The sequence below is a fragment of the Trachurus japonicus genome, chromosome 22 (assembly GCF_045865225.1).
Source record: "Trachurus japonicus isolate A0001 chromosome 22, Traja_1.0".
NCBI classification, from domain to species: Eukaryota; Metazoa; Chordata; class Actinopteri; order Carangiformes; family Carangidae; genus Trachurus; species Trachurus japonicus.
The window spans coordinates 5,642,152-5,786,330 of NC_140928.1; the positions used below are offsets into that span (position 1 = coordinate 5,642,152).

The 144,179-nt window shown below is 41.1% G+C and overlaps 7 protein-coding genes across 7 annotated transcripts; 5 read left to right on the plus strand and 2 right to left on the minus strand.

Moving 5' to 3' along the window:
- The first annotated feature begins 182 nt into the window (after positions 1–182).
- LOC146963321 (uncharacterized) lies at positions 183–2,845 on the plus strand. The gene is made up of 10 exons (XM_085767999.1): positions 183–314; positions 445–567; positions 706–822; positions 950–1,057; positions 1,173–1,295; positions 1,429–1,536; positions 1,666–1,788; positions 1,918–2,031; positions 2,161–2,292; positions 2,797–2,845. The coding sequence occupies exons 1-10, from the start codon at positions 247–249 to the stop codon at positions 2,843–2,845; spliced, it is 1,065 nt and encodes a 354-aa protein (XP_085624125.1). The 5' UTR covers positions 183–246.
- Positions 2,846–23,890: 21,045 nt separating this feature from the next.
- Positions 23,891–55,302, plus strand: rab11fip5a (RAB11 family interacting protein 5a (class I)). The gene is made up of 7 exons (XM_085767120.1): positions 23,891–24,363; positions 24,409–24,816; positions 40,638–41,149; positions 43,186–43,777; positions 47,134–49,596; positions 51,725–51,887; positions 53,457–55,302. The coding sequence occupies exons 2-7, from the start codon at positions 24,416–24,418 to the stop codon at positions 53,712–53,714; spliced, it is 4,389 nt and encodes a 1,462-aa protein (XP_085623246.1). The 5' UTR covers positions 23,891–24,363; positions 24,409–24,415; the 3' UTR covers positions 53,715–55,302.
- A 2,703-nt stretch (positions 55,303–58,005) lies between these two features.
- Positions 58,006–81,634, plus strand: sfxn5a (sideroflexin 5a). Its single transcript, XM_085767638.1, has 14 exons — positions 58,006–58,191; positions 60,397–60,465; positions 62,699–62,776; positions 62,907–62,933; positions 67,601–67,655; positions 68,174–68,199; positions 68,331–68,384; positions 69,494–69,550; positions 69,673–69,738; positions 70,567–70,657; positions 74,044–74,159; positions 74,255–74,340; positions 78,744–78,861; positions 81,304–81,634. The coding sequence occupies exons 1-14, from the start codon at positions 58,144–58,146 to the stop codon at positions 81,379–81,381; spliced, it is 969 nt and encodes a 322-aa protein (XP_085623764.1). The 5' UTR covers positions 58,006–58,143; the 3' UTR covers positions 81,382–81,634.
- Positions 81,635–86,367: 4,733 nt separating this feature from the next.
- On the minus strand, positions 86,368–91,541 carry emx1 (empty spiracles homeobox 1). Its single transcript, XM_085766969.1, has 3 exons — positions 90,565–91,541; positions 88,527–88,711; positions 86,368–86,725 (listed from the first exon to the last, which is right to left on the minus strand). The coding sequence occupies exons 1-3, from the start codon at positions 90,911–90,913 to the stop codon at positions 86,558–86,560; spliced, it is 702 nt and encodes a 233-aa protein (XP_085623095.1). The 5' UTR covers positions 90,914–91,541; the 3' UTR covers positions 86,368–86,557.
- Positions 91,542–100,103: 8,562 nt separating this feature from the next.
- On the minus strand, positions 100,104–101,389 carry noto (notochord homeobox). The gene is made up of 3 exons (XM_085767107.1): positions 100,943–101,389; positions 100,645–100,832; positions 100,104–100,529 (listed from the first exon to the last, which is right to left on the minus strand). Exons 1-3 carry the CDS (start codon positions 101,331–101,333, stop codon positions 100,323–100,325), a joined length of 786 nt encoding a protein of 261 aa, XP_085623233.1. The 5' UTR covers positions 101,334–101,389; the 3' UTR covers positions 100,104–100,322.
- Positions 101,390–122,289: 20,900 nt separating this feature from the next.
- cdc25b (cell division cycle 25B) lies at positions 122,290–130,216 on the plus strand. Its single transcript, XM_085767221.1, has 15 exons — positions 122,290–122,829; positions 123,020–123,102; positions 123,544–123,592; positions 124,879–124,926; positions 125,096–125,129; positions 125,454–125,591; positions 125,861–125,980; positions 126,085–126,216; positions 126,323–126,400; positions 126,518–126,706; positions 127,114–127,218; positions 127,330–127,392; positions 127,521–127,619; positions 127,783–128,028; positions 129,066–130,216. Exons 1-15 carry the CDS (start codon positions 122,615–122,617, stop codon positions 129,204–129,206), a joined length of 1,740 nt encoding a protein of 579 aa, XP_085623347.1. The 5' UTR covers positions 122,290–122,614; the 3' UTR covers positions 129,207–130,216.
- A 6,444-nt stretch (positions 130,217–136,660) lies between these two features.
- Positions 136,661–143,421, plus strand: ap5s1 (adaptor related protein complex 5 subunit sigma 1). The gene is made up of 3 exons (XM_085767636.1): positions 136,661–136,950; positions 137,870–138,134; positions 142,123–143,421. Exons 1-3 carry the CDS (start codon positions 136,760–136,762, stop codon positions 142,249–142,251), a joined length of 585 nt encoding a protein of 194 aa, XP_085623762.1. The 5' UTR covers positions 136,661–136,759; the 3' UTR covers positions 142,252–143,421.
- Positions 143,422–144,179: the final 758 nt, after the last annotated feature.

Consider the following 144,179-nt stretch of genomic DNA (forward strand, 5'->3'; position numbering starts at 1 on the left):
CTGAGTCCATAAGCAGTGACAAGTCAATGGAGCAACCTCGGAACTTCAAACATACTGATCAAAGGTGAGGATTATGTGAATACATAAAACCTCCATCATTATATTTATCATTTACACATAGTGCAGCAGCTGGTGACAGGATGGCTGAGACATTATTTGGTCTCCACAATTGTCTTCCTCTTTGCCACTAGGGTCCCTTTGGAGAGAGCAGCTTCTCCTGCATGCAGCTCTGGGTCCTCTGTGTCCATGAGGAGTGACAAGTCAAGGGATCCACCTCTGCCATTCCAACATAAATATCCATCTGCTGATCAAAGGTGAGGATTATGTGACTATTAAAACCTCCATCATTACTTTTATCATTCACTCACATACCACAGCAGCTGGTGAGACAGGATGGCTGAGACATTATTTGGTCTCCATGGTTGTCTTCCTCTTTTCCACTAGAATCTATTTGGAGACAGCAGATTCTCCTGCATCCAGCCCTATGTCCTATGAGTCCATGAGCAGTGACAAGTCAATGGATCTACCTCGGAACTTCAAACATGGACACCGCTCTACTGATCAAAGGTGACAACAAGGATTATCTGAATACATAAAACCTCCATCATTATTTTTTTTATCATTTACACATACTGCAGCAGCTGGTGAGACAGGATGGCTGAGACATTATTTGGTCTCCATGGTTGTCTTCCTCTTTTCCACTAGGGTCCCTTTGGAGACAGCAGATTCTCCTTCATCCAGCCCTATGTCCTCTGAGTCCACGAGCAGTGATGATTCAATGTATCTATCTCTGGACCCCAAACATGGCTCTGTTGATAAAAGGTGAGCATTATGTGAGCGTAAAAACCTCCATCTGTAACTTTTATCATTCACACGTACTGCAGCAGCTGGTGACAGGGTGGCTGAGACATAATTTGGTCACCACGATTGTCTTCCTCTTTGCCACTAGAGTCCATTCTCCTGCATCCAGCTCTGTGTCCTCTGTGTCCTCGAGGAGTGACAAGTCAAGGGATCCACCTCTGCCATTCCAACATAAATATCCATCTGCTGATCAAAGGTGAGGATTATGTGAATATTAAAACCTCCATTCACTCACATACCACAGCATCTGGTGAGACAGGATGGCTGAGACATTATTTGGTCTCCATGGTTGTCTTCCTGTTTTCCACTAGAATGTGTTTGGAGACAGCAGATTCTCCTGCATCCAGCCCTATGTCCTATGAGTCCATAAGCAGTGACAAGTCAATGGATCTACCTCGGAACTTCAAACATGGACACCGCTCTACTGATCAAAGGTGACAAGGATTATCTGAATACATAAAACCTCCATCATTTTATTTTTTATCATTTACACATACTGCAGCAGCTGGTGACAGGATGGCTGAGACATCATTTGGTCTCCATGGTTGTCTTCCTCTTTGCCACTAGAGTCCATTCTCCTGCATCCAGCTCTGTGTCCTCTGTGTCCATGAGGAGTGACAAGTCAAGGGATCCACCTCTGCCATTCCAACATAAATATCAATCTGCTGATCGAAGGTGAGGATTATGTGAATATTAAAACCTCCATCATGACTTTTATCATTCACTCACATACCACAGCAGCTGGGGAGATGGATGGCTGAGACATTATTTGGTCTCCATGGTTGTCTTCCTCTTTTCCACTAGGGTCCCTTTGGAAACAGCTGATTCTCCTTCATCCAGTCCTATGTCCTCTGAGTCCATGAGCAGTGATGATTCAATGTATCTATCTCTGGACCCCAAACATGGACACAGCTGTGTTGATAAAAGGTGAGGCTCATGTGAGCGCAAAAACCTCCATCTGTAACTTTTATCATTCACTTCCATACTGCAGCAGCTGGTGACAGGATGGCTGAGACATTATTTGGTCACCACAATTGTCTTCCTCTTTGCCACTAGGGTCCCTTTGGAGAGAGCAGCTTCTCCTGCATCCAGCTGTGTGTCCATGAGGAGTGACAAGTCAAGGGATCCACCTCTGCCATTCCAACATAAATATCAATCTGCTGATCAAAGGTGAGGATTATGTGAATATTAAAACCTCCATCATGACTTTTATCATTCACTCACATACCACAGCAGCTGGTGAGATGGATGGCTGAGACATTATTTGGTCTCCATGGTTGTCTTCCTCTTTTCCACTAGAGTCCCTTCGGAGACAGCAGATACTTCTGCATCCAGCCCTATGTCCTCTGAGTCTTCTGAGTCCATGAGGAGTGACAGGTCAATGAATCCACCTCTGACATTCAAACATGGGCACAGCTCTACTGATGAAAGGTGAGGATTATATGAATAAGAAAACAGATATTAATTGAAATATACATTTCTATTTGCCTGAGCACAAATACATAATTTCAGCTGCACACTGACACAGTCCTACACACTGACACGGTCATACACAGATGGTCAAACACACTGATGGAGCTAAACTGTCCAGTATTACCTTGTGTGTTTGTTTTGTTCAAACTGTGACTAGTACAGAAGTCCAACAACAGAGCATGGCTCTGGTTCAGATCAGTTGGGCTGTTCCTCCTTCTCATGCCCCTTCAGGGTCACCCAGAGACCCCAGGGAAGCTGGCTATTCTGAACTGTTAAAATGTATGAAAACTAGAACAAATTGGAGACCGTGTTTCCGTGGCTGTGAACACTGACATTAAACTGATTTGTCTCATTTCAGTAAAAGTTATTCAGTGCTGAAATGAATTATTACTTTGCATGAAAAATAAAAACAAAGCTTGGATTACAAACTTTTACACATTTGTGTCTTGGTCTCACCCTCAGATGCCAGCACTCACCTGGACAGAGCCCAGAGACCCCACAAACTGTCTGAAGACAACGGATCAGTGACGGAGGTGCAGGAGGACATGATCATCCAGATGTTAAAGGGATATTCCGGCATAAACTTCTCTAGTTGTAGCAACTTTAGCACAGACAGCCAGACAGCAAATCACTGCTGTCTTTGTAGCCACAAGCCAACCGCAATAAAAAAAAAGCCACAAATAATGCTCAGAACAGCACCAAACTTCATCAACAGCACAAACAGCCTCCCAGCACATAATACGAGGCATCAAACACCTGCTAGCTTTGCCTGGTTTCTATTATAAAAAATATGAAAACACTGTCCTTTTAGCTACTTCCTACTAATGTAGAAGCCTTAACAAATATATTTTAACTTTTGCCGTCTGCTGCAATGGTATCCTCAACCGGATGTGACGTATGAGTACTGTATGTGGACAACGCCATAGCAACATTGTGACCTGTTTTGCCGTCCAGTTCGACTCGGACTGTTTGTTTGTTTTTGCCGTTTTTGCCGTGCTCGTCTGGTGAGCGAGACTAGTTTTGTCTTCGTCCATAACGTCTTATAAGCTTCAGCTTTAGGAGTTATGACGTGGGATGCACTTTACAAAAAGGGCCAAAGCAGACTCTATCTGCTTAGGCACTCCTGAAAACCTTTTTTGATACTGTGGTGGCTTCAGTCATTTTTTACTGTGTGGTCAGCTGGGGCAGCAGCATCTCAGTGGCAGACAGGAAGAGACCACCAGGTGGAGGTGGTGGGAGAGAGGAGAATGATGGCCAAGCTGTCTTCCCTCAGGAACAACGACTCCCACCCCCTGAAAAACACCTTGACTGCACTCGAAAGCTCCCATAGCGATAGACTCCTTCACCCCAAGTGTGTGAAGGAGCGGTATCGCAGGTCCTTCCTCCCTGCAGCTGTGAGACTGCACAACAGGCACCGCTCTCGGTAACGCCCCCCCCCCAAAAAACTTGGACTATTGCACGTAGGCTTCTGCACTTTACTGCAATTATTGTTGTGTGATGTTTATATTCCTCTTGTTTTATTCTGTTTTTTCTCTTTTATCCTGTTGCTACTTGTTGCTGCTGCTGCACAAATGTAAATTTCCCCACTGTGGGACAAATAAAGGAATCTTAACTGACTAATGTTTACAAATGATGATTTTATTGTGTAAAGTTTTTAAAGTTCCAAAGCTGCATCTTTGTTCTGTGGGAAGAAACTCAAACTATAGGCATTCATGCAAGTGTGGACATTCGTTTTTGTTTTGTAAAAAAAACAAATAGTATATATATATTCTAAACTTATTGCACTATTTTTTAATGGTGCAATAAGATTGTAGTGTATTTTGGTTTACTGTTACTGTCAAATGGAAAAACAAGCTGTAGTAGCGTATTGAAAATCGAATCGATAATTGTTAATATCAAACTTTTTTTTAATGTAATGTAATAATGTAACGTTTTTTAATCAAATCAAGACCTCAATAATCGTAATCTAATCAAATATATAATCAACTTTTTAATTAGGCTACTACACTGTGTCATTTAGGTTGAATATGTATATGTGTAGCTTGTAGAACAACAACATTGACGTAATTATTATTGTATTAGTTTAAGTAAGTGAAAATATAGTATTTAACTGTCTTTTATTTTTTGATTTTATTTTAATCTATTTCACTTAACCTAAATTGTTATGCTGTCATAATCGTAAATTTATTGTTGATGTTGTAGCGAATGTGAGCTGGAAAAGCTGAAATGTTGTTGTTGTTACAACTTGAAATAAAGATTTAATTAAAAAAAAAAAAAAAAGTGAAAATATAGTCAGTAGCCTGATATCAACAGGAGGTGGCAGCAGATCTGAATAATCCCAGATCAGTTCAGCCGTTCAGACACTAGATGGAGACTTTAACACAGGATTTGTCAGAACAGTTGATTTCCCTATAATGAGATGGATTTGGATGGACACGATTTTACCCCCCCCCCCCAAAAAAAAAAAAACATAAATCTTAACCCTATTTTTTTCTGAAATTACATAAAAGAAAATCAGGACTAAAGACTAAATAAATATTTTCAATATACTGACACTTGTGATTTATTTCCTTCACCTTTGTTTTTACTTTCTTTTGACCTGATGCAACAAGGCAATAAGCAGATCTAATTACTCAGGTGCTTTATAGTTAGTGCATAATAAAAAAGCTTAAATCTTAAAAGTTTATGTGACCTCATTTATTTATGCCCACTTAAGTTTCAGTCCAAACATTAAGTTGATGCCAGTAAACCACAGCTTATTACACATTTTAACCAATCAGAAGAACCCAAGGCTGATTAATGCAGTAATTAATGTCTCTAATTATGGATGACTATTATCCTTAGCAAGGCTAATACAAATATACATTGTTCACAAATTTAGCAGTCATACAAACATATATAAATCAGTTGTGGAACATTTTTAGGGTTAGGGTGCAGCAAATATTTGTTTCTTGTTAAATCTCCTTTAAAGAACCAAACAATCATTCAAAGTTTTATTCCTTATTTCTTATTCCTTTAGAGCTCATCATGCAAAAACTGTTATAACACATGATTATTTGAGCCAGACTGTTGCACACAATGACATCCTACTATATATCACTATGAACATTGGCACTGAAGTGTAATTTGAGTTCACTGCCCTGCAGGACCAAATACTCACATTAGAGCACCAAGTGTGTATTAATCCACTGCTGAAGATAGTCCACTGCCAATGCCCAATTTACTCCTGTTTTAGAAATATTCAAAGTATATGAGTAGAAATATATTTATGACCAGATTTTTTCAGGATTTAGTCTTTTTATGGGATTTGCTGTCAATAGACGTTCTCTGCCCTCACTTATTTGTACAGTGAGTGTGAAATAATAACAAATTTCATTAAAATTTTACACAAAAGGACTCAAATTTGCTTAAAGACAGGCTGGAATGGATTTTATAATTTAGCAAGACGTGTAGGATGATAATGATGATAAAAATGAATAATTAGTTCAAATGTCTCTCATAGTGTTTAATGAAATAGAGGAATGAGAAGAAATGTTGCAGCACCCGTATGTCTGTGTGCATACAGTACATGCCTGAGAGATTATTTTATAATATAATATAATACACACAGAGTCAAACTGATTAAAGTTGAAGTTATAACACACACAATAAGAGGCCAAATGTGTTTTGTTTATGGACCTGTGCTGAGGGGAGAAAGGCTGTGTGTTTTTTTTATTCTTATTTAATCTAGATGACTTGTATGTTCTCGCCTTTATGCACACAAGGCCCAGCTAATCTTGTTCTCCATCGGCCCCTGTGCATAATGAAAAGGGGCTTATCATGATGCTGGCCTCGGGGTGACGTCGACTTTCTCCATTTCCGCCGAGAATAAGGTGAATGCCACTTAAACCACGTGACCGGCGGAAATCTCCCAGGACCCATAGGTGCCATCGCTGGCTGGAATGGGAACAATAACTCAGAGAGAATAAAATGAAGAGTTCAATTGGGAAGCGATTAAAATGAATAGAAGCTTTGACTAGATAAGAGACATACCATTTCCTCATCTATTTAACATTCATTGAATTGAATAATCCGGTCTTATTATCGTAAATAGTCTGCATATTTACCCTGAATATGCTAATTTATGTTTGCTGCAAGCGCTCTGCGACTTAATAATTTTTTCATCAATATATGCATATCTCTGGCTTTCTCCTATAGCTATTTTCTAAAGAGGAGTGGAGAGAGAGAGGGCGAGAGACCTAGAGACTGAGATGAACACGGTTATATAGTGCTCATTGTTTCTGTAACTTTTCTATTCATTTTCTTTTGCTCTTTGCCCAGGGCCAACCCAGTTACATTTCAATCAAAAGATTCATTGTAAAGTCATTATCCCAAACTAGGCCCCAATAATTGGCTGTCATTTTGCATAGTGGTGGCACTCTGGCTTTGGGGCAAATGACTGTGTTCTTATCTTTCACTTTTAAGGAAAAATAATGGACAATTTATCATTAATCTTCTCTGGGAAATAATAACAAGTTAAATGTCATTCTCTGTGTCGCGCCTTACAAATAAAATTGTGTAGCTCTGGGCCTGGACTGATCACTCGCTGACCTATCCTCTTCACTGTGAAGGTAGAGGAGAAGTTTAACACTGGGTGAAGGCAGGTTGGGCCTGAAAACATTAACATTAAGTCCTCGGCATACACGTAAATATACATGTAATATGAGTTGTAACAACATATTGTCCTGTATTCTTATTCTGTTTTCTCTTGTCACTCTTACCGCCGGATAATTGTAAACCTTTTTTTCCCTTCGCAGCTGCATTAATTGATTTTCTTTGGACAGCAAATGAAACCATGAACACAACTCTAACACATTTATTATATAGGCTACATATATTCTAAGATAATATGGAGCAAAAAAAAAAGATATTGCTCCTACAACGAATGTACATTTCTGAACCATCCATTTTAGAGACGTTTTCTCTCAAAATCATAAATGTCCAGTCCACCTCACAGTGATGTTAGAGGAGAAGTCAGAGGATTACAGAGTTAATTTTGATTCATCCATGAGTATCTGTGCAAAATGTCATGACAATCAAATTTAACCTGGCAAATTTTAAACACATAACACCATACAGTATTTAACAACTGAGGCAGCCAAATTGTTCATGCATGCTATGATTTTTTCACACCTGGCATATTGTTTAACAGGCTGGTCACAAGCAAACACAACAATTTTGAACCAATTGAATCCCTTTACAAACAAACACTAAAAACACTTGATAAAAAGAAGAACAGTTATCATCATTGTGGTCCAAAAAGATAACAGCAGCAGGACAAGGGCAACTACCAGAGGAGACTGTGTTGTTCAATACAGGCGCAGCAAGTTTGGACAGTCTTCTCAATTAGAGCCACTCACTATTGGAATAGTTTACCCACTGATTTAAGAGAGACCACAAATTACTTAATTTTTAAACATAAACATACTATTTTTACATACATGCTATTTTGGCAATGTATTTATACAGACTATTGTACTGCACTTTATTGTATTAACTGTTGATGATGTTAACTTTTATCAACCTGCCCCAGGGACAACAGATGAAAATTAGCCACTGTGGCTAACTCTGGCACATTTACATTGATGGTAGAACTGATATGTTGATTGATGTGCACTGTCCCTGTTCAATAAAAGAATAATAATACATAAAAAAAACAATTCATCCAGTATTTATTAAGATATTTCAGTCTGAAACCAAAGTGGTGCAAAAATCTATATAAAACCCCTTTACAGGTATATCATCTGCAGTCATTTGTAGTAAACATACAAGACTGTTGTTCATAAATCATAGTTTATGCATTGAAATAGTGTATGATTAATTTTCTTTTGTTATTAGGAATTATTTTATGTCGTGTGGTAGTTCATAACAAAATAAGATTCATCTTACAATATCAATACAATCAAAGTCCTGTTGTTTCTTTGGACCAAACGCAGTGGGCTTGGTTCAGTGACCCTGCCTGTCACGTCGGCCTCATCAGTAAACAATCTGAGATAAACGACAGAGTGAAAGGTTGACACGAGCAGAGGACGACACTCATTCCCATTCGTTTATGGGATTAGGCTGCTGTGAGAGGGCGAGGGGCTGAATGACTCGTTTGGCATTCAAAGGCAACTGTTGTGGCCCAATGAGAGAGTGTTTGAACAGGGATCAATTATCAATCAGGTCTATATGGGCCTAGGAGGATGAGATTACCAAAGGCTGCAGCGAGTGGTGTTGACAAATAACCTGCGAGATCCTGTCAATGCATGCACACGGACAAACGCCTTTGGCTTTGACACTGGCCACTGTTGAAATTCAGATTAGAGTCCATCTCCGTGGCAGATTAGTGCTGTTTATGTCTGCTCGAGCATCACACGCCATTTCTGTCGTCATTTAAGCAGCATTAAGACCACGACTGGAGCCTGCACGGCCAATTACGTCCTTGTAAGCTCACAGGTTACCTTCACTTTACCAACACATCGCTTTTTAAAAACATATCTCTATATAAAACTGCCCTAAAGGAGAAAGGCAGTAACTTCCAAAAGTGAAGAACTGAGAAAAATGACTGTAAAGTTTTCTAGGTTATTCTTCCCACATATTAATCCTGATCTCTGATTTGACCTTTGACCCTTATTTGGCAGTTACTGCAGTCTTCCTTTGTATAGTTTACCAGAATATACTGGAACAAACCAAAGCAAAAGGCAGTAACTTCTGTTTTATCTTGTAACTGTAGCTTTTAAAAGCAGTATATACTGTTGTTTGCCTTGGTTTCTATAGGCTTTTTTGCAGTTACTCTAATTACGACCCTCTATTTTCTCCGAAATACAACAAATTTTTAAAGAAATTATTTATCCACATGACAAAGGATGTCTTTCCTCGCAGAAAATGATTATAACTCATTTTTGACAAAAAAAAAAAGAAGTTTAATATTATATATGGTTTCTATTTTTTCTTATAATGCCATAAATGCTCTATAGAATAAAAAGAGTAAGCTCATTTGTATAATATGTGTACATGATGGAAAGGACCCAAGCTGATAATCTGAAATCAATTAAAAAACAACCAGATATTGATAGTGAACAAGTTTTATATGAATATGAAAAGATTGTTTCAGCGCTCTAATAATAAACAAGATTAACAGTCATGCAGTAAGACACACAATTTAAAACATTACTGAGCCAGTGTGCAAATGGGAAAGATTTTGTTATGTTATTTGTTCTAAAATCAAATTTTCTCTTTTACATTTTAATTAGTTCACAGGAGTTTGTGTCATTTCGTCTCGTATCTAAAGCCAAAAGATACTGATACAGATCCAAACAAACACAGGAAAAACAAAACTCTAAGGCTGGATTGCACCAACAAGGTTTAATTTAATCTAAGATTAGCTCTAATCAGAGATTAGTAAAACTCAGTTTAAAATGAGTTAATCCATGTTTAAAATTAAGCAGAGCTCTGTTGCACCATTTAAAATTAATCTCAGTTTAGTAAAACTCAGTTTAACTGAATTTAAACTGAATTTAAACTGATTTAAATCAGTAGGGACAAGTGTGTATAAAGGAAACTAATTAAATATGCGAAATGGAGTTTTGTTCGTTGCAGTTTGTAAACAAAACATTCAAGCTGGGCGGGCTCAACTGTGTAGACTAGCCTCCTGCCACTGACAGCAGCAGTCAAGACCGCAGAGGAAACGAAATACAGTCTGGGCCGATACCCGCCGTCACCAACACGGAGCCTCTGCTGGTTTTGTTTTGTTTTTTAAACAGGAGAGCCGAGCTGGGAAGATGGTGTTAGCGGTGGATGCTAACCACTACCACTAGCCGGATTTAGCATCGAGCTAGCTCCCCACAACGGTCCTCATACTTGTTACCAGTCGAGGCTTTAGTTGTCAGTGACGGTCAGGAATCGGTCTGCAGCTCCAGCGCTTCACTCAGACTGTACTTCTTTCTTTTGTCCTCCTGACTGCTGCTGAGAGAGAGAGACGTGCTAGCACTCGTTAGCATCAGAGACAGCTAGTGCAGCTAGCAGCCCTGAGCCTTCTACTCTGCTGCAGTAGCTTCACCTGAGCTCTGTCAGAGAAAACACCGTCTCTCTCCGCCCAGAAACGTCTCTGTGCGCAACAAAACAAAGCAAAAGAGAGAAAATTGAGAGACAGAGCTGCCTGTCTCTCAATTTTCCTCAAGGAACTTCATAATTTTGCTCACTCCAGCTCAAAAATGCAGCCATTGAAAAAATTAAACCTCCTCCACTGTCAGTTTAAAATTAACCCTAGATCACAGTTTAAACTGGAGTTTAAAGTTCTGGTGCAACAGGATTAAAATTAAACTTAGTTTAGAGTAAAAATTAAACTGAGGTTTAAAGGGAGGTTTAAATCTAATCTGTCTTAATTTTGAACTAGGTTTAAAGTTTAGTGCAACAGAATTTAAACTTAAACCATGATTTAATCTGGTTTTAAAGTTAAACCTTGTTGGTGCAATCCAGCCTAAATACTGAAAAGTCGACAGCGTGGAGATCTCTCTTGCTGTAAATAAACACACACATCATCATGCAGCTGGAGGGTCGTGAACTTCACATCTGTTTGTGAATTTCCTCATGAATTCTGGGATGGGACCAAATGCTGCTGTTTGCTGATGCTAATGCCACAAATAAACTTGATGACACTGTGACAATGAACATAAAGAGGGCTCGCTGTTGTGGCTGCATCAATAGCGGTGGTCAGTGTGTCAGTGTGGAGGGCAGGGTGAAGGTCACACACACACACACACACACACACACACACACACACACACACACAGGGCCTCAGAGAGCAAACACACCCTGGTAATCCTGACCTTCTCTTTCTCCTGCAGCAGCCGCCAGTTGACCGTGACGCTGCTTAAGAACCGCCGTGACTCCTCGGGCACGTTTGGACGCCCCTCAAAGTCGAGGGGACGGACGGGACATGACGGAGGACAGAGGACAGACAGGCCTGCAGTGAAGGATCATGGGAAGGGATTTCATAAGGTACATTATACACTGATGTACTGTTGTGTGTTGCATTTAGCAGATATTGTCTTCTCATTGAAAACCAATCTGTGACAATAAAGCACAACCATTGTAGTTTATAATGAGGAACCTCATAATAAACACTGCTGCACATTTCTATTTGAGCTCTTCTTATTCAACTCTTTTATAGTGAATTTGAACATTTCAAATATATTTTGTGATATTTAAAAGCCAGAAATGTGAAAAATAATCATAAAAAAAAGCCCCACACAGCCAGACAGTGAGACATGTAATGCTCACGACTTCCTAGAAATTTCAGGTGATTAGTTTTTGTTGAAATACTCTGACATCCAGTCCAGTTGTATGAATATCAAGAGACATATAAAGCACCTGGCTGTACATCAAACATTAAAGTTTCTTAAAGGGACAATGAGGAGTTTTGGAAAGCAAAGTGTTTTCACAATACATTTCCCATGAGCCTCCACGTGCACGGTGAAATTCTTGGACCGGCGCAAGACGGACAAAAGCGAAAACATTTGCAAAGAATGTTTTCATTAGTCAAGAATGAAAGTCGGAGGTTGGAAGACGATCAGATACCGTCGTAGTTCCGACCATAAACGACGATTCGGCGGCGTTATTCCCATGACCCGCCGGGCAGCGTACGGGAAACCGAAAGTAGGAAATGCTGGGTGAGTCGACCACTAAATAATAATATCAAAAAAAGCTAAAGGCAAAACCATATATTTATCGAAAATGAACCATTAACAAGTGGGTAACGTAGATTCATCCACATTAATATGAGACTCTTTTATAACCAAATACGAACCCCTCGTTGCCCCTTTAAGGTGGCACTTGATGCTTTGTCTGTTCAGGATGTTTGTCTCTACTCATGCTGTTTCTCTAATTCCACACTTCTTCAGTATATTATACAAAACAATCTGCTGCTGTTCCTGAAAAGTAAATTCCTATCCTTTATTATCTGAAGCCACCTTCTAAGATGAAGCTTTTCTGCCCTTTTGTATCTCCCAGGTGAATTTCAGACCAGAAAACCATAACAGACACACAACCAAACCAGATTTCTCCTCACAAGTGTTGCAGACACTTAAAAACAACAGTTGTTCCCTCTTTATGTGAAGTGTTTCTTAACCCCCCCCTCCTCCTCTTCTCCAGACATTTATCTCAGACACACACTCGTGGTCGTCCTCGGTCACGTCGCTCCTCTGCCCTCATGACCTGCAGGGGGTCAACGAGAGCAGCTTTACAAATCCTGACTTCATAAAAAAAACACTGGGAGAAGGTCCTCATGGGAATTAACCCTACCCAGGCAACCCCAAACAGTAAATTACAGGGGGCTTACATGATTTCTGCGTTCCCCGGGGACATCAAACAGTCACCCTGCTCGCTCCACTTTAGATCTGCTTCTCTCTTTTGTTCCACTGTATTAGTTCAATCCCTTAAAGACTGCAGGGAGGCTGCTCGCTCTCCACCAGTTTTCCTTCTCACTCTGTTTATTAAGCTGTTTTTTTTTAAATGTCATCTTCATGCAAGTCTCTCATGACTGTGGTACAAGGCCTTAAGTTCTCATGAAGGTTGAGAAACATACATTTAAACGGCAAAAAACAACCCACAATAAATCCAGAATTAATCCAGAATAACTGCAAATGCAATGAAAGAAAAAAATATTTTTCCTATACACCAAACACACTGATAGAAGTTAAACTATGTGCAAATTACAGACCTCAGCTGTTATTGCAATGGACTTCCTGTGTGAGAGCCTTACCTGTATCTGTGTTGCATTCTGGGCTATTGAAGCTGCTACTGATACGAGTCTATGATGCAGAATATGGAGTCTAGACACAAAACATGTGACCTCATAATGTTGAATTTGATCCTGTTATGCACAAGACTTTAAAAAGAAAAAAACAGCTAACCTGTAGCTGTGGCAGTTTAGGTGTGGATGAATATGATTTTTTGAAAGACAGAACCAAAATTACTCCAAAAACTCCAAGAATATTTGTCTTATTTCTTGTCAAAATGTCTAATTTCTAGTCAAAACTCATCCCTTTCCACTTAAAATAAGACTCATCACCTAAAAATTAACTACTTATTTCAACTGAAAATATGCTTGAAAGAAGGAAAAAGTGTCTAAAAACAAGCTGCTTTTTATGTGATGAGTCTTATTTTAAGTATAATGAGATTTGTTTTGACTAGAAATTACATTTTGACTAGAAATAAGACAAATATTCTTGGTAAGATATTTGAGTTTTTGCAGCATAAGATCTAAAAAGTCTCGGTGCATCTTGAAGCCATGAATACGTGGGGCTGTGGGAGCTGCTTTCTCGCCGCTGACCGGCTCGTATTGACTCCGTGGGACAATAGACTCGTATGTCTGAGTGTTTTTTTCTCAGCTCTTCATTGGGAGGAGGCCCCCGCTGGGAGCAGATTAGCCTCTTCATGGGGGATGTGACGCCCAGAGAGGAAGTATCAGAGGAGGACAAACACAAGGACAAATCATCTGGCCGTCACTTAATATTCAGCACAGACAGGCAGACAGCAGGAGAGGGCTTCCTCTGAGCTGCAGGCTGAGACGTCCACGTCTTCTCCTCTTTGTTTTGATCTCTGTTTGCTGCCACTCAGACGACTGGAACGTATTAAGCAGCATCTCATGTTGATACCTTTTGTTTAGAAATCGCTCTATGTGAAATATATAATCAGTTTTTCAGGGCTGATACGTTACAGCAAGAAAATCTTTTTTCTCATTTAATACCAGAGAAAGAGGAGTAGACACCACAAGACAATTATTTTTTTTAAAAAGAAGCTATAATTAGTATAAAGAAATGATTTAATTCTAAACTCTACTGTCATTTTCTAAACCTTTTAATCTCCTGACCAAAACATAATGAAGCAGTGACAGCAAAGACACATTTTAATATATTTATATGTGAGATTTGACCTGATATCAGTCTGAGAGATTTATCCATAAGAAACCTGCCAATAGCCTACTTACCCCATATTTTATATGGTATAGTTGCTGTATACTGCTTTATTTCACTTGACATCTATATCATGTAAGATTACAATGAGATAAATGAAGATAAAATGACCCACACTACAATCTGGTGCAAGATAACACACTCTATTGAACATTTAGATAAGATACCGCAAGGAAAAAAGGAACAATATAACTTTTAAACATCTTATTTGAAATAATTCAATACAATGATGCAGTAAGTGTAAGAAAATGTGGATGTTTGACCTCCACCATGCACTCTGCCTCTCTGAGCTCACCACCAACAGATGGCGTCAAACACAAAGTTATTTAGACTGGACATGATGATAGATCCCCACCTGATACTGATCTGTATCTGCATTAGAAATATTAACTTTATTCATAGTATCACCGTGTTTGAAACTTTTGGGATAAAACTCAGCCTTTAAATCTGCTTTAATATTTGTATTTAAAGGTATAGCCTACTAATTATGTCGTCAAGGCAGGTAGCCAAAACGTCACGTGCATTATTCTTCCCTATAAGTCCTCCTCCTTGCTGGGTGATTGACAGCTGCCGGGGTCAGTCCGCGGCTCTTTCCCACATGGCCCTCAGCTGCAGTTTAGCAGATAATTAAAATATAAATCGGACAAAGAAGCTCTAAGTCTGTGGTTAAGCGTTACAAAGAGCGAGCCCACATCCCCAGAGCTGGTAAACCAACACCGCATTATTGAGCCCGCAAAGAAAAACACGCCGCTCTCCGCCAGCTGTTCACCACAAGTGTCGCGCCGTGTTCGCGGCCCAAACGTCCACAGGCCGCGGGAGACGCGCTGCGTTCAAGCGCTGTCGGACATATTGGCATCGTAATGAATTAGACTTTTAACATGACTTAGGTTATACCTACTTACAAAAGTGTTTCAGTGTATATTACAGAATATAACACTTGTGCAATATCACTATATGTTAAATTATTCACAAGTCACATATACTGCTATACAACCTGAATGCAACAGGAAAGTGAGCACCTGCAAGTCTGACTGCACCTGTGATTTCCAATTAAGGCTGATAGCTATATGAACAATATTATAATAACAGAAACTCAGTCAAAGCAACATCTTTGGTCTGTGTTGTGTTTAATGTCCAACGTATTGAGAAAGTGCCAAACCAAACTGTAGAAGACAGGTAGTGTCATCTGTACTGAGGAGGATCCAAACTGTCATTAGAAATAAAGGTGGCTGCAGAAATGTTTAACAAAATTAAGGAATTAATGATATATTGGTTTTTGTAGCTTATGATGAAAAAATTAAAGTTACAGGCAAGAAATCAAACCTCTCTGCACTTCTTGCATCCAAACAAGCTGTGAAAGAAGTTTCATAGAATAACAGTAGGCCTACAGTAGCTACACAAATGAAAAATAAAAGTATCCACAGTTGTTCTGCAGATACCTCAAGTCCCCCTGTGACTGATTGAATTATTATTACATATGACATTATCTATTAATTAGATAATTGGATTGTTACTGTTGGAGGTGAACCACAAGATGAATGCATGTGATGATTAATGACGTGACTGACTGCACCTGAACGCAGCAGCAGCAGAAAGGTGGTGGAGGTGGGGTGTGCTGCTGCTGTGTGGGCTACATGGCTTTTGGCACTGAATTAATTTCCTGTGCTGTTTAAGGAGGATAACGCTCATGTAACTGTCACACAATGAAACACACAGGGCCGATCTGCATTTCACTATTTAAATCAACTCCAGCAGCGTCTGACTGTGCAGCAAATACCTACAGAAAACACAGTGCACATGAACCTTCAGAGGATTAGATGGAAACCGTCGCTATGCAGGAAACACCAGAAAAAGCTGCTTTTGCTTCTGACCTGAAATCGTTGCTGAACTGAAGCTTTTTCTCCAGGAGCCGGATAAAAACTCATTATGAACCTCATCTCCAGCAGACACCTGATCTCCTCCACACAGTCTAAATATTTGGATCCACATAAATCCCAGTATCACCAGTATTCACCGGCCAGTAACAGCTGCTGCTCACCAGTAGGAGGATGTAGACACACGTAGGCTACTGGGGGTTTGTTTGTCCACCCTGTTGATATTAATGAGAGCGATGCACGTCTGCTTAATGCAACATACCGCAGACTGGATGTAGCTGAATCAACGCTTCACATTCAATAAATATAATTACAAATAATGATAATAAATCAAGAAATGTTTTTATAACAGACTGTAATGTCATTGTAATCACCTGTGATACTGTTAATGAGCAGTGTTTGTCAGCTTGGCCCATGAAAACTTAATTATATATCATTAAAACTGTAGTTTATTATATTGCAGTTCATTTGATCTTTATACAAAGCAGCCTCTGGTTGCAGGTGCCATCTGAATTGACAGTGACTTTGTATTTTACATGTCTTCATGCTACTTCAGCTGCTTCTCCATTGAACTTCAGTTAGATAAACTGATGTTTCTGTTGTGCAGGTGAGCCAATGACAACTTTTTTGCTCATTAAAGTTGTATTAAACCATCCTTAAATTATGAATTACCATTGTAAAAATGTGAAAATGCACTTTTTTTTCTGGATTTCCTAACACACAAGCTGTGGCTGGATTATTTTCCGTCAGCATATTGTGATGTGAGGTGTATTTACAGGCAGTCACAGCTGGGGTTTTTTGTGTTGGTCGGTGTGAGAGTCACCTACGAGGACACGAGCATTTCATTACATTCATCAGGGGTGAGAAAGTGAGTCCTGATTAGGTTTCTAATTACCCAGTTTAAACTCTAAGTAGGCCATTTGCACTCTGGTGCTTGAACTGAATCCATCTCAGGCCTCGTCTATGTGTTTCTCTTGGCTCCATAGAAAGTGTGTGTTTGTGTGTGGCAGCTGTTGGCTCAGAGTGTGTGTATGTGTGGTGATATGTGTGTGTTTGTGCTCAATCACAGCGCTCCATCTTACATGTGGATTAGCTGTGGTTATGTAACAGCTGTCGTCGGTGTCGGGATCCGATATGAATCTGTGCGGCTGATGAGGGGATGATTGACAGCTCGGCTACCAGAATAGAAGAGGAGAATCTGAGGAATCTGTTTTCTGATGAGGCCCTAAGCTCCGGGTTGATCTCCTCCATCGGGCTTTCTGTCCAAATCTCTCTGTCGTCTTCCTGATTGGCGGGGATAATGTCTTAATTAGACAGATTAGTTTGTCAGAAAATATTGCTAAACATTTCAGCCCCTCGTTTAAAGAGCCTGTTAGATGCCTTTATGGCTCTCAAATAGGTTTTGTCCCTTGTGTGATTAGAAGATGTCAAGTCATACAGTATTAGACGCCCTTAAAACCTGATATCCCTCTGTGTTGCATTAGGAAATAAAAGATAGTTAAATCAAGACAGAGCCATCTCATCTGGATCAAATCACATGAGCTGTGGAACCTTTGAAACAAAAGTTGACAAAAGAATACAGATGTAAAGTGTGTATTTCAGCAGAACACATGTATTTATACTTGGATCTGTAATCAACCGATTATAAGAAGTGATTATTTGACGCTGGAACAGCCCTGAAGAGACGACCTTTGCTCAACTGGTGTCAAACCTCTAACTGCTGCTTCTCTGTGTGATGCCCAACAGAGGGCGCTGCAGGCTTCAGCTGGTCTCTGGAAAAACCCTCTGAGTTTTTATTTGAGTAAAAACAAAGTCCTTCTAGGCAATATAGAAGGTGTCTGGTAAAAAGCAGCAACGTTGCAATACAAGAAAGCAATAGTTTTGCATTGAAAGTGTCTCTTTTGTACGATTATGTCAACATTATCAACAAAATGTGCTTAAAATCAAAAGTAAATTCATAATAAAGTAGGAAATTGCTATATTACATTGGATTATTTAACTACGTATATCAACTATTGCATATAGCTATATTGCTGGATGGTTTAATCTAACACAGTGCTTCTTACTGTAAAGCTCATAATATGCTTTATGAGCTGCAAGTACTGAATACACAGCTGTAACTTCACTGTGGGACTAAAACAGAGGCAGAAAAGTAAAAGACAAGTATGTTAGAAAATTCTTGTGGGTCTTATCTGATTTACAATTGACAATCAAAGTCACAACTGTGTGGGTAAAACCTCAGGGGGCCCTCATAGTCCATGCAAAGCGTGTCAGCCGTTCCTGCACATCCACTGCATTTTGATTTGCATGGGTACAGCGCAAGGATTTTAATGGTGTCACCGAGGTCGCCCCCAGGTCAGGTGCTTTTACTTGTACACGTGTGTTTTTGTTTTAAGTTAATACATCAGGACACACAGGTTAAAACACAACATTGAGATTTATTTTCTAGTGCTGTTTGATACAAGTCTGGACAACCACGACCGACGCCTGCGTGCTGCGTTGCCTTCAATGCACAGGAGGACGCAGCAGTTACACATATCTGGACGCCGACCAACCAAACCTGCCTCTTCGCTGCCAAAGTCTCAGCTTTCTACAGCCAAAACTTTATCTTGGCAGTGCCAAAGAATAAGAATATTTCTGCAGCATCTTCCAAGAAATTCCATGAAACTCAGACTGGACCATTTAGCAAAACATTTTTACTCCCCACATTTCATTTCTTTCAAGTGAAAAAGCTCAAATGAAACCGCCTCCACTGTGAAACCTGCATTCCTGTAGCTGCTGCGAAACTAATTTATTCTCCAGCCTCATTACTGCCTCCACTAATATTAACTTCCAATGAAACGTTATGGACAGATTCCCAGTATCTGAAATAACATGACCACAATGAACAAATTGATTTAGTGTGGGGGTGGTGGTGGTGGTGATAGCCTGGCTGTGAGGGGGTCAAAATGTTAATTTTACTATCAGAAAAAGTTTGGTCTGGTCTGATTCAGTTTCCTCTCTGCGCTTGTGCAGCACATTTTAAAATTTGGAAATGAAAACTAATGTGAGGACTGAATGAAGTATGTCATCCAATTAAAAGGCCGTTAATTTAGTAGTAATGTGAAGAAATTGTCAAGAAATAACAAGAAAAATGTGTACATAATGACAGTTTATAATGTAATTAGTATTTGGGAATCACAGAGTGAAATTAAAGCAGAATAAAGAGGGTTGATTGTTACAGGATTAGTTCATAACCTCCCATACAGGTTGATATAGTAATTTGTTACCCATAGGTTTCTATAGTTTTACCTGCGGTGGGTGTTTTACCAGAAGCAAATGACAGATGTGGCAACTGCTGGAAATGCCACTGTAGTTTACCCATAGTTGCCCCTCCACTGCCTGTAAAGTGCGGTGTGCACACACAAAACAAAGGCACAGTAGTAAGAAGAACATGGTAGGAAGAACTTTTGCTGTAATAGCTGTGCCATTACCTGTAAAGTGGAGCTCAGTGACTCATCTGAATGGATTATGTAAATGCTTTCCAAAGATACCATAGAATATTACTGCCATTACCCTGTAAGGTGTAACATGACCTTTATGCATACATATATGTACGTACATACAGTTTCTTGAGCTTCTTCCTATTAACTTGAGTTTCTTATTCTTTATTATGTACAGCAGCTGAGGTGAAGGGATTGCAGGAATTGCAGAAATACTCCTGTCAGCGTGTGATCTAAATTCCACTTAAATCTTTTTTTATTGGTGTCTGCATGGCCCTAATTTACCAGAAAAGTCCCTCCAATAGTTCTTTGATTCATCTTTATTGGCATGAACATTAACATAAATCTGTACAGTGTGGAGTTTTACATGGATTGTTTTCAATACTTATTTATTTCTCCAAAAGTTTTTAGATTTTATTCATGATTCATTACCAACAGCTACAATACATAAGCGTTAAAAAACACTGCTTCTACAACCACAACCTTCTTACAGTAAATTACAAAATAATACTGATGAAAGATTTGAAGCTTTTATCTTACTTGTTATTTACCTACTTCTATCTTACTCGTTTCGTTTGATCTCATTTAAGTCATTATTGACTCAGCTGAAGAAACTGATATTGTTAAACTAAGAAAACTGATACTATGCAGATAACATGTTCTTCCTCTAAGTAAATACTCCAGCATATCATCTGTATGTTTGGTCAGTTATAGTTGACTAATGGAGCCTATATGCAACCCTATTTAAAACCTTCATGGGCGTATACTCCGGTCTTTGAACAAACAGCACTGCACCACTGGATGGAAAGATTTGTCAAGTGGCCCTGCACGTTGCCACTTCACAGCCAGTCTGTTTCTGTTTACTCAGTCTTTACCTGAGTGGAAAATCTCAAGTGCTTCTGTCAAAATACCCACCAAGAAAGAAAGAAAAGCTTCTCCCCTGTCAACACAAATTGGCCCATAAAGTAAAATTTCTTATGTGGGTGGCAGCAAACCAAAGGTTGGAGTAAAGCTTGGCAACCAACTGGCTTAAATATCCGCTACTAAATGATACTCTGAAGACCTTTAATGACCTCGAGGATGGTGGTCGACGTGTTTCTTCTACAGCTGCTTTAGAAAATCAGCTGTGTCCAATGAGAAGCTTTTTCAAAGTCTGTCATATTGTTATAGTTAATATTTTAATTAATAATTTATGTTCATTTAGCTGTTCAGCATGTTTCTAGTCTTTATGCTAAGCAAAACTAATCACCAGTAGTCTTGCTTTCCAAGTTCTACTATGTTTTATTTGCATAATTTGTCAGTTTGACCTTTTTTTTTCTTTCTTTTTTTTTAATACAGGTTGATTCATTTGTTTAGTAATTAGGTCTTTTGTCTGACCCTGTAGCATGGGGGCTGAAAGTTACATTTGACAATTCAATTTCATAGCTTATCATATGAAATCACATTATGTTGTATCATATTAGTATATATTGTATTGTATTGTATTGTGTCATGTTGAGTTGTGTGTTGGATGTCATATCTTATTGTATCATATCAGCAGCTCTTCCCCTTATGTAACCTCATATATACAATCTAATCTTTACAGTCTGCAAAATATATTGTTTTTAAGCTCCATAGCATCAGTGTATTCCACTTGTTAATATTCGATGCCTAATAGCATAGCATCTTTAAGAAATTGTGGCAACCCTTTAACTGCTTTAACCAACCCAAAAAATACTATAAATCAATAGTAAATGAAGTATCTATTAGGATGTCTCTCAGTAAATAGACTGGGATGTGATGTATGGGTATACAGCAGAGACCGTCCACATTCCTCAGGTCAAGTAGTGACAAATTCTTCCTCACTATTTATTGATTGATTGATACGTAAGCTGTGTGCGGCACGGTGCAGCATTATATCACCAACACCAGCAGCAACATTAAGCCGGGCCCCGGTCCTCGCATCACTCACTCCCAGGCAGACGACGTAAGTGCACCCAACCCCCAGCCCCCCCCCACCCCCCGGGCCCTTGGAGGCCTCTCACAGCAGCAGGTCAAATAAGTTCAGACAGAGTGAAGGAGTCAAGTCAGTGGGGAACGAGTTGTTCTCCACCATGACAGCTAGTGAGAGGCAAACCGGGGACAAACACAAAACAAGGAGGAAGGAGACAGACGAGGATGCAACAAAAGAAGCCATTAAGAACAAACACCAACAAAAAAAAGACTTTGCTGGCACAAGTTTATAGTCGACGACAGAAAACAGCTTGACAAATGACACAGAGAAACACAAGGACACTGAAAAAGCAATTAAAACAAGCAGCAAACATAAGGCAGCACTGACACAGAAGTTAGTTTGAACAGAAACTGTCACATCTGTTCTTTTACATAAATGCGGCAAAGTTGACTTTAACTATTTCTTCTTAAATCTTAATATGCAATAATCTGTAGTCATGTAATGTATGTTAAAGGTCTAATGGAGTGAAAAAAACTGACAGGATGTGCCAAAAATATCTGGTTTCACAGTTTATCTCGTAGGTCTGTGGTTGACTTAATGTCTCGACCTTTTGATGCTTTTACTTTGGAAAATCCTGCCCACAGCCCTGACTAATAAAACGGTGCCTGGTGTTATAAACGTTACAGATTCATTCCACCACAATGCTCTTTGATTTTTAATGTCCCCCTTATAGCTCTTACAGGTCCAATCTGGTGTGTACTTACTTACAGTTTGGGATGCAATGATCCAACATGGCCTCCACTGATGTAGATTCTGATAACAGTGCTCTGGTGTGTGGTGAGTGCCACTCCTGTAAGGTAGCATGAAAAGTCATGATGACTGATACGGTACCAAATCAGTTTGTTTGAGTTTTATATTTATCCATTCGATGCATTTCACTGAAGCCGTGTCCAAATGAGTCGCGTTCAAGTTGATCGAGAGTAGAAGTGCCACAGTGTTCAGTTTCGAATTGCACCGGTGCCACAACAACGTTTTGCAGGTGCATGAAGTTTGAGTGCAAAGGAAATGAGAGGTGAGAAAGATGACTTCATATAAGTTATTCTAGGTCAGCAGGTAAATTCCCGATGACAGACAGTGTTTGTTCGAGGACCAGAGCAACCAGAAACCTTTCTGTTTTACCGCCATGTTTGTTTTGCCTTTTGCCATTTCAGCTTTTAAATAAAGAAGGACACCAGACGCCAATTCCTCTGTCGGAGACATCACATTCAACCCGACCTCAGAGCTATAAGAAGCTGTATGTCACTGGACATGCAGCCTCTTAATTCACATCAAAGATTATTAATTTAGGTTTTGTGCACTGCAGGTGAAACTACATAAACATGAAGCACACATACATGTTGCCGTGCTCAGTGCAACTTGAATGACTAAATAAATTGGTAAATGTGCAGCATATTAACCTTTCTGGTGATGGATTAGATGCCAAATGTCATGATAGTCTGAGCAACAGAATCAAAATTGTACCAAACACTACTGATGAAGACCATGCGAAACATTTAAAAGCTAGTAAGTGGACCTTGGATTGTGGTTGTGGTTGTCGTGTCAACACAATGTCTAACTGTGAGGAAAATATGTTTTTCAGTCACTATATGCTACTGATTTGAAGCTAAAAACATAATTGATGAAGATCATGTGGTGGGGTTGAAAGCTCTGGTTGAAAGTGGGGACCTTTAGTTGGCTACCATACTTCTCATTTTCAAGCCAAATCACCTGCATGTTCAGTGCTGTGCTGCTCAGGTTTCACACAGACGAGATTAACATGGGCTTCAGTGGGAATTATTGGCATTTTTCACAAGTTAATGACAATTAATGCACCAAACAATCAATTGATTATCAAAGGATTACGGATTAATTGAAATTATCTGGGGCAGCACTGTGGGAATGGGGGCCAGTCACCTGCTCCTAGTAAACAACAGTCTTAGTTGAAGTTTATTTTGAAATGCAGCCTTGTAGCAACTGTTATAATGTTCAACTGAAGTGTTGTAAGACTTACAATGTAAGAAACCTCGTTTGCTTTTAATGTGGTGTTGATCAAAGTGTGTTTTTACATCTTGTAAGTGCTGAGGCCTTATGGTGTCAGTCATCACAGACTAACACAGACGGATGTTACATTCTTCAGGAGGAGGAGTGGATGTGGATGTGGTTTGGTCGAAGAATAACAGATGTGATGTTAGTTACACCCCACATTCCTGCACAGGCGCGTGTTTGTATTGTAGCCATAGTCTCCGCGCACGCACGCACGCACACACACGCACGGCACGCACGCAGCCATGTGCGGCAGCAGCAGTGTCGGCGTTCAACTTCCTCGTCCTGCAGAAGAAGAAGGAGGATAGAGGCGTGACGTCGCTGCCCGCAGAGAGAGGAGAGGCCCGTACGGCAGCCAGGAGGAGAGAGACAGGCAGGCTCAGGCTGCTGCCGCTGCCGCTGCCGCAGAGCACAGCACAGCACACTGCTGCGAGACTAAACAACCGGCAACCACGGCAACTTTGCAGAGACAACAACAGACACAGACACAGACAGCCATAATGCGGCACCGCCCGCCGACCCGGAGCTGATGTGACTGTGCGCAGCCAGAGCTAAGGGAGGAAGCGGCGGACAGCGGCGACACCTCTCCCCCGGTTTGCCTCGCCTCGTCTCGGCGTGAGCGGCAGGTCGGTCGGACGGACGGTCTACCTGCCTGTCTGCCTGTCTGTCTGTCTGTCTGTCTGGTTGGTTGGTTGGTTGGTTTTGAGGGGGGACATGTCCACGCTAACAGTGGAGGAGGACCTGAAATGGGAACCGACACACGTCCAGGTGACGGTGCTGAGGGGCAGGGGCTTACGGGGCAAGGGCAAGCACGGCACCAGCGACGCGTACACCATCATCCAGCTGGGGAAGGAGAAATACTCGACCTGCGTGGCGGAGAAGAGCACCGAGCCGGAGTGGAGGGAGGAGTGCTCCTTCGAGCTGCAGCCCGGCGCGCTGGACAGGGACAGGGACAGGGACGGGCGGTGCGGAGGAGGAGGACACCCGGTGGGGGGGGGCAACGACCTGGTCCTCACCGTGATGCACCGGGCGCTCATAGGACCGGACGTCTTCCTGGGGCAGGCGGTGATCCCGCTGGAGAAGCTGTTCAGCGAGAGTAGATGCACGAAAAACGAGTAAGTTCAGCTGCTTCTGCATGTCAAACACCCCCATGTGTGTGTGTGTGATTAGGCTACAACATGCAGATGAAGCTACTACAGTGACCTAAAGCTGCACTCCCCTCTGTTTTAGTCTGTTTTCCCATGCTCAGTGAACTCATCATCAAGGTGTTCCTGTCCTGTATAGTTGCCATACACTTTGTTTGACACAAACATGCTCTGTCAGATCTGTGATGCTGCATCAGGGCCCTGCAGACACACCCTCCCTCCTCCCACACACACACACACACACACACACACACACTGGGCTACCAAACTAAACTCTGGCCACTACACATCCAACACTAAAAGGCTGAAGGCTTCCCCAGAGCCAGACCTATGCCCAACCCCTCCTTCCTCCTTCCTCCTCCTCTTCTGGTTTCCCCCTCATTAGGTGTTTTGGTGTTGTGGTTTTATTGTTGTGGGTTCTTAAGATGTTATTTCCCAGTAGCCGATCGCATGACGTACAGCAGGAGGGGGGATTAATGCCTGTCCCAATTCCAGGGATTATCTAACAGTTTCATGATCCGAAAGCTCCGAGGTATTTTTAGAATAACATGTTGTTTTACAGAAACAATAAGCCCACCGACTGGATGGAGCACACACGAGGGGCTCGGACGTAAAGAAGCGCACTTTTCCACACAATCAGATAACTGTTGCTGCCTGTGACACAACAAGACAGAAATGAACAATCTTCATGCACAACTATACACTATCTTAATGGTCGTGTCTTAAACTACCCAAGATTCCTTTCAAAACCTCCCAGTAAACAAAAGCTGTGAACTTGTTGCACTCGTCTGTTGGTTTGATAGTGATACCACAGACACAGTGCACACATTTGCACTGATAACTCAAACATTTCTGGCGGCAGCAATGCATGATGGTCAACCAAGGCTGCTGTCAGTAGAAAAAATGGACTTCCAGCTTTTTTCCCAATTGATTTCTCCCTGTTTGGATGTTTATTGGTGGAAAATTGTGACTCCAGAAGGATGCTTTTTATCATTTGTTGCTGTTGAGTTAGATTAGCAAAACCATTTCCTGCCATCAGACCATGATGACATGTGATGGCACTTTGTTTACATTCACTCTGACAATTGTGCCAGAAGCTAAATTACTTTTTGCACTCTTCGGTGCAAGCTTTACGTTGCGTTACGAGACAGAGTTGTTTTAGAGGTAAATGCAGAGACTGCTTGCTGAAAAACTGTCCCTGAATGCAACGCGCATCAGCGGTTTTGCATGAATTTACCTCTAAAACAACTCTGTCTGGTAACTTTCTGTTATTATCTCATAGCGTGGTGAATGTGCAGGTCACAACTTGTCCACCAGAGCGTTTTGGAGTTGTTGGATTGTGTATTTGATGAGTTTGATGAGGGAAACCAAGAAATCCCATGAGCCTCCGTAGCGTAGCTCTGAGCGGCTCACGGCTCTGCTCCGCCGTTCTAAAAATAGCTTGCACCAACAAATAAAGGTAATGAACCTACTCCTAAAACTATAGGGATTATGACAATGGGCCAATTCGCCAAAATGTCAAACTATCCCTTTAACTTGAAGTTAATTTTCAGGTGGATTCATCCTTAATCCCCACAGTGATACTCAGAGTCAGTACTGTACATGATCTCAAACATCCTCCTTCATTTTCCTGTTGACTGAGCACAGTCAAGTTTCTGTGGCCTTTTATGGCAGTTTGATAGACATTGACTAGCACCACCACCTGACCGTGCTCTCACTCATGTGAATATGAGATGAAAGGGGAACCAGTCTCCTCCAATCGGCCCCCGTTGGAGCTGCTGGTCACTTGAAGGTTAGAGTCGGCCGTGTGGTGGTGGTGGTGGTGATGTGTCAGCAGTTCGGCGCCCTGTTACATTCATTGTCTCCACGTGGTATTCATTAAAACTGTCAGCAACACTTCACACACTCCGGGCACAGCTGTTTCCATGCTACTTGATGCTTAAGCTAAAGTATAATATAGTAAAGGAATAGTAAAAGTTTAATATTAACTTCTCTACACTCAGCCACAAGCCCACTGGTTCTTATATTTAAGATAAAATTAAATGAACCAGGTAAGCTCCATAGTTTTTAGCAGACATCACTCAAACAGAATTAAATGGTACATTTACAGTGGTGGACTTGCTGTAAATGAATATCACCAGTCAGATCATTTCAAAATAAAAGCTCCTGATAGTGGGTATCCACTCGCAATTTAATTTCCCAATAAACTTTGATTTTTGATTGCGAAGTCAAGGTTTTATGTGACATCAGATCACTGCAGATTTTCATGTTTCAGAGTTGTAAACAAATGGAAAACAGATTCAATATTGTTAATCAGATTACAGCAACAGACTCCTCAAGTCTATTAGATTTAGGGAATTGTTATTCAACTGTTGTCCGTGGGAAGATGTTTGTGACCTGACAGTGATGTTTCTCATACAATAATATCTATTTTTAAAATATACCCAACATAGGCCGTCTTTAGCTAACCTTCTGGTCTGGTCAAACCAACCAAACCAGTATAATATAATATTTATGTCATGACTTTAATGTGTTTTCTACAGAACTTGCCAACATCAACCTTCTCAAGTGTTTTAGTTAAGCATTAAAGTTTCTCAATATAACAAGGATTAAAACCTAAATTAAATATTGCATTAAAGCAGAAGTAAGTGATATATTTGTGTTAATATAAGTCTTAAATAGTTATATCTTCCGACAGCAATCACTTACATAGAGTGTTTGGTCTGAAACACGGGTCTGTCAGTCCCTCTGCTCTGCTCTGAGTCGAGGAGAAAACATTTATCGTATCCTACAGTTTTTATCCAATGAGGAGAGAGAACGGCATGCAGGGCTGTGTGTGCAGCCAAGGGACGCCGTGAATGTGGCGACGTAGGGACGAGGACTGTTATGGTGCGTTCAAGGAAACTCGTTTTTTTCCGACCGTGAAGTGGTACCAGTTCGATCTGGTACGAGTTCACCGGTCGGAAATTATGAGTGGCCGTTATAGTGACTTTCACCGGTAAAACAGGTCGGAAAAACACGAGTGGGTTGCCTGGAACTCTACAAAGTCGTAAGTTGTGACTTGAAGCTGTAATTTACGATTTCAAAAGCCTGCCTGGAACGCAGCATTAGCGAAAACGACCGGACCACTTACTTCTGCTTTAAGTGAATGAAGACATACAGTAATAGACCAGAGAATTAAGACATAAAGGAATGCACTGACTCTAATTTTTCTATTATTAAACCACTTCTAATATCTTGTCAGTGAAATCATGCATATATTTATGAAGCCATCATGGAAATGTCTTCTTTGAATTCAAGAACCAAATAAAACTCATGAGCACCACAGGATATGACCAGCAGTGTTGAACAAGCTTGTGCAATGAGAAAAGAGAAATGATTAAAGCTCCACGGGACAGTGAGTCTCCAGTAAACAGGAGCATTTGGAGATCAACACTGTGGCATTTAGTCATAGTGGAATCATATTTTTATGATATGATCACATTTATTTACAAAAACTCTGTTGTCCAAAGTCATATCATGACATTTTTAATCAGGAAGAGGAGTTTTATCTGATGTAATGCCCAACAGGACAAACACTGGTTTGATTTGAGTTGATTTCTTGACACTGGGAGCCGCCATTGACAACTAAAGGTCCACTTATTCACTTATTGTGCAGCTTTCAACAGTATCACACTTTAAAATGCCAATGTGGATGAGTCGATATTTGAATCATGGAAAGTTTGAGCTTCCACAAAGTTAACCTACCGTATGATGATGTCTGTGTGTGATACTGTATGGTTGAAAGCCCAAGAAAAAAAACCTTGCACGGAGTGAACATCGTCATCAATTTGATTATTTTGCATGTACGATGCAGTGACGTGCGATGTAAACAAAGCATTCAAGTCCAGTGTACAATCAGACATAGTCATGACTGAGCAATAAATCTTCATTGAGATTAAAAATATCTTTTTCCAAGGCGTCCTGTTCAAGAAAGTCAGAAATAACTACAAGTGACAAACAACACGAGACAGCAGCACAGAATGTGCTGCAGACACCGAATTAGACTGAAATGTGATTTTAACATTTCTAAGTAAAAAATCCAAGATAAGGAGCTTCAGACAATGAGATCGTTCTTCTTCCTTATTTACAGACTGTGAACCGGATGGAGACAAAACAGCACATGACCACACAGTTGTAATATTGTGGTGCATTTTCACTTTAGGATGATTGGTGGTTTTTGGGCTATTCACAGCAGCAGCAGCAGCAGCAGCAGCAGCAGCAGCACCAGCACTCTCTCCTAAGTGAAGCTTCGTGATTTGTGTTATCTTGAGGCTGAGTAATAATGAGTTCTTGAAGGTTCTCATTTTGTTTAAGACAAGCTTTGTTTGCATGGTGATAAAGGAGGAAGAGGAGGAGGAGTGATGAATGGAGGCAGTAAAATCTGATAATAGGAAAAAACGTGCACAGAAAAGAATAAGTGCGATCAATAAAGCAGCTCAGGTGAGACTGAGGGAAGAAAACGAGGAGAAACAAAGTCACTTCACACACAGATGATCTTTCATTTAGAAAACGCACAATAAACTGCAGTCACCGGGGTTTTCTGTGACAGCAGTGTCACGTATATTACTGCAGAGGTCGAGGACCGAGGCGTGTGAGGGGCCAGAGCTCTGCCAAGACTCTTTGAGTTTACAATTTCTAATATTTCTAAAGGCCTTTAGGGGAGGTGGAGGCTTCACAGTGATGTAGTGCTCGCAGGTCGTAGATTACTAACGGACTAACGGAGACATGGCAGGTCCTTTTCTTCTGAACCTCTGACTGATTTTTATTCTCTCCAGGATTCATCAAGTTTCCATACAGCGTACTTCTGAATCAGCATGTTCCCGTCACAGTCGCTGGAAATGAAAGAGCAGGTTTAAAATGTGGCTGTGGTTACGTCGTAGGAGGAGGTTGTAACAGGCCAAGATAGTTAAAAAAAAAAGTCCCAGGTGACAAATTTAGACTTAAGAAAGAAATAAGAAAAATGAAAACCTTGCAGTTTGACTTTGACTTTAATACGATGTACAGCTGAAAGTTATGATTATTTCAATTTTCAATTAATCTGCAGGACTGGCGGCCTGATTTAGGTTTGTCCTCCCCCTGCCTTACTGTATGTCAGCTGGGATTGGCTTATTATGTGGTAGCCTACAGATGGATTTATCATGGGTTGATCAACTACTAGTTCAGTCTTCAGTTGTGGTGTGTAGGCTACAAAGTGATGATATTCTATTTACGTTGGTAAGTTGTTTTGGTTAGAAAATGACTAAAATGATCCTTTGATTGTATAAAGATAAAAATAATATTTTTATCTTTTATCAATTTTTTAAATTTTTTAATTACTAGACATTTCAGGTGACCCCATTTGAATTCCAGGCGACCCCACATAGGGTCCCAACCCCAAGGTTGAAAAACACTGTGTTAGGTTCTTCGCTATTCCTACTATTATTACCACTATTAAAACCAAAACAGTTGGTCTTCACAAATTATAGCATTTCTGCTGAGCTAGCTCAGACTTGAGACGTGTTTATACTGTAAAAACAGTGACTTTCTCCTTGTAGAAATGATTTGACAAAAAAAGAAAAGAACAATTGAGATAATTGATAAATCATTCCTGTTCCTAAAAATCCAAACATTGGCTATTTCACACTGTGGGGAGTTGCTGCTTTTCTGGATTTTTTATGATGTAACAATGAAATTCTTCTTTGTTTTTTGAGCACAGAGCAATTTGGAGTGACTATCTACAGATGGCTGCACAAATGTGAAGGCAGTTTTTCCTACTTTGTGACATTTTCCAAACCAAACAGTTGATGAATATTATCATGACTTGTTGTACCTTTGTGAATGACGACATACAAGTCTTTTCTGGCACAGTTTAGCCAAACAAATGAGCAGCAACAGCAAAACAAACACATGGATGGTTGATTTAAAACATGTCCCAACATGTCTGATGATCTTCTTGATGATCATCAATTGCTGCATCAGATGAAGTCAAAAAAGCAGCTGTCGTGTTCTGGGAGAGGAAGCAGTGACCGTGATGAATTTGCATGTTAAACTAGAGTAGAGCAGATTCCTGGTAAGGTGGGCGTTGTGGTGAATTCCCCCTGAAGGGTCTCTCTCTGTCAGGAGGAAGCTACAAAAAGCACAGTGAGATTAGCATGCATAGCAACCATCCCATCATGATATGAGCAAAATATTAATTAATTTCCCAATGCTTTTTTAGCTGAGTGTTAACCTTTTCCTACAGTTTCCTTCATAATCAAGTTGCTTCCCGTGAGGATTAATTAAAAAAATGTAGCTCTTTTCTGCTGCACAGGATTTTTCATATCATGAGGTTAGATGTAAAAAAATCTCACAACCTGTATTTAATGTGTTGTTGTCTTTTTGTATCTCCTGCCATGTTGTCTGTCCATAGAAACCAAAGCTGTGATGTTGTTGTGTAAGGCCTGAGTGATACTGAGGCAGGACTCAGAGCTGAACCTCCATCTGCTGAGTGAAGCAGAAGGACTGCAAGGGTGTGTGTGTGTGTGTGTGTGATGTACATCTAGAAAAATCCTCTGCTATCAGCCAACAGACTTTCAGTGGCTGCAGCCAAGAGAGAGAGAGAGAGTGTGTGTAGTCTAATGGACATTTTATAATACTGTTACATAACGGCACAACCTGACCAGTCATCCTGCATGAAACAAAATGTGTGGGGGAATCTATCAGGTTAACTTCAGTCAGCGTTCACACCGTTTTGCTATTTATACTGAGTCATGTAGAGGTGTGTGTTGTTGCATCACACATCTGAAAGGTACACTGAGGTGAGGACTTAAGGTAAATACCTTTTCACCAGCGCTAATAGCAAACCACAACGGCCTGAAGAGACACACACACACACACTCGTTTCCAAATCTAGGTCACTGTGACACAGCAGCCTGAACTGCCTTTGTCTCAGTCTGCTCCTGTGGGCACTCGGTGTTTCTCTTAGCTCCAAGCGGCTAGCCTGCATGCTAACTGAAGCAAGGCAAACACCATGGGATGATACTAGCCACTTAGCAGAAATTATTGGTTTAGCAAGTGAGCATATCAAGTGACTCATAAGAGGATACTAGCAACACCTGGACCACCTCTTCATCGGTTTAAGGGATAGTTCAACATTTTTTGATTGCTCATTGCCATAATCCCTATAGAGGTAGATTAATTACCTTTAATTGTCGGTGCATGTTGTTTTGAGATCAGTGGGGCAGAGACGCAAGCTGCTATGGTAACAGTACATACCATAGTCCCCTGTCCCTCATCAAATACCCAATCCAAGAGCTCCAAAACGCTCTTGTGGAAAAGTTGTGACCTGCACATTCACCACGCTATGAGATAATCATGTAACATTACAAGACAGAGTTGTTTTCGAGGCAAATGCAGCCGGAACTACATTCAGACACAGCTGCTGGGCGGAGTGATTTCAAAAGCGCAAGTAGTTCTGAGTATTTGCTTCGTGTGTCATAATATTACATAATGTTACATGATTATCTCATAGCGTGGTGAATGTGCAGGTCACACTCACAACTTGTCCACCAGAGCGTTTTGGAGTTGTTGGATTGTGTATTTGATGAGTTTGATGAGGGACAGGGAACCCATACCGTTCACCTCCATTGTGTTCACTGAGCAGCTCACGTCTCTGCCCCGCCGATCTCAAAACAATATGCACCCATCATTAAAGGTAATTAACCTACTGCTATGACTATAGGGATTATGGCGATAGGAGAATTTGCCCAAAATGTTGAACTATCCCTTTAATGCTTAACTTACTTTTATCCGTTTATTTTCACCAGATAGTGATGCAACTAACATCCCAGGGCACATCACATCTCCTGGGTTGTCGACTCAGCCCCCAGAATAGGCCGTCTAATGTTTACTAAGAATAAGAGGAGTATTATTGATGTGTTGATCAGTCTATATTCAATACTTCTAGTCTGATTTAACTTTAGATTGACTCGTCATTTAGGAGGTGTATCTGCTGCTCAGACAGAGACCTACGGTGCATTCACAGTCTGTCGTTGGCCTGGTTTTGCTGCTTTTTGCTGACAGAAGCATTTGGACACGGTGTTCACAGGGATCTGCAGGAGCTAGCTGGCCTTGGAGCTGGAGAATAAGAAGTAACATCCAATAGAAAGTTGATTGTTTGTTGCCGCCTTGTTCCTCAGGATGCTGATCTACTTTTTGCTCACTGACTCATTTCACTGTGGGTAAACAACACCCAGGACCCACCTAACCAATCTAAACGTTCAGCCCTGCAACAACATGACATTAATGAGTACATCATATTTATTATCGGGTATTTTTGGTGTCTGATTTATATAATCTCGTCATGGAAGCTTGGGTTCCTCTGTTGTCACATATTTTGCCATGCTCATGAAAAATAGACAGAATATTTTCCCTGTGATCACATTCTGAGATCATAAACTTTTCTCATCATCCATTCATCGTGATATTTGTGTGATCCCAACAACACAGGCCCGTAGGCTTCAGGTAGAAACTGTAATTAACTGTGTTTCCGACCTGCTGACCAATCAACGTATGGACTTGGTGAGTTCTGCTCCACGGTAAACTGCCCCCCCCCCTCTCTCTGTCCCTCAAGATAATGTGTGGTTTGTTCTTTAGACACAGTGCAGGGTTGTGTGAAAGCATGACGGTGAGGTTAGAGCTCATCGCATCCAGATGTGGAATGTGGTCTGGGACTCGCAGCAGCCCCGTCTGCTGGTTCTGCTGAGGAGGCAGGAATCCAGGCCACGCCACCAGCTTTTACCCACAATGCTCCTGGAGGAGTCGTTGGCCTAATTCACAGAGAGCGATGATGTGACAGGAAGTGTCCACTTTTGGTTTGGTAGGTCAGATGAAACGGCGCCGTTTTCCTGTTGGATCGTTGATGTTGTTGAGCATCTTTCCTTGTCGGTCCAGCACCGTGGCCACTTAAAGAGGAACTATGCAGGATTTTTATCATAACTATGCTACATTTGTACCTTAATTAAACAGCTTCAGAGTCCTAATACTGGTTAAATCAATGACTAGTAACTAGTTCCAGGGAGAATGGAGGCTCTCTGCCTTCCACTTCGCGTCTCTTGGCTGAAAACCAACCTTGTAAGATCAGAGCCTCTGACCCGCCACACAAATGTGCCCCGTAACCCGTAATCTCTTGTTTATGACAGATAAGACTACACAAATATACATGTATGATAAAAAAAAACGTTATCCACCGCTCCATGGGTTGCTTTCTCACCAGCTTTGTTGTAAACAAATGCACATGGCCCAGAGGAGGGTTAGCAGCACAGCAGAAAAGCGAGCAGACTTGCATAGTTCCCCTTTAAGTTACGAGTAAGGTGGATTCTGCACACTTGGCATGTTAAATTGGCAGCTGGAGCCATCAGTGAGTGTCTGCTCAGCCCACCTAAAAACACATTTAAGTTTATTAAGTACTAATGTTTGTGTTTGTGGGTCAAACCTATCTTTGGATTCTTGTGGCCACACAGTTTGCAGTATGAGGACGTCGTCTTCCTGCATAGCTAGCTACATTCATATGAAATGACGTGTGTGGATCAGTGTTTTAAATCAACATATTACTTTGATATTTTCTTAACTGCTCCTAAAATCTGCAGACAGATTGTGATCAGATTCCATCAGATTATCACTGAGACAGTCTGTGTTTTTATTTTTCTATGCCTGACTGGTAAAGAATCTAGATTGTGGCTCTGTGCATGTTTTGATGTAAGTTGAATTTGTTTTAGATCACTGCACTGGGAGCATCACAGCTCATCACCTGCAAAACAATCCTCATCAGCCTCAGCTTTTGTTCGTGTTTAGGGCTAAGTCGTCATGCTAACATGCAAAACTACTGTAAGATAGTGACCATGATACCTGTTAAAACCGACGAGCGCCTCACAGCTGCTGCATGTCCAGTGGTGAAGACTGTGACCTCTGACCTCTCTGCTGAAGGGAAAGTGTCTCTCAGACCAGTGTAACCTTAAATACCAATATATTTGTTGAGTAAAGTGTTAAGTTCCACAGCTGACACAGATCCTGTGCCCTCGGCTCAAGTTTTACTCGAGTCTCTTGTGTCTCTGGCTCTGAAACAACCCAGACTCACAAAGCCCCTCAGAGACTCAGAGACATGCAGGATAAAATAGGTTGATAGCCTACTTGTCTTGTAATTGCAGCCCCGTCCCGCTGTTACCGCTTGTTTCCAGTAGATATAGTATATATTGTACTCTGTAAGCTGAGGCCCACGGAGGAGGAAACCTTCCTACAGTGTCTGCCTATCCTCCGTGGATCAGGGAGCAGGCCTGAGATGAGGAGATGGTGTCACACTGGGACGGGGTGGAGTGTTGTGATTTCCTGTTTTCGCAAGATGAGGAAGCAGATACACTGCTATGCTCTGCAGCTCAGGAATGGGATTGTTTATGAAAATGATAAAAAAAAAAGAAAATCTGTACAGACTCCTGCAAATTCCAAAAGAGCAGCCAGAACATTTTAGTTTTGACGATTTTTTGTTGTTGTGGCTCAGAGATCCTCGGTGGATGTTTATAACTCAAAGTGCAGTACAGTCATGACAGTCGTCTGTGTGGGACGATGCTTTAGGGAAACTGGGTCCTCCTCTGTTACAGACTGTGCTCTCTCTGCCTCAGTACGTGGGTTTTAAAATGTAGGCTGCTGCCTTCTGCTGCTGCTGATTTCTTCGCTGTTGCAGTTTCTGTATTTAGCCCTCGTGTTTGTTACGTTCACTTTTTTTTGTTGTTGTCAGACTTATTCATGCGTTACACGACCCCCACAAGCCCAGGCTGCACACGTGCGTAGATGAACCCTCCTATAACTTGTTTTTGCATCGTCTTCAAAAACACAAGACGGCCAAGCGTATCACGGAAATAACTCTTGAAATGTTTTCACTCAGCAGAAGATGTTGTTGTTTTTTTCCTCCCCTATTGTTTTATAGCAGCAGCTCTGATAGAATTCAGTCGACAAAAAAAACAACAACTAAAAAAACACCAAAATCTGATACACCAATGCAGGTTTTTCTCACTGGCAGGTGAGCAGAGCATCCTGAAATCAATGATGACGGTGGCAGTAGTAGCAGCGTTGACGTCTGCAGAGGAAAACCCTCACAGAGCCATAACTGTGTTTGGAATGTGAGCTCCACCTTGGCCGCAGGGTGTTGGCCGCCGTGTCGGGAGGAGGACGGGTAGCTACTATTGTTGGAGCATCGATGTGAAACTCGAGTCCACGCCTACAGCAGCGCGGTGTCCAGTTTTAGTCAGAGGAGGAACCTAGAGACAGAAAAAAAAAACAATCTGTGCTGCTCTTTACAAAATGAAAACAGGCAGGTTTAAAGGGATAGTTTGACATTTTGGCAAATTAGCCCATTGCCATAATCGCTATAGTCATAGCAGTAGGTTCCTTACCTTTAATTGTCGATGCAAGCTATTTTTAGAACGGCGGAGCAGAGCCGCGAGCTGCTAAGAGCTACGCTACGGAGGCTAATGGGATTTCTTGGTTTCTCTCATCAAACTCATCAAATCCAACAACTCCAAAACGCTCTGGTGGACAAGTTGTGACCTGCACATTCACCACGCTATGAGATAATAACAGAACGTTACCAGACAGAGTTGTTTTAGAGGTAAAATCATGAAAAACCGCTGATGCGTGTTGCTTTTAGAGACAGTTTCTCAGCAAGCAGTCTCTGTATTTACCTCGAAAACAACAACAAACGTTACATTATTATAATTATCTCATAGCGTGGTGAATGTGCAGGTCACAACTTGTCCACCAGAGCGTTTTGGAGTTGTTGGATTGTGTATTTGATGAGTTTGATGAGGGAAACCAAGAAATCCCATGAGCCTCCGTAGCGTAGCTCTGAGCAGCTCACGGCTCTGCTTCGCCGTTCTAAAAATAGCTTGCACTGACAATTAAAGGTAACGAACCTATTGCTATGACTAGTGATTATGGCAATGGGCCAATTTGCCAAAATGTTGAACTATCCCTTTAAAGGTGTGTCTACACACTGCTTCACTTCTAATCTGCTAACAGGATTTGATTTGATGATATGTAAATAACTCACCTGGATTACCTGGATTATTTCCTACAGATTACACTTGTGTGTCGCCCCTCCTCCTCCTCCTCCTATTGTGTGAATGGTATCTGGATTTTATTAATGAAAGCTACTTAACACTCCCCGCGTGAGCTCGTGTGGCACATTCCCACTGTCGTTTTGTGAGATGTTGACATGTTTTTGTTTTTCATGCGGCTATAAAAAGCTGCAGCTCCACCTGCTTCTTGTTTGTGGGTCTCACAGACAGTTGTAATTGAAGGAGTTGGTTTGTTGACTTGATTGTTTTCTCTGGCATTCCCCTCGTGTTTGTCGGGGCCGGACTTGAGGTCAGTGGGAGGAGGATGATGATGGTGATGATGGTGATTACATAACAGCCTGTGCGGTGAATTATATGACTTGTGTTTTTTCTTCTCTGCAGCCCACAATTACACCACTATTTTAGCCACTCGTCTCTATTCCCACGTTTCCAAAAAGGCAGACGTCTGAATCCAAAGTTTTGCTTTTTTTTTCCATTCTTGAGCTCTTTTTCATCCTTTTTCCAACACAAGCAGCCAAAAGTCTTATTTTCTCAACTTACAGCTGAAACTCTCAAGAATCCTGAATACATATAAAACAACTCAGATACCTAAAATAAATATACAAAACTTTATCTCTGTCCAATATTTATTACAAAATTATCCAAAAGTACACTTTTTATCAGCTTCACTCAAAGTATGAGGTTAGTGTGAATGTGGTGCAGCAAGCCATTAGCATCATTACATTAGCATCTTATTGTAATGTGCTTTTGGATGTTATATTCAAATTTAGCTGTATAAACAGATGGACGGTGTAGCTATGTCATATGCACAGGTCCTCTTTTTTGTTTTTTATTTGTATGAATGTGGGTGTGAATATAAAAATAATATACGGCTTTGAGTGTGATAACACCCCAACAGTCGCATGCTCAGTCGCTAAAACTCAAAATGTAATAGTTGCTGCCTGTGAACAAGCTGTTGAGTTATTGAAGTTTTTGATTTTTCTATTTTGACTGAATTGCAAACCAAGCTAAAAGGAGTTTATTTGTCAGTTTTAGGTACTTTCTAGTGTTTCTTGTTTCCTGTCCAAAACGCTGTGTGGAATAAACGGAAAACTCTGTGATGTTTCAGTACGAAGCGGATCATCAGACAAACCGTCGGCACAGAGCAGAGAAAGCAGCTGCAGCTTTTATTGAACAGAGTTTTTGGGGCTGCGACTTGTGTTTCTGCTCAGTCATACTGTGGGTTTACACTAAAAGAAGAAGGGGATCTTGCGGCGGGGAGTGGGGGAATGAAAAGCTCTGGTGTCTAAGATAGCAATGTGCGAGGTTCCTTTCGCACCTCAATAGGTTTCCTCTTCTCAGTCTGTTCTTTCATGTCGGAGCTTTCATGTCCCGTCTTTTCTCTTTAAACCTCCGTTTCTTGTAACTTTTCACTTTTGACGTTCGTCGACATGACACTTGACGCTACTGAACAGGACCTTGTTACCTTTTCAAACTCTCTGACATCCTGTTCTATATTTGTGCAATAATTTCTGCATCTTCTACATTTACATATCTCTAGTCTTATCAGAGTTTCACAACCACCAGCTGCGATTAAAACATTTGCATGTAATTATGCCTCAACTTGTCATTGATACCAGCGACATTTATGATGTGTATATTACTCAGTTTAGTCATGACTTCTGGCTTTTTTGTAATTTCTATGTATTTTAGATCATTTATAGTGATTGTTTTTCACCTTTAATAGCATATTATGTCAGATTTTGGTGAATCTGCTCCATTTGAAGTCAATTTGGAGCCTGGGTATCATGTGAAACTATATATAAAACTGCACAAAATCAAAAAACTATTGATAAACTTACGTCTCTCAGCCTCACAGTTGATTCTATTATACACGAACAACAAAGAGGCAGTGTGGTGGAGGTGCGAGGTGAAAATAGCTCAGCAGCACAGGAAGCCAGAAAATAAAAGCAGGTCTTGGTTTCGGGGCCTATTTGTCTGTCATCCTCCCTGCGCGGAGAACTTCCCGTTGGCAGCACCAAGTGTCAGAAACACATGTTAACTGGGGGATTTTTCTCACTCATATGGTGTGTGTGTGTGTGTGTGTTTCTTCTCTTCTCAACACCAGTCACAACAGAGCAGATGAGACTTTCCCATGAGTCAGGGTGAGGTGAGGCTGTTGGCGCCGACCCACCCACGGGTAAACAGCGTTTCTAAGAAGAACTGCTGCTCGATACCCGTCCTGTAAAAAAAAAAAAGGTCTTTGCTGTTGAGCCGCTGTGTGACCTGCTCTCAGTCAAACTGTCACATCAATGTAGGACACGCACTATGAAATCAGACATGAGCCATTGTTTTAAACTGCACTGTTGCTGCTGCTTAAGGTCCCAAAAACAAAAGGCCTCCTCAAGGTATTGTGGGATGTCCGGCGGCCACACACAGCTTTGTGTTTTTAGTAGGACACACACATACACACACACACACACACACACACACACACACACACACACACACACACACACACACACACAGTTTAACCCCATTCATGATGACAATGCAGTCTTTCACAGTACTTCATGACCCCACTCCAAACTGAAGTAATAAGTGAGGCTCTCATGAAATCAGTCTTACACTAGGTTTTTGTGAATAAAAAAATCATAAGAGAAAATGTGTAAATTTGCAATTTAATACAAAAACTCAGCAGAGCAGCAGCCATGTTTTCAAAATCACACTTTTCGTCCCTGTTGGCTCATTATTTGAGCTCAACTGCTCTAGATGTGTCTCTTCAATTTGTCACTGTGCTGCTGTTTCTTCACTTAAAAACACTGAACTCTCCCTGATACAGTAACAGAATAATCATAAACCAGTTTTTTTTAATTGTTTGGGCTTTGTTTTTTAGAAATCCATGGGACATGTTTAAAGGGATAGTTAAACATTTTGGCAAATTGGCCCATTGCCATAATCGCTATAGTCATAGCAGCAGGTTTGTTACCTTTATTTGTCAGTGAAAGCTATTTTTTAGAATGACGGAGCAGAGCCGTGAGCTGCTCAGAGCTACGCTACGGAAGCTAATGGGATTTATTGGTTTCCCTCATCAAACTCATCAAATACACAATCCAACAACTCCACGGCCGCCCTACTCACTGTACCTGTACATGTTTGATTAATGAACATTATTTGAATAGCTTAGTACTGAATGTACAATAACAAAGAATGTTTATACATGGTACTAGGCCCAGTTTAATATGAAACACAATTTTATACAATATATAGGCTATAGAAGGGGGTCCCTGCTCCATCTCTCCATCAGTTTGAAGGTTTCTGGCCTGAAAAACATTGAAGACCCCTGCACTGCATTACCCATGATCCTTGACCAGAATTTGTCTTGAACCTAAATCTGAATGGACTTCAGCCGCAGATCATCTTTGTGCTTTTCTCAGCAGTTTTCTGCAGCTGTTAGTGGTTCAGTAGCTGGATTTTAGGCCTTTAATTTATGATTTAGTTCAAATTTATGCAAAACTTTTACTTAAAAGCAGAAAATCCTCCTATTGGGGAAGCTGGAAGTAGAAATTATCTACATTTCTGCTCCATAAATGGCTCCAACTGTGAGATAGTTCAATAGCCAGAATTATTGCTGTTTCATTTTCTGTCAATCATCATGTGGATGTGTTTTTTTCTCTGTTCCAGGTGGTACAGACTCAACTCCAAAACAGGCAAGAAGGAGAAGGAGCGAGGAGACATCCAGGTCACCATCCAGTTCACGCGGGACAACCTGACGGCCAGCATGTTCGACCTGGTCATGAAGGACAAGGGCGCCTCCACCTTCACCAAGCTGAAGGAGCGCATGAGGGGGAAGAAGAGAGCCAGCGACGAGGACTCCCAGTCGGCCGTCGAGCCCAGCGGGTACGGCTCCTTGTCCCGGATGCGGCAGCGGTTGCCGAGCGACGGGGGCGGGGAGGAGGACTACGAGGACGACGAGGGGGGCGAGGCCCGGCGGAGCAAGATGAGGACCTTCTTCCTGAGAGGGAAGCTGAGGAAGTCGTCGGACACTCGCTCCAGCACGTCGCTGGGCTCGGAGAGCAGCGAGTCGTCGTCGCGGGGCGGCAGCCTCAGCCCCACGGCCGGCATCAGCGTGGTGGTGTCGGACCTCTCCAACTCGCCTAGCAACAGCAGCAACCTGACGGTGGACAACAGCCCAGGTGAGGACAGGCTGCCTGAATATTTACACTGCAAAAACTCAAAATCTTTCCAAGAATATTTGTCTTATTTCTTGTCAATTTTTAGTCAAAACTAATCTCTTTCCACTTAAAATAAGACTCATCACTTAAAAATGTACTTGTTTTTAGATAATTTTCACTTGGTTCAAACTAATTTTCTCTTGAAATAAGTAGAAAAATCTGCCAGTGAAAGCAAGTCTTTTGTGCTTGTAATAAGAAAGAAAAACTTGCTCCACTATCAGATTTTTCTACTTATTTCAAGTGAAAATATGCTTGAAATAAGTAAAAAGTGTCTAAAAACAAGCTAATTTTATGTGACGAGTATAATTTGATTTGTTTTGACTAGAAATTACATTTTGACTAGAAATAAGACAAATATTCTTGGTAAGATTTTGAGTTTTTGCAGTGTAATTATTAACTCACTGCACATTTAGTCCAGTGGTAGATTTTTTTGTCATTTATCATTTTCATCAGAAGTATCAAATAAATAACACAGGGCTGCAAGGTGTGACATGAATTCCTTGTTTTTTATGGCAACAAACACATGGATGACAAATTTAAAGAACTGTGAACATCACCCACCTGCGGAGGGTAAAACAACTTTGATTATTTAACTTTATTTAAAGTTGAAAATCCCTCAGAAAAACATTGAGCTGATAGAAAAAACAATAACAGCACAAGATAAATCTAGAACAATCAATCAGAACAAACAAATAAATACATTTCATAAGCAACAGAACAACAAAATCAATTAAATTAAAGCCGGGACAAACAGAAGTGAAAAGATTTGAGATTATGGATTTAAAATTGCCACCACGAGTTACAAACAAATTAATTTTTAAAGTGTTTTGGAGTGAGTTTCAGGTGGAAGGTGAGAGGACGACAAAGACAAGCTCAGAGACAGGTGGAGCCAGACCAGTATTATACTAAACATGGGTTAAAAAGGGCTGCACCTATAGATGACTTACATTGTCTTATTGAATAGTTATTGTGTAAAGTGAGATCTTAAAAGTTTGGGCCGTAAATTGTCAGGACATTGTAAAATATACTAGTCTGTATTTCTAGTCCAACATTTAATTTACTTGTTTGACTGAAAATTTAACAAAAACAACGTCAAATATTCACAATGAAGAAGCTGAAACCAGCAAATCTTTGGCATTTTTCTTTCTCAAATATTGACCTCATTGATTAATTAACTATCAAAATACTTCCTGGTTGTCCCTACAACAAACAAACAATCTCAATAACAAAACACTAGGACTACAAAGTATAAAAATAGATAAAATACATAATGATAATAATAGATATATAGAAATACATTAAACATATAATGCCTAATACACAATAAATTAAGCTTATATATATATAAATAAATAAATAAATAATGACAAAGATAATTAAAAAACGAGCTCATGTTTAAGTAAATGTATTAATAGTGACATCAGTTAAACTTTAGACCATCTAACATTGAATACATGAGTAAATATAACATATTATTATTATTATTACTATAGGGAAAGGCCATGATTGTCCATGTGGTCAAGCTGTAAGACAGTCACAATGTCGCTACAACCAGTGAACAGACTGAAGCTTTAAATATAAATTCAGGAGACAGTTAATATTTGTTCTGCAAAGAATAAATGAAATGCAAGTGAAAATCCCACATGATGAGCAGCCATGTTTGCTGATGGAGGTGTGAGGTGTTGAATCACCTGAATGGAGAGCAGGGAGGGTGGGGGTGTGGTGGCGTGGAGGGGGGTTGTACTATGAAGCTCAGAGCAACAGTTCCCATTTTACCAGAACTGATTCATTAATCACAGAGGTAAATGAATCCATTTCCAATCACTCTGCTGGAGATAGTGACCGTCCTGCTGTGGAAGCCATGACCAGCTTCTATCACCCGATTAAAGCTGCTGCTGCAAATTGAATTCAGTGTCATTGATTACCTGCATCGTTTCCCTCTGTTTCTTCTTCTTCTTCTTCTTCACCTTCTTCTCCTCCTCCTCTTCTTCTTGCAGAGCACACGGCCAACACGTCACCCAGGTCGTCCTCTCTCAAATGTGAGTTTGGTGATGAGGCTGGTGAGATCACCATCGTAGTGCCTCAGCCCACGGTGTGCGTTAACGGAAGCCATGCTTATGCTTACAACGTCCAGCCCCTGGACCCAGGCTCAGGAAAACCTGCGGATTCTTTAGGCCTGGGACCGTTGCAGAAGTCTTTGCCTCTGTCCATGTCTCTACAGAACCTCAGCCCGCGGGCGTCCCCCGACCTCCCCAGAGGCCCCGTGGGAGACGGGCGCCGCTGGTCTTTTGACAAACCCGGTAAGGAGGAGAAGGCGGCCATCGCGGCGGCTTTGGAGCACAGCGCCCCCATGCAGAGTGAGGAGGAGGAGGAGGAGAAGAAGAAAGGGGAGCAGCGCTTGGGACTGGTTGTTCTGCCCAAAGCCGCTTCCACGGCAGAGTTGGAAAACCACGGGAAGAAGCAGAGGAGGAACTTGTTCTCCCACGGGAGAGTCAGTCAAGCCAAGGACGGGTCTGAGGACGCCCACGCTGCCACCGAGGAGAAACACAGGGGCTGGTTCGGATCAAAGGACTCGCACAGCAAACCCAGGTGAGACACACACACACGGGGGAGACTAATCACACACTGACAGGTTCATTTGTTGCATCATCGAACAGGTGATTAATTATCATTTCAGTATGAATATGGATCCAATCCAACGCGCTCATGAGAGTTTGAGCTCACCTCAGTCTCAGGAAGAAAGTGAATTACTGTTTTTGTGATACATGACACCTCACTGTTTGCAGGTAAATAATACTGTTGATGCTAAATATTAAAAATGTACCCAGTTACCTGAGGGTTCATTTTTAAAGGGACATTGTGTAACTTCTCCTGTTATAAGCCGGTGCATATTCTCATTTGCCCAGGTCATAGTATTTCAAAGGAGGTTAAATCGAAAGCAACTGGACTTAGTTATTTGTCAGTTATTTCTCCTGTTATCTATTCACGAAAATCGATTATTTGGTTCAAAAGTATGTTTTTCATTAAAGGTATAGTTCACCCAAAATTCAAATTTCACTCATTATCTACTCACCCTCATGTCGACTAAGAGCTGTGAGAATTTTCAGAGTCCCGACATGAGAAATTGTTCCGCCGGTCAGTGCAAATCACGCGAGATTTGCACTGACACAGGAAGAGCAGTGAACTGAGACACTGGGAGCTTCCGCTACAAACAAGCTTAAAATATAGACTTTTTTTCGGAACAATTTCTCATGTCGGGGCTTCAATACAAGATTGACATTACAGACGAGCAGTATGGAGGTATTTGGATGTTTTTTGGTGTGTCTTTTTGGACGAAGAAAAGTGGTATCCATTCACAACCATTATATGGACCCCCCCTAACTCAGAGAAGGCAAGGTAGGACTCTCACAGAATTCTCACAGCTCTTAGCCAATATGAGGGTGAGTAGATAATGAGTGAAATTTGAATTTTGGGTGAACTATCCCTTTAATCAGTAATCTCCCCCATCAACAACTGAAGTGTTCCTTTCAGCTCTGAATTTGCCGTTCATATCATTCATATCTACATGGAGGGAGTAAGCTCGGTGCTGGCTGCCATGTCCTGTCGCCATGTTTTTACGTTCAGTGGCAGCGTGACGGTAGGAAACCACGGAAACTCAGCGGAGACACCGGAGCTGTCGGCTCAGGTCGAGGTGGCGTCTGTGAAAAGTCACCGTGGTAACGCAGTGAGGAGGAATGGAATGTTACACTGATGCTGCATTCACCTGCAGTCGGGCAGACGGCCGTCGGTAACAAACCAGATGTCGTTTTAGTCACAGAAGTCCAGAGAAAGCCGGTAAAACGTGGGTCAGGTATAAACAATACCACATCGCCATGACAACATATTGTCACGTGTATTGTTTTGCCTCGTGCTGACGGACCACTTTTTTACATAGAGGCTCGTTTATGCCGTTACGTGCAGCGGCTGTCATCCGTCTGCCGTCTGCCCAATTTCACGTGAATGCAGCATGAAAAATACAATTGAGTATGTAACTGCAACGCTAGATGGGAGTAATTCCTACACAATGTACCTATTCAGAGGAGCAGCATTGTGTTGAATGGTTTGGAGGGAGGGAAAGAGAGTAGAGTAGTTGTTTACCTTCCACTTCCTGTGTGGCAGCCAGCATGGCTGCTGCTCGACGCTGCTTCCAGCTCAGTACACATCCCTCCTGGTCTCAGGCTCTGGTTACAGCAGGTATCTGCAATGCAGATGGAGGAGGGGGAGCCGCTCTCCTCAATTTAGCTCCATCAAGCTGAAGCTTTGAGCACGTTTCAACATGGTTGGGTAATAATGTCTGTTCCACTGAGCACCGGAGCAATCCTCCTTCTTTCACAGGTTTTGTGTGTGTGTGTATATATATGTGTATGTGTGTGTCTCTGTGTGTGGGCAGGGACACGGGAGGGAAGAAAAGCCCATCTCCCATCTCCCATCTCATTTTTTATTTCCACTTCCAACACAAGCACACTCTTAAGTGGGTAATTTATTTGGGAGTTGTCACCTGCTGTTCTGTACTTTCTCTTGTTCTGCTCCCTGTTGTCAGTGCATTGCTGCTGCGCTTTGTACCAGAGTCTCATCATTATTTCAGGTCTCTGAACACACTTAAAAAGTTGTTTTTTTTATTTTTATTTATCAGTTTATTTAAGCAACACCCAAAAAAAACAACTAACAACAACAAAAAAAGCAATCACGCTGTCAATTTTGTACACTGAACGTAAACAAAACTATCAGACTGATAAGCGGCTGCTGATTGAAGCCAGGTCAGCTACTCTGAACCATAGTACACTCAATACCTTTCTGCCAGCTCTGTAACTATACGTCCTCATAGCCTACACACCCACATGCTTTTAGATCCTTGGGTGGGGGAGAAGTGCCAAGTTGGCACAGGTAGCCCTAAGTAATCACTACACCCAGCTGCACCAACCCTCCTTAGAAAATACTACATCATGGGCCAATGAAAACACAGGTGAGGAGGAACAGAAATGGACGTTTTAGATGCACAGTGTTTTCAGTTTGGGACGATATGAAAACATGTGTGATTGATAAATACAGTTTTTAATTGTCCATGTATCTGTGCGTAGTTGCAGAAACAGTTAAAGCCGCTATGCTTATGATATGACATTTTTTCAGGGTCAGTTTATATGTTGAGTTCGACCATTTTAGCCAGTATTTTATCATGTGTTACTATTTATCACAGTGTCTTTTTAGCAGCTGCCACTAGAGGGTGTTTATCTAAATTTTCAAATTGTATACGTAGCAGCTTTAAAGTTGCACAATTTAACATTTTTAGATAAACAATCAATTACATGACCACCTGTTATGGCAAAGCTACAGTAAAATAATCCCTTATCAGCTATACAGAGTTTTTAGTGTCTTTCAGCTCATTGTTTTGGTTTTACAAACTATTCTGCAGCTTAGTTTTATTTCTGTATGGAGAAGCAGTTGCTGATAAATCAATGTGTTCCCACCAGCAAAACAGGCAGACAGTTAGTGACCAGCTGGGGAACATAAAGGAGCGTTTAGCAGCTGAAGAGACAGTTATTTGCTTTAGGAGTTAATGGAAAGTAAAAGAAAAGAAACTACTGGATTGTATCAGGCTACAGGAAACATGATGATTAATGATATTGTCGCTCTGTGTCTGGTGGAGGTGGAAACTGGAGATTCCCTGGCATCATGTTCACCAAATTAAGTGGATGATGAGGATTTAAATGTGTGTTGTAGCCTATCTGCTTGTAGTTTTTTTGTGTGCTGCCCCCAAGTGGTGAAAAAAATGAATGAATGAAGGTTTAAAGGTGTTTTAATAAGAGGCTGCCACTGGTTTATCAAAACGTTGGGGAGTTAAAGGTTTAAAACGGTGATCACAGTTTGATCTAACCACGAGGACCGTGTGCCCTTCCTTTCTTTCACAGCCTGGTGGTGTCACCTAAACTAGAGCCCAGCACTGACCCCCACCTACCACCACTACCACCACTTCCCCCCCTCCCTTCTAGCCACCACCCCCCGGGCCTCCCCGTGCCCCCTTCCACTCTGGTTTCTCCACTGCATCACACTAACCCCTTCACGCCCCCTCACATCTCCCCCTGCAACCCTTTCTTCTCCCGCATCCAGCACAACCCGTTCTACGACGACGTGCTCACCCCCACCGCTCAGCCCCCGAAACAACCTCTGCCACCTCCTCTGCCCTTTCTCTCCAGCTCCCGCCCCCCCATAGCTCAGCTCTTTCCGAACCACGACGTCGGGGACTCGGGTGCAAAGAGCGAGCCGGCGGTCAGAGCCGGGAAGCGACCTCTTCCTCCTCTTCCCACGGAGTCGGAGAAACCTTGGAGTAAAAAGTCGGCCAACCCGTTCTCGTCCTCTGGGGGGCCGGACCTGGACCCGGAGTGGGACGATTCCTTTGAAGCCTTTGCGGCAGGCAGGCTGCAGTCTCCCGAGGATCCGACCACAGACTGCAAAACACAGCAGAACACACCCAGAGACCATCTGCTGGAAAACTGCACCGCCGAAGCAACGCTACTCCCCATCACAGACACGAATGTGAATGAAGCACTACATCATCTAACTTGCAGAAAACTCACATCTGAGGCTCATCATAATGTCTCCAGTCAGGTGTCCAACACTAACACACATCATCTTGACACATTTGCACATTTCCTCGAAACCATCCCAGAGCACAGGAGCTTTGAGACCGATGCCACGGCTCTAAACACGTCTGCAGAAACTAATCAAACTAACAGAACAACTAACACAAACGATTTAACACTCGATTTCTCTAAAATGCACCCGGCCCCCTCTCATACTCTCCCCACGCAGCCCAGCAGCAGCAGCTACTCCCCGGATCCGGGTTCATCGGGTCTCGGCAGTTCAGCCGAGGAGGATTTCCTCTCCTGTCTTTCTTCCTCTTCGGATAAGTTTTCCGCCTCCTCCTCCTCCGAGGAAGCTGAGGCGCAGAACTTTGAGAGCGGCGTCCTGGAGCCAGCTGAGGATAAAAAGTCGAAGCCCTCAGAGTTTGAGGGGTCAAACGATGGGTCTTTGCTGGACGTCGCCCAGCAGACTGTCATTCAGCAGCAGGATGGCGATGAAAGGCTCGGTTCAGACGACGCGTCTCCAGCGCCGACGAATCAGCAGCTCACGATCACTACAGCACAGACGGAAACCGAAGGCGCTGATGATCAAACACTACACATTTCTAACGGGGTTCACCCTAAGCTGATCCCAAACCGATCTGAGCTACAACTGCAATCCGACGTCTCATCGCAGCCCCGTAATGAAAGTCGAGAGAACGGCGTGGAGGAGTTCAGCAGCTCTGTAGAGGAGCTGGTTGTTCTCTCTGTGAACGACAATACAGATGTGAAGGTTCCCACCACTCCAGATGAAGAAATCTGCTCCACACTCCCGTCGTTGCACATCATCACCTCCTCCCCCGACGTGAAGCAGCAGAGTGACGTTAGTTCAGGACGACAGGACGCTAGTAGGACGTCGTGTTCTCCGGTGCAATTTGGGGCTTTTGTTGATTTCCTCAGCACCAGCAGCCCTGAACCTGAACCGGACTGTGACGACGGCTCCCTGCTGCGCCCGGCTCCTCAGCCGTCGGACCACCAGAGCTCCAGCAGCTTCCTCCTCCAGAGCCTCTACGTCAGCACCGACTCGCAGGATTACCAAACCTGCTGCGGCTCTCACCCGTCCTCCAAGTGCTCCAGCGTCTCCGAGCCCAACGAGACGCTGCACTCGGCCAACTCCACGCTGTGCGGCGAGCTGAGCGAGATCCAGACGGCTGCAGACACCAATGCAGACGCTTCGGGCCTAGAAGATCTCGCCAACGCTGATGGAGAAGAAACCAACCAGACAGCCAGATCTGAGGAATCCCTCTGCAGAGTTGATGACAAGGCGTCAACTCTCCAGACTGGTTTCATGATAGGGGAAGACTTTGGTGTTCAAGTGCTCGCTGCGGCGCCACAAGACCCTCACAGGAGCCGTACTCCGGAGCCGCTCAGTGCAGGAGGTGTTGATGAGTTCTCAATGTGCCCTGAGGCCAAGTCCGCCACGCTACAGCGCTCGCACTCTGTGGGCGCGCTGACGTCTGCCTTCCACGAACTCCTCCTGCCCTCCTTCGGGAGCGATCCCGGCGCCATACGGGACTCCTCCTCTTTCGCTCCGCCCGGCCTCGATCTTTCCTATCTCACCTCCTTCGCTCCTCTTCCTCCTCTAACTCCTCAAAGTAGCAGCTCTCCCGTAGGCTCCTCTTCCCCTCCTCCTCCTCTTCTCGCCAATGCTTCTGCGGGGTCACCACCCAGCACGCCAAAGCCCGAGAAGACGCAGCACCAGCAGCAGCAGCAGCAGGCAGCCAATCAGCAGGCAGCCAATCAGCAGAACAGGTGAGGTTGCACATGCTCAGTGCTCTGCGACAAGGTGGAGGGGGAAGAAGCACTTTTTCCGACTTTCAGAAAAATGTTCTATCCTTCGATCGATCTCCCTCTGCTGCTCCGCTTCCGCCCCGCTTCTCTTCTGAGCCGCCAACTCTCAAGGGGTTTCTCTTTCTCCATTTGTGGTGTGACCTTCTCCCTTTTCGTCACTCTGTTACAACACACACACACACACACACACACACACATGCACACACATGCACACACACTCTCTGGTGTTAACAGGACTCCTCTGCAGGTGTCTTGTGTGTGTCCTGGCTCTGGTAACAGGAGGGGAAACAGAGCCTCAGGCCAATTAGCAGTTATTATTTTTTCCCTGATTCTTACCACACAACCCCTCCCTCCCTCCCAACACACACACACTGACACACACACACACCATCCCCCGTCCCCACAGGGCCAAGCCGGCGTTCTCACACAGCCACACTCATTTGCCAAAATCTCAACCAAAGGAGCCAGGCTTTGTGCGCGGCGAACAAGGTGTTGTTGTGTCACTGATAGCATTTCCTCTTCACCTCAGGGTAATAACACATTTAACACAATTCTACATGTTTGATTGCACCGACGCATGCAATTAAGTCTTTCAGTTTGGAGCTCATTTAATTTCAATTTTCACCAGTATTTCCTTTAATGAGGATTCTTACACCTGTCCAATCTGCTTCTTTTTTTTTTACTCTCAATCACTAAAACAACTGATTTTTTAAATTTTTTTTTTAACGGTTGATCTTGAGCATCCGAGCCGAGTCGTCACCCTGGAGGTCCACGTGAGAGTCTGGGGCGCTAGAATAAAGGGTAAACCTGTAACTTTGAGGCCGAAGAAAGACGTATGTGGTGAAAAATGGAAAATTTGTGCTGGTGCATGTGTGTGTGTGTGTGTGTGTGTGTGTGTGTGTGTGCGGTCACCACAGTCAGTAAATAAGTGAGAGTGTTGATATGATAGATTTCCTTGTAAAAGGAGGTCACTGACACAGGAAACTGTCTTTGCTGTGTTATTGTGTTGTTGCCTTTTGAGAATTTCCTTTGAAACAGTCTCTGGTTGTTTGACAGTTAAATGACCAGAGGGCAAATTTAAAATAATTTAATTAAACTACAAGGCAGTGATATCTTTTTAGTCCATGTAAGGTGTACCAACTATGTCTTTTTCAGTACGGAAAGGATTTTCAGAATAAAAGCCCAGTTGTTACCTTTTTAGCTTGTGAAACCTCTCACCACAAGTTATGGCGGTAGTATATGAACACTTTAAGTCATTTCCAAGGTTTTAAGGTGTGAAGAAGTGATATATATTAGAAAAAGGTAGAAAAGTTTATGTAATTCTGTCTTGTGGAACTATACGCTGCAAAAACTCAAATTCTTTCTTATTTCTTGTCAAAATGTCTAATTTCTAGTCAAAACTAAACTCTTTCCACTTAAAATAAGACTTATCACCTAAAAATTAACTTGTTTTTAGATCATTTTCACTTGTTTCAAACAAATTTTCACTTGAAATAAGTAGAAAAATCTGCCAGTGAAAGCACGTTTTTTTTGTGCTTGTAATAAGAAAGAAAAACTTGCCCCACTATCAGATTATTTTAAGTGAAAATCTGCTTGAAAGAAGTAAAAAGTGTCTAAAAACAAGCTACTTTTTATGTGATGAGTCTTATTTTAAGTATAATGAGATTTGTTTTGACTGGAAATAAGACAAATATTCCTGGTAAGATTTTGGGTTTTTGCAGTGTATCTTCTTCGTTCTGTATCCTGTTAGTCTGGGATTTATAGAGTCTGTCTAATTTAATCATTTTATGCAGTAGAAATAGTAGCCACTAAGAGCTTTTACTCTGAAAATCACATACCAGAAGATATAAGACTTTATTTTCTAAATTCAGTTCTTTTTCATATGTTTAATTAATCACACACATGAAACATTTTTAAAAACCCCAGAGCTGTGGACCTCCAGTGTGGCGACCAGACCGGCTCCGTTAACCCTCACCTGAACGTCGTCGTCCGTGTGAATCTCTAACAGCCACAGACGTGTTTATACTGTATTATAAAGTGTAGGAACTGACTGTGTGTACTGTATGTCTTGCGGTTGTCCGTTTTGCAGCCCCCACCCAGTGAAGCCCCTGACCACTGCCATACAGGCTGAGGAGAAGCGGACTGAGGGCCGGTCAGTGCTGGCCACCGGCCTGGAGAAGCTCAAGTCCACCATCCACCCGGGGAGGAGCAGCCAGCTCAGCGAGACTCAGCAGGAGACCGACAGGAAGAAGGTGCAGTATCCCATAATATCACAGTATAACAGTATACCTGTATTATTATTTTAAAAACATCTACTTTTAATATTCAGTTGCATTTCAGGTTAGATTTATATGAGTTTATATGAATGTTAAAGTCTTTTCAGCTGATATAGTACAAGTATAAAAAAGGTAATAATAATATTTTAGTAAAATTATGTCTCAGTTGAAACAGAGGAATCTAAACCAAATGATGGGAGCAGTCAATAAAGAAGAAAAGAAAATCTATGCATCGTTATAGGCAATTATTAATATGAATCATTAACGTGGGGGGAAAAAAATCAGCTCTATCTTTATTAAAACGCTCTCGCTCTCATAACTTACACTTTAATAATTGTGCTTTGATGTATAATTAAAGTTTAATCATAGCCACGGCTGTTATTGCCATAAGGAACAAAAGATAAATGAAATACACGATTGTTTATGTTGCAAAAATCCATCCAATTTATATTTTAACGTGGACATTAGAATTTAGTCTCTGATGGGCATTCATTTAAACACTAATATTTTCTCTTTGATTATAGAAAATACTTTGAATTAATTTAATTAAATCCAATTTAACAACATTGAAATATTGATTACGCATTAATCCATTTCATAAAAGATATTCTTTTTTTTCTGTGGTTGGAAGCCTGTACTGGTATAAATCCTAAGCTGTTTTAATCTCTGGTTTGTTCATATTGAATGAGAAGAATAAGAGAATAATGCATCTATATACATATTTATGTGTACATATATTTTCTTATGTGTATGTATTTACACTTTACACAAACACTGAGAGATGTAAAACGATAGAGAGAAGAGCTTTAAAGTGACATTGTGTTTAGGATTCACTTGTAAATGTTATAAATATAAAGTATGTGCATGTGCTTTATAGAATCAGGAAGAAACATTTTTGAGATCTAATTTACAAGTGAGACGTGAGTGCAGAACATAAAGATAAATTGCAAAAAAAAAATGTTGATAGCAGTGACATGAAGGATTTAAATATAGATTCAGGTGTGTATAATGTAAACAGTGCATGCAAGATAGATAGATAGATAGATAGATAGATAGATAGATAGATAGATAGATAGATAGATAGAATACACACCTGAATCTATATTTAAATGTCGCTGCTACCAACATTTCTTTTTGCAATTTATCTTTATTGTCTGCACTCACGTCTCACTTGTAAATTAGATCTCAATCACAATGTTTCTTCCTGATTCTATAAAGCACATGCACATACTTTATATTTATAACATTTACAAGTGTCACTTTAAAGCTGTGCTCTCTCTATCTTTTTACATCTCTCAGTGTTTTGGGTGAAGTATCCCTTTAAGAACACAGCGTAAAAATAGCTTGAGTCTGTATTTCGTAAAAAAAAAAAAAACAGGTTCGTGACCTGTACGGCCTCCCTGACAGCAGAAGGTCAAAGGTCAAACAGGTAACAAGTAGAGTGTGTGTGGTTCTTGATGATGTTGATCGCTCTGGTGTGATTATAACAAACTCCATCAACAAGAAACTGAAGTTTTCTCTCTCTTTCTCTCTCTCTGCCTCCAGTGTCTGACGGAGGGAGCCGGCTCGTACTACCACCTGAACCACAGCGAGCTGGTGGGGCTGCTGGTGCAGCGGGAGGCCGAGCTGGAGCGGCAGCGGGCGGAGTTCGAGCGCCAGAGAGTGCTGCTGGCCAAGCGCGAGGTGGAGCTGAGGAGGCTGAAGCCGCAGGTCAGAGATCTGGAGGACTACATTGACACGCTGCTGGTGCGCATCATGGAGCAGAAGCCCACGCTGCTGCAAGTTCGCTCCAAGCTCAAGTGACGGCGGGATGGGATGGGATGGGGCAGCGGGGTGGGCGGGGGTTTTTTGCAGTCCGGTCCTCATCTGTTCACTCTAACCTCCACAACAGCTCCTTAGTCTTTTCACTGCTATGCTGTCCTTTTTGATACCAATATTTAGGCACTGAGAGGATGTCGAGGCGGCGTTTTTTTCCAGTCGGCATGCTTAAACTGTACGGAAACACGTTCACGTCAGAAGGTTCTGGTTCTGGTTCTGAATGTAGAGGGTCCTCAGGTTGTTTTCAGGTTCACACAGCCAGTTGGTTTGAAGCTCACACAGGGTTTACAGCCTAGGTTCTTCCATTCTGGGATCCTGATTGTAGAAACACTGATTCCTCCTTTTCACCTCACTTGTCACCTCTAGATCACACGATTAACAGAGAAGAGAGAAACTGTCTGCTTTCAATCCAGAACAATGTAGATATATATTATCTAGAAACGGTTACCAGGACAGACTGACAGCCTTTTAGATTTATTTTCCCTCGTTCAGGGCAACCGTTGTTTTCAGTTTATTCCAGCGTAGCATGAAAATCAAGTTGCAGAGCCTTGAAGACTTAAATCTATCATTTGTCAGCGTTGTTGGTTTTGTTTTAACACTGCAGTCGAGAGCAGGACCTGTCTGAACCGGCTGTTGTTTTGTGTAGTTTTTTTTGGAGCGATTGATTAATCATTTTGCTCTAAAGTAAAGTAGTGACGAATGTTTCCAAGAATGTGAAGCAAAAAAACAGTAAATCCTCACATTTCAGATCCTTAAACCACCAAAACATTTGCTGCTTTTGCATGAAAACTGGTGAAACAATAGGTGATAAATCCGTTATTTGACTAATTTGTAAATCTGGCTGCATTTTTGGGGGGATTTAGGATTTTGCAGCATCCAGGATTCAGTCAACTGCCGCAACACACCATTGACAATATTAAGGCAACAATATTTTGCAGTGCAGCTAGTTTCATGTTTCTGCAGGTGATTTTTTAAACATTTTTTCATGCTTATCTGAGGTGAACTCAAACCAACGGCTGCAGAGAAGGAAGGAAATCAGAGCTGATATCCATTGAATGCGTCATCATTTAGTCTAAAAGTTAAAAAAAACTCAGAGTTTGTCATTGTAATAATTCTCCAATGATCAATCAACCGGCCAATCATGTCAGATCCAAAGTAAATAAACTGTAACAAGATGTATTTCTGTAAGGATTTCCCCCCCGGTGATTAATTAATTGATTGATTGGCGTCTACGTTGTTCTGGATTGACACTCGACACATGTTCCCTGGTTGATATCGAGCGCTCTGGCTAGTTTTGTGAAGAGAAAAAAACCAACCACAAACCAAACGAGCAGTGTGAGAGCTCAGCTGCGTCACGTGCACATTACTGGGGACTGATTGTAGCTCATGAATGTTCAAAAGTGTTCTTAGCCAGCGAGTGAATGGTTTAATTAATTGTTCTTTTTTCAAAATGCACGACAAGTGCTGTTTTATCTTTTGCTTGTTCGGCAAAAACTCAAAATCTTTCCAAGAATATTTGTCTTATTTCTTGTCAAAATGTCAAATTTCTAGTCAAAACTAATCTCTTTCCACTATAAATTTGAATAAATCACCTAAAAATCAACTTGTTTTTAGATTATTTTCACTTGTCTCAAGCAAATTTTCACTTGAAATTAGTAGAAAAATCTGCCAGTGAAAGCAAGTTTTTTATGCTTGTAATAAGAAAGAAAAACTTGTTCCACTATCAGATTTTTCTACTTATTTCAAGTGAAAATATGCTTGAAAGAAGTAAAAAGTGTCTAAAAACAAGCTACTTTTTAATGTGACGAGTCTTATTTTGAGTATAATTTGATTTGTTTTGACTAGTAATGACATTTTGACTAGAAATAAGACAAATATTCTTGGTAAGATTTTGAGTTTTTGCAGTGTGTTCTCTCCTTTTTTATTTTCTACCCCACCCTCCCTCTCTCCCCCCTACACACTTCTATTTCCTTCTTTGTGTTCTATAATGGGCATGTCTTGAAATTACCCATAATGCTCAGCCACATAAGCTAACTGATTGTGTTGTATGGGGTCACGGTGTTATCAGGTGAAGACAGTATCACTCAGTATCCGAACAGTATCAAGATGAGCCATCACAGCTTCTCTGATCTCATGCTTCTTGCCTTTCCCATGTGTGCGTTATCGACACGACTTCCACCGCGTGGAGAAGAAGAATGCCTGCGACATGCTGGTACTTGACTCGCACTCCCTCACTGTCTGTGTGTGTGTGTGTCTGTGTGTGTGTGTGTCACATCTGCTCAAGCACGCATAGCGCTACTGCTTTCAGGTGTTATAAAGGGATATTTACTGCATTTTTACAGCATATATGCCGTACTGAAATGCCAAATGCTGCCTTATTTTTTTGTTTTTGTTTTTGACGTTCATCTTCATTTTACTTGTCGTGGGCCCGGGGCAGGTTTTGAAAAAGGAAAAGCCATCTGTTCACTGAGAGATTTTATTTACTTTCCTCTGATGCTTTGTTATGATATTTTGTTTTTTTAGATCACTGCACAGAAAAAAATAAATTGTATGCATACCAGTAGAAAATGAGCAGTTAACAGTGATTTCCTGTGAAATGCCAAAAAAAGAAGAAAAAAAAAGCCTTGAAACTTAATCTATGGAGCAGATTGATACACCATAACGTATTCTGATATGATGCCACTTTTAACAGCATTTGTGGATGTTCTTGCACTACTTAATCATCAGAACATAACTCTACTGTACCTGTCCGTCTGATGTCGGTATAGTTAGATCTACTTTACACCGTACTGCACTTTCTTAATCGCTCTGTGATTTAAGCACTTGGCCTACTTCGACACCATCACCACCACCACCCACCATCACAACTCCGACTAGCCCGTGAGCTTGAAGCATACAGAAACCATCCGAACAAAAAAAACCGTCTTGTCATCTCAGTTCTGCTGTGCGATTGCAATATCAAGTGCATAGATGACTGTAGAGACATAATAAATGTGACTCAGCACTTATGAAGCGCAAGAATAAACGTCCTTCCTTCCATGTCTTCCATTTAAAAAAAGTTTTTATTTAAGTTGAACTTCGATTGTATTTTTTTTTTTTGTCCTTGATTGTGTAGCCGGTGGAGTGTGCTTAAGGTAGTATGTAAGATTGGAAAGTTTACAATTCGTGATGCAATTCTGTTTCACAAATTTTGTATATTTAATAAAGAATATTTTGTGTTTCTTGCTCACTGTATGTTTGGTGGTAAATCCTTCTTTGGGGCATATGTGTGTTTTTTCCTGCATCCTACATATCTTTTCATGTTTGCATTTAGGATTGTACAGAACATTTAGCTTGACGTGTAAGTAAATCCTTATATTAGTTTCACTTACATTTTCAATCCATTCTTTGGATTTTAGGTCTATAAAGTTATTTACACATTTTGTTACATCCACATCTTCACAGAGATTTTTCTAGGATTTAAAATTGTATAACAAAATGTAAAACCCAGTGCACTGAAAGCTTCAGGTCTATTCTGTCTGTGTCTTACTGATATACATATTCCTAAATATCCAACAATCAGTCAAAGCTATTTGTAAATCAATTGAAAAATGCTGCAATGACACCTGTTTAGTGAGGAGAACCAACAAGTTAAATCCATGTTGTGACTGGAGAAAATGTGTTTCATTGGATGATGCAGCAAATTAAAATTTTACAACTAGAACAACACAACATCACATTTTTTAATTATTATGATATCTGTTATATTCAAAAGCAATAGTGATAATATTGACCAGCATTATGGTGTAAGTTTGCACCCAGCTCACATTACTGGACAAAAAAAACATCCTTTCACTACTGACATTTTCTTTCCACAAACGACTGAAAATCACATGTAATAAAATGTACTGTTCAGTCAGATTATTGATGTTTCTCATGTCAGTTTTTCAGCTGTGACTTGTGCTGCTGAGTTTATTCTTTCTGCACAACTTTCCTGTTGCAGACCTGAAGTGAGAGGCGCCACTAGGGGGCCGTGTTTTCCTCTTTAAACAACCTCCTCCCTCTGAGCTTCAACAACTTTACAACACACTAACTTTTTTTTTTTAAATTTTTTTTACTGCTTGACTTTTATCGATGTAGTTGCACTTTAGCAGTTCACATCCCCTTTAAAACAATGACAACAAAGCAGGTTCTTCTGGGAAGTGTAGTCCGTGATCCCATACGCTGCCCTCTATGAGGTATCATCGAAAAACTACATTACCCTTAATGCATCGCGGCGCGTGAACAGCTGTATTTTGACCGCCAGACCTGCAGCTGCTGCTTCATGGAGAGCTGGTGAAAAGTTTATGATAAAACACCGATAAGGAGACGACAGACACACACAGAGACAGAAGTGTGTGTGTGCCGCAGCAGCAGCAGCAGCAGCAGCAGCAACATGTCCGAGTATCCGACCTTCCAGCTGGGCCAGTCTCGTTTCGACCAGGTAACTTTAGTTTTTTAAAAATCTGCAACAGGAACTGAGCGTTTTGTGTTAAATCTGCACAGAAACAGGCCCTCAAACCTATATACAGTCTATGCTTCAAACTTTAAACTGTAACTTCTTACTGGAGGTTATTAAATACACTTTCAGGCCTCTGCTTTATCTCGTAAACAGCCTCCATTCAGCGTGTCATCAACATTAGTAAACAGGTTGTATGTTCAAACACTGTGGACCTTGAACGCAACGCGAGAGTAATAATCTCCCTTTGATTTAAATCCATTTTATCAGTGTCAGTGCCTCAGTGTTAAACTAATATGACTTATATAGGATATTGCTTAGTTATTACTTATAAAACTGAATGAACTGCACTGATATTTAGGATTTCTACTGTGTTTAAGATTCTTGTTCAGCTTGGACATGGTGTAGGCCTGTTATGAGGTGAACAGGTGAAATGTTCAATCACACTGGAGACCTTGAACGCAGCCAGGATGAAATCCAAACACTCACCTCGCTTTTAAATCATTAAATCAACTGTCACTTGTGTATTTTGCTCAATTACAACTCCCTATATTTACAAGTGTCATTTGCTTGTTCAGTTTGTGCATGATACCAAACTTTACACACTTTGTGGAACCTTGAACGCAACGCGGATTCCAGTCAAAGAGTCAAAACCAGTGTAACCATAGATATATACGTGTATAGCCATCTATGAGTGTAACTGGTGATTGATCCCTAATAACTACAGAGAGTTAAACCAGCTTCCACTGGTGCCAATGTTAATTATTTGTTGTCTGCTTTTGCGTGATGGGAAAGTTTATAAACTATTTTGAACCTTGAATGCAACATGAAATGAAATTCCAATATGATTTTAAACCAGAGCTCTGAATTGATAATAATCTGTAAACTAGAACTCTATTGGCGCTGAAACATCCAGGTCAGATTGAATCTAGTATAAAAGGTCTGAGGTGAATGGGAACCTTCACACTGGGAACCTTGAACGCAGCTCAGTGAAACATCTGCTGCTTTGATTTTGATATTGACGATGTCTCTTGTATCTTCCAGCTTTATGAAGGCAACAATAAATCACTGGAGAACTCCTTAATAAAATAACTAATAGCAACAATAACTGGAGAACTCCTTAATAAAATAACTAATAGCAAACATAACAAGGCAACAGTGAGTAAATGACACAAAAGAAATGTTTAATCGCTTCCTTAAAAGAAACAGTTGTTTGCACATTTTGCTTTAGTTTCCTTAAAAAAAACCTAAAAACTTATTTTATAATTTACTATTAGAAACGTGGCATTTGGCCAATAATTATAATTATCAACTTAATCATGTAGAAGCGCTTAGATGTACTCATCATGGTGTTGACATGGAAACCAGGCAACACATGTTCAAAACAAATGACATATTGAGGAGGGATTGATCAATAATGAGAAGATTAATAACAGACCAAAAAATGAGAGCAGATCCAAAACAAGTGGTAATGTAATCATTTCAACATTTAAAGCACAAATATAACAATTATAATCAATATAACGTGGATGTAGAGGGTTGGGAGGCGGCTCCACTGGTTCCCATTGCTCACCATATAAAATAATATAATCAAATATAATTTAACAGAGTTATAGAGCCTCCCCCACCCTCCCTCCCCCCCTCCACCTCCTCTCATGTTTTTACCAACCGTCCATATGTTCAGGACACCACGAGGCGCAGCAGCGAGTTAGAAACCAGATTTCCATCTAAATTATTCCTTATGCTCAGTAATGAGTGACTGATCGAGAGGTGTCATTATAGAAAACCGATCGCACACGCGGTGTATGTGTGTGTGAGAGTGGGTTTGGGTCCCAGATAAGAAACAGTTTGTCTGAGGTATTAATGAGGAGGCTCCACCTGGTGTGTCAAAACAGCTGGCACGCTGGGATGTGGCTGTTTACCGGGCGACAGCTGGAATCTGTCCGTCTGACGCTGCTGCTGCTGCTGAGCTGCTGAGCTGCTGTTTGAATAGAGAGGAGAATGATTTTACCTGCACACTGAAGGAAAGTTAGATTTTTCTGAACTTTTTCACCTCAACTCCGGCGCTGCAGTGATCACACGCTGAGAATACAAAACTTTTAAAGAGCGTGTAATGTAAAGTAATCATCTAAATAAAACGACTAAACGATGATGGATGGTGTTTTTAATCATGTTGTCTTCTTCTCTTAGGGAACGTTCTTTGGTCGGTTCAGACACTTCCTGGATGTGATCGACCCCAGCACGCTCTTTGTGACAGAGGTACACACAATATTATTATTATGACAGTTTTTATTCAGCTGACTGTGGACTAATTAGAGATGAGAGCAACTCATTCATTGATGCAGCCGGAGACTGGCTCTCTCCTCTGATCTGAGGACTTTGGTACATTAGGATACATCTTTTATCCATATTTTGTGTTTTATTTATTGAGAAATGATCAATAAATCCACTCATTGGAATCAATGGAGGCATCACTGTAATAGAATGCAATTTATTTATTTAGCACATGTTTCTCCTGCAGCGTTGAAACCAGAATGCTAGTTTCTGCTCCACAAGTGAGAAAACCTCATTTAAGTCACACAAACATGTGTAACTACATAAATAACTAAAGATGAAGCTGTTCTCAACAATATGTTGTGTGTTTAGGTATGGACGGGTTTTGATATGATCTATTGTCACTGTATATAATAAATATGTTAGCACTAAGCAGCCTTCAACATTTCCATTTCCAATAAACCTTTGATCCTTTTGCTCATCATCGGTGCGTTTAAATTAAAAAAAAAAAAAAGTATAAACTTTATTAAAATCACCAACATTTTAGTTTCTTATAGCAGCTGCTGTCATTAGTGTTAATTTGTCTGACAAACAGATTAAATACATTTTAAATGAAGGATTCATTCTGGACATTCACAGATTGTTAGATGTCTGAGGAGGACGACTCATGTCTAGACTGTTGGTTTTTGATTTAGATAACAAAAAAAAATCCTGAGATGAGGAGAGGCTGATATGTAATTAGTGTTTCTTGAAGAGAGTGAACCACTTTAGTGTTTCTCTGCTGTCTAGTCACTTTTGGGGCTGTTGAGATGAAACCTGCAGAGTGAGGTCACAGACAGGTGTTCAGTCTGGAGCCAAAATGGCTGCATAGTAACATTTCATTTCATTTTTTGATTTATTCCATTCATGGTTTACATACTTCACACGGTTGCACATATTTACATGATGTACACATAGTCACCATAAATGAAAAGGAGCAGGATGAAGAAAAACGTATACCACCTGCCCCTTTCTATTGTTATAATTGCATTGGCTAACTATCAACACCATTTTTACAGTGGACACAGCTCGTCTATCCATCTTTTCTTTTTTTCCCTTCTTTTTCTCTTTCTCCTTCTTCTTTTTCGTAGGCACTTATTTTTTCTCTTTTAAACATTTTCTTAAACTGAGATATACTTGTACAACTTTTCTGTTCTTTGCTTTGTGAATGCCATAGTTTTACACCTGCAACAGAAATACACATTTGTTTTAAGCTTAGCCTTGCAAATGTATGTTCAATCTGTTATCCTCTTCCTCCATCTTGAACAACTTCTGTAAATGTTCTGGTAATGATCTGTTCTTTGCTTTATAATTTATTTTTAAGGTCTGAAGATCTATTAGATTGGTCACTTTCAATAAACCTGCAAACAATAAACATCATATGTAACAGGCAGAGAGAAGATGAAGACAAAAGGTTCAGAATTTGGTCTTTTCAGGGTTGAACAAGCACTCGACCCCCGATTTTTTTTATTTTTTTTTATTTACAAACTTGGGAGACTCTCTGTCCTTTTTGGTTTCCAGGCGGTCGTGTCTAAACGCTGCAGCGCTGCACTCGTCCTAACGTTTCCCCAGGTCTGGTCTGGGCGGTGTTGTGGTAGTTTTTGCTCCTGCAGTCATCAGAGCTCTGCTGCTCTGGGTAATGAAGCTGTTAGCAGGCTCTTTGGTGACAGTAATAGCGGCTGTAGCTCCTGGGATGTGATGAGGTGTGGACAAGTGGGGCAGCTGTGGAGGGAGGGGAGAGAGTCTACACACATACACACACACACACACCCTGCACCCTACTGGGCCAGGCGTAGCCTCAACTTGCCCCTAATGACGAGAGTTGAACAGGGTTGGATGTGATTTTTGCGTATGAACACACACACACATGCACACAAATGCAGAGAAAGAAGAACCTACACACACACAGTGACACACACACAGATGGCGAGCTCATTAGAACAAATTGGGCGACATGACCTTGTATTTTGCTCAGCATTAAGACAACCATCACACCACAGAAAGCGGCTCATTACCTTTTAGCAAACTCATTTGTCAAACTGAAAATCAGCAGGAAAGATTTGGAGACACACAATTACTGCACATTGACTCCAGTGGGTTCAACAGTGGAAGAGAGGAAAAAACTGTCCTGAATTTAACTTTTTAATATTTTTTTTTTTCTCCCTATCTCTCGGTTCAGAGGCGACTCCAGGAGAGCGAGGAGCTGCTGGAGCGTTTCAGACGAGGGACTCTGCCTCCAGGAGTGACCGACGCTCAGGTTGAACACTCAGAGATGTTCACTGTCCCTTTTTTTTTTAAATGACCAAATTAAAGGCTCGAGTGTTTAATAATTTATTTATGAAGTATAATTAACGATGACTGTTACTAATACGTTTTTCCCTCTGCAGCTGTGGCAGGCTCAGAAAATAAAGCAGGTAAGATGCTTCACACACACACACCTGGTTGTTATGGTGATGTCAGTCAGTCTGGCTCAGTCCTGGAGGTGGAGCTGGACATTCAGCCACAAACTTACAGTCATTTACACTGTAAAACTCCAGTATATTTACTGATGGCCTCCTTTACACCTCACTTTACCTTTGCATATTACTGTTAAGGGGAGACACTACAGGTGAATAAGCCTGTGCATATTCTCATTTGTCCAGGTCATAGTATTTCAAAGGAGGTTAAATCGAAAGCAACTGGACTTAGTTATTTGTCTAGGAAGACGTTTCACCTCTCATCCAAGAGGCCTCATCAGTTCATGTAGCATCTGACCAGGCTGGGACTGGTCCAACTAACTGGTGTGGAGACTCACTATTTAATCTCGGGGAAGGGAACCAGTGACATCATCACCCTTGTGAACGCCCACACAAGAGATGGTCAGATACGTACATGAACTGATGAAGCCTCTTGGATGAGAGGTGAAACGTCTTCCTAGACAAATAACTAAGCCCAGTTAGCTTTCGATTTAACCTCCTTTGAAATACAGGTGAATAGGGTAAAAATGCTAACGAACAGATATCACCATGAAACGTCCCAGGTTTTTCACTTACATTAAGACAAATATTTTTTGTATTACAAGTTTTGTCAAATTGTATGTTTAAATATGTAAATGAGGCAATATCTGATGAAATATGTGCTAATTTGCATATATTTCCAGAACCGAAATCTGAACAATGGATGAAGCCCCTTTCAAAATTCTTGTTTTATTTTGTTGACATATTAGAGTCAGAAGTTTTTGCAGAGGGGATTTTGGATATCTCTTTTTATCACTCTGTAAATGAGAAAATACTGTCACCAGCCCTAAGAAAATATCATGTTTTTAGGAATAAAATATTGTATAAATCAGGCTGTGAATGATATATCAATAATCCGCTCTGTAAAAACCTTCAGAATATGGAAAGGGATCAAACTGGAAGGTCTGGTGTCTGTAAGTGCTGCTGAAGTGGAGATTTCTAGCTCAGAGAGGAAAAACTCATTTTGAGAATTGTGAATTTAGGAGAAATGTACTGACGAAAGAGACAAAATGAAGTAAACCCATACTCTTATTCTACATTGCACATTAGATTTTACTTTTTGCACATGTGCCTTTTGCACCTTTAATCTAATTACCGTGTTTTTTTTGTATCATTATCACTAATGTAGAGTAGCTTTTCCTTTTTCTTTGCAAAGTGTTACAACCCTGGCTCGTGGGAAGCAACACAATGTAACACAAGTGAACATTAAGCATTTGCAATGAAGCCGTTTCCCTGCAGGGATCAATAAAGTTTTTCTCACACTGATTCAGAATTAGCAAACAGATCAGACACCAGTCTTTGTGCCTCATCTCAGGATTCACCTGTTTATACGACAAGTTTACAACAAAGTCAAAAGAAACATGGAGACGCAGCATTAAAATAAACGGCTTTAATGGGGAAGTAACAAGTACACCGAAGCAGGCGAGTGGCTTTAACTCATGTGCCAATTAGCAGACAGCTTGGAGAGATCGTCACTGAACTGAAGGCACGAGCCTGTCAGAGAATGATGTTCAATAATATAGAAAGAACCATGACAACAGATTTATATTTGTGACACAGATGGGAAGAAGTCGTCGGGTTTATCAGTAGCTACTGTGATACTGTATGTGAACAAATCAGTATCAAGTCAATCAAATCCAACATGAGCAGGACACATAGAGGTTAATCCAGCAGGAATCCGAATGAGGTTTTTCAAGTGGTTAAGGGGAGACACTGCAGGTGAATAGGTTAACATTTTTAAATAACAGATATCACCATGGAACTTCCCAAGTTTATCACTTACATTAACTTAGCTTACAAGTTTTGTCAAATTTTATGTTTAAATATGTAAATGAGGCAATATCTAATTAAATATGCGCTAATTTGCATACATTTCCAGAACCGAAATCTGAAAAATGGATAAAGCCCCTTTTCAAAATTCTTGTTTTATTTTGTTGACATATATTAGAGTCAGATGTTTTTACAGCGGGGATTCTATATCTCTTTATCACTAGGAGAAAATATTGTCACCAGCCCTAAAAAAAAATCCAATTTCGCCCTGTTTTTAGGAATAAAATGTTGGATAAATCATGCTTTGAGTGATATATCAACAATCCCCCCTATAAAAACCTTCAGAATATAGAAAGGGATCAAACTGGAAGGTTTGGTGTCTGTAAGTGCTGCTGAAGTGGAGATTTCTGGCTCAGAGTCTGAGAAAAAACTTTTGAGAAAACGGTCTTCAAAAGACTTGCACTGTAAAATTCCATAGATTTTTATTGTCAATCGTACTTTTACGATTGGTTGTGGATACTGAGGAGCTTTACAATGATACCTGACACGACATGGGTCAGACAACAAGCACAGCACAATATGAGCAGTCATGTTAACTTTTGGTGAATTTAGGAGAAATCTACAGACGAAAGAGACAAAATGAAGTAAAATAACCACCTTAATGTGGATTTTCTACCATTTCTTTCAACTTTTCTGAAAGAATACATGTTAAGGAAGAAAAATAGCCCAAAATCTCAAAATTGATCAGTGCATGAAAAAACAGTTTTTGCCTGTTAGTGGATCCTCAGTGTTACGGATGTGTGTGTATCTGCTGTGTGGGGCCATGTTTCCTCACAGAGACATGATAGTGCCCTCATACATGATGCTTTAGTTTACGACTCTGCATAGAAGCATCAGGAAGAAGCCGGACGCCTTCTGTTCCTCGCCAGAGATTTCTATCCGTCTTTATCTTATCTCATCTGGTAGCAGAGGAGAGGAGAGGAGAGGACGGCGCTCTGTCGTTGGTCTCTGGTGCACACGTATGATGCGACTTTGAAAAACGCTTATCGACACAGAAAAAAAAGAAAACATGTTAAGGATAAAAAAAAAAAAGCCCGAAGAGTAAAGATGAAAGCTCAGACAGCTCTAATGCATCAGTGTTGAAGGCTTCAGGCCCTGAGACTTTGATCGGTGCTTATGCAGCTGATTCAGGTGCAGACAGATAGATATCTGAAATACATGTTTAATGTTTAGATAAAATGCTGCCAGACAGTGTGACAGAAGAATTAAGCTGAATAAATCATCATAATACTAGAGGTTTAAACTTGGACTATAGATGGATGGATGGATAAAATATGGTTTTGCAGACTGAATTATCTCAACTATTATTGGATGGGTTGACATGATGATCCCCAGCAGATGAAATCCTTCTGTCGTCTGTGATCTCCTGACTTTCCCTCAAACGTCACCATAAGGTTGACATTATGTGAGTTTAATTTAAGTATTAAGAAATATTCCAACAGTGTTTGGACTGTCGTGCTATATGCTTTAAACATTCATGTTCCCCTCGGGTTTTATAAATATTCAGTCTTTGCCTTTTGTTGACATAATCAACAGATCAAAATCAAATAGCTTAAGTAGTTTGATTTAATACCTGTAAAACTGCTCAGCCTCCATCAGCCTCAGCCGGACCGGAGGATGAGATGGTGAACATGGTAAACACATTAACATGTCAACAGGACGTCAAAATAAAAGCACCACTTCTCAATAACATGTCAGGATTTCCTGGAAGAACAATGGGCCTCATTCACCAATAAGAGAAGGGAAGTTAAAGGGATAATTCAACATTTTGGCAAATTGGTCCATTGCCATAATCCCTATAGTCATAGCAGTAGGTTCATTACCTTTATTTGGCGGTGCGAGCTATTTTTAGAACAGCCAAACAACTCGTTCCGTTACGAGATGGAGTTGTTTTAGAGGGAAATACAGAGACTGCTTGCTGAAAAACTGTCCCTGAAGGCAACGCGCATCAGCAGTTTTGCATGAATTTCCCTCTAAAACAACTCTGTGTGGTAACGTTCTGTTATTATCTCATAGCGTGGTGAATGTGCAGGTCACAACTTGTCCACCAGAGCGTTTTGGAGTTGTTGGATTGTGTATTTGATGAGTTTGATGAGGGAAACCAAGAAATCCCATTAGCTTCCGTAGCGTAGCTCTGAGCAGCTCACGGCTCTGCTCCGCCGTTCTAAAAATAGCTTGCACCGACAATTAAAGGTAACAAACCTACTGCTATGACTATAGGGATTATGGCAATGGGCCAATTTTCCAAAATGTTGAACTATCCCTTTACAATGATACCTGACATGACATGGGCCAGACAACAAGCACAGTATGTCACAATAGCATGTTAACCTTTGGTGAATTTAGGAGAAATCTACTGACGAAAGAGACAAAATGAAGTAAAATAACCACCTTAATGTGGATTTTCTACCATTTCTTTTGACTTTTCTGAAAGAATAAGGAAGAAAAATAGCCCAAAATCTCAAAATCGATCAGTGCATGAAAAAACAGTGTTTTTGCCTGTAGTGTCTCGCTTTAATTGACTATTTACCTACTTTGTTTGCAATATTTGCACTTAAGTCCAATGTCTATGTCTATTTGACACTTTGTCTTCAGTAGTTTCACTTCACATTGACGATATAATTAGTTTCTAGTAACATGTAAAACTTTCCTTTCCAGTTTTTAGCTCCACAGCAAAACTCTCTTGAACTTAACAAACCCAAATGATTATGAGCTCATCATCGTCTTGATTCAGATCATTTGCGCTCTCATTACAGGCCATCATCCACCCTGACACGGGGGAGAAGATCCTCATGCCCTTTCGGATGTCAGGTACAGTATAGCTCGGTTTGGACGTCCGTGTCTGTGGGAGTGGGAGTGGGAGATCCGGGGTCTTGTTATGTTATGTGGTCCAACATTGGAGGCGTCCTTCACCCTGGGAACTGTCACAGCTCTCCAGGGCTCTTCAGGTTGTCTCAGGCCTGGAAAAGGTCACTCTCAGCTGGGCGCTGATTAAAATCTCTCTCCCACGGTGACGGAGAAGTTCTCGCGGCCTCTGAGTCGGGACCAAAATACTTGTGTTTGCCTCCTCAAAGTCTCACCTACGACATGTCTGAGGCTGAGGAAGGGATAAAGGGGATGAATGTGGGAGGAGAAACAGAGGGATGAACGTGTTAGGACCAATACAGAGTAGATGTCAGACTAATGTGAGCATAGAAATCTGCACAGAAGAATAAAAGTAGAAGGATTTAGAGATTAGAAATATGAGATCTTAGAACTGTTTGATTTGAGGTTAATCTGTTGTCAGGTTTCTGAGTGGAAGTGATGACACTGACTCTGTCTTTACACAGGGTTTATCCCGTTTGGCACACCGGTGGTAAGATCACATTTAATGTTTACATATCGTACTCTGACATAAATATATTCTGTCCATTTCTCTTTTTGATCATTCATTGTTTTTATGTTTTGTAGTGAGTGTGTAAAGTGTTTTTTTTTGTCTTTGTGCAGGTTGTCGGCCTCCTCCTCCCAAACCAAACACTGGTGTCGACCATCTTCTGGCAGGTAAATGCATCCCACGTCCTGACTGAGACAATACCATAAAGACACGCCTCCTTTTGTTTTATTCATTCATTCATTTATAAAGACGACAGACAATAATAAGCATCTCTGTAGATTTCCCAGCATTCAATCCAAAGTTTACAACAGTAATCCTGACAAGATGCTCGAAAAACGGTGACGTGACAGGTTGAGAAATCCAATCATATGACAGGAAGACACCAAAGTGACAACTACGACAATAAAATTGGAAATCTTTGTGGTGGTGTCACAGGACAAAACAATGTATAAACATTGACATTTCATCCACTCGACAATGAGTAAAAATGTATATAAACTTTGCACAAAAAGTAAGGAAATTTGTGTTTGGTAGATTATTTCTTTGTTGTAGCCTAACCATTCATTTGGAAATAAATCTTATAGCGCTGGAAAGCCTGTTTATTACCCTTTTAAATGGTGCCACGCTTGTAAGGAACATTCATTTGTGGGGTAAGCAGCAGAGCTAAGTATCTGGGTTGCGCCCATGAAAAATGTGTTTATTTCATACATTTAATCAAATTTGCATTTTTATGTGGGAAAATACTTATATTTATCATAAAAATATTGATCTCAACTAAACTAAGAGCTTCATTTTCTGCTTTTTCTAGAATGGTTTCAGTCACTGATATCAAGTTCATTTGATCATAGATATGTTTCCCTAAGATATACCACATCTAGAACAGGGGTGTCAAACTCATTTTAGTTCAGGGACTACATACAGCGCAATTTGATGTCAAGTGGGCGGACCAGTAAAATAGAATCATTATAACCTATTAATAAAGAAAAAAATGTCCCTTTGCTTTAGTGCAAAAAAAGTTAATTATTAAGATGTTTACAGTTAAAGAAATAAGTGCAATTTCAACAATATTATGCCTCTTCTGTCTTTTCACACACAAATTCATCCCGTGGGCCAGATTGGACCCTCTGACGGGCCAGTATGTTTGGCACCATTGATCTATAACCTTATAATCAACAAGCACATACAGCACCTGTAATCATACACAATAATAAATCACTGACAGTAACATGCTCTTTAACTCATCTTCCTCTCCTCTCTCTCTCTCTTCTTTGACCAGTGGTTAAACCAGAGTCACAACGCCTGCGTTAACTACAGTAACCGTAACGCCTCCAAGGTAACCAACACCGTCTGCACTGAAGCGACTGATAACAAACGCTGTGTCTGTGTGTTGCTGAGCTGCTTGAACTGTCGTCTTTTTGTTTTCTCGCTTCTTTTTCATTTTCACTTTCACTTCAGCCAGCTCCAGTTTCCAAATTCGTGCAGGGATACGTCGGAGCAGTGACGAGCGCCGTCTCCATCGCTGTGAGTTCACTCATCCATTTATACCCATGAGTCACTTTATAGATATAGATATTAGTCTGCCTTCAGAGTTTAATGGTCTGAAGGTTGTTCCAGATATAGATTTTTTAAAATTAAAAACCAAATATTTTGAATGATTCTGACTGATTTGAAATCTAAAGAAGCGGTATAAACTTTTAAATACCACTTTTCAAAACACCCTTTATCAGCTGAGTGTGTTTCTTACCTTTTTATATCATCAAAGGACTCAAATGTCAAAAGAGTATAATGCATGTTCACACACCTGCCTGACACAAGCCTTAGTGTGGACATGGGGCTCAAACCGAGCCAATTACTGATCCCGCTGGGCGCTCATCCGGCTGCTGCTGCTCTGACAACGGCAACAAGCACAGGAGAAGAAGAAGAAAGACAAAACACACACACACACACCACACTCTCGGGGTGTGTGGAGGGTGGAACGACAGGCCGGGAGGGGGCCAGGAGCTCTCCAATTAAACGTCCGCTCTGGTGACGCCCCCCCACTGTGGCGGGGAGAGCCGGCGGCTGCAGTGGCTCGGTGGTGTGTGTTATCAAAGAGCACATAGCCTCCGTCAGAGCAGACTGCTGTGGAGAAACACACAGAAGCTGCTTGTTTCATCCTTTATGCACAAAGACAGAGATGTCACCTTTCTCCCATTTCTGACAATTTGGTTTCATTTGTCTCTGAAGCATCAGTTTATTCACATACTTATCCCACACGTTACTCACTCCAGACACTCAGCACATCTTTCTGTCTTTTTTTTCTCCCCCATTGTAAAATTGGAGTCAGGCTCATGTGTGTCTGGTTTGCAGGTGGGGTTGAATGTGTTAATCCAGAGAGCAAACCGCTTCAGCCCAACAACCAGGCTTTTGGTGCAGAGGTTCGTCCCCTTCCCAGCAGTGGGTGAGTTAAAAAAAAAAAATTAAAAAAAAAGAAACCTCTTCATCAACCCAAGACTCACGTGGCCTTAGTACAAAGAAATTTAAAGTTCAAACTTTCAAGTGCTCCGAGTATAAAAAATAATATGCACAATAATAGTAAGTAAGTAATAAAGCACAATTTAGTGATTTTCAGATCATTTCACTGATACACAAACCATTTTAGCGTGCTAAGGTGAATTATTAGCATGTTAATATGCCTGTAGCTGACATGGAAACTATGGGATGTTAACATAGGAATAGATTGAACATGGTAACCTTGTGCATTCAGATTAAGCATGATGCCATTAAAACACTACCGTTGACATAATACCACACTAATATTTGATATATCCTTCCTCTTCTAACCTGAGGTTCATTGACTTGCTTTGCATTCAGTTGCATTGCACAGTTTTAAGATGATGACAGATGATCTGAATGAAAGCTGCAGAAAACACCAGTAAGTGGCCCTTTAGTTTAGTTTGATAGTTTGATACCAAGGTCTGGAATGCTGATACAGCTTGATATCAAACTAACAATAAACTCCTTAGTGGAGCATGCTAATGTAGAATGAGCTAAATCACTCGCTTTGTTATGTTTATTCATAATTGTTGAGTAGCTCATGCTACAGAAAAATGCATGGTTCTGGAAACTATATGTAAAGGACAATATGTGGTCTGGTTGAACCTTAATAAGAGGAGAGAGAGAAAAAAATAAAGAATGAGCTAAATCTACATGTAGCTGACAAGACTTTGGGATTTACTTATTTATTTTAAGTATAAACATAGAAACAGGGGCTTTGACCACTAAATTGTCAATTAAAAATAGATATATCAGAATTTTAATGTTATTTCCCTTGTTTTCCCTCTTATAATAGCTCTGTAAATACAACAAAGAGGTGTAAGGTAATTCTTCATCTTCTAAACGTGGTGTTTTTCCTTCAGAGCTGCTCTGTGATGATCAGTCCTGCAGCTCACTGAGCCGTTTGTCTCGGTGCTCGTCTCCGTGGCGTCCTGCAGCCGCTCTGCTCTGCTCTGTCAGCCGCTCTGTGTGTGGAGCCACAAGGCTGATTTTCATGCCACTCTCTCACAAACACACAGTCACACCCAGGGGTATAGACCCGTGTCCCAGAATGCCCCAGGCTGCTGGCTCATAATTAAATTGTTTGCCTGCCCCCCTCCCACCCCTCCACCCCTCCCCTTCCTTACCATGGCGGTTCTTCTAATTAAATCAACAGGTTTCTACAGCGCAGCCTTTGCCTGGTAATTGGCTGCTCGTTATAACTCTGCTGCCGCAAACAAATTGGATAATTACCCCTAAAGTGGCGTCTATGTCAAGGCCTCATTTACCTGATTTCTGTTTGTTCATTGTTGTTGCTGTTGTTGTTTTGGTAGCCTTATATAAAAGGTAATTAAAATGGCTAATTGAAGCGAGCGAAAGCAAAGTGCTGTTTGAATTTTCACCCGCTTGATTTTGTTTGCTTACTTAAGGCTAGATTTATTTGTAATAACCTAATCAAGCAGCGGCCTGTCACTCAATTAGATTATGAAGACCTTAACTGGAGGGAAAAACCGTCGCCGGCAGAAATTTATGGGCACAATTAATTTGTTGTCTTCTGAAAATATTTGTCATTATTTGTGATATTTAGGAAGTAATTATGCGAAAAGTTCTTGGATGTATTTCCATCAGTGTACCACCAGTTATTAGATGACAATTAGAATGTACATAAATGTAATTATTTCACATAATTACAAATTACAGCCACATAGTCAGCATTTAGCTGCACTGGCTTTTCATTATTCAATTAAAATTTCTAATTACTTTGACGCCTTTTATTAATTTAATTTAATTACAAATAGGTTTGTTTTAGAAATTTAGATCTGTTTGTTGTAGTGTTTGTTATTCCTTTCCAAAAATCCTACTATCTGTGCCTTTTATTAATTGGTCTGCAGAATAAAAAAAAAATCCCTTGTAGGTAAAAAGAGCTATTTGCTCAGTCAATTGAATTCCCCTCACAAAGCGACCTGGCAGCCCTGCAGCCCTTAGCACAGATAACTCTGAACGCTGTTGTCTTAAATTAAAAAGGCTCGCGGCACCACCACTAAACTCTCTAAAATGAGTTTTTCTTATTCCTATTAGAGTCAAGGAGAAAGGATCATCTGCATTAACATACATTTGTGTTCATTTTGGCTCTCGTGAATAAATCACAGGGGGCAACAACAACAACAACAACAACACGGCTGTTTGTTGACCCGTCACTCACCTTTTTGTTGCGTTGTGACTGTTGACTCGAGTCAAAGTCACACAAACCCCTACAGCGTCATCTCATCGGTTGTCTAGGTTACAGTGATGGTCTTTCAGTGGTAAATGAAAAATATTTACTGGTTATAAATTCTTCTGTATTATTAGTAATGTTAGCATTTATACATTTTAACTTAAAAGACGTATTTTTATAATGAGATGAGACGTTTTCTTGGGTATCATCAGCATCTTCTTTGACCCACATACATGTCAGTGCATCCATCCACCCACAGGGCTTTTCCTACCATCAATGCAACCCAAAGGGCTTTTCAGAATAAAAGCATTAAAAATATCGGTACCTAATCAACCCTACACACAGAACAATCAGGAATATATATTTTTGAATAGCAGAAATACGACAATAATAACAGGAAGTGAGGAAACTCCATCATGAATCTCATAAATTTGCACTGAAGAAACACTGAAGACTAGAGAGCAAAGATAAAGAGAAGGTACAAAATGGAAAGCTAAAACCAAAATAGGAGTTGTAAGGAAAAAATGTTTCTAATGGGTTTCTACTTTCTAATTAGCCATCAAATTGGACAAATAAATGTGGATGGATGGATGGATGGATGGATGGATGGAAGGATGGATGGATGGATGGATGGATGGATAGATAGATAGACTTGACAGGAAAGAATCCAGTAGATATTTCAGTCTCAACAACACTAACGCCGCTAAACATGTTTTAATTCTCAGAATAATTATTTCATGATCCTGAGAAAACAGTTTGTCCTGTTTTAATCATTTTTGCCAGAACATTTCGTCATGATCTTTGAATAGTTATTTCATTATCGCAGGAAACTTGATGAAGTTCTGATATTATTCTAATTAGCTCAGCGTCGTCTGTTCTTCCATAAATTACCAGTGCGCTCACTCTGATGATGCTACAGTTGAAAACCATTCATTTAAACCTCCTCGTGCTCTCGCTGCAAAGAGCCCTGACACCTTCCTTGGCACCCGAGCCAGAGGGTGAAGAGACAATATGCTCATTTGTGAAATAATAAAATATGTCAATACCACTTTTTTTTCTTTTTCTTTTTAAGAGCGTTGTCACCTCTCTCTCCACAGCGAGCGCCAACGTCTGTAATGTGGTGCTCATGAGACACTCGGAGCTGTCGCAGGGCATCAGCGTGCTGGACGACAACGGCAACGTGGTGGGAACGTCCAGAGTAGCTGCCAGGCATGTATGTATGTTGGTTTCACCGTGCTGTAAATATATCAAGTGCTGTTTTTGTTTTTAACATTCAGTCATTTTGTGATTTTTTTTTGTCTATCACAGGCTCTTCTGGACACGGCCCTGACCAGAGTGGTGCTGCCCATGCCCATCCTGCTGCTCCCGCCCATGGTCATGGCTGCACTGGAAAAGTAAGAAACTCCTCATCACACAGACTTTAGAGAGAAACAACATCAGGATTCAAACTGTAAATCACACGATATTAGACAGAAGAAAATCCAGATTAGTAAAGTCAAAACCAACTTTCAGATTTCAAATATCATGTTTTTGTCGTGCAGACAGTTGGCTCTCAGGCTTCTGAGGTAAGGGATAGTTCAACATTTTGGTAATCACATAGTTTTAGGAGTAGGTTTGTTACCTTTAATTGTCGGTGCAAGCTGTTTTTAGATTGGCGGGGCAGAGACGTGAGCTGCTCACGAAACGGTACTTTCCCTCAAAACTCATCAAATACGCAATCCAACAACTGCAAAATGCTCTGGTGGACAAGTTGTGACCTACACATTCGCCACGCTACGAAGTAATAACGTAAAATTATGTAACATGACGACACATGAAGCAAATACTCAGAACTACTTGCGTTTCTTAAATCACACCGCCCAGCAGTCGTGTCTGAAATGGAGTTTCAGCTACACGTTTACCTCTAAAACAACTCTGTCTTGTAATGTTGCATTATTATCTCATAGCGTGGTGAATGTGCAGGTCACAACTTGTCCACCAGAGCATTTTGGAGTTGTTGGATTGTGTATTTGATGAGTTTGATGAGGGAAAGGTGAAAGTACCGTGCAGCTCTGTTGTGTTAGCTGAGCAGCTCGCGTCTCTGCCCCGCCGATCTAAAAACAGCTTGCACTGACAATTAAAGGTAACGAACCTACTGTGACTATAGGGAATATGGCAATAGGCAAATTTGCCAAGATGTTGAACTATCCCTTTAACCTATTGATGGAGTTGATGTTTCTATAGGTGGCACCATTTTCTTTGTTCATTAACCATTGTGCATTCAAACATTTGTCTCTTTCAAATTCTGATGTTGCTTTAACTGCATACGATCCAACACATGATGTTCCCCCGGAGGAGAAAGAGACCAGGCCTGCATTGTTTGCAATAGCAACAACAAATGATTTCAGCCTTACTGCTGTCATTATCAGTGCTATAAAGTAGTTTGTTTTGTGTTTTTTTTCATTTTAAAAAGCTAATTATGGCTTTAATTGCAGCAATAAAGGCACTAAACCTTTTTGGTGTTCAGCTATTAGAAAAGTCAGATTAATTCACAAATGCAAATGACTCCTAATTAAATGACAATTAAGAAATAGATAATAAAGTTGGTCGTAAATTTTAGTCAAAAATATAAATATCTCAACATCGTCTCAGTCTGCTTTGTGCTGAGAGCTGCTATAGTTTGATAAGCCCACACAGTCACTCAACCGGCTCCACCACTGTGTGATATGACTGTAATGACGCCTTAATGATGCAACGTGTTTATGTGGACGTCCTGTGATCGATGGCCTGACTGTGCCTGCGGTGCGCCCAGGAATGTGGCTCCATATTAACAGCACTTGTCCCGACTGCTCCGAGCGGGCGGGCGGGCGGGCTCAGGCAGCCGAGCCACAGCTGCCCAGGTGTGTTTGGGATTCCTGGCAGCTGGATGAGTGAACGCTGGGGAAGCGAGGGAGAGCGAGGTAGAGGAGGAGGTGGAGGAGGTCGGGTTGGCTGGAGATGCAGGCGAGTAAGCAGCTCAGCTATCCTCCATGTCAGCTCGCCTTCACTGGCTCTCAATGGAGCGAGAACAAGGGGACAGAGATGGGTCTCTGGGCGGCCCCCCAATGATGGATGACACTGCTGAGAGCTGGTTTAGTGCAGTGACAGCGGCTTCTCACCTCACAATTGGACTGAAAACAATGATTCGGGCTTGTTTTGTTTTGTTTTGTTGAGAAATTTGCGTAGATGGGATTAACAGTGTAACCTCTTTTTTGTTATTTGCATATACATCGAGCATACAGTTCGTATTTTATGTTAACATGAGGTCAGTGGACGTTAGCGTAGCTTTGCATAAAGACTCATAAAGCGGCGCAGCTGAAAAAACTTAACACACATGAGGTAAAACATTGTTTATTGTGCAGAGTCAGACTCTCAACGTTTCACTCGTCAACTTCACCAAACTTGTCAGATGGACTCAGCACGTTAACGTTTCCTAACTGACAAAAAAGCACAACAATTAGCAGTGAGTAGATGATGAAAATGAATCGGTAACACTGCGATCCTGCAGAAAATGGAAGAAGGATTTTAGAGTTAAGTTAGTTAGGAGTCATCTGTCATATTGATCTATATAAGTGGAAGGAGGAGACATGTTTATCATCTTGTGTCATAGTTACTGTGTCAGTGACAGTAGGCTAACTGTTTACTTAAGTATCTCTTCTTAATGTTGTGTACAAGAGATCTGCTGAACGTCCTGTTGCAACATCTGTTAACAACTGAAAGGTCATCTCCTCTATATCAGCTACAGTATTAAAACAACAGCTTTTCTCTGCTGCTAATACACTAGCTTTTATTTAAGCCTTTTGACTTAGAATAAATGTACTTTATTAGGGAAATCTGTTTTAGATTAAACCTGCTGCACAGAGCTGCAACAATTAATTGAACAATAATCGATTATTAAATTAATCGTCAACTATTTCAATAATCGAATAATCGGTTTAGGTAGTTTAAAAAAAAAAAGTACAAATTCTCCAATTTGAGCTTCTTAAATGTGAATATTTCTGGTTTCTTTGTTCCTTTATGACAATAAACTGAATATCTCTTTGGTTTGTGGACAAAAGAAGACATTTGAGGACGTCATGTTGTGGTTTGGGAAACACTGATTGACATTTTTTAACATTTTATTGACCATACAACTAATCGATTAATCATTTAAATAATGCAAATGCAAAGAAAAGACTAAAAACCTGCTAAAAATACACAATTCAATCCTGTTCTGTTATGTTTTCATGTTTAACCCCCCTCACCTCCTTCACCTGTTAGTGTAGGAATGTATATTTCAGTTGTATTAAAGCTGCTTTTACTGGATGATGATGGTGTTTTGTCACTGTGAACTGGTTTATTCACAGTGACAGACGCAGTCAGAGCACCACCACCAGTCAGGTTATTCAACAGTCAGTGAATGCAGCAGTGTTGTTGCATGGAAACTGTCATTAATTTGAGATAAAATGAAGTTTTCCACCTGATCTGAAGGTTTTCAGACTTCCACATGAGCCCAAATCTTCTTCCTGCATCTCACATACCTCACAACTCTACTTTTCTCTTTGTAATCCAGTTCCCTAAAAATGTGTATCTGCACATTTGTGTGTGTGCGTGTGTGTGTGTGTGTGTGTGTGTGTGTGTGTGTGTAGCCTAATTAAACCATGGCAGCCATATGTGTTAATGAGCTCCCTCATTAGGCAGTAGCTCTCCTCGTTAGGGGGAGAGGCGTCGCTGGTGGAGGAGCGATGGAGCGGCTCTTTCTCAAGCTCCTGCTGAGTTCGCTGTCCCACACACTGAAGAGGGGATTATCCTACGAAGGGCAACGAGGAGGGAGTAGAAGTGTATTTCTGGAGATGGAGGAGCCATGTAAAAAGCCCTTTAAAAAATAAATCTGCCTAATCAAACAGAGACTGCACAGCTACTGCAATAGGTGGAAGGATAATACCAAATAACAATAAACTAGATTCAGATGCAAACCTCCTTTTTATGTTTATTATAAGTGCAGCAAAGAAAGATATTGAACTCTGAACAGGCTTCATGGTGTTAATGTGACATATTATTGGATTTTAGGTGGTTGCAGTTTTATATGTGGTTCTTTTAAGGATAAACATGTGCAAGTGAATGTGTCGTGCAATAGGGTTAATACAGTATGTGTTTTCTAATATTCTCACATTTTTAATAAAAAAAAAAAACTTTGATCTCTCCACTTCCCAGGAATGTGTCAGTCCCACGACATAATTAAACACTAATCCACCTCATTTCAGAGAATAAGTGGGCTGTGAAGACACGGCGCTAAAGACAAAACCTGCTCCGCCCTGAATGTTAGTGTGTGTGCAGTTATTTTTATGTCTGTAAAATCATCCCCAGGCAGACACCCTAACCCTACCTGACTTTTTATTTTATTTCTCTATTAATGTCGTTTTCCTGTCGAGGAGCTTTGATGTTTCTACATTTTATCCTTAAATAGTCTGAATACTCTGCCTCAATTATCAGAAAGATCATTTCCACCAGCGACTGTGACCTTATTTGGCAACATTTAAAATTGTTTTTGACAAATATGTTGAACTTGTCTTTGGGATTGTTTCAAATATTAACATTTAACAAAATGAGCTTTTATCTCCTGAAGGCTTCAGAGTCCAGGAGACAGTAGTTTGCCTTGATGATTGGTCTAGGAAAGTGCATTGAATTCTTTAACTCCTCCATCTCTGAAATGTGATGAGTGAGTTTTGGGTGAACATTTTTGTTTTTTTTGACTTGAACACACCTTTTTTTCACCTGTGCGTGTCTCCTCCTCCACCAGGCTGCCTCTCCTTCAGAGCCGGCGGAGGCTCGTCCTGCCCGTCCACAGCCTGGTGTGTCTGGCTGCCTTCGGCCTGGCTCTGCCTCTGGCCATCAGCCTCTTCCCCCAGATGTCACAGGTACAGATTAGAACCTCCTCACAGACAGGACGTCATTCTATAGTTCCCGTTCTGAAGCTTCTGCACTGTAACAACCAGCTGCACTCTCGGGTTTCTATTGATGACATTCAGTTCACTGTGTCTGCTCATGCTTCCTTGACATGACAGAGACTGGAGGTTGAACTGGAAACCATATTTCAAAATGAACCCTGGTTAAAAAAAAATATTCAAGCAAACATAGATTGATTGATTGACTGTTTTATTTCGTATGAATGACAGACATACATATGTAAAGGATAGGTGAGAAGCCAAGGCTGATGAGGAACCTACCCCCTTGCAACTGTTACATTTACAACCAATCATGGTGTAGAGACAAGATCATTAGGCGACTTTGCATATAATACAGAGACAAATTTGAAACATAATTAAGTAAGCAAAACAGACAGTAAAATGGGATGCTGCTCTTGCAGAATTCATAAATCACAGTTCATGAGAAATGAAACATATTCTCATCTACATCTCACATGGCCTGTTTTGGAAACTTTTATTTTGAAGGAAACCATTTCCTCCATCTACCGATCTCATGGCTGAGACGTGACACACAGCGTCTTCCTTGGAGCTAGACAAGATTAAATTCTCCACACATGACTTGACTGATAATTTTTTTTTTTTTTTTTTTTTTTTTTTACAATCACTGGCAGCTCCTGATCACGGGTGTTAACAATCTGACTTCCGAGATGAAGAACACATTTTTGGCGCGATGACAAAGATCTCCCAACAATCAGTTATGCACCACAAAGACCAACGTAATCATGTCACTCTTGTCCTCTGTGCCGATCCCCGGAGCTCATTCTTTTCTTTTTCCTTTCTGTCTCTGAAAGCAGACAGCTCGGCTCAGATCTGCTGCAACTCTGTGTCAGTGACTGATGTTGATGACCGGAGTCTCCTGACCTCCCTCTACGTTTCCCATTGACTTCACGGAGGCTCTCTCCTAATGAGGCGTAGCCCTCGGAGACAGAACCTGCTCTGTTATGATCTGCCTTCTCTCTCTCGCCTCCAGTCGCTGAAGCCATCCAGGCTGCAGCAGGCCGTGATCTAACTTTAGCCTCATTGGCTCACTCATGCACGGTTCTTCTCCTTCATTAAAGGGATAGTTCACCCAAAATTCAAATTTCAGAGTCCTCCGTGCCTTCTCTGAGTTACGGGGGGGTCCACGCAGCAGTATTTGTCCATGTAATGGTTGTGAATGGTGCTCACTTTTCTTCGTCCAAAAAGACACACCAAAAAACATCCAAATACCTCCATACTGCTCGTCTGTAATGTCCCTCTTGTATTTAGGCCCCGACATGAGAAATTGTTCCGAAAAAATTAAATAAGTCTATATTTTAAGTTTGTTTGTAGCGGAAGCTCCCAGTGTCTCAGTTCACTGCTCTTCCTGTGTCAGTGCAAATCTCGCGTGATTTTCACTGACCGGCGGAACAATTTCTCATGTCGGAGCTTCAATACAAGATGGACATTACAGACGAGCTGTGTGGAGGTATTTGGATGTCTTTTTGGTGTGTCTTTTTGGACGAAGAAAAGTGAGCCCCATTCACAACCATTATATGGACAAATACTGCTGCGCTGACCCCCCCGTAACTCAGAGAAGGCACGGAGGACTCTGAAACTTCTCACAGCTCTTAGTCGACATGAGGGTGAGTAGATAATGAGTGAAATTTGAATTTTGGGTGAACTATCTCTTTAAATGGCTGTGGCCATGATGTTGTTGTTTTTTCACTCCATCTCTCTCTCTTTGTCTCCTTCTTCTCTCTGCCAAATGACTCCGCTGACACAAGCCAACCGGCTCTGGCTTTAAAATGTTTAGGATTTAATTACCACTGGAAATAGCTCAGACAGCCATATGGCAAAAAACTTCAGACATATGTGCCGCCAACAGTCCTGTGAAAAGCTGCCTCCCGTTCCACACCAAGGCCTGTTTTTCTCTCACAAGTCCCTTTTTTTTGCACTTTCGCAAGCATAGCAGATGAAAAAAAAGAAAAAAAAAACTCCCCAAAAAGCAACATGAATGCCCCGCTCCCCTGGACCCCCCGCCTACTCAATTTGTCCCACTTCCCCATTTCACACCTACCAAGATGTCTGATTAGGATTCAGCCTCCAACTCCAACAGCCATCTGTCTCTGGTTCAAATATTAGGAGATGCAAACCTCAAATTAGACTTTAATCTGCCAAATTGGCTTTTTGCACATTAGCAGTAAATACAGAACATTTAAAGCCTTTAAGAATTATTTAGTTGCAAATGAAACGCACTTCCAATCTTTAAGTAGCGGCTCGTGTGGACGATTAAAGGCGGTGCAACGCGGCACGCTCACGTACAGGATGTAAACTTGTTATACATCTGACGGCTCGCGCCAAATATCCGAACGTGCACCGTTGACCTTCCTGTTCTTGCTTTGATTCCCACAGATCAGCGTGGATCGGTTAGAGCCGGAGATCGCCATGGCAACAGATTGCAAGACCCTGACATACAATAAAGGCCTGTGACTGAGTGATCCCCCCGTCCCCCTATAGGACCTGAAGATGCGACCTGCTGCTGCTCCTCGGCGACGTTCAAGCTGCCACACAATGAATTATGGTAAAAAAGAAAAAGAAAAAAAAAATTGGCTGCACCGGCCTCAGAGGATTTAGCATATGTTTACAGAGGACGGGGAGGTTCATGTTGGGAATACATGTTGTTTACACCAAGGCAGTGGTTGTTAATTAAGAAATAACACGATGACATATTGTGATATGGGAAAGTGAACGTCAGATTCACCTTTTAACACGGAGTCTGCTACATTATCGCTCATATTGGAGAGGCTAAGTAAGCTTAGGTTCCTCTCCTCCTTCTTCACAGTAATGGTAAATACTAAACCGGTGGATCACAACGGGGTCAGACTGTGAATTAGGAATAGATCGGCTGTTTATTTCAACGATAAACGATAAAATAAATGCATTTTAAAACATGCTCCTTTAGCTCTGATACAGCCGCCTCTCTGCCTGAAGTCACCACTCTTGGGTGTGTAACAATGTCCACTGAAGCAAGGTTTGTGTTATTCTACAAAAATAGCATTTATCAACCTATATGCACCTAATCCATATGATAATGCTTTTTTTACTCAGTTGAACAGTATATTGGCTGAACTCTCTGACTTTGAATTGATAATCGGTTCTGACATGAATGCCATATTGGATCACAAATCAAAAACTGAAAGTCTTTTCATCACAGATTTTCACAAAGAATCTGATCCCAGGTATGCTATCCTTAATTTTGACACCAAAATTTAAACTTTGTGTATCGGTTCTAAGTATCAGTACTACTAATCGGTATCGGCCCTGAAGAAAACATATTGGTCGATACTGTGTCTGTAAATACTGTGAAGCAAATCTTTTACTATGAAGCACTTGACTGTCTCTGCAGCCCTGTGGCTCAGGCTGCTCTGTTCTTAATGTAACTGTGACTTGTTCAATCAAAATGTGACTTTTTCTCTTTACGCACATGTTTTTAGAAGATAAAACTTACAGAACTACACGAGAAAGAAGTAAAGTTGGAAGAAAGTCCTAAAATACTCTGACTAAACTCAGGTTTAATCGCTGCAGAAACTGAAGCCAAGTTGTTGTAGTAAAACATTTCCAGCCAGGTATCAGGTAACGGCAGATAACTCTGCAAAAAGTATCACTATGCAAACTTTGGGAATCAGGAGACAGATAGCAGAGTAAACTCTGAACTGAGGGACTGTATTAATTTTCAAAACAGATCCGTATCTGCGGTGAATTCATCCAATTAAAATGTGACAGTCAGTTTGTTTGGGTTTTTTTTTTTTTTGGTTACCACAAAAGCTGGTATTGAAAAGACCATTATTCAAAATCCCCAGTTATTTGCTTTGGCTTGGTCTCACTGGGATCTGGAGGCTCCTGCAGATTCACCTCCAACTCAGCAAAAGTGCATTTAACTCTTTGAAATGTGTATTTTGGCTACACAGATACTTTTAAGTCTTATATACCTTTTTTGCTCCTGAAATGTTTCCTATTTTAAAAACTGCTGCTCTTTTTTTTCTTTGTCTTCTTTGTATCTGCACTTGATTTATATAAACTCTCTGTCTTCAGACTATTATCTCCTGTCATGATCTGTGTGATTAGTGTGTTTGTGCACGGTTGCTGGGGGAACGCAGCACGGTAGGCTGCAGCGATGAGGCCTAATTCGACAAGAAGCCACATGCAGATCAGGGGGGGTGCAGGGTGTAAGTTGTGGCACATAAATCAGGTGAGACCAACACAAACAAATACACCACTGCAAAACCGTGACCTAAATCTGATTAGACTTGCGTCTCATCAGCATCAACTGACAGTCTTTTTGGACATTTTTTTTTAAAGTGGGGTTGTATGATCTACAAATAGCCCCCAAGTACTTTAATTCCAGTAGAAAGCTCTCTGCACTCCTCCCGTTAGCAATGCCAGCCCATAGCCCTGCCCAGAGATTTACAACATACAGTGTTGTGAACAGACCCAAAGAAACGGCCTATTTTCACGACCTAAAAGAGGTTTTACCTGAAAAAATAAAAATACACAGTTCCATTGTTCGCTATAATATAATTTCCTGCAGGACTTTGAAGGACTGGGAAAAATTATATTATAGCATGTAAAACCTCTTTTAGGCCGCGAAAATAGGCCGTTTCTTTGGGTTTGTTCACAAGTTGTATGTTGTAAATCTCTGGGCACGGCTATGGGCTGGCGTTGCTAACGGGAGGAGTGCATAGAGTCTTCTAGGCTACTGCAATTAAAGTACTTAGGGGCTATTTGTAGATCATACAACCCCACTTTAAAAAAATGCTACTATCCCTTTAAGTGTAAAAAACACATTTCAACAGTTTAACTATGGACATAATAGGATAATAAGAAATAAATGGGGTTCAACTTTTACATTTTGGGAAATTAAATCTCTGTGTATCACATCGAGTGTGAATTGTAGGCAGATATCTCCACTTAGTTAATTCCACTAATGAGCAGGATGCAACTGTTTTGTCAGTCATTTCCAAAATAATTTAAAATGAGTCTTTCAGTAATTAGTCTTGTATCTATAATATACTTCATGTGTGTTGTGCTGCTGCGCGACTGAAACTGATCCAACGTGACAACTGTGACTGCGCTGCATGATTTATCACCTGACATAAGACAACAATAAAACACATGATCGTGTCGTGTTACTGCAGATTTATATAGTAGGAGGTTTTTTTATTTTAGTTTTTTTTGTTTGCAGTCAGACGTCCCCACAGAAAGAAGAAGAGAAAAAAACACGCAGTGGAACAATGCTGAGAAAAGCGGGTCGTCGTGCTTCACTTGAGTTTTCCGACACCTCTGCTGCAGCAGCGGGATCCTGTCTGCTCCTCCTCCTCCTCCTCCTCCTCCTCCCGGCCCTGCTCCTCCGCTGAGACGCTTTGTTTTTCACGGCGGATTCTGGTGCTCATCCTCATCCCTCCTCTCTCTGCTGACTCAGGCGACAGGAGACGCGGTGTTTAGGGAGACGAGCTTGATTTTTTTTTTTCCTTCTTTCCCCAATTAATAGTTTTCCTAGCAGACAGCTGAGAGGCGCAGCTCTGTGACTGGGGGCCACACCTGCCTGTGGAGCTGCTGTAGCTACTGATGAGAGTCTATCCAACCTTTGATGGTGTTTATTTGGACAATAAGGAATGCTGAATCTCTGTTAGAGCCTATATATTTGCACCTGCGCTGAGTATAGGATGTCCTGGGAACTCAAAACAAGGCCCGTGGCCCCTCAGATGCAGATGTCTGACGTATCTATACATTGTGCTCCCTTTGTTTAAAAAAAAAAAAAAGGAAAAAGGTGAGACCACTGCAGCGTGTTTGACTCTCCGCCTCTTGACTCACAAAAACATCAGGGGTCACAGACGTCAGGGCTCACGAGGAGATTCCTTCCGTTTCTTCTGACAGGCGATTGGTGGAGGAGGGGGCCGCGCAGTGTTGACTATACTTTCCCTCTTTTTTTTCTTCCTTTTTCTCCTCCAGAGCTCGGAGCTTGTGGATGGGAATCATTTCTGTGCTGGAACTCACCGGCTGATACGTAACACACACACACACACACACACCTGACACCTGTGCAGCTGTCCTGCGACATTCCTGACTCTCCCAAAACTTCCCCTCCAGATGTTTCATGAAGCATATTTTCCCTATCACTGCAAAAACTCAAAATCTTACCAAGAATATTTGTCTTATTTCTAGTCAAAAATGTAATTTCTAGTGAAAACAAATCTCATACTTAAAATAAGACTCGTCACATTTAAAGTGAAAAGAGTTTAGTTTTGACTAGAAATTTGACATTTTGACAAGAAATAAGACAAATATTCTTGGAAAGATTTTGAGTTTTTGCAGTGTATAGATACTATTTTTTTTTCTTTAAAGGGCTCTAGTTTACATCATAAAACAATAACCTGGGAAGTTTTTTTTAAAATCCTCTTTGCATGAACTGTTGACCGCCTAGTATATGTGCAGGTTTCACACCGGTCTACTCATGCAACCTTCACCCGAGGAATCATGAGTGATGCCTGCAGCTGCACCATGAATGGAGATGCTTGGAGGAAGAAAAAGAAAAGAGCAGCTGAATCATATAGAAACATTACATTTCCCATCAGAGAAATAGTTTTTGTTTTTATTTCTAAAACATCTTTTACACGTTCTGCTTGAAAAGTATGTTTCAGTATAAGCTATACGTTTGCAGACTTTTTTTTTTTTTTTACACAAATGGCGATGTGATCCTGATCCGTCAGTCAACCCGCGGCTTCTTTTCTTTATGTGGCACAACTCTCCTCTGACACCAGACCAGAGGTCTCTCTCTCTGTCCCACGGTCACGCACAGCTGCGTGAAACGATCACCTCTGCTGCTCTGAGCATCTTCATCATCATGAGTCACAAAAGTTTGGAAAATCAAATCATGCGGACGCTGATAGATATCATGTCCTGCTTTGTTCCAGCTCCTTCTCCACAACACCTCCTCCTCCTCCTCCTCCTCCTCCTTGTCGTCGTTGAGGAAGAAGACGTGTAGAAGTGAACACGGTGCACAGGTGGCGGAGAGGGAAAGTGGGGGGGTGGGTTGAGCAATGAAGTGTTAATGACCTGAGCAGGTGGTAAAAACAGCTTTAATGGAACAAATAACCTCTTTCAGAAACAACCTATTACACCAGGCCTATGTACAATTAAAAAAACAAAAATCATAATAATAATATTAATAAGAAAAAAACCAAACACTATAGTTGAGGTTGATGTTGTTTCTCTTCATCTTTGGTTGTCACACACCAAAGATCAATAAAGATGGAGGCATCCTTCCTCCTCCTCCTCCTCCGCAGTCACTCAGGATGGATGCCATTAAATAAGATGCTGCGTTTCTCTCCTTCTCCCAGTGTCACTGAGTGTAGCACCTCGATGAAGAGATGTGTGGTGATCACATATTTCGTCCATGTGTGTATCTGTGTATGTGTGTATGTGTGTATCTGTGTATGTGTGTATGTGTGTGTGTGTGTCTTCCTCTAGTGCGTCTAATTATACTTAATAATATTACATAATAAATAGTGTTGTTGGTCCTCTGGTGCGTCAGAAGCAGCGGACGCAGCGCTGTCAGGGAGTCGGACAGAGGTTGTGTTAATCATTTATCTTTTTTCTTTTTTTTCTATTAGTCCTCGGAGGTGACGTCAATGTCCTCGGAGCTGGCCTGCTTGGTGGCGATGCGCCATCTGTTGATGTGGTGGTTCCCCTTCTTCTTCTGCGGGCTGTCCGGACCCTCCTCCTCCAGCTTCTGCCGCTTGTACTTGGTCCTCCGGTTCTGGAACCACACCTTCACCTGGACGGAGGGAGGAAGAGACGGCTTTAATGATGGCGACACAGTGAGTGATGTAGAAATGACACATAATGCAGTTTCAATGTGTTTTGGTTCTATAAGCAGGGCCCATGATTAATTATTTGGCTTATAAAATGAAAAAATGATGAGGTGAGTTCAAATGTTTCTGATCGATAATAATCAAAACAACGATTTAAAACAGATAAAAGCAATAAATATTCACATTTAAAAACATTAAATGAACCAAAACTCCCCAAATAATCACCTGTTTGTTTGAACCAGACCTGTGAGTTTCCCTCCATAACATGTGTGCTGGTATGACAGAGTCCAATTAAAAACCACTGCTACACTTTATTTCCTGTTCTTATATTTCTTATTTAGTCTCAAATTATTTTTATATACACCCACTTTAAAACCACTGTCAGCTTTAATGGATCTATTTCCTCTCTTTACTCTTCTCTCAACCTGACCTCTGTCTTTTGTGTAAAATTAATTTAATTGTACTATACTAGTACTAATTAAACTATATTGAAATCTTAAAGGGCCACTTCTTTTTGGAGTCCAGACAGATTTCCAGTTTCCTCTTTGGTTTCTGTTGCTGCTGCTGTGACCTTGGAGCTCAGCTGTGTGTGTGTGTGTGGTCATGGAGCCATGTTTTTTAAAATAGCAGCAGGAGCTCTGAGCTTCCTCCTATATACACTTTATCTTTATGTTCTAGTTGAACATCACACACAGGCTGCAGCAGTATTTCATTCCCATGTGAAGTTTCCCACCTGTTTAAAGTGACATTCTGCTCTGATAGTGACCGTTTCACAGCCCTGTTCACTTCTGACCTCTCACTGTTGATTCAGATATTTTAAGTGCTCACTCTATTTTCATTAATAACAGTCAGCTCTCTACTTTATATAACTATATCCGTCATCTGTGCTGCTCAATGCTTTTGCCTTCTTGTTAGTGCAGCAGAAGACCAAATAAACTTAATGTGAGTTAATTAACATTCAGTTCACTGTTGTTATAATTAGCATAATGCATAATTGCTGCTTAATTGCAAGCCTCCTATTGACTGACACAAAACTTCAACTTGCAGGCAGCGTTCATCCACATACTGCTGATTCTGCCTCTCTGTATTTATTGCCTATTAGGCCTAATTGAGACTCAGATAGTGTGGACTCATTAAAGTTCAGCATCAATAATATTTACTCTTCTTTATCCTATAGCATGAAAAAAAACACATTTAAGAGGCTCTTTAAGTCACTGGATGTCTCCTGTGGATGGAGAAAGGATGAGTCTGCAAACTGGCTACACTGCATGTTATTATAAAATACTCTACTACTATTTTCATATACCCAATTTAAATAAAACATTTTCATTTTACTATTCTAGTAGTAGACTATTATATATGATATTAAGATAATTCCTTATTTGTAAATATCAATATTTCAAAGGACTTACGTGACCCGCAATAAGCTTATTTAAACTACTACCTATTAAAATAATAATTATACTTAATTACTATACTGTAAATTAAGCCTGCTCTCTTAACTTTTTCTAATTGATTATATCTATTATTAGGATATTAATTGTTTTTATTGTCATTATTATTGTTGTTATCCCTTTATTTTTGCTCTTACCAAACATTTCTAACCTCATGACTGTGGCTTTGAAATAAATAAATATAATATTCAGACTGACGCTTCGTTTCCCTTATTAAATGTTAATAATGAGACGTGATTAGTGTTTTAAGGCTCCAGCAGTTAAAGTTAAAGTGAGACTATATAGTAAGGTGGTGGTGGTGGTGACTCGCCTGTGTTTCAGACAGACTGAGGCTGTTGGCCAGCTGCTTCCTCTCGGCTCCCACCACGTAGTGGTTCTTCTCGAAGGCTCTCTCCAGGCGCAGCAGCTGCGACGGGGAGAAGGCCGTCCGGATCCGCTTGGGCTTCCTGGCGAAGGGGCCGTGGAGCAGCAGACTGTCCTGGGACACGTCGTTACCTGAGGCCGGATTCAGAGGAGCAGGGAGGAGGAGTCAGTCAGTCAGTCAGGTAACGATGTTAACCCACCGTCCATAGTCTGGACAGTGTAGGTTATTATATAGAGTAGTAGACTACACACACGCTGCGTGTCAGTGTGTGAGAACAGGGTGATTAATCAGAAACAGTGTGAACAGTGTTAATAGAGCCGCTCTCAGTCCATAAGAATGACCACATCAGGCTGTGGCTGTTAATGCAAAGCTGAGGTCAAAAGAAATTAAAATCGTCCATATTTTTTTCATCATTTATTTATTATTTGCCTATAAAGTATTTTATTTTGTATAATATTATAAAATAATACCATGTAAACTAAACAGGCCTATTGCTGGTGCCAATACAAACATTTTCTGTCTAATTCCTATTTTATTTTATTTTAATGGCTAAACTCAACAATAACAAAGCGACCAACGTGTTTCCATCAAATATTCATTTTCTGTTGATTTGTATTTATTATAATCCAAACTCGTGATTTTAGTTGTCTGTCATTACGCACATTGGTTTGGGCCCATTTGAACATGGCGCATTTATCTGGAATAAAAAAAAATTAAAAAATTTTTAAAAAAAAGGCGAATAGATTTAATAAAAACAGAAAAATGATCAACATTTTATTTTCTGTGACTATAACCCTTGTGATAATCCTGAAAGTGTCCAAATACCTAACAACCAAACATAAATTAGATATAAATATTACATATTTATCTAAATTCTTCTATAATTCTTTACAATACAGCTGCATGAACAGCTATATTACAACCCTGCACTTTAGCAATAGGATACATTCAGATGATGAAGTGTTTTTGACTGAGCGAGAATTTTTCATGGCGCCTAATAATGAACTGACAGAGAATTAATTTTCACTCTGATCTGTTTCACGGTGTTTTTCGTAGCAGGTGAAGCTGAAAACGGAGGTTTATTTCAGGGTAAAATATTCCAGGAGGACGTCGCTGCTTCTGCACAAAGCAGGAGGCGACTGACTGTGATTTGGAAACTATAGTAACAATGGTTATTTTTAATTTGCATATATTTTATTAGCTCTATATCTTATTGTTTAAAATCACCTTTCTTTCATTTGTGCACCCCTAATAATCTACCAGGTCTTATTATTATATTGGATATTAATTAATTATGTTATATTTTAATTTGCATGCATCAACCAGTCTTTATTATTTAAAATATATATTTTCTGTGCATGACTTTAGCAATGCAATAATGCACAATTAAAAATTAAAAAGTGCAGTTTATAACAGGTCCTATAACATTTATGAGGCAGGAGATAAATCACTGCAGGCTGCTGGATCTTCTTCAGATTTGTATTTGTCTACAGTGAAGTTATTATCGTGGCTGTCATCTGTTTTGCCTCTATAGTCTGGATGTTTTTGTGCACGATTTTATTCTAACCCAGGGCCAGTTTTCTTATGTATGGGGTAGTACAAAAAAAAATCTGTGCTCAGAGCTTATCTCCTCCTGACTGTGGCTCTGTGAGAGGAGCTGCAGGGCGAATGAGAGTGGAAACATGAGAGCAGCTCCACGCTCCACGGCCCTGTGGTTTACACTGACTGTGGCTGCGAGTTACTGTTTAACTGGAGGATATTCACAATATGGACAATCATATCCTGTTGAGAATATCATGTCCAATAATCATCTACTTGTCGATAACTTGAAGCAACTTCACCACAAGTGAAATCTGGATTGCACCAAACCAGTAAAGCCATTTATGTTTCATATTTATGCATTCATTCATTCATTCATTCATTCATTCATCCAGGAATGAATATGTCCTCTATGGTTTTTTCCTCATATCTCCACATCACATACCTTGAAATCTGTGTCCGAAAAACCGGTTCCGTAGCACCCAGGGGTAGAAGTTGAGCGGGTCTCGGTGTTGCGTCCCGAAGAAGTGCGGATGCTGTAGGTGTGAGCCTCCGAGCTGGTGCGGAGCCACGGTGAGGGAGGGGTGGTTGACGGTCTCCGGGAAGACCAGGTCCGGGCTCTGGTACAGGGACCGAGCCGGCGCGGACTGGTAACCGTTCATTAAGGCATCTGTCGTCGGGTTGGAGTAACTTAAAGCCGTGGGGCGGATGGGCTCCTCGGCTGTCAGAGGGTTCTCCTTGGCCACCAGAGACTCTATCGTGAAGCAGCGCTTACCCGCAGAGGAAAACATCATCTCAGGAAAGAAAGAAAGAAACCGGCGAAAGGGAAAGAAAAAAAAGAAGAAAAGTAATCAGTGGTTTTTCCTTTCCTTCCTCTTGCTGGAGAAAGATCTAGCCCCCTCTCAGAGATGCATGGTGATCAAAGATGGAGGGCGTGTGGAGGATTTTTTTTTTTTTTTTTTTTTTGTGCACACAAACTCAACAGTGCTGCAAATTGGCCCGATCCATGGAGTCCTTTCCGTGCGCACGCAGAGAGTTTCTGTGCACAAGTGCGCACCGAGTAAAAGCGCCTCCGAGCTTCCATGCAGCCTGACGCTGCGCACGGAGCGCGCTGATTGGACCAGAGCACCTGCCAATAGGTCTCTCCTCAAGTACCTTTGCTTCATAGATCACACAAGACCGGGGCCAGCTTAGTTACAGAGACACGCTGGGAAAACATGTGTGCTCCAATTAATGGGTCATTGTGTGTCCCATTCAGCCTTAATATCTGCTGTTTCTAAAGGGGGAAACAATCTGCCGGTGGGGGTGAGAAAGTTCCTCTTGTTTCAGAGCAGACTCGCTGCTTTTTCTCCTGCAGTGTCAGGATCTCAAAAGTCTGTGTGACAAGAAATTAAAGCCATGACTCAAGTGGAGGCAAGTGGAGTTTTTCACCCTCAACTAAACCTGATGTTTCCCCAAGAGCTTTAACAACAGTTTAGAGCCTTTTCATCATCATTATACAACCATAACACGTTTCTTTCTTTCTTTTTCTTTCTTTTCCTTTTTTTTTGAACTGGACGCAGAGAATGTATGTGGAGCTGTAGGCCTGAGTGAATGGACTGAAACACGAGCAGAGCGAAGATCTTTTTATTTATTTTTCTCTCTTTTTCTTTTATTCCTGTTCTGTCAGTCTATAATTGAATAGTTTTTTTGAATGTTTTATTTATTAGTGTTATTCGACACATTTTAGCATTTCATTTTTTGTGCAGATTCAGATTTATATCAACCTATAACTGCGTCAGGTCAGATTTTTTTTAATTATTGATAATATTTACGATGTCTCCTCAGCACCGTAGTTACAAATTCTTATTATGTATAGATTTGTTGGACAGAATATCTCTGTCGCTATTTGACTAGAAAAGAAGGAATGTGGACAACATTGGAATTTTTATTCGTCTTTTTTGTAATAAGCAAGCTAATTATAATAATAATTACTATTATTATTATTATATTATTATTAATTATAATAATAATAATTACTATTATTATTATAATGATAATAATATGTATAATGTGGCCGTTCGTTGAGCTTTTGTTGTTTAACATTGAACATTATATTAAACGCCGTTTGTAACCAAGTGTAAATGAATGTGACCAGAGATCCAGTCATCAAAATATCTTCTAAGTGCATATGTGCATATTCATTTAGTCAATTAAGCTCTATTAGTTTTTACTCTCCTCACCACTGGAGCTAAAAACCTGAGATCATTTCACTCTTTTTTTTCTAGATATATTTCAGGATTTAAAACGCAACATGTTGGAAAACAGAAGTAAGGACGCATCGTTTCACTGGTGTGAAGAGAATCATTTGACAGAGTTTGTGTGGAATCAGATTATGAACAAGTTTAGAGCAGGTAGGCGACAGACTGACTGTTTGTGGTCCTGCAGAGGCGGCTCGTCCCCCGGCGCTGCACCACTAACCACTAACCAGGTTGATCATTCACCTCCTAAAACGCTCGTTTTGCTCGGAGGTTGCATTAGAAAATCATTACCGATGGAAATTATGAGGTAAAACAAGTGGTTGATTAGGCGTTTAGAGCTAAAGGCTCCTAAAGACGGCGCCTGGTTGGTTCCTCTGTGAAATGTCTCCGAGTCCAGAGCGCGCTGCTGCTGACACAGTTTGTGTATGTGTGTGTCTGAGTGTGTGTTTTGGTTTGGTTTGAGCTCGGTCATCAGTGAAGGACCGTGTGGACTGATAAACATCTACATTTGTTCTCTGGGAGGCTCCGAGCTCTGAGTCCATAAAAGCAGCTTCTCTGGAAACACACATTTCCTCTGCTGCGTGACTCACAGGAGCCACAGGCCAATAAATCACCTCGGCTCCATTAAAACGCGTCTTTACGTCGGTTATTACAACAGAATTAAAAGGATTCTCCCCCCCAAAAAATAAAGCACATTGAAGTTATTGTGCTTCAGGATACACATCTTTTCATTTAAACTGAAATTTCTTTTCCAAACTATTATATTAAAACTACACTATAAACCCCATAGTGACCATAAATTGTATAGAAGTGATTTAGATTAGAAAGAGCACAATAATGAAAAACAATTCTAAACTATTGGACAATGTTTGTGTGGAAATAAAGAGCGTGTGCAAGTCTTTGTGGCAGGATTTTCTATGAAACCTGCTCTTTAACCTGAGAGCGCAGCAGGAACTGGGACTGGAAGTGGAAGTGGAGGGCTGAGCGGGTTTAACGGTGGAGCAGCTCTGTGCGCCTTTACGCACTGACCCTGATCGCCGCTGGTTAATAGATGATCAAACCGCTGTGCATTAACAAAAGCAAAGCGGAGCAGTCCACCGTTGTTCCGTAGACAACCTGCTGCAGCTGCTGGAGGTGGAGGTGGTTTCCCCCCGAGGCTGCGGAGGAGTCTGTCCTCAGTGGACAACATGTCTCTGGTCCATTGTTTAATTCTACTTTATTTAATAGTTTGATATTAGTGAGATTTTCTAAGTTATTATAGTGACCTTGATGTGTAGCTACATGTGGTTTAATGCCCTTGAACGCACCAATTGAACAGAAATGGAGTAATTATGTTTTATATTATGTTCGTCCACATGGATGTCATAGATAGATGTGATCAGATTATATATTAATAATGGGTTTGCTGCGGGTTCAGTTGTAACTCTGGTTACACATTGTCCAATAAAGTAAACAAGAGAGAGAATAGTTAACAAAACATGATGAAGGACGGTGAGTTCAGGAAACACTTCATCTTTATTTAGTTATTTAGCGTTTAATCATACAGACACTATTAAAAACTTTGAATTAACTTGGTTTAAATATTTCCCAGGTTGTTGAAGTTATTCGTGTAAAGTCAGAGAGGGGAAAAATCCTAACAACTACATTTAAATCATGCAGTGAACAATTAACGATGACAAAAAAAAAGTTAGTTTGAAACGGGCTCAGATCACTGATTCATGGTTTAGTGTTGATCTCTGGTGATGAGTGACATGGAGAAGAGGCTATTATGTTATTCCACAGCGCAGTTTTGCATAAACAGACAACATGTTATGTTGAAAATAATTGTACTTCACTAGTCATCACTCAGGGCAAATAGAAAGTGAATAAAACAAGTCAAAGACATATAGGGTTTTAGTTAAGTTTGATAAACTGCTGAAACATTAGAATTTGCATTGCTTTTGTCCAATAATGCAGGAAAATATATGTATTATTGATAATAAAGTGTTATAGCTAAATGACTGACCTGCGCTCATGTAAAAAAAAAAAAAAAAAAAGAATTGTTAATAGTAAACGGACAAATCTCCACACAAGATTGAAACTGTTCACACACACTCACATTCACTCTTCTGTTTGTTAATGTTCAGTTTAAAAATGTCCATAACGTTTATTTTGGGGTCAGATTGAACTGGTTCAGAAGAGACACACTGTAGGATGAGTGCTGCCCTCTGCTGGACTGGACTCTCTCTGCTCATTGGTCAATGTTAATGGAGAAAGTTTATACAGGACTAAAATATTTACACATGTGCTCTGGTAGGGAGTTTACAGTGATTTTATATACTGTGAGACACATTTAATCTCCAATAGATTATATAAAAAACACATCTGGAGTTGTTGTGTTAGCAAATATTTATTCATAAAGGTTAAATAGTTTCTTCATTTTTAATTTTTTTTCCTCGATATGTCCCAAAAATGTTCTCAGTGACCTTATAAAGTAGCAGCTGTGCTAAAACATTGGTTTTACACCCACTATTGTGATCTTGTTCTGTAATTAACTTTGTATGCAACAGTAGAGGCCCCGGAAAAACCACTGCAGTGGGATTCTTCATGTGTCATTTCACCTGTAAAAGTCAAAACATCCACCTTTCCACCCGACCTATGATTCAGTTGCGGTTAATGTTTTTAGGCCAATGCTGCCACCCAGTGGTTCAAACGAGGCAGAGCAGCTTTGTCTCCTGCAGAGGTCAAAGGAAGCCAGAGGAGAATCTTTCAATGGTTTAACGCAAAATGCAAAATTGTTAATATGTGTAATGTAATGTTATGCAACTATTTCAATTTTCCTATGAATCTTGTTTAAAGACGACACAATATTCACTTCACTTAGTAGGTGATAAATCCCATATTCAATCTCATTATTGTGTCAATGTTAGATCGTTACGACTCCTAAGTATTCAGATTAAGCTCCACATAAATTACTGTTTAATTCTCTTTATATTTTCACGCTTATAAATCCCCTTACGCCATTGTCAAAGGAGATCATCTATATACATTTCCATTCACTGAAATACATAATCAAAAGCCTAAATGCACCTCAATTCCCTTTTATTCTGAAATATAACAGAATATTAATCAGTAATAACTAGTCTCCAACAATAATCCTAGAATAAAATACTTAAGATAGTTTAATGGGATTATTATGGGCTATACTTTGTGTTAATTTCTGGCCTTTCATTATTATCTCTCCAGTCTTCTCCCAGCTGATCCGTCTCCATGATGTTGATTAAAACCACCTCCAGTCTCGCGCGGGGTCCAGCTGCTTGAGGAGCTCGTGAGTTCCTCCCGCACCTCCCGCGTTCATTAATAAACTAATTGGCCATTTTGTTTCGCATTAGCTTTGTGTGTTCAGCTAATCTATTCCACTTAAATACTTGGAAAATTTCACCCCATTATAACGAGATGGGAAAAGTAGCACGTCGCTGCGTTTGTGCCACCTGCATGAGAAGTGGGGTCGTTTAGCCACCTGTACCACCGGCCTGCCCTGCTCAGCATAAACAAACACCCCGCATTTAACAAGGCCTGGAGAAAAGCACAGGAGCTCCCACTCAGAAAAGATATGGTTGAACCATATCAACTGGTTTATCAGAGTCAGTTTCTTACATTTTTTATACGATGGTAGAAATACAGATTCCAAATACTGCTACTTCCCATATTTGTGGTAAACCTAGTTATCATTTATATGAGCTAAATACGTCAAGACAAAAACGTACTTTAGATACGTAAAAGTAGCTTAATTGATTTTGCAGGGATGTATTGTAAGACACAATCATCGTGCGTAAAAGACGCGCAACTGGATGTGCGTAATTGGAGAAGCAGCGAATTCCTGGAGTCTGGTCCTCCCGCGCTGCTTCATATTTGGGTTTTTTTCTCTCTCTAAATCCCTCGTGTTGTTCCGTCTCTGTCCCTGAATGTGAACAGGAACTGCTACTTCCTGAGAGAAAACGAGCGTGTTCTCCAAGCCCCTCGGGATGAGCCGCGTCACTGCTGCGGCTGCTCTGGTCCTGGTCCTCTGGTGCCCGTGTCAGAAGTCATTGTGCGTCTCAAATGCGGCCTTTTCACGACGAGACAAAGGCCCGCTCCCACTTCAAACGCTTGTAATGAAAGCTAATGACTATTAGATGGAGTAGAATGGCCCTCGACTCTGCAAATAAAATGCAAAGGAGGGGTTTTTATTTTTTTTATTTTACAATCGCCTACCCTAAAACACGCGATGGTCAAATGAAGTGCAGTGTTTCCCCTTTGGAGCTGCAGGTTATTGCTCTCCATGAGAACTTTCACACCTTCTCCTCGGAGCTGCATTACAATCTGAGGGGCTGAAAGCTGAGCTCAGTCATATGACCACAGGAACATTTACATTTAGGGAGAGGACACTGAACGATACAGAGACACTGAGGAATCCTCCTGTAACAGTATTATTAAATACTGACAGCGAGTCAAGTGTTGAGCATCAGCAACAAGTGATGGATTCATCAGCAGAGAGATCAAGTTTAACATTTAAAGAACTGTAAATCCCATCGAGGACAGCGTGAACTGTTCTTCAAGCAAAAACTAAACACCCAGCGACTTTGTGTTGTCAAATATAAGGATTAGTAAAAAGTAATATCTATAGTTTTAAAATGTTGGTCAGACAAAACAATTAGGCTATTTCAAGTTATATGTCCAAGCTGGTGTGTTCCACTGAAGCACTGATAATGAAACTTGCAGCCTGACAAACTGAGCACAATTCATATTTAAAACTAGAAATGGGTTTGGTTCCTCCTTGAGTTTGAAATTTCTGACCAAATAAATACTAATCCTCCATATTTAGCTTGTTTTGAGTTTGACATTGTATACATTATGGTCATTTCCACACTAGAAAGAGAGCGTACGCCCAGTATGACTGAACTGCTCATCAACAGCTGGTGAGTTTCAGTTTCTACATCATTTCTGAAATTGTATCCAGGCTGACCTTTCACCAGGACGGCCTGCTCAGACCAGACTATCTATCTGAGATCAAAGAGGGACTGAACAAGATTTCCATCACCAGTAATATTTATGTAGTGTTAGAAAACTGCTGTGACGTCTCTGAGTGTTGTTGTGTCAGACCAACACTTCTAATCTCAGATCTCTCTCATAAAACCAAAGAAAAGCTGAAAACCTTCACATCTGAGAACTTCATCTCAGACGTTGTTTTATCTTTTTTTAAATGAGCCAGTAGAGACACAACATTGTCTAACTGTGGGTAATAGAATAAAAACTCTATTGTCTCTGTTACCAGGACGAGTTGATTAAGATCCAACAGTCCAGCAGACAAATGAAGATGTAACAGTTGTCTGTTCATAAGAGGCTTCGGTCCGGAGCCTGGGGAGCGTCTTAAGAACCTGAACCGGCTCTGGCCTGCGTCCAGCCGCTAAGGTGCCCTGTGCTAATTGGGACGATGAGCCCGCTGACCCCCGCCTCCCCCCCGCCTCCCCAGGACTCTCCAGGTTTTCCCATCAGGCCTCTGGCTGCTTCTTTCTGTCCCTCAATGGGATTACGTTGGACTGTGGAGAGGAGGGAGCTCAGATTCCCAGCTGATCACATCAGAAACGGCTCTCTGGGGTTTTTACACAAATTCTGCTCCCTCAGTGACGCTTCAGCCCTAATCAGGCGAGCAGGGAGGGAGGGAGGGGGGGGGGCGGACAAGAGACAGAGGAGGAGATCAGCTCTGTTACTGTTTATTAAACTTCTTCCCTTTGATACTGTCACCAGCCGCCGTCCTCTGCTGTGAAGCTCTGAGGCTCCTCGTCCGTTTGCTGCAGAGCTCAATCTGGCAGCAGTGACGTTACAGCAGTGGGTTCATGTCTTTGATGAGCTGCTATACTTTAATGCAAAAGAAGAACAAACCTGTAAATGTTCCATTAGACATCAATGTGACCAACTGTGTCATGACATCAACTTTAGTCTTTCTGCTGTTGAACTTCTTTGATGAGCTGGGGGATGTTCATAGAAAGAGACTCTTATTCATGAAATATATCTTTTTACAGGAAAACATAGAAACTCCATAGCTGCTGTATATTTAGTGTAAATTAAGCTATTTTCCTCTAAAACACAAGAATTTCATGCTTTTGTGGAAACAAATCAATTAATAAAAACTGAAAATAGTTGATAATTGCAGCTCTAAAGAGCAGCACTTTGTGAAGGAGTCGATAAATAATCATAGATAGAAAAAGAAAACCTTCAGTCATGTCAAAGTATCAATTTGATGTTATTTTTAAAGCCAAAATATCTTGAAACAAACAACCCAAGAAGGAAAAACACATTTAATTAGGCCCAGGATAAACTGCTTTAAGTAAAGTTTCATCCTTTTGATGAAACTTTATTAGTTTAGTTGTAACTCCAGCGTGTTACTTGTGTTTTTAGGGGGTAACTTGTGAGGTGATTGGTTGAGTCCAGATACCTTTTGGTTCATTTGAATAATAGGAAAATGGACATGAAACAGTTTAGATATAAGAAATCTTTATTATCCCCTTGATTATTATCTCTCCTCTTAAATCTTCTCATAAAGTATGATGAGATACATTTACTAACTAATGTCTTGAGTGTTTTAGAGTTAAAGAGACAGAAGCCCACAGTTCATGTTCCCATCAGCCCTCTTTGTTTAATACGAGCGACAGGACTTTCAGCTTCACCACCCCAATTAGCTGCTCTGATGGACTCATTTGCTCCATCCCGAGTCCCTTTCCGCCCCGAGAGGGAAGACGAGGAGTTTGAATAGAGCAGAGACAGGACACCTGCTGGCGGTGGGTGGGCATGTGTGAGACCTGTCCATTGAGAACGGGCGTATTGACCGTTTAAACAGATTAAACAGTGAGACTCATGCTCTCATGGCCCAGAGACAGACTGACCCCTACCACCCCGGGTTACAGATATCCCAGCTAATCCCCCTCGAGCGGGTTATTTATTTGCTTAGCTTAAATCAGAGGGGAACCCGAGTCAGTCCCAGAATTAAGGTTAGATCAAACCTGGGAGGAAATGTCTGCAGCGTCTCTAAAGCGGCCACAGATGGAGCAGCAATAAGCACAGGTCAGAGGGCCACAGTGATGATTGTACCCAGATACATTAGAGAGGAGGAGGAGGAGGCAGCTTTCTCTTTGAGCCAAGTCACTTTCTGGAACTAATGTGGAGATTAACTCGCACTCAGGGAAATATTAAGACAGAGAAAGTTAAATCGAGGCTGCAAAAGTGAACATGGATCTCATTGTTTGTAAACCAGTCTTCTCATAATATAGATATACTCATAGGATTTAACATGGACAGTTATCTGTATCCATGCTTTGAGTTTTATCTTATCAAACATCAACATATCTTCAAGATTTCTCTCAAAGTAATAAAATAATAATAATAAGAGGTCATATTTGAGAAAACACAGCACTTTTATGGGAGTTTCACCCAGAAACTGAGCTGATCTGTCTGCTGCAGGTTTGTGTTTCTTGATCAGTTTTGATTGACAATAGCAGAACAACAGGTGTAGCATCTAAACCCATGCACACAGATCACCACAATACAGAAACAGCCTGAACTTTTGTTTAAAGTTGTGTCTTCAGTTCTTAAATGACTGAAAAGTTAGATGTTAAATGTTTTCTGTTCAGATTTTCTACAGAAAATGTCATATTTTATCTCTCTAACTCTATTAAACTCCAACTCCCAGTGTGAGAATACAAAGGAACAAGCAGGACAAGGTTGCAGGTAGTGTCATAAAATATATTTCTGAATATTTCATTCAAATATACAAACAATGAACACGTGAAGTGGCCTCTGCACAAAGAGCAATAAATGTAGAAAATTAAATATATAACTATACATCTATTAAATATTCATAGTTGGAGACGGACGCCTCCTTTCTCAGCGGTTATTTACACAAAGAGTCTGTTTGTTTTTTGTTTTTAAAAAGTCCAGTGTTGGAGGGTTAGCAGTGGTCGGTGGAGTCATCGGACACGTCGATGTCCACGTCTGAGTCGGAGAACTCCTCATCCTCGTCGCCTTCATCTCCGTGTCCCTGAGATCCGGGACTTTTCGGCGGAGCAGCCAGACCCAGTTTGGCCAGTTTGGCCTGCTGCTGCTCCAGACTCTGTTTGCGCCACTTGATGCGTCGGTTCTGGAACCAGACTTTGACCTGGAGACAGGAAATAAGATGCACATTAGAAACATTGCACGAGTGTCTATATCTGTGCGTTTGAGGATAAATTTTAAATGTCCTAAAGTAGATTTGCAGTCTATGAAATACACACCTGAGCCTCTGTGAGCTGCAGGGCGGAGGCCAGGAGGAACCTCTCCGAGCCGACCATGTACTGCTGCCGGGCAAACTCCTTCTCCAGCCGGGACAGCTGCTCGCTGGTGAAGCTGGTGCGCATCCGCTTGGACTTCCCACCTTTGCTCTTGAACGAGTGCAGACCTGCGTTGACTTTGGACATTGAAGCTGTGGAACAGAGAGAGAGAAAAAAAAAACTGTCAATCACACTGTCACCTGAAGGTTTTTTCAGTTTTGCTTTGTTGGTTCAATTAAGTCTGAAGAAAAACTCAATTTACCTTGTGCGTAAAAAGCTCCACGACACGTAGACTGGTAGGTGAACGGCGGGCAGCAGTAGATGGAGTAGCCGGGCTGGGAGTGGACAGCCGAGTGCAACATGGTTGGCGAGTAGACGTAAGGTGCTGGTGCCATGGGTAAACCCACGTGTCCGTTGAGAGGCAGAACCGCGGCCGCTGGCTGATATTTCACTCCGCAATGAGAGGGACTGGTCCGGCCGCCGGTCGCGTCCTCCGGTTTGGCGAGCAAAGCGTCGATGGTGAAAGATTTCCCACTGGGAGGTTTGGTCGAAGACGCGCACTGGCTCCCCTGGTACTGCGGGAACAGCGACGCTGGTGCGTAATTACGCACAGAGTATCCATAAGCTCCGACGGGTCTGTTCGGCACCTGCATTCTGCCAGATGTTGTTTTTAAAGAAAAGTGGAAGAAAAAAATATAAGATCTCGAGGGTCTTTGTAGAAAACGAGTTGTTGCTCCAAGTGCAGCCAGAGAGAGAATGAGCTGCTCCGCTCCGGCTCCTCATTTATACCCCGCCCGGACGCAGAGGTGTCAACAGCCCCCCATCGATCCTTTGTCTTTCTAAGTAGCAGATGAGAGAAACGAACATCCCGACAACGTATCCAATTAATTGGAGGAGTAGTACAAGCTGGGATTGTCAAACATCCTCACCCTTTGAATGACAAGGCTTTTGAAGAGCGGTGGGGGCAGGGAAGTGGGGAGATTTACTGGGCTACAAATTCTTGCATGGATCTTAAGTCCAAATGTAATCATTACCGCTGGGAAAGCCTTGATGTTACCAAATCATCTTATTTTGGAGCCTTTTAAGTCCCGGCTGCCCGACAGATGCTTTAAGCAGCGGAACAAGTCGCTTCACAATTGGACGCCGACTTAAAGTTGTAGATTTACAGAGAATCTACTGTGCTGCTTTAATTAATTTGATCTACTCTCGATTTTGATTTTTTTTTTTCTCAGCCTTCTCATCCAGGCTGTTGTTTTCTATCTGTCTCAGAAACACCTCCCTGTGTGTAAACAGTCCATCATCTTTTTCCTGTACAGAATCAATGAGCTCTTTTCTCAGAGTGTGTCTTTTAACAGCAGCGGTGTCGCTCTTCAAATTGGAATAACTGCGCCGCGTAATGGAGGCGTCAAATTCAGCGGCTCAGGTGCGGCGACAGAGCGGTGCTGCTGGGGTTTTTATACCAAACTGCAACTGCACTAATCTCACTCACTCAGTGTGTTAATCCACAGGTTGATCCCGTCCCTGTCTCTCTTTTGAAAGTGACTTCTCTGACTGGGAAAAGGTTGAATCCCTAAAACAATCCAAGTTGCTCTAAAGCCTTAAATCCAGAGACTGGATTTATTTATTGTGTTTAAATACAAAAAAAAGCCATGCAGTCTCATTAGGACACTCACTTTGAACAGAGACCTTTATTGTGAGATAGAAGTTGCACAGGGAACAAATATCCTCCGAGAATTAAACCACTTGTTCTCTCGGAGGTTTTGGAGATGAAGAGCTGCGCGGCCTCTTTGAAGGAAGTGATTTACTTTCTTACACAACCCGAGGACAAAGACAGTCTCTCTTTCAACTTGGATTATTGCCAGCTCTGCAAACTTTCCAGGCTCATTTCCATCATTTGGAAGTGGCAGAGAGCGACTCCAGAGCCTTAAGTAACTGTTAAAACACATTTAAACACCGAGGGAGAACCGCTCGCTCCCTTTGACCTCGGTGCGTTTTATTTATTCTCCTTCGCTGACACTTGAATGTCTAATGAAGAGGGCAAACACAGACTTTCTCGACTCGCTCTGAACAATACGGATGCGTCTTCTGATGCCTCCACGACCGGACCACCCACCCCAGGACCGGTGTTTACTGTCGTGCCCTGCAGAAAAGCTCGTTTCATTCACATTCACTCTTGAAGTCGCTATTAAACATTGAATAATGACGTTAAAGATTCGTTTTTAGGTGGAATAATTAAAGTTTATATAGTTTATGACTGAACATCATGCTCCAATGGTCCAGTGTTGGATAAAATTAACACTGCTCCAGTTTGTCTTACGCATATTTGCTGGTGTTGGACATTGTCATTTGGACATTTTATAGAGAGTGTGGAGTTAAATCTTCTTGTTGTTCACTGTTCCTCCTGTACATCTGATGAGTGAAACCTGCAGAAGCTGCACCTCTGTGTCCTCTAATGAGAAGGCAGCATGTCCTGCTTGTGTATTGGAGCCAGACAAGGAATACACGGACCATTGTCCCAGAGAGTCCTCTTTTCATAGTCATGGCCTGAGAGGAGAAAGAGAGCTGAGGGCCAGCTCTCTCTAATAGCTCTGTATGGGCCATCCTTCCCAAATGAGCCTCTCGCTCCAAAAGCTTGAAACTCCTCATCATCAGAGCTCATTCATCCAGTCAGTATCTGCAGGTCTGCAACATGTTCAGGAGGCTCCTCTTATATGTGTTTATTTCATTACTGGTAGAAGTGCAAGTGGTATCAGTTCACTTCAGGTGCACTGATATATGCAGGGGTCTATTTTCCATTTTTACCAAAGCAACTTTCTGCACTGCAATTTGAAAATCAACCAAAATAGAGCAGAACTATTCTGTATTTATCGCATAAAACATCCACCTTTCCACTTGTGGGTGCCCGCCGTGATAAATGACTCAGCCAATGATGGAGAATTATTTGTTTTTAAAGCCTTAAATACACTTTTTGAATAACGTTTTTGCCCATTTATGAAGTAAAATCTTCAGAACATGTGACAGGAGTTTTAATAGTGACAGTAGTATCACAGGGGAGACATCTCAAAGTAAAACTGTACCTGTGCAGCTACATTTGATTTATTTTCTTCTTTTACAAAAGTTTATCTGTGCACTTTTATTGAAATTGATCTGAATATCCAGTGGCCAAGTTTAATTGTATTCCACAAGGTTAAAACAAACAGCCTCTGAGAACATGAGATATCTGTGAGGAAAGTGTCACTAAATCAGTTTTCATCATTTATAAAACCTCTAACTTACAAATAAAAGCCTGTTCTCTGATCTATGGCAGATTCAACATTCATGGGCCTTAATACTTCTATAAAAGGTCATTTTTCATGAGGAGAGATTAAGATTCTGACCTCTGAACTGTAACTGCTATAAATATGAGGAGACGTGACCAGTAACAGTGAAGTGAGAGCTACAGGAATAGGGAGAGAAACTCTTGTGCTCTGTGCTGTCTCACCTTGTAGCTCAGTTCACACATGATTGAATGAGACAAAAGCATGGAGAAACACCGTCATCATTATTATTATTGAGGTGAAAGGGGATCGTTTTCTCACCTGCCCGACACATTTAACAGGCACTGTAATCTGGGCCTTTCCTGTCCACGCCACATCCATCGCTAATGAGTTTATGAAGCCATTTACAGAACGATCCAGAGCGGCCTGCCCTCTGTCACCTCGCTGCTGGGACTGAGGCTCATTTACCGGGACCTGGTTGGGCCTTGGCCCTCACCTTGACTATGAATGGGAGTCCAGCAACGGGGCAGGTACGCTCCGTCTGGCTCCAATACACATCCAGGCTCTGCTGTGGAGAGATACATGTGTAGCTGTGTCTTCAGGCAGCAGCATCACAGTCAGTTTGAGCTGAAGTTTAGTTCCTCCAAAGAACAAATGTGCAAACAATGTGCAAAATATATTCAGCTTTACCTGAGATGCATTCCTTGCAGATGAAATATTACAATGCAAATGTACATTTACTTTTGGTGTCCCAAGTCTTTCATTACTTTTTTTCACCACCATGTTTTTCTTTGTCTGGCTCAGTCACTTTATTAATTAAAAATTATGTAAAAATAGGAAAATCACTGAAATGTTTCACCAGTATAGTTTTAAAACTCCACTGTTAGTAGAAAAGGTTTCTCTTGAGATGTTTTCACATCTGTACAATCAGTGACAGCCTGATAGAAAGTCACATGATTGAGCCAGATTAGAGAAAAATCTCATAAAAAAAATTCATATAGGAGTTTGATAATGAATAATTTATAAGAACCTCTGGAGGTATACCATTAGAAAATTAGTTCATCTAACTTTTGGGGGCATGAAAGTGACAAACATCGTTGCGTGATTTTTAATTCATGCTCCCAACATCCATTTTTTGTGTCCACAACAATGTTTTGACACATAATACACAGGGGTGCAGAACAACAAAATGTAAAACATGAACCAAATGTAATGTTGTCTAAGGGAAACATTTAGATATTTGATCGTAGCACCTGCACTATATCAATCACATTATTTTTCATTTTAATTTTTAAATTTTTCCAGGACTCACAGTATCTAGTAAATTATCAAAAAGAAACTTTGAAAAGCAAACATATGTGCTGAGCTATAGACATAGTTTATAATAATGTTCTTTATAAGCAGAATTTTAGTTTTCAGATCAGTTTTACATAATCATGTCATTTTAAAATGAAAACATCACAGTGATGTAGTGATGACTGTCAAACGCAGCTCTCAGGTCTTGTCCAAACAAGTCCATATGTGGACGGGACATGTCTTTATGGTCCAGGTGCGTGTCATTCAAGTCTTTTAATGCTCCTCATTATAATAATTAGGCATTTGAACCCTTTGCAGTTGAAGCCTTGGTGGTGTTTTTACATAATTGAGGCAGAGTAATAACAAATTAAGCTGTGAGAGAAGCTGTAGACTCTTCTTATCTACTTTTATTGTGTCTTTAATTTTTGTTCTATAAACTTGTAACTGTCAGTGGAGACAGAAGTGAGACTTTTCAGTTTTCTCTTCTGTCACTGTGCCGAGAACAAAAACCCCATTAGTCAGGAAATTCAGTGGATCGACACGACCATCTCCGAGGTTAAACTGTGAAATAACCCGACTAATTCCAGCAACTGAAAACTGCATCTTTTTTGCAAGTCACTATGCAGATTGTGTGTGTTTTTCATTTACATGTGTTGCAGCCATTAGCATCGACACCCAGTGCTGTGAAGAGCTACTGTACGAGCTGCTCCGAGTGGCCACTTAAGGCCCAGAGAGAGAGAGAGAGAGAGTCCTCCATCCATCCATTCACAGAAATGAGTGTCCATGTCATTAACAACTTAATGAGGGATTAACTTTCCTCCTGAACGGTATCTGTGGACTGACATGACCGTCCTGTCCTGGGAACAGAGTGTGTGTGTGTGTATTCGACCTGTCTGACACTACACAGCACCGGGCTGCAGAGAGCCCGACCTGCTGGAAAGGCGAGAATCATAATGTCTGATTTTCACAATTAGCTACTGTTGTTTTTCAAGCAAGAAAAGTGAAACAGTTGATTCCAGCCTCCAGAGGTTTAGTCAAAAAATAGCCGTTGTTATTTAGTGATGTTTTATCGGTCAAACTATCAATCGATGGATTTTGAAATTGAGGAAATATCAGGCTGACTCTGTTAGTGATATGATAAAGAAAAGCATCAGTGCAGTGCAGGTAGAACCAGAGATGGACAGAGTACTCGACCCCAGTACTTGAGTAAGAGTAGCTACAAATACTACTGGTCAAAATGTACTCGTTGCTCAGTCGACGTGTTACTCGAGTAAGAGAAAAAAGTACTACTTGCTTTTAAATTTACTTTAAGTAAAAATAAGAGTAAGAGTAAATTTCTTATTTTTCACATCAATGAATTACTATAATTTTTTCTAAATGAATTGAAGGACCTTTTAACTCTTGTTTCTGACAATTAACTCTTTGAAACCAGCTGCACTGATGTGCTGCTTTTAGGGGTTAGGGTTTCCTTCTTTGACAAACACAGCTTGTGTTCATAGTATTTTAGAAAAGAAAAAAAAAGAGCAGACCTGAAAGTAACAAGTACTTTTCAGCCTTCCTAGAAATTAACTCAAGTAAAAGTAAAAATATTTGTCTTGGAAATGTATTCAAGTAAGAGTAATAAGTACCAAAGAAATCTAATACTCAAGTAAAGTACACATCCTCTGGATATGTATACTTAAGTACAGTACTCAAGTAAATTTACTCCGTTACTGTCCACCACTGGGCAGAACACACTGAACAGTGACTGTATTTTAATCTTTTGATTTGCACCGTCCTGTGGGACACTTTGGGTTTTGCGGTGTCTTTGCAGACTTTTAACATATGATTTACTGTTTGTAAGCTCGAAGTCTCTCGGTTTTGTCAGTGCAGATATTTTAGGATCCTCGTGTCACTGCAGCACAGACTTGGTTCAGACTTGTGGCTGTGACTCTGGTGTTTTCTACACAGCAGATCAGACTACAGGTCTTATGTTCTCTCTACATCTCCAATGTGTTTGTTTCCGTGTAACTTTGGCTCGTTACCTCTTATTATACTCACTCTGACTCCACCACCACTATTACTATAATCAAAACTGTTGAAGAACTGCAAACTTTTACTATCAGAAATTATTTTCAGTCATGCGCACCAATAGGAGTTGTGGCTTTAGATAGAGAATGTAATGAAATGATATGATGGAGGTCTACTATGGACAGACACGAGCCAAATATGTCTATTCCAGTTTGTTTTGATCCAGAGTGATGGATGGTGTCTCTCAGATGACGGAGAATCATTCATCAAATACTGTCTATAAGTCAGATGCTGGAAACAAATATCATGAGAGCAAAACAGTATCTGAACAGTGGACGATTGCTCTCAAACTGATGAGGAAACGTTGAACCCTTTTTGCCTCCTGGGTCAAAATGTCACCTGTTAAAGGAACAGTTATAGAGTTTAGGAAATGCAGTTCAGGCTGCGATCGTTCTCCCATTTGTCTGGAAATATGGAGCAGAAAACTGAACCACCACTTTCCATTTTGCACAGACAAGGTGTAAAGTATTAACAAGCTTTAGATGTGCTGGTTCAAAAGATTAGTAATGCATGAGTTCATCTGTCAAACTCGGCTGCTTGATAAACTGTCAGAAAAAGTCAAACTCAGCGCTGGACGGGTTTCATCTTTAATTCTCTGTAGAAGTAGATATCTATTTTCTTTACACCCCTGTGGTCCAGGTATTGCAGCAGTAGATTGTTTTTTTATTGATGCATTAAACGCAGCCGTCATGTAGACATTTCACATAAAGCTGCTTTATGAAACCAATCACTGCAGCGTTTTAAAGGAGACACTTCCCAGGTGCATTGACTTCTCTGTGGAGGCTCCCCCGGCTTTAATGGAGGTGAGAATTGGCGGGTTGGACTTTAACACTTGACCTCTGTTTACACTTCCTGTGGGTGTCAGGGCTTGTCCATAAAGCGCTGCTGCTTGCGGGGCTCTGCTGCATTGAAAGGAGAGAGAGAGACAGAGAGAGAGAGAGAGCTAGAGAGCTGAATGCTCTGCTGCTCCTGGGCTGTGATTATTAGGACAGGCCATTTCCTCTCTTCACATTCTCTGTTTGCTTATATTACTGCCACACTTCCTCGACCCCCCACACTCGCCCCCTCAGGCCTTTTTATAGGAAAATGATGACAAACCTGCATATTCAGCCTGACCGCTGCTCTCAGCCTCTCTCTGGTTTGGTTTCATGGATGTTGTCGGTCAGACATGAAGTGAAGAAAGTTGTGACTTTAACTTTCCGGTCTTTTTTGTCGTTTGTGAAAGAGCTGTGTGGCATGTGCAGCTAAAAAGAAGTATTGGCGTTTGTATTTGCCGTTAGTAGTTTCTGTCTCTACTGTCCTGCAGCATGATTCAGTTTTTAGTTAAGAGGCACAACGCTTTAAAACTCTAAAAATTGCTACTGCAGATCAATTGCAATGATGAAAACTACAATTTATTCGTAGTATCAACCGACAAGATGTAATTTATTTCCATATTTTAAAGAATTGTGACGTTTAAAATGCAAAAAACAATTGCTGAAGTGATCATAGTTGCTTTGCTGCCATGGTGACACCTGCCGAGCTGTCGAGGGGCAGGTGGTGAGAGAGATTTGAGGCATCAACAGTGTAATTTTAGAAAAGAGAAAGAAAAAAATCTTGTCTTTTAGGTGAGATTAAATAGAGATGGACACAGTGAGTGACTTTTGCAGAATGGAAATTGTGGCTTTAGTAACATTTTTCTGACTTACAGCTGTTTTGGTTTCCAGCTGTGAACCTGTCTGCAGTGTGTTTTGTGTGAAACTTCAATTAATATTTAATAGCACAGTATAAGCATATAAATAAACACAGTTGCCCGTAAAGTCTGAATCATTTTGTTTTCAGACACACCCTCTTTCTTTGTATTATTCCTATTATTATTATTCCCACTCTATCAAGAATAAATCACACACAATCATTTCAGGAGGAGAGTTAAAAAATATATTTTATGCCAACTTATTGGGCAACAGTGTATAATGACCATCAACAAACAACAACAAAACAAAAACAGTGTGTATTTGTGTGTATTTTATTTCTTGAAAATAGACGGCTGGTTTAGAAAGGTCGGTAACACTTCATAATATGTACACAATTAGGCATTAGTTAACCATTAATAAATACTGAATTCTTCATTTATAACACATTAATACTCATTAGTATGTAGTTTATAAACACAGTTAGTGCTTATTAATGATGAGTAAAACATTTACTATGTTTATAAACTACATAATAATGAGTATTTAGTATTCATGTGTTATAAATGATGAATTCAGTATTTAATGCTTAATAGTGTGTACTTATTATAAAGTGTTACCAAAAGGTCAGACCAGTGAGATATGTGTTTTCATTTGCAGAAAAGGCTCAAGGCTCATTAACTTAAAAAAAAGAAAAAAAAAAAAAAATATATATATATATATATATATATATATATATATATATATATATAATATACCTCAAGTCATAAAGATGCTGTTGACAAGGAACTGAGGGAGGCAGTCAAAGGTAAAGACATTTGTCCAACAGTAATGAAGACATTTTATCAACTAGTTACAGTGGGAGAAAGATTTAGGACTACAGCTCAGCACAGACCATTGGCAAGACATTTTTACAGTGTTGTAACTATCTATCAAATAGTGTGAGAAACAAAGTTATACAGTTGTTTAGAGCCTATGTAACTCCAAATGAAAACGACAGTAAGAAAATGAATTGTGATCTGTCTGATGTGTGTTGGCGTGGCTGTGGTGGGACTGGTACATTAGTGCACCTGCTGTGGCCCAGATGTAAAGAGCTTATGGTGTAATGTCATACATTTCTTGAAGTCTATTTTGTGTATAGATATACCAATGTGCCCCATACTGTGCATATTGGGAGGTAGGGTAAATGGAGTGGACTCTGGTGTGATACAGCGCCTGTTCAGATTGGCATGCCTCACGGTGAAAAGGATGCTACTAACCAATTGGAAAGTAAGAAAACCAAATTGCTTGAACATGGATAACTGGTTCAACGACTATTTGGATTTGCTATATAATCTATAAGAACCCTGAAAGTGGACATGTAGGACCGTGGACTAATAGCCAGGACACTTCACACAAAGTAGTGTAGATGTACTGGTCTGTTGGATATAAAATGAAATGCTATGCTTTTTGTGGTGTTACTGTAGATATGAATTGTCCCAGCCTGCATGTGAATAGATGTAGATGTAGATATATATACATACTATGTATATTTATATATATGTTTAACACAAATTGAAACTGAATAGTTTATGTCTTTGTTATTTTAAATCTCTGGGATCAATAAAGTATTTATTTTCTTTAAAAACGAAACAAACCTTTTTTAAATATTTAATTACACGTTGGTCACGACAGGTTTTCGGAAACATTACTCAACCAGGAGGAAAGTGTTTATCAACCTTATCAGCTGTGTGGTGACATTGATGAATTTTCCTCCTCTTTCATTGTGATTATTTTTTTTCCAGATGAACAGTTTATTTATTTATTTATTTATTCCATAGATGAACAGCGTGTTAGTGTGCACTCCTCTCAGCAGTGACGAGCTTTACAGTCGTCCCACCTTGGTCGTCGTATCTATTGTTGGTGTCCGTGTCACTTTGAACTGTGCAGAAGACAACCAGAGGCTGAAGCAGCAGATCAAAGCAGCCGTCTCCTTGGAGAAAAGCCCAAACAAAGACAGATATTCTGACTTTGTGGCTGCGATGGACTCTTGAGAGCTGGGAGCAATAATTAGTGCAGACAGCCCACCTCAAGGCACATTACACCTCACTTCCCTTCTTTTAACTTATGCAAAGAGTGAGGGGGGCCACAGTGGCTAATTTAGTGTTTTTACAAGAGCAGACTGAGCACTTCAAACAGGACCACACACACACACACACACACACACACACACACACACACAGAGAGAGAGAGAGATGCTCAGGTAGGCTGTAGCTCTGCTGGACGTCTGGTGACATCTGGTGGACGAACGAGGTAGAAACAGATCAAAGAGAGTGAGAAACCTGAACATGCACCACTTCCTCTTTTTTATACAGGCTGTGACCGCTTCTTAATCCAGAGATGCTCCAGTGCTCCTCTGCTGACTAAAACAATAACTCTAGGGATTTTTTTTAAAACACAGAAGGAACTGGCAAAAGATATCAGTAACTGTGAAAGTGAAAATATGTTTAGTTTTTTTTTTTTAATGGATTTAATTGCACCCCTGCATTTCCTGTTGTGGCAAATCAAATGTCTACAGCAAATTGACAAGATGTAAGGGAAGAAAACAAAAGCTGGCGATTGGTTGTCAAAAACTCATCAGTCAAACCAATTTAACAGGAGAACATTGTCTCTTTTTAAAGTATGAACTCAAAACTGTAATTCATGTGATTGCTTCAGTTTTCTTAGAGAACAAAAACAAAGCTGGTTCAGTTTTTTAGACAACCTTTAAACCCCTTGAATGGTTCATAGTGAGGTCAAAATCAAATCTGTCTGAAATAAAATGCAGAACCCCAAAATGTTTCTCTAACTAAATTGAGAGAAAAGAAAAATTATGAAACGGTTGTATCCCAGTTTATATGAGCATAAAAACATCTTGGCTCCTATTAAAAGCAGTTGTAACCTCATCACAGTGTCATTCCTGATCCCACCACACGATGGTGCCAGAGAACAAACCAATAACAAGCAGGAGACACTATGTCACACAGACAGACTTTTACTGCAGCTTTAAATAAACTCATAATCTCATACATCACATTCACATAGACATCTCAATTCATTATAAGTCTTCATTTTATTAATTTGCCACAAGTTCTGACTCAAATGTGACTTTTATTAAACTTAACCTCCTCTGTCAGGTTCAGGTTCAGGTTTAGGACTTCACACTTTATAACAACAGATCACTGAGGTGTTACTGTGGTGGTTAATAAACCACAAGTTATGAGTCACGTTGTCATAAGTCACTCCATTACTGTAGACGGTATGTGGGTCAGTGTGTCGTCATGCTGACATACATACCACAGGAGCTCCACGTGGAGCAGACACTGATCTGACTTTAGAGCTGCTTTATAAACTGATGCAACTCCTTCACACTTCACAACTATAGAGACCTGTGGCTTAGCTTTTTATAATAATAATAATGAAACATCTAATCTCAAAAGGTTAAATCCTGTGAGTCCAAACTGGTGTAAACTAACAGCATTTCATACGTAAAGTGTGTTTTAGCAATTTATTGATCCTGAATAATCAACAAATAGACATGGAAGTAAATGGCTGATAACATGCTGGACCATAAGCAGATATGTTGGGCAACCACAACATATTTTATATTATTTATATCTTTACAAATGTGTCATCGATGATCAGTTTAACAAATACCTCACAGCGTTAACATAACTGCTCATACACATTGCATGTGGGTGAGTCCAGTGGTGAAATTGTTTGTATAAATGAAAATTAAGCTGCATGTCTTTCTTCGACTCCTCTGGACTGGAGCTCTTGTAGGAAGAAAAAAAGGCAGAGCAGCCACCATGTTTGTAGTCCGGCATTTTTTGTAGTCCCATGTTTGGTTGCTCCAAACTTACAGTCCCACAAATAACCAACAGGTGGCATCGTACTATAAGTGATTGATGAGACAAGGCTGTGATGCAGAAGCTGTCACATGCTGCCTTGTGGATGTGTTGATTTTGTGAATTCAAATGTGAATTTATCTTGAGGAAATTTCTAATTGAACCTTTAAATTATGACTTTAATTAACAGGACTGCTGAGTGTGCGAAACGTTTTCACAACCTGAGCCTCACAGGTATAAACAACAGAGTGAAGAAAGATCCCTCTGTGGAGAGAATGTGTTACTTTTGTCATCGCTGTTCCTCCAGGGCAAGTAGGAAAATCTGGTTTTGATTTTGACTTCATTTATTTAGCAGGAAACACATGCATACCACAACACATTCAACACAATACATTCATGTTTAATGACTGCATACTTTTGAGTTTCCACTTTGAGTTGAAAAGACGGCAAACATTTTGACTTGTCAGAGGGTTTTACCCCAACGCTGTGCTGTGCTCCCTCAGAGGATGTTGGGGTTTGTACAGTATTTGAAGCAGAGTGCGTGCCGTGATCTTTGCTGTGAAATATTAAATAATGAGGTCACATTTTCATGGTAACTATAACTCAGGAAATGTGTGCAGTCAAAACACCCAGAGGAGCTGTTCTCTGACCTCAAACGCTCCACTACAGCACACCAACAAATTGGTGGCAGCTCTTAAACAATGAAATTATACCTGAACAGGAGGTTTAACCCCTGCAGAGATGAATGGCATTCAAAAAAAAAACTGTCAATCCACTATTAATAAAGCATCAATCATTTGGGACATTATAATGAAGGGCAGCTAATTGTTGAGTTTATGAACATTTAATAACGTTATACCTTTGATACTTGTTGAACTTATTAACTTTTAATCCCTGACCTCATCCATGATTAATAACTCTCTGTCTGATCCTTTAGAAATGAGGCCCCAGCTCTGCCGCTGACAGATGGACCAGCCCAACTGCTGCCAACTGCTTTCCATACAATATTCAAGATGTACGCAACATGCATACACACACACACACGCATGCACAGACACACACGTGCCCATCAGTCACATTAGCAGTCAAACAAAAGGGCTCTCTCACTGCCACGGGGGCTTATTTACAGGCAGGATGTCGCTCTTTTCTATGAGTTCATTAACAAGATGGAGACACAAAAAATCATTTGCATAAGAAAAGCAGGCAGGTATAACAGAGTGAGACGTCAGGAGCATAAACCCATCTCTGACTGCATTGTATTCAAGTGGTTTATGACACACACCATCTTGCTGCTTGTTCATTTTTCTAATGTGCTTTCAGTTATGATATGGTGTAATATAAATCATTCATTAACTAGGCAGCAGTTAGGAAGAGGAGTTATGATCAGTAAGTAATTAAACATAAAAACGAGTAAAGGAGTATTACTGTAATACTGGGTTGTGGTTACCATAATATATTTGTTAGGTAAATTCTTCCACAAAGCCCAGCAGAGTTTCTTCTTTTCTTCTTGGACCTTATCTTTTTTTTATTTGCATATATTTGCATATCTGGTGTCTGTGATTGGTTTGTTCTGCTTTTCTTGTTCCATTGGTTCCTTGCTAAACTTCTGCTGTTGTGCTTTTATACCATTATCAAAGAAAAGACAAGAAAAAGACAGTTTGTAAGCTGCTTTTGTCATACACACAAATGGGGGAGTTGTTACTTATTTTATGTGTGTATCACCGTTATTTTCTATAAAATATACTCAATCCCATTAGTTATTAAAGGACAAGTCATAGATCTTTGACTTGAGCACTATGAGGAGCTCCTGCTCATAAAACCGTATCTACAGCTGATGGTGGTGATCAGAGTGTGAGCTGCACACTGGCTGCATAGATTAAGATCAGCTAATTAAAGGCTTTAAACTGCTGCTGAGTGTATTCAAACACAAATTCTCCCAGTGAGGCTGTTTTTCAGTTGGAGCGGGAATCATCAGACAGACACTTAACAGGCTGCTCTACACAAATGCACCAAACCCCTCTCTGCCTCACATTTGTAAATTCACAGCACAGTGAGCCGGGCGGAGGTCTGACCACACATGTACATTTGAGATGAGATGTTCACGTCTTTGAAACAGTGATGTTTTCGCACTAAAAACTCGACCACTGAAACAATCTGTTGCTGTGGTGTCAATATAAAGTGAAATATCTGATCTTCAATGAATTAAACAACTAATTTTCTGACATTTTAAATTGAAAACAAGCTTAAAATCAGGCGAGTTTTATTGTTTTGTTGTGAAAAATTACAGATTTGGCTCAAAAGACACAGATATTTCTATTTCATGTCACACATTTAATTTGTAAATATAATGAATTTCCTATTAAGTTTTTTATATCTATATTGTTTCTATTGTGTTTTTCTGTCATTTCTTTATTTGAGTTTATATTGTTCATAAAAGAATAATAAACTTTACTTGTATGATTAACCCCCTTATCAGAAGCAATGGGACCAAGGGCCAGTGGGTGTTGAGGGATGAACAAATTATACATCACAAAGTCAAAATGAAGATAGTCCACAATTTAAATGTGAGAAAGTAAATGTAAATAGAACTATTTTATTCAGCTAAAAACATAATAAGCGTCTTTGAGCACTTGTAAAAGCACGTTATAAATCAAATTTTATTATATATTATAATACTTTCCATTAAAGATCAGCAGTTATCATTTGCTTTCACTTTCATCATCATCATCATCTTTTATAAAGTGAGTTTTTTGAAAAAGCCTAAAACGATGTTTCTGATTATTGATCTGTGGTTCCTTTCTTCTTTTAAGATACACTCAGATCCCTGTCAGGATGTGTCACTTCACTCTATAAACCTCCTCCTCCTCCTCCTTCCTTTCTTTAACCCCCTCACACTCCCTCTTCAGCCTCCCGTCTTCGTCCCCTCCTCATCTTTTGTCTCTCTTTCCCTCCAGAATTCCTGGCTGGAGGCTCGAGCCCTCCGCCGCTGCGTAGTCGTCCATCTGCCGGCTGCCGGGCCTCCTCCATGAGCAGATGTTCAGCCCGACCTGAGCCTGGAGGTGTGTGGGGGTGGTGATGGTGGAAGTGGTGGTGGTTGCTGCTGACCAGTGGAGGGATGACCCTTACCAAGGGAGAGTCTGCATTGACACTAGTGGAGACAAAAAAGAGGGAACAATGGTAATGGATGAAGACCCGGGAGGTGGAGGGGGGGTCAGCGGCTGACTGACCGTCTCCATGCAAACACATACCCGTCATTCCTCGGTGGAGTAGAGAGCAGAACATCCATGACACATCAGCTGGTGTCATCTGTGTTTTCAGCTGAAGGAATGAAACTCGTGTTCTTGATTAAAGTCAGAAGACTTCTTTAAAAGGATAATCCCTTCATTAGAAGTGTCATCGCTTTAAAGTCGTGGCCCAAATCCTCTTTTAGTTCATTATGTAGACAAGAAACAAAATGTTTTGACAACAAAATCTGCATTGGATCAGTTCACAAATGCTTATCTGGAAAACCCTGTTATCTGAGGGAGGGAAACCAGAAACGCTGAGAGAAGGAATTCCAGCTAATAACAGAGCAAAGCTCTGCGTGAGGTGAAAAGAGCTGTTTGACATTTAGAGGGAGAGCAGTTATTTAGCTTCTTGCCAATGGGCAGATGAGAAAACTGATAACACACCCATGTTTGTACAGTAAATATGAAGGCACAGCTAGCAGCTGTTAGCTTAGCATATAGCAGAAAAGGTGAGCACCAAGGAGAGGGAGAAAGCTAACGCTATCTCGGGGTTTGTGGTTTCCTGCCAGAAGACTTTTCAGATAAGAGTGTTTTTTTGGTTTGGTTTGGTTTTTTCAGATAAGCATTTGCAAGCTCAGCTGATGCAGATCTGTTGTGTTTGAATTTGAACTTTTGAATTTATTCATTCAGGATAGCCCCTTGAGATGAGTCATCTCATTTTCGAGGGGGTCCTTCCTTCCGCAAAATGATACAATAATACAAAGTCAAGTAAAGAAAAAAGAAATACAGTGCAACACATTACAGGACTTATACACACAGACACAGAGGCTCTCCTAACCCCAGCTAATCCACAAACAGCCAGATATCAATTCAGTAGTCAACTTAGTGATATCCATGCTTACAAATGGGGGAAAACAATATGTCACAAAAATTACGATAAAAAAAACTAAGAAGCAACAGAGATATGAAAATGAATGAGAAATAAGAATAAGACCAGAACAACAAAATAAATAAATTAAATTAAATTAAAAAATCAGAATAAATAAATAAATAAAAGGAAAAAAATCAGAAACAAGAACAGGGAGTGTGCAAATGGATTAGAAGTGATGCTTTGAAACCATGAAGAGAAGTAATAGACCTAAACTGGTATGGGAGATTGTTCCAATCAGATGGAGCTTTGAAATTTCAGTTTCTTCGTGTGTGTGTGTGTGTGTGTGTGTGTGTGTGTGCGTGTATCAAACCAAAGGCCGATTTGCACCATCACTGTAAAGTAATGAGAAACTTGTTAGTTTTGTATCGTTGGGATCATTCAACACTTATCTATGATTGAAGGTGCTTTATAGGCCAATATCTATTTAATCTTTACCTAAGAATCATGTGAAGCTACGAGGGGTTAAAGGGCTTGAATGAATCAATGCTACTTTTATTGGGCCTAACTTTGATTGTTGTGTGGCAAAGTGATCAAAGTTGAGGATTTGTTTATGCAGAGCTCAACAGGAGAGAGACTACATGAGAAATTCAAGATAAACATCCTGCACAAACTGTAACAAATCTGACATGAGAGACTCCAACAGGCCGCTGATGAAGTGGTTTATCTCACACAGACTAAGACATAAACCTCTGTGATCACGCCACGGGGAAAACACAGCGTATCATCACACACTGCTGCAGAATGAAGTCATTTTTCTTGCGAGCAACATAGTGTGAGATGTTAATGAGGCAGAGCGTGATGGTGGTGTCATCCGTTTGTGGTGTCTCCTGTGTGCATGTGACAGTCTGGGAGCTCTGAAATGTAGCTGTTGCTGCTGCTGCTGCTGCTGCTGCTGCTGCTGCTGCTGTGCTAATGACCTGTTTGAACTAGTGTTAATGTTAATGCAGATGAGACAAATGCAAATTCTGGAGTTAAGTGTCCAATCTAGCTGGTCATCAACCGTTAGTACCCTGCACTGAAGTTGTAGGGTTGTCAATTGTCCAGTGTTGTGGTAAGAAGATCCCTCCCTCACCCAGCACTGGGACGCACATTCACTCAAACTCCTACGTATTTATATTGCATTATACCTGTTTACATATTATCCCCTGATACATTTCAGGTAGAGTTTGAGTGTCTGAGAAGTATAAAACTTTTTTTATTATGATTTTATGTCCAACATCTAAAATATGATTATTATTTTTTTATATTAAGCTGCTCAGCAGACTACTAAGAAGTTATATTCAGGGCCGTTGTATAGGGCCCACAAAAAACCAGTCTAATCTTTGTATGACTGAATTATTCTGCATAAGACCCTGGCTAATACTCATAGTAATGCTGCATTAGCATCAAAACAAAGTAGGCTAAATAAAAAATCATAATACATACGTAGTCTAAGAAAAAAAGTGGAAAAGTCAGGGGCCCACTTTAGTATTCTTTCATTCCTTGCAACGGCCCTGGTTATATTAGCTCCTTCTCAACCAGCTACAATATTTAAATTCATATTGCATCAGTAATAATTAAAAAACACAATGTACAGCAGAATAATTAGAGCTTACTTCTGATAATTCAATACCACTGCTTGTTTGTTTGTGCTTTTAATTTGTGTTTCCGCGCTATTTTCAACCCAGGACTCGACTTGTAGTTGAGGATCTTTGTACAGCGATTACACATTGATTTATCTGAGGAGAATTTAATTTGTTTTGGTCTCAGTGGAGAGTCAGAGTCACATGATTGCCTACATTCATCTTCAGATATTTTCTCCACTGACACTAAGAATAAAACTGGAGTGAGACACTGAATCATCTCTTGGTGCCTGATTTGTCACATTCAGAGGCCATTTTTTACAAACAGCTGCAGCTCCTGTTGACAAATTCCATCTTTCACAAAGGTCACCCTGAGAACGGAGCTACAAGACTTTACTGCTGAGCAACAGTGTGTGTGTGTGTGTGTGTGTGTGTGTGTGTGTGTGTGTGTGTGTGTGTGTGTGTGTGTGTGTGTGTGTGTGTGTGTGTGTGTGTGTGTGTGTGTGTGTGTAAACAAAAAACAAACATCCCCCTTCCTTGCAGCTACACCCTCTACAACTACAACTGTAAATGTATGGTTTGAAAACAGCACAGACTGTTGAGTGTTTGAATTGAATTGAATTAACTTTTTTGATCCCCCGAGGAGGGAAATTTGTTTGTCCCAGCACCACATAACAATAAAAGGCAAAAACACAATATAATAGCCTATAAACCATTCGTTGAAACCATCAGTGAGGAAGAATCATTTATATGAGTGCCCTAATTACAGGTTTCCACAACTTCCCTCACTGTTTGTTTAAGCAAGTCACAGTGAGAGATAAATACAGATAAGATTCACTGTAGTAATTAAATTTATCCACAGATAACTTTTTTACAGCAGCACTTAAGAAAGTCTAAAAGGTTGATTTCACTCTACTATTCGAAACCTCATGCCTACATGTGTGCCAAAACAAAACATCAGCATGGTTTGCAAAACACATTATATTTACTGGTACTCATTTAACTAATTGAATTATCATGTGAAGCCATGAGGGTCAAATGACTGGAAGGACGTTGTTCCCCCTACATTTATAGGACAGTTGAACTAATGATCATGGGAGCATGTTGAACGTCAGCGAGGACGGAGCTGTTGTCATGTGGAGTCTTCTCCGGAGCAGACTGTAAATCCTGCTCCCTTGTCGTTAATGCGTCTCTCGGTGTGAGCCTGTGTAGAAAAAAACGAAAAGCAGTTGTCAGCGGGGAGTCAGTGCAGGTTTGGTGGGAACAGAAGGTGTCGGGAGGTTGGAGGAGGTTTTATTCAGAGGGATTTGCTCCCTCTCTCCCTCTCCCTCTCCCCACCTTTTGTCTCTTCTTTTCAGATGTGGGGTGTGGAGCCCGGAGTCACCGGCCCGTGCTCTTACCTCTCCAAGGAAGTTCATTAAACCTTATTTACATCTGTGATGCCAATCATGCAGATACTTTACCTGAACAAAGACAGAACTGAACGGTGGTTATTCCACAAGCCAAAGGTCAGTGCACCTCCCCGCTCATGGCCCGCTCAGGTTTGCTAAAAACAATACTGAAAGATGCATGAAAGCAAACAGAGCTGTTGTGCCAGAGCGGGTGCTGCCTGATACCTTATCTGAGCTGCACACGCATGCACACCTTAGGAGGAGAAACTAGGACCTCTGATGGGAGAAGAAGTCCTGAGTTGAGAAGTCGCAGAGCCACAAACTAACACAAAATGTCCAGTAAACCTCCAGGCAAAATCCTGAGGTGTTTTTACTGTTTACATCTGCCTGGTTTTGTGGGCTGGACTGCCTCAGCGGTCTGGTTGAACTAGTTGAAGACAGGTGTGTGTGTGTGTTTTTGTTTGACTTGACCAAAGAAAACACTTCTGATGCTTCAATTCAAAATTTTACAGGTTTCAGGATCTGAACCAAGCTGTAAGAGAGATAGGCAGTGTCCAAAGCAGCAATGACAGGGCCAAGTAAAAACTGAAAACATAAACTAAACAATTTAAAACCCCTGCGGGTTACACTTCCTCAATGAATAGCTCAGAGATTTAATCTGGTTTCTATTACACATTTTAAAAATGGACACAAGATTGTTTTAATGCTTTGAACTGGTTCCTGAAACTTATCGCCAAGTTTCAGTTTTACTCATTGATGAGTCAGGAAGTCATGTTCGATGAGGGGAGACATTACTAAAACCACTTTAAAAGACACGATCTCCCTCACAAACTATACACACACTCACAAATGCAAATCACTCACCTACTAATCTAGACACTCTCTGAAACAACCATCCTCTCGGTTTATGATGTTTAACTATTTTCTTCCTGAGTTTATATTGCTTTTTACAGCTTGTAAAGATTTACATGTTTGACATGATTTAAGAAGGTAGGTATGGGAGAAGGTAAGCTAATCTTTATTATACCCAAATGGGAGCATGTTGCACAACCAGACACACAACGAAAGTGTGCGTGCTGGTGGGAAAGGGAGAGACACAGCAAAGGGGAAGTATTCATTACATCAGGAAAAATCGTGTCTTTTGTCTGAGTCACTTGGTGTGTGGGAGGCGTATGAGGCTGGCAGCCATTACAGGTTTGCATGCACACGGTCAGGTCACAATGTGCTTTACCAAGATGTTGCAATGACACAAAGACACTTTTTAAAACTATTAGATTTACTATACTGTACTTATGCTTCAGTAAGGACTCTTAATGGAGTATTTTACACTTTAGGAAGCTCCTACCTCAAGTGGTGAGTAAGTAGGCTACACTTAATACACTACAGCACTACTTGAGGACAAAATTGAAGTACATGTGCTCAACTTCATTCTGTCCATTTCATGCTGCTTCTTACTTAAAACTCCCAAACACTCAGAGAGGAAACATATGAAAAGCCGACTATACTTTGGTATAGATGACGTAACCGCAGATATCCCTTTCTTCAGCTTCAACTGAAGTTTCATTTTAAGTCTTTGTGAAAAGTAATGAGCTGAAAGCTTTATCCACCCATTTGTAGCTATCTGAATATTTCTATACTGTAATTATTATTTTATTCATCTCTCTGGAAGCAATTTGAGATATATTTGCAAATAAATATGGTATATGCAGCTCATTTCCACATTTAAACACATCCTATAGTACAAACTAAACTTACAAATATTGGGCAAACATGTCTAAACTAAAACTACATGTTGCAAAGCAGAGATCAAAAGTAAGAAGATGTAACAATTGTGTGATGAGTTGGACCTCAGCTTAGATACATTGTGTCTTTGTTTGTAGCTAGACTTGAACACAGGCTTGCAAGCACAGACAGACATGTTGCATGTGAGGAGTTTTTTAATTAGAAAAAAAAAAAGAAGCATTTTCCAAATTTTCTGCATCAGAAGCCGTGTTAATTGTTATTCTGCGAATTTGAAACCAAACCAAAATGGCTGAAAAAGGGTTCATATTTCGTGCATTCGCTGACGAGGGTTTCAGCCTTTCAGCCCACAGTGGAGGGGGTGAGAACAAAAGATATGTGAGAAGGGAAAAGATGAAAAATTTTAAAGGATTGTGTCACATCCTGCTTCTTCTTCTCCCTCATCCGGCGACGACACAAGCAGCGAGCAGCAGGGGAGGGCAGCAGCGCGCCCTCTGATTGGTCGATGGAACCGAGGGGGACGCTGATTGGCTGCCAGTTTGGCGCTGCAGCAAAAGTATTTTGAACATAAATACAAGCAGCTCCAGTGTCTTTTTCTCAGAAACCAGGGGCTGTCACAGAGGGAGTACGCTGCGCCGCTGCTCTCTGCCACAAACAACAACTATGTGGTTTTACTAACTTAGCAGGACAGAACTAAAGTTTAACTCCCCACGGAGCCACCGAGTCACTTCCCAGACGGAGTTTCACGTCGCACGGTTCGGAAATGTCTTCTTAAAAAAAGAAATTGTTCCTCGCTAACTGGTTAGCTCCCTTGTTAGCTCGAAGTTTGGACCGTCTTGCTAACTAATTGGCACTGCCCGACCCGAAATTTAAACAAAAAGCAATAACCACCGCGGGATTTTACACACATTGGACAACAAAAAGATGGAGCCCGTTCATGTTTTCGGCAGCGCCAGTCCCGGTAATGCCGCTGCAAAGAGGAGGCCCGACGGGATCCCCGGGCTTTCCTCGTTCACCCTGCCCGAGCTGAGCTCCAAGACCTCGCACTGCCGGGACCTGTTCTCCTCCGGACCCGCGGGTGTGCTGTCTCCCGTCACCAATTTGGCCCTGGACTTGAACAATTGGGGTGGACTCGGCAGGTATTATCATCTTTATAATTTATCACAGTTTTGCGTGTTGTTTCTTCTACCTGCTGCTACTGCTGCTGCCGTGTGCAACCCTATTGGTTTGGTACCACACTTATCGCAGCCCTTAACCTAAACATGCAGAGTTTGGTGTTTTTAATGTGCATACAAACCGTGTTTCCTCTTCTTTCTTTTTCCCACACAGTCAGTGTGATACCCCGAAAAGGAGAAAGCATGCCCCCCTCGAGAAGGTTCCCTCCTTTGCCTCTGACGTCTCATCTGATGCTGGTGAGCTTCCCTGCAAACCCATTGTCTGTGTTAATTGATGCCATTACAACCGCTGCCTGAGGGCCTGATGATCTGATCTCAGTAATGCACCTTAACGTGAAATGTGGTCATGAGATGACGAGGATTGTCAATGGTTGCTTTGTTATTTCGTTTTTTAAATGAAAATGAATTTAAAGTGCTGTTTTTCTTTCACTTGAATCATAATTAATAGAATATCTTTGTGTTTTGGCCCATTGCTTGGACAAAGGAAGATAATATTCCTTTGCTTATTTATTTTCACGCACTTTAAATTAAAATTCAGCTGTTTTAATCTACAAAATTCACTACAGCTACGGTCCTACTTGACTGGTATTCAGCTGGTTTGTGATGATGCTTGTGTCCTGTCCTGTGCTGAACCACTTGGTGCATGCATTGACCTATGACACAAATATCTTCCCTCAGGCCTTGGCATGGATCTCCCGAGTCCCATGGATGCTGATTTGGACGATGCGTAAGTTGCACTGTCCTCTTCATGTCTTCTCTAATCAATCAGCCTGTGAGCTGTACCCCCTCTACCCCCCCACCTCTGCTGCCTCCCCCTCATGCACCCCCACCTCCACCGCCGCCCTGTGCTTGGCTTCAGCTGAGCCCAGCACCCATTTCTCATCTATAGGATTATTGTTTTACCGTTGGCTTTAAGATTGCAGCTTCACTCAGTTTTTTTTGGCTAAGAAGATTAGCCATCAAGACACGCCGGCTTAACTTTCTTTGTGTTTTTTGAAGTAAAGTGAAAAGAACACGTCTGGAATTTAGCATTTTTTTTGACTATTTGTATTGGTTAGTTTTGTTAAACCAAGTTGTATCGGCTCCTACAGGCGAGACAAAATACAACCTGGCCACACCAGTTGTGCTCAGTATTTATCTTTATCAGTTTGTCAGCACATCCTCAGCTGCCTAATCTTGGGTGGCCCTTCTTCTCTTTAGCTCTCCGTTGGGTGAGTCCCTGCAGACATCTGCTGCGGCCTTCTGTGCGAGTTCCTTTACAGCAGCATTTGGTGCTCAAGATCTCATTCACCATTCACCTCCTTTTACAGCTGTTTGGTTGCTAGGAGTTGTCCTAGCAGGCAGGTTGGGGGAGGACGTGACCCACGCTTGGTGTTTTAATGATAGCCCACCCCCTCTGGGTTTTGGCACACTCTTCCTATACACTGTTATTTCAATAGGAAAAAAGGGGGCAGGAGGTTTTTTTTTTTTTTTTTCTGCATCACGTCTATTGAAATGAGGGCACCCCCAGAGAACTGCCCCCCACCCCCTCACCCCCACCCTCTTCTCGTCTGCATTGAATGGGACACGCTCCCCCCCTCGGCAAACAAAGGGCCCTTGCAAGAAAAAGGGGTTGGCAGCGCCGGCTCTAGCAGGCATATGGTAGATTAGCTGATCTCTGCATCTCTTCCCCTCCGCCCCCCCCTCTCCTCTCCACTCGACTTACTTAGCATACAGGTGGGCATAACTCCAGTGCAGAGTCCACCTCTTACGTCCATGCATTCATCCGACTTCCTCCCGTCCAACCGTTCCTCCTGGTTTCTCAATAGAGCCGCAGGTTTTTTTTGTAGTTTCCAGGCGGCACAACGTCTCTCCACTGGCAATTAAAGCCTTTCAGCTCCACGCTGCCGTGGGTTTTTCATTACAAAGACCTGATACTTTCCCTTTTCTTTTGAATAACAGCGCCATCTTTTAAAATCTGTTGCATATTCACACCAATTTCCAACCAATTCTGAACAGTTTCTCATCTTCCAGTTACAGATTTGAAAAGGACATTCACCAGTCGAGCCGAGTTTTCAACGAGTAAGTTGCTTCGCCGTCAATAATACTCTAAAATCATTAACCAGTGTTTGGCCGTTATTGCCTCTGTACCTATTTGATCCTATTGCTCTCTAGGGAGGATTATACTACACAGACTTAACAGTTGATTTGATTTGTATTGATTGCTCCATCTCTTTTCTATCAATTACAGCAGGATGCCAATTCGAAGAATCAACTCATTGCCAGTAAGCAGATTTTCTTTTTTGTGTTTACAGCTCTGTGCTTTTTTTAAATTGGTTTAATCTCTGGCTAATGTTCAGTGCTGTCAGATGCTGCAAGATTAGGCCTGCTGTTTTTGTTCTAATTCAGTTTGAATTATAAAAAAGAAAGACTGTGCAAAAAGGGGAAAAACCTAAAAAAAAAATGCATGTAAAAACATTAAAACTTCTGCCTGATCTGGAAGGAAAAAAACCCAAAGTCTTTAATTTAACAGTATGAATCATCACAGAAGTGCTTGTTTCTAGTTGCTGAACCTCCACTGACTGGCTCCCTCTCCTCTCCCCCCTCAGCCCCAGCTCCTGGGTTTCAGTCCGTCTCTCAAGGGACAGGACGACTCCCACCGCTACGGAATATTCGGCCAACAACCCTCCCAGATGAACGCCGCCGCCTCCTCTTCTCAACAGGACAACAAAGAGAACATGCCAGAGGTGAGCGCTGCGGTTTCTTTGGTAGAACACAGAATGTTCAATGGGCCTTTTCCTGGTTGGATACAGAAGCTTCAATACAAGTTAATAATTACGCATCATTTGACTTTAAAATATTTGCTTAATTTATAGAATTTTGTCACTAACAGAACACAAATGTCTGCAGAAATATTGTGTTTGAGCAGCCAGTCAAGACAGCTAAGTGTTGGTAATGCTTTCTGAAACATGTTGAACATTAATTAATATAAAAATGTTTTATGTTTTTCTATAAGGAGGGCTTTGAATTCAAGAAACCAGCCATGCCGGTGGCGAAGTGTCGCGTACGCTCTTTCAACTGTGGACAATCAAAAGATGCGTTTGCCCGTCGCCCCAGCTCGGCCCCAGCCCTCATGGTACGTCACCCTCTGAATCGTGCCCGTCGTTGTGTGTGTGCGCGAGCGTTAAGACCCGTCTCTAGATGATTGAAACTCTTGTTTTTTTTATTTCTTTCCTCCAGTTTTCCTCACCTCCTCCTGTCCAGCATCTGGACTTCCACGACTCCAGCCCCATGTTCCTGAGACGTTCCTCCCTCACCTCTAACGAAGACGACGACGACGGCTTCCTGGAGATCCTGGATGACAACATGGAGGTGAGGCCTCTCGTTACAAACTCTGAGTTCCTCCTCCACACTTCTTTTTTATTAAACAGCAAATGTCAGCACTGTTTCTAAATATTCACCTCTCTGTCTTCTCCAGAACAACTGTGGGATGCCGATGGGGATGGCCAGCCTGCTCACCGCCCCACTGGTGTCCGACACCACAGGAGAAGACTCGGTAAGTTCACCTACAAACAAAAGCTGAATCGTAGGAGCCAATAAGGGACGCCTCCTGTATTTGATTTGTATTCAACTCTATACTGACACATGCTGCCGCCTCCTTCTCCTCCTCCAGCCTGTGATTCGCTGCCGGCCTCGAAGCCTGTTCCGCTCTCCCTCCATGCCCAGTCCGGTGTCCCGTCCCTGTGCGAAGCGCCCCGACTGCCCCAGAGATGAAAACACGCCGGTCAGGGTGAAGAGACGGCGCAGCCTGGCAGGAACGCAGCCCACCACCCTCGAGCAAAACCCGGAGTCTCCACGGATGGTGAGTCTTCACTACTCTGCCTGATTTTAATGAATGAAACCAAGCTGAAGTTTGTTCAGATGTTAGTTAATCCTGTCTGTAAACATCAGTACAGTTAACTGGAGCTCTTATCCTAACTATTGGCTCGAAACACTCTTCTAACAGAGGATGAACTGAAAAAGGCCTCTGAGTCACATTGGAGCTGCAGGTTTGAAACCAAATGTAGATGTAACAACAAATCAGCAGCTTTAAAAACCAGCCTCCACCGACCATCTGTTAACTCCCGAGTGAGAATGGAGAAATCGCTCCTGAAACAACCCCCGAGCCCCGGGGCCATTGTCCCCGGCTCCTCGTAGACGATATCGAATTACCTCATTTTCTCCTCGAATGCCTCCTGAAGTCTCTCCCTTCCTCCTCATCCTCCCCAGAGCTCCTCTGTGCTGCAGAGGTCCAAGTCCTTCTGTCAGACCGACATCGAGAAGCTGCTGGACAGTGAGGACGCATCCAACGAGCTGATAGGAGATTTCACCAAGGTGAGGAGGACTGCTGGAGCTCACAGCCGTGTCTCTTTATCTCTGCTGGATAAATACTGTGCAATGAACCATTTAATCTAATCTAACCCTATTTCTTTTTTTGTCTTCCAGCCGTTTGTGTTGCCGACAGTGGAGGGTAAACATCAAGACCTCAAGTACATTAACCCAGAAGTGGTGAGTAGAGACGCTCGGCTGCTCTTTTTTCTTTTCCTCTGACAACAAATTCTCAGTTTTTTCCCTTACTGCTGAAGTCATACATCATTTTAAAGTGTGTTTTTTTTTTCTTTCTCTTTGCTCTTCAGATGGTGGCAGCTCTGACCGACCAGTTCAACCATCTAGTTGAACGAGTCATTGTCATCGACTGCCGCTACCCCTACGAGTTTGAAGGAGGACACATCAAGGTGAGTCGACATCTGCAAACATTAAAGAATCAGAGCCACAACTTCTTTATCAAGTTTTATGGAATAGTTGAATAAACAAAAATAAAAGCTCAAAACAACTGAAGTGAAGCATCCAGTATTTAGCGGTGGGCTAACGTGTTTGGTGTGATGATTGTGGTCTCAGGGAGCTCTGAACCTGCACCAGGAGGAGCAGGTGGAGGACTTCCTCCTCAAGACCCCCATCGTCCCGTCCTGCCCAGAGAAACGAGTCGTCATCATCTTCCACTGCGAGTTCTCGTCGGAGCGTGGCCCCCGCATGTGCCGCTTCGTCCGGGAGCGAGACCGCGCCTGCAACGACTACCCCAAGCTCCACTACCCCGAGCTCTACATCCTCAAGGGCGGATACAAAGACTTCTTCCCTCACTTTCAGGTTGGTTGTCAACAAATCACAAGGTTCACTCAGTAGCTGCTCAGGAGACATACAGTCTATGATGAAGTAATTGTTGGAGCAAACACTGATAATGAAGTTAGGGAGGTTTTGTAAAAGCTGTTTAACAGAACCAGTCGACAACAGTATTTTGGGGATTTTATTGTCATTTTGATTGAGGAGCTCATTTCCCTGTTAAAGGGATAGTTCAACATTTTGGCAAATTGGCCCATTGCCATAATCCCTATAGTCATAGCAGTAGGTTTGTTACCTTTAATTGTCGGTGCAAGCTATTTTTAGAATGGTGGAGCAGAGCCGCGAGCTACGCTACGGAGGCTCATGGAATTTCTTGGTTTCCCTCATCAAACTCATCAAATACACAATCCAAAAACTCCAAAACGCTCTGGTGGACAAGTTGTGACCTGCACATTCACCACGCTATGAGATAATAACAGAACGTTACGAGACAGAGTTGTTTTAGAGGTAAATTCATGCAAAACCGCTGATGCGCGTTGCCTTCAGGGACAGTTTTTCAGCAAGCAGTCTCTGTATTTACCTCTAAAACAACTCTGTCTGGTAACGTTCTGTTATTATCTCATAGCGTGGTGAATGTGCAGGTCACAATTTGTCCACCAGAGCGTTTTGGAGTTGTTGGATTGTGTATTTGATGAGTTTGATGAGGGAAACTAAGAAATCCCATGAGCCTCCATAGCATAGCTCTTAGCAGCTTGCAGCTCTGCTCCGCCGTTCTAAAAATAGCTTGCACCGACAATTAAAGGTAACAAACCTACTGCTATGACTATAGGGATTATGGCAATGGGCCAATTTGCCAAAATGTTGAACTATCCCTTTAAGAGACTTAAGCTTGAACGTTCATTTGAGGCTTTAAACTAGAGTGAGATTTAAAAAAAAACAAACTATCCTCTCTAAACTTCAAAGTCATCTGAGTCTTTTTAAAATCAGAGAAGCTGCTAAGTGTGATTGAACAAAGCCCTCTTCAGCTCCTCAGTGCTCTAAACGTGTCTCTTCTTCCTGTGCAGTCACAATGTGAACCTCAGGCCTACCGGCCCATGCACCACGAGGACTTCAAGGAGGACCTCAGGAAGTTTCGCCTCAAGAGTCGCACCTGGGCCGGGGAGCGCAGCAAGAGGCAGATGTACAGCCTGCTGAAGAAGCTCTGAGCGCCTCCTCCACCTCGTCCTCCATAACTAAAACTGCCTCTGAAACACACTGCCTCTCCCCCTCCTCCTCCCCCCCGGACAGACTGAGGCCTCGCCCCCGACCTGATGAGGAACTAAGTTATTGGGATTACGCCAACAGAAAAAGGGATTTCCTGAAGTCCCCGAAAGTTTCATTTAAACTATAGCAAAGTTAGTTATTTATGCAAATCTAAAGAGGGAAAGACCAGAAATGACGAACACGTCGCTGAGGCGCAGTCAACAGATTTGTTTCTGTGATCGTTTTAAAAACCACTCGGACCTACTGCCCCTTTTACCTTTTTATCATTGCGCTGGCGTGAGCGAGCACAAATCACTGCCAGATTTCCAAACAGCCACCGAACCACGCCGCCAAGTCTGAAGTTTGTCTTTCAGTCTCCTCACTGGATTTTTTTGTTCTTTTTTTTTTTTGTTATTATTTTTCATTTGTTTGTTGTTCCATCTTATTTAAGCACTTAATTTAAAAACCTGAATTGGTGAGGTGCTTTTTGTTTTTGATACGGCTTTTTATATATCGTTTTAATGAATTTTTGTTGGTCCCCGTTCAGACAGTGATTTGTTGAAAGCATGCCTTTTTCTAGGCATCCCCCGAAATGTAAATTGGATGTTTTAATGACGGCTTGTAAAGGTGTAAAATTAATGCAGAGACATTTTTTATTTCTTGATCAGTTGCAATATTTGGGCTGTTCTTTTATTTTTTATTTTTAGAAGAAACCAAAGCAAACAAGCTACCTGTTAACTTTGCAGTGAGATTTTTCTGATGCTGCAGGTCAGCAAGTGTGTGAGAGGATTTTTAATCTTGAGGAAAAACAACGTTTGTTTTGCTTTCAGTCCCTTAATGTTCAGAGATAAAAATGTCTTCCACTCTGCAGAGCTACACGATGTCAGTTTATAACGACTGGGGCGGGTTGAATATTTTGGTGCAGGCTCATGGGGGAGCTGCTGAAATAAAGATGCAAGTGCGTTCAAATGTACAGTATTGAAGTTTTTGATTGTGAGAATGTAACTGTTGTGCTGTGAATGTTTTCTTGTGCAGGACTGAGTCTGTTCAGATACACCCAAGGTTTTTGTTGATGGTATAAATTTGTAGTTTTTACAAAAGAAGTAAAGCTTCTCAACTGTCAACACAAACATGTGTGTGAGCACTTTGCCTAAATAAAATACTAATTCAATATTGGCTAAATAACTTTTTAAAGGTGAAGCTTGTCTGAACAAATAACAAACAAATTGAATTTTACATTTTGAATTAAAGAGAATTATTCAGATTAGAAGCTCAGCCCTGTTTCTATCGGCAGCAACAAGTTAAGTTTATAGATTATAAATAGTAAAGTAAAACCTGGCAAAGTCTTATCTGACACCTTAAAAACTCAGATGGTTGGTACAAAGTGTTGAGGTTTGACATCAGGCTCTAAAGTTGGGTTTGATCTCCACATCAGAGGCATGAACTAGGTTTCTAGGTTCTGTCTGAGTTCCTCGTCACGTTTCTAAATCCAGTAAAACCAGTCTCTTTAGCGCGCAACGATTACACTGTCACGTTCTGTCTGAGTCAGACTCAAAACATGTTTTGTTTTGACGTGGGTTGACTACAGTCCTCAGGCTAATTTGCAGTGATTTGTAAATACTTCAAATCTCTGTTTAATTGAGCTGAAACAATGTTTGACAGTTTTATTTCCTATGCAAAACTTAATCTGGCAACAACCTGTGACCACTTCTCTTTTGAGCCATTTGAATCGATTTGTTCACACATTTGTCCACATTTTCAGTTTTGTGGCGCTTCCAGGTTTTGTGTAAATGATTCCAGATTACCGTGTGGGAACCTTGGCGACGGGTTTCCTGATGTGCTGAGTTCAGTCAAAACAAACTGGACTTGACCTGTCAGAACAACAACACATCTATCTGCAAGGTTTGTTTGGTCTCTGCACGTTTTTCCCGCACACACGCAGCAGTTCCTGTTTTTTCAAATTTTCCCTCTGCAGCGGTCTTTGGGAGTGGCCTCCCTGCTGCAGCACGTGCCCACACACACACACACACACACACTCACACATTCCTGCATGTGTATGGAGTGGCTCTGTGGAGGCGGTGCCTGGCAGCCTGACATGTCCTGACAGGAGGTTAACAGTTCTGTTGCAGGAGGGAGAAAAAAAAATCAGAGCCTCCATGTGCTGTAAACACGTGACGGAGTGGAAGTTATAGAAGCTCTGCCCCCTCCCTCCCTTCTGGCACTTCACCAAAGTTTGAAACGGGGCAGTTTCCCAGCGGCCATGTGGCTGTGGGAAGAGAGAGCGCAAGCCTTTGTTTGCATTCCTCTGACTGAGGTCTGAAAACTGAATTTATCGCCAACAGTTTCAAGCTGAGCTGAGGCGAGCGTCTGTCTGTTGGTCGTCTTGAGCAACTAAACCGAAGATGCTTTAATTCTTTCCCCTAAACCCTGGAAAAGGAAAAGGATCCGTGTTGGCAGAAAAGTAAAGAGTGTAAACATAGTTTAGGAAAGAAAGAGGAAACCAGATTTTGTCCCAGTGATCTTTACATGTACTTGTCAATGGTTCTCCACTATTCATGACTGAGCTGCAGACCTTTGAACAAGACGGTTAATGAAGCAGTGGCCGAGGTTTTTAAGGGGCCTCACACTTTCAGATGAGGCATACCTAATGCAACACTTGCAACAGCTTTTCAATACCACCTTCCTTTTTCCACTTCAACAGTTGGTTTTAAAATGTAGATGAGTCCCTGGCAGGCCCCCAGAAAGAAAAGGAAACCAGGCCAGCTCTTGTTTTCTTTTACAACTGGACCCATCCAATTAGAACCTGGAGGTAAAAGAGTTCCAACTAGAGACTCTTTAAATGTTACAGTGACAGCTTTCCAGGAAATCAATAGTCTTAATGAGTTATTTGCTTGTTTAGTCTTACCTAAACCTTTGATTTAAAGTTGGTAAAACTAAAATAACTTAAAGAATCCTTCCAGACATGTAAAAACACTCTGCTTTGAATAATAACTAACGTCTAATGTATTTTCTACACAAAAAAGTCAAATTACTTTAGGTTTTTGAAGTAGTTATAGAGCTTCCTTACTTACAGTTTTGCAGGTCAGATCAGTCGCATCATGTATTTCTTAGTAGGCAGATGTTAGTGTTTAACAATGCATTTGTCAACAGATATATTATGTTACAGTATAAATAAGTTGTAACTGCTGACAAATGCTTCACATTAATAAACACTTAAAAAGTGTTTATATCTACCATATATAGTCTGTTAAATGTGTGTTTACTACTTATAAGTATTAAATATAGGGATATAAAGTATGTAAAGATGGCATGGGTAACATTTTATAATAAGTACACACTATTAAGCATGAATAAATACTGAATTCTTCATTTGTAACACATGAATACTCATATATGTACTTTATAAATACAGTCAGTGCTTATCAATGATGAGTAAAACATTTTTAACTGTGTTTATAAACTACATACTAGGCAAGGCGAGGCATCTTTTTTTCAATTCAATATCTTTATTGTCCAAAATGTGGAAATTTGTCTTTGGCTTCACCATAAAACCACATAAGATACCACATAAAATCACACAATAACACACATTAAATAAATAACATGTCATTCAATACACAAAGAAAAAGTAAAAGTCTTTGTTTATAAGGCGCATTTCATACCAAGGCAACTCAATGTGCTTTACATAAAGACAAAACATTTAAAAAGAACAGCATAAAAACAAAAACACATAGTTAAAAGCAAGAGCAAAGAAGAATAAAAAAGTAGAATAAAAGAAAATAGATCAAGTTTAAAGTTCTTAAAAATAACTTAGCTATAAGCACAAGAAAAGAGAAATGTTTATAACCTGGATAAAGTTGGGGCTGATTTCAATTCTGCTGGTAGTTTGTTCCAGTTGTGTGCAGCATAACAGCTAAATGCTGCTTCACCATGTCTGGTGAATACTAATGAGTATTCATGTGTTATAAATGATGAATTCAGTATTTGATGTTTAACTAATGCTTAATAGTGTGTAGGCTACTTATTAATAAAGTGTTACCGATGACATGTCCTCAAGAGAATCTATTGAACTCAGTTGAACATCATCATTGCTCTGATTCAAAGCCTCCTGTCATATCACCATGAAACAGTGCTGCCTTACGCTCTATGGTGTCAGTGTGTTGGTGATCACAGACAGGTCTGTGCCAGCCCAGCACCCTGCGGAGTGGCTCTAAAAACGACCCCACCCCTTTGCATATCACCATCTCCCCTTTGTGAATCCACCTCCTCCTCACTGCAGCCTTGTCCTGTTTAACACCCTGACCCCGGGCTCCTACACACACACACACACACACAAGGCTGCCGGTTCACTGCGATCAAAGCTGCAGCCTGGGTGTCACCTTTAAACCTCTGTGTGTTGCGACTTGTTGACACTGACAGTAAACTGACAACCCCGCCTGTAAAACAAGGTCCCACAGCTACTTGTCGAGGGTGTGGAGACACTTGTTTCAAAGGAAGGGTGGAGGTGGTTGTGGCTCAGTAAGGTGAACTTCCCTCTTGAATGTTTTTGGAGGATTAGAAACTGAAGGTTTTTCTTCTCTTGCTGATGTTTCAGCTTTGTGCTCGTCCTCTCTGCAGACGTGTGCACGGAGGATGTTTTCATTTCCCTCTGCAGACAATACAGAGCAGACTCTAAAGATATTTTTGGGCCGGTGTCACAGGTCGTCTTCGGCTTCCTTTATTTCAAACATCGCGGGCCTCGACATCATTGGTCCGGACCGGCTGATCGCCCTTCACCCACATCCTGTTGTTGTTCTTATTCAGCTGGTTTCTTAACACTGGAAGCTGTGACTCACAGCTCAGTAATACTGAAACCTGCTCAGACTTTTCTTGTGGTGAATATGACACAAACAGCTGCATGTTATTTGCTCGGCTCTTGCTTCGAAAGTTGAAACCTCGAAGCTGAACATCAGATCCTCGCGACATAGCCGCTGCAGAGAAAATGACTAAAATCTGGCTTCATTTTCACATTGAATCCCCAAATGGTTCTGGGCTAATTATTACCTGCAGATGCACTCCTTTATTACTGAAGAGTAATGACTGGGCTAATAATTACACACAGTGTGGGTGTTAGAAATACCTCTCCTCCACACCTGATGTGATGAAAAGCTCCATGCAACTAGGCCAAATACCTGCAGAGGTTTCCTACATAAATCAAACCAGGATTAGATCCGAAACTGCAGCCAACCTCATTTTAAATCTGTATTTACTCCACTTGACTGAAGTTGGAGTCGTTTCAGCCGCTCATATCAGTCTGCAGTGACCTGGAACCAAAACAGGAGGAATAAAAAAAAAAATAGTGACAATATTGATCTAGATATAAAGAGGTTCTGGCCTTTCTTTTGGTAAACTGTGCAACATAAGTCACACAACAAGCTTTGTTTGGTCGTCTTTGGACCAGACAAAATGAAATGTCAGAACTGCAGGTTCCATCTAGGAGCTATGGTGCTAGAAAAGTCTTTTAAAGCTCATCTCTTGTTCATTTCTTGGTTGTTTGTGTGTTTATGTTCCCGAGATGAAAAGGTTTGTCCTTCAATTTCTGCAGCAACAAGATTGCAGGATCAGTTCCCCTCAGTGTCTGTTCTGTGAATTGTGCTGTTTCAACAAGTCCACTCCTCACTGCAGGGGTCTGGCTGAATACTGAATGAGCTGTGTTTTATTAAATAGAGTCTGAGAGTCTGAAAAATACATCAGTCATCCAGTGAATATATAGGTTAGTGACTGTCGGCAGCTGTTGTGGAGCTTTTGATCGCATCACCAGAGGTCAAGAGACATCTACAGTTTAACAACTACACTTCAAACATACTGTGACATGATCAGAGGCTCCAGATCAGCTACTAAACTGACTTTTGTTGGATTTATTTTGCAACATGAATCTCAAATCAAACCTCTGAGGAACTGCTTGTGATGCTCCAAGAAGATGGTTTTGAAAGGATTTGGTCATAAGACAAAATATTGAATGAAATTTAATCTTAAAATTCACTTTTTGTTAAAATGCATGTATCAAAGCGTCCAATAATCGGCAAGAATTTTCACCCAAATCCAGAAATGTGCATCTCACGGCGGTGCAGGAGGAAGAAGTCATTTGGACATGCAGTTTGTGAAGAAGTCTTTGAGATCTTTCATTCAGGACCAACCATTGGTGGACCGACCAGACCAACATTTCCAAGCCACATGAGCTGCTGCTTTCATCCAGCTGTTACAGCTGTAAGGCCGCAACCGACAGAATGTCAACAAGACGACAAGAAAGGAAGTTTTCATCCAGAAATAAAGATGAAATCCCTCAAACGGCTGCAGCCGCCTCATCCTGGGCTCTTGTTACACTGTCTCTCAGTCTCAGTGGGTCTGAGAGGGGCAGGGGGCACAGAGGTTAACGGGACAGCGGAGTGAATGTTAACAAAGCAGAGTGAATGTTTCTTTCTTTATTTTCCCTCCGTCACTGCAGCTTCTACACACACACACACACACACACATAGAGAGAGCAGGGCCTCTCAGAGTAAAGAAGCGTGACCAGCAGCAGCTGTTGGATTAACAGCTGCCTCTGTTTGTCTGCTGAGACCCAGAAACACCCTGATCTCTGATGTCAGCTTCTCTGCAGCCGCCTTCTGTCTCTCAGCCCAGTTTTCATCCACCGCTGCTCTGAACTCTCTCAAACTTTTTACTGCACTTGGTGTTTCAGCTCCATCCAGTTCACTTGAGGTCGATCTGACTCACTTGAATATGCAAAATGGTTTTATACTTCATAACCAAACTAATGGACCAATCCAAAATGAATGTATTGTAATAGATAAGCAATTAAACCACAGCTTTGGCGTAAGAGTCATTTTGACTATTTTTAATCCTGCACATTTATTTTGGAGCCCAATGCATAGTCCATCCATGTGCATAAAGACATCAGAATGAAGTTTGGTAAAATTATGCGCAAAACAAACAAAAGAACAGTGGGAAGTGTGTTGCTGAAACTTAAAGATAAAAAAAAGTGTCAATGCAAATATATGCAGTATATTCACTTTATTGATTGTTACTCAGATAAAACAATACATTTTAATTTGCCAATTTGGGCTCTAATGTGTTTTTATTTCATCATTCATCTGATTTTTTTTATTTTTATGATTTGAACTTGTTTCATTACTTTATGACATTGTTTACATATTATGTGATAGATTAGTCAAACAAGAAAATGATCAGCAGTATTTTGGATAATCATATAATCATCAACATTTCCCTACTTGGACGTAATATAGATACTTTACATAGGCCTATGTGACTAATATACCGGTAATAATATCTTATCTCAGTCCATGATCCCAGTCTATGAATAATATAGAAGGAGCGCCATCTGCTGGTTGATAGAACGCAAAGCAACGGTGGCCGAGACAGGTCACCTGACCAACGCGGAAGTAAGTGAGAAAACAGTGAAAATGCATGAACATGTTCAGTGTTGTTGAGTGTTAGTGACAGATCAGCGTCGTCCAACATGGTCCGGTGTTTCCTGATCCACACCGTGTGTCCGGTCAGCGGCCTGTCCCCCGGGGAGAGCCGGCTCCTCTACTCCCGGGTCTTCGGTCCGGATGAAGCGGCCGTCCCGGTCCTGACCGAGCAGCACCGGGAGCTGAGCCCGGAGGAGAGGAGGCTGCTGCAGAAGGAGAAGCTGTCGGTGGTGGCGAGGTGACAGACAGTTGTTTGTTTATGTGTGTGCAAAGAAAGCTGTTTGCAGAATGACCCCTGCACTAGGCTACATATTAAATAGGTCGTTTGAGATTCAAGTTTTAGGTTCCTTTGTGTTTTAATGAGGATTTCTATTAAATCTGATCACTGCAGAGATCACACAGATGCATGAACATACTCCACATGCTGTGAAAGACAGTGTTTTCTTCCTGCAGCCAAATTGATGGAAACACTTATTTATATTGCAGTGTTGGCTTTATTCTAATATCTGATAGCCTACTAAATAACCTGAATAAATCATATTAACACAGACCATGAGGATTATAAAGAGCCCACACACATGGGCTTAAAATGTCAGATAAAGATCAACATCACTGATAAATAAAGTGGGATGGAGAAGATCAGTGTCTTCCTATAATGTTTCATACTCCATATCTGGCTGTTCACAGGATAACAAACATGTTTTAATTTGGATTTTTTATTTTCCAGAGTCCAGACTGAGTAAATGAGCTCTGTTTGTGTAGGAATAACAGCAGCATCCTCTAGTTTTCTGCTCTAATATGATGCATCCAGTCTTCTCTCTGCATCCTGCTAATTCTCAGACAGTAGGCTACACACAATGTAGAAACGCATCAGAGAGGCCGACGGAGGCTGTCAATCATCTCTGCATCCGTCTCTTTTGTTTTCAGAAACTGAAGGGAATCTCTCACAGACAGGGTGTTTGTGTAGCTTTCTGTAACTGCTGGTTATCACCATCGGAGGAAGACTGACGAATGACAACTCTGTTCTGCTGTTGGACACTTCATGTATAAACAAATCACAATCAAGCAGGACTGTGTTGTCCTAATGCTGCATAACAACACAACAGGAAACATTAATAATCTAAAAATCTTTAACCCCCCTCCCCACTGTGAGCCAGGCAGGTGAGGAGCGCGGTCTCTCTGTCCCGGGAGGCTTCGGGCCGGGTGCTGATGGAGATGGCACCGGGTGAGGAGGCCCTGGCTCTGCAGGAGGCGTCCAGCGGAGTGGTGCGTCTCCGGGCCGGCGAGCCCTTCTCCACGGAGCTGAGCGCTCTGTGGCTGGGCGTCCAGCATCTGGGCTTCACGCTGGTGTGTGAGCCCCACGAGAACCTGCTGCTGGCCGAGGGGACGCTCCGCAACCTGGCCCGACACTGCATGGACCAGGTGAGCATAGCCCAAACAGAGATGAGGGCTTGCGTATTATTAGATTTGAAAAGAAGCTCTTATAAGAGATAGAAAGGTTATTCATGGCCCACATACTTCTACCTTTACGCTTAACTTTGAAATGTGAGGACATTTTCAGTCTTGTGGTGGTTTTGATGTTACAACTGGACTGAGACTTACAAAAGATGGTCTAGTTAGTGTCAAATCAAGGTTTATTTCATTATTTAGTTTAGTTTATTTAATTTATAAGGGACAGTGTGCAATAACATGAATCATTTACAAGACATGAGGAGATGGTTGCACCAGATTTAGCTAAAACTGCTTTCCATCTGTAGTCCCACTCCCAACATATAATTCACAACAGACACAGACCACAATCTGAAATACAAAGGAAAAACCTGAGACATAAAATGACACAGAGACAATATAGACACACAATTTTCACATTTAAAATGACCAAGTTGTTACTGTGCAGGGAGGAACAACACAAAAACAAAACATAAAACTAAAAGACAGTCCAAGTAGCAGCGCTTGATGTAAAGTGTCTTTAAAAATGTATTTGAACACTATTTATTTTAGCTGTTTTTATGTTCCTTCATAGTTTTATACAATTTTGAATGATTGGTTTGGCATTTTGTATTTTATTCAATTCTATTCTATCCTATTCAGTAACAACCAGTAACAACAAAGTTATCTCAAGGCAATTTACAAAAAGAGAAAATGTAGACATTCTTTTTGTAACAGTATTTACAGAGACCCAACAGATCCCACTAAGAAGAAGCTCTTTATTGTCCTTATGCACACTGTACAATGAAAATTGGTTAGGCTTTTCTCAAAATAAAAACAATAGAATAGAATAAATAGAGAAGAGCAGTGTATTCAAATAAATGAAAACAAGTTGAATCTAAAACTGACATGAAAGCTAGAGCCTTGTGTGTGAGACAGTGCTGATATGTAAACAGCGCCTTTGACATACAGGTAAATAGCAGCACTGGTGTGTAAACATGTAGGTAAACAGCAGCAGGATTGACTTCCTAGTATAATATAAACCTCGAGCAGAACCAGACTCAGTCGTCTGGATATATCAACACCCATCCTATGTTTTCATTTTAAAATGCCCTTTTCAATTTAAAACCATCTCCATCCAGCTCCATCATTTCACCTCTGTATCTGAAACGATCTCCATTCAGACTATTAAACCTGAACACTCACACATACCTGAGCGATCGTGTACACTGAGCGGAGTAAACAGGAACCCAATTGTTTTCTCTGCAGCTGAAAAAAAAAAACACAATTGAGGAACAACGTGACAAGACGAGACAGCTGTGGTCGTCTTCAGCAGCTGCTGATTCATTATTCATGTGTCTCTCACCGCTGGTCGTCGAGGCTCGATAAGAACTAATGAGGAAGTGACGGTGATTGTTTCCGGACGGAGCAGGAGAGCTGCGGTTTTAAAACCTAAAGTGTAGAAGTTTGAGACCTTTGGAGACCTTCAGGCAGTTGATTAGCTGACACATGAGAAATAAAGGCTCCAAATGAATTCTCCCTGGTTTCACTATATTGGCTGAAGAATAAGGTCAGTCCACTGTCACTCCTCTCTTTCGCAGCCAGTGTTTGTAGTTGAATTTAACAAGCTGGCGATTGTGTCGATTTACTGCCGGCCGCTCTGTGAGGCAGGGATTAGAGGGAAAAGATTTCTAATCGGGGAGTTTACTGTGTTTGGGAAACTGTTTTTTTATTTTGGTTTTAAAGGATTAATGTGCTGATATTCAACAAATCCTGTGAAAAGATCAGAGCTAACACTGACTTGGTGCCTGATACGTCTCACTCAGTGTGAGCATTAAAAACACATCAGTGAGCTGCAGTGGGTGAAACCGTTACCATCAATGCGCTGGAGTTTATTATGATTAAATCTCAAACATGTTGTCATGTTTTCATGGTCGGATTAACTTGTTCCAAGGCCCTACAGCCTAAACCAGGTCAGGAATATGTATTAGTAGAGGAAAACATCTGAAAACAGCAGGAAAGATTATTTCTGACCTTGGTAAAACAACAAACAGTTGTTTCAGGTTTACAAAATTAAACATGAAATATTAACATTATGACTTTTAATGAGTTTGCATTTGAAAAGATCCATTGAAAAGTTGAAGTTTTGGGTCCTGTGGGTTCCAACTTTATTCGGAGTTGGAGTTATAGTGATGAATCTGCCTTGGTCCTGCTGCTCTAAATACTTGCTAGAACAATGGATTTGTACTAATCCGCTGCAGAAAATAGTCCCCAATAAATCCTCTGTTAACTAGGGTGGGAACATGTTCCTCAGTTGTGGTGACATTTTCATCAACAGATTCAAACAGATCATCATCTGTAACATCAAACCGGTTTAAGACACTGTGGAAGAAAACCCTGAAACTTAAAAAATAAGCTTTAATTAAGGGACAACGAGGAGTTTCTATTCGGTTATAAAAAAGTCTCACGTTAATGTGGATGAATCTCCGCTACCCACACTTGTTAATGGGCCCATTTTCGATAAATATATCGTTCTGTCTCTATCGTTATTTTGTTATTATTAGTGGTGGCGGAAATGCTGGTCGAGCCGACCAGCGTTTCCTTCGTGGCGAGTCATGAGAATAACGCAGCCGAATCGCCGTTTATGGTCAGAACTACGACGGTATGTGAACCTCTTTGAACCTCTGACTTTAATTATTGATGAATGAAAACATGAGTCCGTCTTGCGCCGGTCAAAGAAATGTACGGTGCGCGCGGAGGCTCATAAATGTAGTGTGAAAACGCTTCGCTTTTCCAAAACTCCTCGTTGTCCCTTTAAATGACTCTCAACTCTTAAAACAGTCACTTCTCACTTGTCTTAAAGGGGAACTATGCAAGTCTGGTCTCTTCTCCTCTGTGTTACTAACCCTCCTACTGGCCATGTGCATTTGTTTCCAACAAAGCCGAGAAATCAATCCATGGAGTGGTGGATAACGTTATTTATCATATATGTGTGTATTTCTGTAGTCTGATCAGTCATAAACAAGAGATTACGGGTCACAGGGCACGTTTGTGTGGCGGTGCCGCAGAGATGAGAGTTGGTACCGGGTCGGAGGCTCTGATCTTACAAGGTTGGTTTTCAGCCAAGAGACGCTAGGTGGAAGGCAGAGAGCCTCCATTCTCCCTGGAACAAGTTACAAGTCATATATCTAACCATCACAATTACTCTGAAGCTGTTTAAGTTGAGGTAAAAATCCTGCATAGTTCCTCTTTAATGTTCTGGCTGATCAGTGTAATGACACAGTATTCAAAGGAACCCACAGTGTTTGTAGACCAGTGTCTGCACATGTTCAAAGGCCTAATTAGACTGATGTCAGTTATATTAAAGGGGACATATTATGGAAATGCCATTTTTTTGAAAGCTCTTTAAATTTTATTTGGGTGTGTGTCTTGCCTTCTGGCCCCCAAAATGTGAGAATTGACAAAAAAAAAAACATGTAGTTTTATGAGCTGTTCCCTCAACTGTCATCCAATGATGTCATTAGTTTTTTTAATTTGCATAATACTAGCCCTACCTGTGAGTACAGGTACCGGTAGAAGGGGCGGGGTTTGCAATGGCTCATTTGCATTTAAAGGGACAGGCACTGAAACCAGCTGTTCTGAGCAGGGCTGTTTTGAGCAGATGAAAAGAGCTGTGATGTTTGATCCTTGGGGTATTTTGACTGAAGCATGTCACAGACATGTCTTTAAGACACCTGGGAACTATTTCAATTTGTGGAAAAGGGGCATAACATGTCTCCTTTAAGTCAAATCTCAGCAGTAGCAGCTCATTACATGTTATGGAAACCACAATAAACCCACAGGGCAACAGTAATGAAAGAAGATGGCAGCTGTATAGATTTTATTAGGACCTGTAACTAACTGGGATCATTAACGAGTCTGCATGGGGGTGGTCTCTAACCACACCTCTCCTCCCCCCTCCTCCCCCTCCCTCTCCCTCCAGGTCCTGCTGAGGAGCAGCCGCATCGACGCCGTGCTCAGCCGCCTCCTTCCTCACGGCCAGCTCCTCTTCCTCAACCACCGCTTCGCCCAGAGCCTGGAGAAGGAGGTGGCCGCCTACATGGCCAAGTGAGGTCACGCCCACGCCCACGGCCTGAGCTCGACCGCTGCTATAGCTGCATCTGCATCTGCTCGCTCTCCAACAGGCAGGACAAACAGACCCTTGTTTACCTTCTGTGACGTTTTGTGTGGCGGCGGCGGCAGAGGAGCCCGTTACTGGCAGCTGCTGCTTCAAATTGCGTGAGGTGGCGAACACATAGAGTGGTAAATATCTCCCTCAGCCACTTGCAGCTCACTGTTGACTGTTTACTGTGTGGGAGGCTTCAGTTCAAATCCTGTTTGTCAAATTGAAGAGTGGAAAGGAAAATGTGGCAGATTAAAGAGTGCAGCTGAAGAGGACAGTTAAAACCTACTCATCTGCATCAAAGGCTGCGATTTATCTAAATCACACCACTTGAAATGTCACAGCGTGACCTTGAGCAGCCAGACTCGACCTGTTGTTTTGACACGTTCACAGTGTAAATGACTCTCAAAGTGCATTTACTGCCTGATCATGACCTCTAACTGAGCTTTTGTTCCCGAGGAGTAGGAGGAACCCAGAACGAGGATTTTTTTTTCTTCTTCTTCTTCTTTGCACTTCAAGGTATGATTCATCTCATAGAAACAAAACAAGCAAAAAATGGAGCAAAGAAAAATCAAAGTCGAAGCAGTTTAATCTCACATTGAACCAAAAATGTCAGATTTTTTCGGAGACAGTGAGGACAATGGAAAAGGCAGGAGACGACACCGAGTATTATAAAACCGCCCCGGATGAATGCGGAGATGTTGGCGTGCAGAAAACAGGAAATGATGACAAGAACAAAAATGGAAACATCCAGACACAACAAATCACCGATGTTTTCCCCGTATCTCGTGAACATCTGTTGTACCTCTGACTGCGTCTCCCTGTGAAACCAGACTTCCCTCCTCCTCCTCCTCCTCCTCCTGGCCTCATAAAAGCCTCTTAAACCCCTGTTTTTTGTGTTGGCAACCAAATCAAAAAAATTAAAGCGCTGTTGTTGTTTTTTTCTTTCTTTCTTTTTTGGAAAAAAAACATAAAAACTCTGCCTTGTTGCCAGCATCGATTGCTTTGATCTTCTCTCTTTTTTTCCTGTATTAAAAAATAAAACTAATTTCTAGTATTACCTAAGGCGTATTCTTTGAAACTCATGTGTTCTGCAATCAAGGACATAACACGTTTCCCCCCCCAAAAAAAAACAAGGCACAGGGGGATTTAAAGTGAAGAATGATGTGGAGGGTTGTGAAGCTCTCATGGGAAACAACACACAAACTCAGCACCAGCTGGATGAAAACACCTGCCAGCTGAAACACACAAGTGACTCAGGTGAGCGGCTCCACTGTGGGAGCAGCAGAGGGCGCTGTGGTCTCTGAGTGTCAGTGTGCTGGGGAGGAAATCGACCTGATAAGAGGAAGTTTGTGTGAAAATGTTTTTCTAAAAGTTTTAAAAAGTAAGGGAAATGTGACTTTAAAAAAAATTTTAATCAATTTTTTATTAGCACATAACACAGATAATTGTTACATACATAATGCGTGTAGTGATTCCATTTCCATGTCTTTTTTTAATAACCTGGTCCAAAACAGGGCAAAAAAAAGTCAAAATCATATTACTTTAAATACCTATCCTAAATAAATGAAAGGCACGACTATAAAAATTAAAGTGCATAATAGAAAGGCTAAATGAAAAAATTTAACAGGGAATCCATTTGAAACAACATTATAAAATCCAACTTGTTACTTTTTTACACTTGTTCTGTTCTTTTTTTCATCCCTCTGATCAATAAATGATAAAGTCAATGCAATCATTTGTTGAAGATACATCTGGTTTTAATTCCCTCTCAGTAACCTTGGTGCCAGCAGAACACCACATCTTAGAGCAGAAAAAACATTTTCCTGAAGGTGAGGTAAAGACAATGTGACGACTTTTAGTGGGAGCTCTTTTTC

Excerpts from the sequence above, each read along its gene's own strand:
- LOC146963321 (XM_085767999.1), top strand. The coding sequence starts at position 247 with ATGAGGAGTGACAAGTCAAGGGATCCACCTCTGCCATTCCAACATAAA. Across the intron at positions 1,296-1,428 it reads CACCGCTCTACTGATCAAAG|AGTCCATTCTCCTGCATCCA; the intron begins GTGACAAGGATT and ends CTTTGCCACTAG. Across the intron at positions 2,293-2,796 it reads CACAGCTCTACTGATGAAAG|ATGCCAGCACTCACCTGGAC; the intron begins GTGAGGATTATA and ends TCTCACCCTCAG.
- rab11fip5a (XM_085767120.1), top strand. The coding sequence starts at position 24,416 with ATGTCCACGCTAACAGTGGAGGAGGACCTGAAATGGGAACCGACACAC. Across the intron at positions 41,150-43,185 it reads GACGGTGGACAACAGCCCAG|AGCACACGGCCAACACGTCA; the intron begins GTGAGGACAGGC and ends TTCTTCTTGCAG. Across the intron at positions 51,888-53,456 it reads AGGAGACCGACAGGAAGAAG|TGTCTGACGGAGGGAGCCGG; the intron begins GTGCAGTATCCC and ends CTCTGCCTCCAG.
- sfxn5a (XM_085767638.1), top strand. The coding sequence starts at position 58,144 with ATGTCCGAGTATCCGACCTTCCAGCTGGGCCAGTCTCGTTTCGACCAG. Across the intron at positions 74,160-74,254 it reads CCAGAGTAGCTGCCAGGCAT|GCTCTTCTGGACACGGCCCT; the intron begins GTATGTATGTTG and ends TGTCTATCACAG. Across the intron at positions 74,341-78,743 it reads GTCATGGCTGCACTGGAAAA|GCTGCCTCTCCTTCAGAGCC; the intron begins GTAAGAAACTCC and ends CTCCTCCACCAG.
- emx1 (XM_085766969.1), bottom strand. The coding sequence starts at position 90,913 with ATGATGTTTTCCTCTGCGGGTAAGCGCTGCTTCACGATAGAGTCTCTG. Across the intron at positions 88,712-90,564 it reads TTTCGGACACAGATTTCAAG|GTAACGACGTGTCCCAGGAC; the intron begins GTATGTGATGTG and ends ATCCGGCCTCAG. Across the intron at positions 86,726-88,526 it reads TCAGTCTGTCTGAAACACAG|GTGAAGGTGTGGTTCCAGAA; the intron begins GCGAGTCACCAC and ends CCCTCCGTCCAG.
- noto (XM_085767107.1), bottom strand. The coding sequence starts at position 101,333 with ATGCAGGTGCCGAACAGACCCGTCGGAGCTTATGGATACTCTGTGCGT. Across the intron at positions 100,833-100,942 it reads TGGAGCTTTTTACGCACAAG|CTTCAATGTCCAAAGTCAAC; the intron begins GTAAATTGAGTT and ends TCTGTTCCACAG. Across the intron at positions 100,530-100,644 it reads TGCAGCTCACAGAGGCTCAG|GTCAAAGTCTGGTTCCAGAA; the intron begins GTGTGTATTTCA and ends TCCTGTCTCCAG.
- cdc25b (XM_085767221.1), top strand. The coding sequence starts at position 122,615 with ATGGAGCCCGTTCATGTTTTCGGCAGCGCCAGTCCCGGTAATGCCGCT. Across the intron at positions 123,103-123,543 it reads TGACGTCTCATCTGATGCTG|GCCTTGGCATGGATCTCCCG; the intron begins GTGAGCTTCCCT and ends ATCTTCCCTCAG. Across the intron at positions 128,029-129,065 it reads ACTTCTTCCCTCACTTTCAG|TCACAATGTGAACCTCAGGC; the intron begins GTTGGTTGTCAA and ends CTTCCTGTGCAG.
- ap5s1 (XM_085767636.1), top strand. The coding sequence starts at position 136,760 with ATGGTCCGGTGTTTCCTGATCCACACCGTGTGTCCGGTCAGCGGCCTG. Across the intron at positions 136,951-137,869 it reads AAGCTGTCGGTGGTGGCGAG|GCAGGTGAGGAGCGCGGTCT; the intron begins GTGACAGACAGT and ends ACTGTGAGCCAG. Across the intron at positions 138,135-142,122 it reads CCCGACACTGCATGGACCAG|GTCCTGCTGAGGAGCAGCCG; the intron begins GTGAGCATAGCC and ends CTCTCCCTCCAG.